The following is a 103,620-nucleotide window of genomic DNA, read 5'->3' on the forward strand; positions in this document are numbered from 1 at the left end:
TGTAAATGCGGAGGGTCTCTCTATCTCGCAGGGTGGTAACAAGTGGTTCCCTGGCCTCTGCAAGTACCGAATAAGTTTCCGTTGTCTTGGGTAAGCCCAGGCATGCGCGAAGGCTGCGAGACTGAATGTTCAGGAGTTCCCGCTCGTGAGTCGTCCGCAGGCCGTGCAGCACTGGGATGCTGTACCGCAGGAGGCCGAGCACGAGGGAGCTGTGAATTTGGCGAAGATCGCGACAGGTGGGGCCCCAAGACGCTCCGGAGATGCGGCGTAGGACGTTCACTGATCTGCTCGTCTTGACGGAGAGGTTCTTTATGTGCTTAGACCAGGAGAGCTGTCTGTCAATAATCACGCCAAGGTACTTGCAGTGCGTCACAAATTGAAGCGGGGTTCCGGCAACATGGAGAGGGTAGCTGGTGAAGGGCCGCCGAGTAAACGCCATGGCGGCTGTCTTGCTGGGGGATACACGGAGTCCTCGGTCGGCAAGGTAAGACGCGGTGGTGTTGAGAGCGCCTTGTAAGCGTTGTTGAATGGCGTCCCGTCGGACTCCGGATGTCCATATGCAGATGTCGTCGGCATAGATTGTGATGCGGATATGCTCAGAGAGGCGCGCCGGGAGTGATGCCATAATCAGATTGAACAGCAGCGGACTCAGTACACTACCTTGTGGCACTCCACGGGAGACGGGAAAAGCTGGCGTATCTCCTGATGCAGTACGGACGAACAGCGTCCGGCCGGACAGAAAGTCACGGACCCAAGAAACCATTCGAGCTCCCACTCCCGACTCTTGCAGGGTAGCAACAACGGCACTGTGGAGAACGCTATCATACGCCTTCATGACATCCAAAAAGACAGCAACAGTAAAACGTGCTTCCGACTGTTCTTCTTGGACACTGGATACCAGGTCGATCACGTTGTCGATGGACGACCTCCCTTGTCTGAACCCTGCCATGGCCTCGGGGAAGTACCTCACAGTTTCAAAGTACCAGGTTAGCCGCGAGTGTACCATGCGCTCCATTGTCTTCGCCACGCAGCTGGTGAGTGCAATCGGCCGAAAGGAATCGATGTCATGGGGCGACTTTCCAGGTTTTAAAATGGGGACCACCATTGCCGACTTCCATTCTGCGGGAACAACACCGGCGCGCCACGACTCATTAATGAGCCGCAAGAGCAGCTGGCGTCCGCGGAGGGGTAGGTTGCGAAGGGTCTTGTATGTCACTAGGTCTGCCCCAGGAGAGGTGTGCACTGGTGACTGTCTTAAGGCCGACTCTAGCTCCATGAAAGAGAATGGGTGGCTTAAGGAAGGCTCCATTGGCGGATCAGGAACAACTGGGATATCGCAGGCTGACGTGAGGTCGACAGTGGGTGATGAGGTCAGCCTACTGCAATAGTCTTCCGCAAGCTCCATCTCCGAACGACCTGTGGCTAAGGATAGCGACCGGAACGGATCACGCTGAGTAACCGGCTCGGTTAGACCCTTCATCACCGCCCATATTCGGGAGAGAGGTGTGCGTGGCGACAGCGACGATGCAAAGCTTCTCCAGTGGTTCCTGGCCTCGGGGCCAGGGCCTCGGTACACAGATACGTCTTTCGTGTCACACGTTCCAGACGCAGAAGGCGAAGTACAGGAATCCCACCGATTCAATATTTACGCGGGATACTCGAAGTCGTCATTTCAAGGTTTTCACGTTGACATTGCTGAAGCCGTCTACTGTGCATAAGCCTTCCTATTCGTTGTGGACCAATGGAGTCTGTTGGTTGCACCTCGAGCAGAGAAGGAACGTACACAATGCCTTACAGGCCCTTTCAAGCGTCATATATTTACAAAGACACAAGAGTACCTGTGTCGGACAACGGTGCGTTCAAGAGTGGCGGACTCAAACAGAGAAGGGTTGTTAACAGCCTCAGGGTCACGCAGTGAACGACTTAGCCGAAAGAACTATCAATTAAGTGGTATAACGGACGTAACTATTGGGTCGTGTATCGGGACTTGAGCGGTGACTGAAAATGTGCTGTACAAAGGGCGCATCTGCGAACCTCCGGTTCACGAAAAGTTCGTGGCATCACTGGTACTTTTGACACAGCTATGCCTTTCGGCAAGAAACTCTTGGGTTGTTGAGGAATGAAAATAATGAGGTCAAATCGAACTATAGGACAAGTCATTTTTATATGTTTGGTTTGATGCTGGAAGGGAAACTATCGCATATCGTGTCCCGATGACATGCTCCAATTCTGGCTCTAAAACAAGAGGTCTCCCATATAGACACGGTGAACACGTCGAGCCTTGCAGTGTCTGTGTCAACATTTTCCCTTAAGAGACTATACATATATGAATGGACACCGCATGATGCTCCGCGGGCCTGGTAGCTTACACGGACTCAAAGGCTACAGGGGGAAATACAACCAGCATCGCGGTTCGTGGGTCGCTCGCCCCAGTCGTCACAGACATCCTCCACCAAGCTGACTGGCTAAGCAACGAACGTCACCGTATATCCCTGCAGTGGGTCCCGGGTCACTAAGGTTTGAGCGGGAACGCTAAAAGTGGATCCACACCCTCACATCGGGAAGGACTGCCACTGCCACTGCCTTGCGCCACTGCCTTTGTCTGTGATAATGCAACCACTGCCACGGCAGCAATGGAGTCGGGACATCACTGACAGGCCTCTCGTGTATTCGGTGGATCCAAATTTGTCTTTTTCAGTTACACGCCATTTACCACGCTGCTTTACGTCCCTCCTGCACAGACTTCGTCTCAATGTAGCCTTCACTCCCAATTAAGTATCGGATAGGACACCGCGATAGCAGTCAATGCTCCAAATGTTGCGCGTGACGAACATTGAGCATGTCCTGATAGAATGTGAGCTCTACGAAACGGAGAGGCGACTACTTTGTGATCAGTTGAATACTTTGAGCAGGCAGACTTTCAACCTGACTAAACAACAACGACTTTATTTTGAGATGGAGAGTGGGGAGGTTCATCGCCATCAACCTGACTACAAATATAGGCCCGTGTCCGAAACTTGTGCAACACCGTCGAGGTCTTCAAATGTTTTTTTTTATTATTATTGCGTGTTAGCGCCGCGAAGCAACTGTGGCTATGAGCGGCGTACAGATGTGGACAGACGGAGAGAGGACAGCAGGAAGGAGTGGGGGACAGGGGGATTAGTATGCGTCCTGGGCCGACTTCAGGGGGAACTGTGCCGACATTCGTCTGGAAAGTCTTCGGAAAACCCAGGGAAAACCTCAGACAGCACAGCCGGCGGTAGGATTCGAGCCCACCACCTCCCAGTCTACAGCACGACCTTGGTTACCACCACGAGCGGACGCCTTAGCCCACTCGGCCATGCCGCTGGTATCTTCAAATGTCCATAGAGTTTCTTATATCTACCAGCTTGTTCCAGACACTTTAGTATCATGCTCTGTGCCCCAGTGACTATCGGTATTTCTTTCGTTGTTTCTTCTTCTTTTTCTTTTTCTTTCACCTTCCGTATGTCTGGCGTGGACAGCCAGCAGAGGACAGCTCCGTTGTTTTGTAAACGACTTGTACATAGCGCATTTAACTTCACTCTCACATCTTGCATCTAATATGTTACGCATGCAATAGGGTAGGGTACTGCTCTCCAGCGGTGAACTACCCCATGTCATAGTCACGATTTATCTGTTTCGTTGTTGTCGATATGGATCTCCTGCGAGGTTACGAAGCGCTATGGACATTTTGCGATACGCCTTTCTTGTACATGGTCAGAATATAACCCTATGAAGTCCGAGGAGGACGGATGCATGAGGGAGGTCGTACTGTTTATAAGTGTATGATGTCAGCAAACGAACTAACTCAGCTACGTGACGAGAGCTGTCTGAATGTGGCCGGATTCATACGAACGTGTTTTAGGTTCCACCGAGTCTTCCGAGATGCCTTTCGAGATACCTCTCTCTCCCTCTTTCTCGACGTCTAATGTGACGCGCCTTTGATGTCAGTGGAAAACAAACGCAAAAAAGGTAACTTCCGTGTGCATTCCGCAAATCCGCATGAACCGCGCGCGCGTCTGTGTGTTGGGTCCGCAAAGGATAAGAACACGCGGTGAGTTCCTCGTAGTTCCTCGGTACTGACACATGATCAATGAGAAAAAAAATGGAAAAAAAAAAAGAAAAGAACGAAAGCGCTATGTGTGCAAAACGTTTGTGTGACCACCCTATGTGTGCCTATCTCTTGACAATTGGAACTCCTACAAGCGTGTTTTCCTGGGCGGACCATGAGGAACAGTGGTCGGTGCTTTTTGTTGTAGCTCTTAACCTCCTTTCACAACCTATACCTAGCGATAATGTAGAGCAAACATTCTTCAGTATAAAGATGTCTCAAGGGAAAGAGCGGAACGCGTTGTCGTCTGAGTCTTCCAATACCTGTACCTGGCGTCTTACAAGAAGTTCCTAGTCCAGCAGTTCGAACTGGCATGGCATCACGTAAACCAGGTTTCACTTGTTATCTGTTTTTGCCTGGTGTTTTGACGTTTCAAGCGTCACCGAAACAACAACAACAAATAAATTAATGATAATGAATGGGGAAATTCGGCACAACCACCGAAAACCACTTGGTGTCAGTGAAGGAAATAAACACCGATTTTGCAGGCCGTCTTTTCAAAGAGAGTAAACGCTGAGAGCCGGGAACCATAGCTATGAATACACGATTGACCCGATACCTATACTTGTTTCAACCCAACCCGAAGCGGACACAGTTTATTTAAGCAGAGCGTTTCGCAACTCCCTTCCTAAGAACCTTTGTGTCCTGCACGAATGCGATTTAAAGCTGCCATCACTGATCTATCGTGTCGATCTCTCGAGCTCCCTTATGCAAAAAAGGAGTACAAGCACCCTACCATTGTTGCTTAATCTTTTTCTCGTTTGAGCCGCCGGCCAACTCCTTTGTGCGTTTGCTATTTTGAGGGCACGTTAAAAATACCGTGAACGCGCGGGGAGGAATGTCCGACGGGAAGCATAAAATCGGCTCTGCAACGGAGGGAAATGTTGAATCCATTCCAAATTTTTATTCATGGGAGCTGTCTGTTTGGAGTATACTATCAGAGACAAGGCTCTTCGCTCACAAGACTGCTTTCGTTCTGTGGCTATGCTCGATCACGTTCATTAGGTAAAGTCCGCTCGAAGCGTTCTTTCCCGATCGCGGTTGTACATTGCATATTTTAATGGACGCCTACAGTTTGGCAACAACGTCAAGTCGGGGAGCGGCAACCGCTGTGCGTTATATACAAAACCTGATGTATGCGGAACAGCAGTGTTGGAAGAGTTTTGACCCTTTGTTGTCAGTGGCAAATTTCAACTGGACAAATGCAAGCTATATGATCACTGACATGGAATGCAGTACTATGTGGTAATGTTTTCAGCAGCAAGCAGGATGTGTCAATTGTGGTGGTGCCTCGCATTATTGCACCGAGACCTAGAGGGAGCTATATACCATATCCCCATAAGAAATGCCTTGCATGGTTTAACTACTGCCTTTTCAAACCAAGACTACCGCCATTCTGAGAAGCCCTTGTTTGGTACAACATTTATTACCTTTTCTTTAGTCCTGCATCCCATATGGACCACACTGTGATTGTGTACACAGGATACGGAGTATCAAGCAGGCCAGCAGGTTACACATCTCCAGGAGCATCGAAATTGAAGCAGCAATCAGGAACACAATCTTTGCTTTTCGGACCTGCAATAGGCAATGCACTTCTTGTAGCACCCTACTTCTCCAACCTTGAGTAAGGTCCTATCTTCGTCTTGCAAAGCGATTGACACACTGGATGGGGACACGTTCTTGCAATCCGCGACAATCATGAAAAGCATAACCTCTTCGGCAAGCGTCAACAACTCCAGGAATTCCAGCCTGCAGAGACTAGATACGGCGCTATAGAATCTCTGTACGGACGCGATGGCTTACAAATAATTTACATTACAGTTTAGTTCTATCAGTTTTATGAATTGGCTGACTTATCTTCCGTGCATGCGTGTTGTCCCATCTCATACAGGGTCAGAGAGACCTTCTAAAAGTCCGAATGTTGTGATTTGGGGTGAACTTTTCTGCAACAATTGTGCATTCGGTTACCAGGCTGAAGTAACCAGACCAACCTATAATGCATAAACGTTAGGCTATAGGGCATACATCCTACACATGGAGAAGTGCACGTGCGTTGCCTCTGGCCCATGGTGCGTTGGAGTAGGGGCTGCTGCGTTTCACTCGGACCATACCAAATCGATTCTCGGTGTAGATGTGGATAGAATCCTATCGTAACTTGGAGTCACAGGTCTTCCACGACATGTGCAGGTACCTTCGAACCCTCCATGCAAGCTTGTAACACTATTTTACCCGAAAAAGTCACATATCCGTACTATACGGAGAGAAAGAATGCCTTGAGGGTGAATGCGTCTCAATGTGTTCCTATAGCGTGACTTCGCACGTTGATGAGACTGTAGCTTGTGTGGTGCAATTGGTAGCAGCTCTGAGTTGAAATGGGAGGGTGTGGGGTCGAAACCAGTGCTGACGCCTTTTTAACAATTATCATTCGATCTCGAAGAGTGTCACTGACGTTGCGAGACTTAAGTGTGGTGTTCGACCTTCCATGCTTGAACATGCAGGGAAGCGCGGGTTATCTACTGGTACCCGCCGACCACGCTTGACATGTGCTCATTAGTGCATTTGTCCTATTGTACGTATGCGGGTGACTTGTTCTTCACAGCATCGGTACAGGGTGATTTCAGGCCGAGTCAGGCAGGTAGGTCCGGTCGGACCTCTCAGATTTTTTTCGTTCCAATATATATTGAAGCCTACTGCTTAGGAAGTACATTGGCGGAGGAAATAGGTGAAAATATCTTACAGTGTTTTTTTTTTTTTTAAATAATGTTCAAGACCGACCATTTCGAGCACTGCACTTCCTCGCAATTTTCAGGCATTTTACTATTAAGGTCGTGCCGTTAGTATTTTCCACACTTATTGCCTATGCGCCGCAGTATCGTTTGCTCTATCTTTGAGCTTGCAAGTTCAGCACGTGTCCAGATAAAAAATCGCAAAGTCGCCTCATTTGCAAAAAATCGCACTTTTTCGGCACGTAACTGCTTTTCTGCAAATACCAGAAGGCTAACATTGGTGACATATCGTTCTGTTCGTCTTTGAACGCTCTTTCCATTCATGGAAGCACGTACGGTCCTTAAGTGATGGCAAACAGAAAAGGGAACAAAGTCAAACAGTGGAAAGGCCATACTTTACTCCATGCACTCTTCGAAGTTTTTGCTGTCTACACTTCACCAACGTCATTACCTGTTCATCCTGCTTTTCCCACATATGTGAGGACTGTATACCAGGAACGCGCTGGAAGTGTTCCCATTCTCGTTTTTTAGCTGTACGATAGTTTGCGATGCCTGGCCGATGATTCATCTGAATATTGGGCAGCTTCGCATTTCTAATTATCTTATTTGCAGCACATCTCAAGTTGTACAGTGTGGCATTGTGCTTAACTGCGCCACCGACACCATCGCATGCACTCTTCCAGTTTCCCGTTGCAGTAAACACCCAATTTGCTATTAGGTAGCTTTTGCTTCGTAGTTCTTACCACTGCAGTGCTTACTACCGTAGTCCGCACAGAACGAACTGTCTGCGCTATGAGCTCTGTTCATTGTACGCCCTTACAAAGGAGCACTGAGGTTTTCGTGTTCTCACACACAGCACGAATAGAATATGCTCTGCCTAGTCGAAGTGGCATGAAGACAACAGGAGCGACGGAAAGAGGCGCTTTCTCGGTCGAGCGCTTCTCCAATAACGACTCGTAGAGCGGATTATGTTTCGCTGCTTCATGACACATGATCTCAGCCACTCTGCAGGAAATCGTAGATTCATAATTCGCATCTTGTGTCTGACTTTCGTCAAATTACCATAAAACGCTACCGGAGCTTCGACACCGCGCCATATATGTTGTTATGATGGGGTTACTTTTGAGTGTCCGCAACGAAACTTCGGCCATTTCTGAAGTGATTTTTTTTCTTCTTCACTACACTATGTGAGCTTGTCATGAACAACATGTGTGAGGAATATGAACCACGTCACAAGTGGGCGAATATGGAAAATACGCTACTGAAGTTGCGCGTTTTTGCCTTACCACCCCTCGCTAAACACGTGTCAGGAAGTATGCCCGACATTTTTCAACAATATATTTTATATGCATGGAAAGAGCGTTTAAAGACGAACAGAACGATGTCACACATCTTACTCTCCTTGCGGTTGCAGAAAAGCAGTTATGCGCAAAAGAGTGCGATTTTTTTGGAGATGAGGCAACTTTGCGATTTTTTATCTGGTCACCTAAAAAACCTAAGACCTCAAAGATAGAGAAAACAGTACAGCAGCACATAGGCAATAAGTGTGGAAAAAACTAACTGCATGACCTTAATGGTTACGAAGACACGAGGCCTGAAAATTGCGAAGAAGCGCCGTGCTCGAAATGGTTATTTTTTAAAAGAACCACTATAAGATATTTTCAGCTATTCCATCCGCCAATGTACTTCCTAAGCACTAGGCTTCGATATATATTAGAACGAAAAAAATCTGAGAGGTCGACCGGACCACCCTGCCGGACTCTACTTGAAATCACCCTACAGTAATCCTCTACCGGAGAAACGTCATCATGACGTTGGTAGACAGACTGAAACCGACACAAATCTGAAGGGGAGGGCTGGGTTCCACGAATGGATGCTTGTTCGATGCCTCCTATTGAAAGAAAAGTAGAACCGAAGGTCGCGTCCCTTTCAGGGACCATGGTAGTCCCCTCAAGACCGTGGCTTTCGGGCGCGGCCATGTTAGCCTATAGCTTTGAGCATAGTTCAACTCTACCAAATTGGTGGCGCTGTTAAACACTATGACGTCATTTGTTTACAAACAGGGAGAGGTCTATTATAATTATGTACTTTTTTTTCTGTGCACGCGTTTCCTTCCATCTCGACACTATAGTTTCCTTGAACGAAGATGTAGTTACAGAAGCAGACCAAGTCATTCTAAACCGAACTTACGATTGCAGGAGACCCAACTACAACAGAAGCAGATGACTCATGAAACACGGCTCAGCTGAAGCCGGCTCGGACGTATTCTCAGAAGATGACATCCTCGTGTTATTGCATGTATTGCATACAACACAGGGAAACCTTCATTTTCTTTTGCTGCTGTGTCTCGGGGGTTGTGGTGCGAGCAGCGTGCTAAGTGTTGCTTGCTAAGCTTACTAAGACATTTGAGAACTCGCTTTTTTGTGTTATAATTCAGAATTTTTACGAATAGTAGGACTTCGCGTGAGTCATCAACGTATTACCTCGAAGAAATATCACACCATATTTGCCATTATTGGTTTATAACGTCACGACCAGTCAACATTGCGTCAAACAAAAACTCCACTCGCTCACTTCGAAAAGTCGTGCATCGTAGACACGGTTGCCCGTTGTTGTAACTTCCGCGATGTGGGCTGCTGACTGGAGCAGAGTGTCGAGCCGAACCGGAAACCGAATAACAATGAAAAAATGGCTAGGAAGCAAGCGAGCTGGTGAAGATGATGCATAATGCGTGTTGTGTCTGTCCTTTCGTGTTCCCTAGCCTCGGGGTTTGTACATTATGCACCGAAAATAAACATTATTTTTCGGCTGAACCGGAACTAAACCGATTGAAGAAATCTCGGTTACCGGTTCAAATAACGGCGCAGAAGCATATGGGGTCCTTTGGTTTAATATTTGTCAATGTTACTCAGAGCTGACTCTTCCGGCTTGTTTATGATTAACTGTGACACACACTAGCACAAGTAGCACTGCCAGCAGCGCGCGTGGAAAGAGTGTTTTCCGGTTTGCAATGCCTTCTCTCGAAGGGGCTCACAGAACACTCTAGAATCTAGAGGATGTTATGTTGCTGCGCTCTTCTGTAATGTGGTGATATGTGGTGCGTCAGTAGACCCCTCCCTGTTTGTTAAAGAATGACGTCAGAGTGTTCGACAGCGCCACCAATTTGGTAGAGTTGAACTACGCTCGAAGCTAGGGGCGAACAATGTCGCGCCCGAAAGCACCTTCGGTCCTACTTTTATTTCAATAGGAGGCAGCGAACAAGTGGCTATTCGTGGAACCCTGCCCTCCGATTTGTTTCGGTTTCAGTCCGTCTACCAACGTCATGATGGCGTTTCTCGGGTAGAGGTCTATAGAGATGTTGTGTGATTGTTTCGTTGATACGTTTTATTCCGCAAGTTACGCAGTCTCCCATAATTTGCAAAACCATGGAGACTCTGTTTGAGTTTGTGTCGCGTCACGGCCATGCGTGACGTTCGCCCTCGAAACTATAAATAAACAGCGAAAAGAAAGACAAATCTTAGCGTTGTCGTTATTGTTATTAAAATAATAATTAAATATCTATCCAGCACAGCTCTGCCTCGCACAACTCGGAGGTCGTTAGCGGTCCGGTGGAGGATGTGGTATGGAGTGAAGCATTCCGAAGGATCCTCTTGATCCAGGCAGTAACTCCTAGGAGTCCTAGTCCTCCTAGTGACTCCTAGTCCGTATGGTCTTCGATCTTGAAGAGTAAACCGTGCGAATGAGGAGACGCCAGTAAGCTTAGGATAATCCACTTCTGGGTTGGACAACCACGTAGGTCCCGTACAAGAAATGGCCTTTCGGGAAACAAAGGACGCTGCCTCCCCACGGGTAAGTCCGCTGGATTATCCTGGTTGCGGTAGTGATATGCCAGTGGAATCCTCTTGTTAAGCGACGAATTTCAGATGAGCGGTTTCGTACAAATGCCCCCAAGCGGTCAGCGTCACCATATATCCAGTGCAATGCAATTGTAGAGACCGTCCAAAGGTGGACCGCGGATTGCGAGAGCTCAGGAATCTGATATTTGCATAACCTGGCTGCTAACAAGCAGGTCAATAGCTCCAGCCGCTAAAGCGAAACTGTTAAGAACTGTTTTGAGCCTATAAACCACTTGTTTTCGTCTCTATCCGTTCCCCTCAGGCTCAAGGATACGTTGCCTCCTTCGACTACTCACCACCTTGCTTGCATCCTGTTACTTTGTTTAACAAGATCCAAACTGTTAATTTATTTCTTCAGATTTTTTAGACGTACCCACAGTTTCACACACATATTTAGGGTTCCATGGTTTCGGCATTTACGTTTTGACATTTTCGGGACAATGTTTTTCGGAGTTTATTATTTTCCGAGAATTCGGACTTTTTCGTTGTTTATTTTTTCGCAGCTGAGCTAATATCCGACATGCGGAGAAAAAAACGACGACTTTGAAATGACGTACCACACTAAGAACGAAAAGCCGCCTCGATACACGCTTACTGTCGTGCGGCAGAACTTCCAGGAGGTTTCAGTACCGGGAAATAGCCGAAATGATCTCAAAATGCCCTCATATCGAGTAGAGCCTCCAAATTGGGTGCCCTATTCAATGACTCCAATGTCGATGTGCTTCTCGTCAAGTATGAGGTTTACCTCGCATTACACGACCGCTTTGAGCATAGTTAAGCGAACGACTAGTGCACAGTGTAGTTAGATCCAGGTGAGACACCCCATCCTTGTCTCGGAGGCTGGTAACCCGCGATACGAGGCAGTCTTGACACAAAACGAAACGAACCCCGTCAAACAGTCATCAAGGCACAGCTTTTCTTGCAGAGCTCTCGGTTAGGAGCTTAATCGGAACCGAACCTTTATGTCTGAACCTCAGCCTTAACTGATAAAATTTTCGGTTGGGCACTCTGCGCTGTAGCCCACTGAACAAGTGGGCTACAGCCCACTTGTTCAGTAACACTGTACTATACAATGCTGCCGGTCAGGTGAGCGCTATACCAATAAACAAATGACGTCATAGTGTTCCACGGCGCCACCAATTTGGTAGAGTTGAACTACGCTGGAAGCTATAGGGGCGAACAAGGTCGCGCCCGAAAGCCAGGATCTTGAGGGGATTACGATGGTCCCTGGAAGGGACCCAGCCCTCCCCTTCCGATTTGTCGATTTGCCGAATCTATCCAGTTACGGACGCTGTACAGCCACCAGCTCCCATGGCTCAGTGGTTAGCGTGCTGGCCATGTCACGTCGAGACTGGGAGGTACCTGGGTTCGAATCCCGGTGGCGGCTGTGCTGCGGTTTTTCCTGGGTTTTCCTCAGACGCTTTCAGACATATGTCGGCACAGTTCCCTTAGAAGTCGGCTGCAGGACGCACATTCCCGTTGCCCACCTCTGTGAGAACGACAACGGCAAGCCCTCTCGCCATCACCACCACGCTGTATAGCCGCTTTGCCACGTCGATGCGATACTCGTAAAGTTATAAGGATCCCGAGAGTCTTGTCTACACGGTCATGGCGAATCTATGCCAGCAGGTTCAGCTGGAATTGGCAAATGAAAAAGGACGTGGACAGGTGGAGGGAGGACAGTATGAAGAAGGTGGGGCAGGGTGTTAGTATGCGTCCTGGGCCGACTTCAGGGGGAACTGTGCCGACATCCGTCTGGAAAGTCCTCGGAAAACCCAGGGAAAACCTCAGACAGCACAGCCGGTGACAGGATTCGAACCCGTGTCACCTCCCAGTCTCGGCGTGGAAAGCGATCATCTTAACCACTATGCCACGGGAGCTGATCCGTAAAACAGTGTTATGCCCTTCAGAACATTAAGGAATATTGACAGCCAACTTCCCAGTGTTGGGCATGCATAGCTTAGGTTGAACCTGATCAGATTTCACCCGATTAAGTTCAGGCTCTGCACGCGAGTTGGTCTTTACTAAAGTTAACTTCCCCAAAGTGCTTCATTCATTCATTATGTTTTCGCCACCACCCGGTTGGATTGTGTATTTTCTTTGCCTACATCGCCCAAGTGTTGAACAACAACAGCATACATACATGTATGACGGTGGAATGAGAAGACAAATTTATCCAAGCGTTGATGCAGCGGGTTCAAATGCCGCTTCCGGCACTCGCTTTTCTTTTCTTTTTTTTTGTCATATGCCGTCTTTTTTGATGGGATGATGTACTTCACTGCAGGAATTACGATACCCTGCCTCAGGACATGTGGCTTTCTTTTTTAGTGCGATGAGAATAAAGGAGATGAAATATACATACATACGCGCACGCAGATATGACATAACAGATGGCAAGTGAGATACTGTACGCGGAGAGGCACCGGAACTGTCAGAAAACACAGTCCATCCAGCCGACCACTGCACGTGGTGTAGCACAACGAATACCCATAGATCACATTGCGGTGACACATGAGCCTCACTCCTGCAAAAGTTATCACTGCTTAGCTTGAAGACCGCCATGGTCTATACAGTTGGCTTGATTCTGGGTCCATCGTAACATAAACTCCTCCTGTCTTTATTTAAAGCAGGAAATTGCCACAAATACATTATGCACATAAGGCGTCATTGTACCTGACCACCTTACGCACGCAGTTGGCGAAAAGTCAGCGAGTGCTGGTGGTGAAACTCGAACCCACGCATGGTACTCATTATGGATGTGCAGCTCAGAGACGACGACAGAGTTGTTAGAACAAAAATAAGACACTCTCAACTGGTTAATTTTATATTTATTTTTTATACATTCACGATGAATATGTTACAACTACCACGCTACAGCCCACTTGTTCAGTAACACGGTACTATACGATACTGCCGGTCAGGTGTGCGCTATACCAATAAACAAATGACGTCATAGTGTTCCACAGCGCCACCAATTTGGTAGAGTTGAACTACGCTGGAAGCTATAGGGGCGAACAAGGTCTCGCCCGAAAGCCAGAATCTTGAGGGGATTACGATGGTCCCTGAAAGGGACCCAGCCCTCCCCTTCCGATTTGTTTCGGTTTCAGTCTGTCTATCAACGTCATGATGACGTTTCTCGGGTAGAGGTCCATGGGTGGTTTGCAACTTCTTGTGAAAATGACGCAAGGGAAGTTGCAATGTCACGTGGATTTACGCTTCCGGTCAGAAGTTCTGCTGGAGTCGTATAGAGTAAGCGTGATTTTTCAACATAAAAATAAGCGGATGTTCTGGGCTTAAATGCACTAATTCTGCGCGGAAAGGGACATAAAATGTATCGCATACCCTTGGATCCTGCGCCTTTGGAAAAATGTTGTCAACGTAAACGAAAATTGAACTAAGGGGTGTAGGCACTTGTCACCAAATGCCGTGCTGTGTACTTATCACGTTGAATTGTGCTTGGCTGCGATAAGATTATCGACTCATAATGTGAATAGACTATCACTAAAGTCAGAGCTTCTTCCCAGACAGAAAGAAAACGATTACATGCGTACTAATGTCAGAGTGCAGAAGACTGCAGCATAAAATACAGCCTGTACATTTTGTTGCGCCACATCTGAAATGTTGCCTGTTATCTTTGTTATTTGAAGCGTCAAACTGACCGCATTGTAACAGAACATTTCCCACAGCAAAACATTGCGATTTTGAAGCGCACGCCGAACGAAACCGAAACATGCACGATGTATGTCACGAAATATTATCTTTGTCATAAGAAAAGTGCGTGCGAAGTATTTGTTACAGTACCTTACTTCTTTGGGGTGCAGGCATTCCCAGGCGAACTCATCTTGGTTGTCGTTTAAGCCAGATGGTAGAAAGTTTTGCTTTGCTCCAATTGAGCGCAAATTTCGGACCGGAAGTTTGGAGACCCAGCATGCGTAGCGCCACTTCTCAACTTGAAAACCACCCATTGCACTACGCCGACACCGCGCTCTCGTCAACGTAACAAGGACCTCGTTCAGGAAGACACACTAAGACCAATTCTCTCTTAGATTTTCTTCCGTTATTAAATGTTCGTTCACCGTCTGCAATTTATGTTTAATTTCCTATTTATTTAATAAACGCAATCCAGCTTCCTGGAGCGCGTACACCCTTAGAATGTGTGTAGGAAGAGATGCCCCCTGTTCCCCACCTCTTCCTGTTGTCCTCTCTCCATCTGTCCACATCTGTACGCCGCTGATAGCAACAGTTGCTTCGCGGCGCTAACACGGAATAAAAAAAAAACAGATGCAAAAGCGAGCGAACGTAGGTCAATGTTGGCTGTGCCGCGCAATAATAACTTTGGCAACATAAAACGAGACGTGTTTGTTCACTCGCTTTAGCTGCACATGTACGGACTTTGCTATAAACACAAACTCACTTTTGACCGCAAAGCTAGCTCTGGTACAGTCTCGTAATGTGGGTTCATCAAGAACAGTAAAAAAAAATAAAAAAATAAAAAATAAAAAGCTACGCGTTCTGCTTGTCTGCGAAATTGTACGTATGTAATACTTGGCAGATTATCTAAGTTTCCCTCTTGCTGTCTCCTGACGAGTCATTTGCACGTTTCACGTTTAACGCTGTTGGATTGGGTCGGAGTGGATTATCACGAAAAATAATATTGAGATTGTGGGGGTCTTTCACGCTAACGTTTTTCTCGTCCATGTTTTTAACGGAGCAAAAACGGACCCACTGGAATCCACGGAGCTCGATTGCCTCTAAGCTCTATTTTTTAAGCAAACGGACAAAGACGGCACAGAGTGAAACCACGGCCGCGGTGTTTTTTCTAATGCGCGTTACGCATATTACACATAAGGCCAGCGTGAGAAGGTAATGAAAAGTTCGTGACGCACGGTTTATATGTCGGGCCTCTTTTGGTTAAGTTGCGTTTTTATATATTTTTCATGTATTTTTTATTTATACGTATAAACGATGGCGGTATGCGTGCCGCGTTCTGCGAAATTCTCTCGTGAGAATTTCTTAGATCCAGTGCACCGTACTCGAGAAAATAATCATAAAACGCAACTGCCACGAGATTGAATCTTGTGAAATCGTGCTTACATTATAGATTTGACGCAATCACGCGTGACTGAAAATGGCTGTCACTATATATGTGAGCAACGTTTAAAATATTCTCACATTTGTAAACCACATGGAAACACGCAGAAACCCACGGAAACCCACAAGAAACGGAAACTCAAAGTGTGGGAAACTGAATGCAGTTTACGTCTGGGACAACTATACCACAATTGCCGACATTCTTGTGTGTAGATCCCGATAGCAAAAAAGATTCCTGAGCCAAACCAAATGATCCGAACTTCCACACTCTAAGAAGAAGAAGAAAAAAGGGTATTTAGTCCTTTTTGGGACTAAATGCGTTGCAACAAAATACTAGTTCCTTTCCTAGTTTCCTACTAGTTTCCTTTGCATTCAGAAGACCATTTACAAAGTTCAGTGTTTATTTGCAGTTCTTGGAAGTAAATATCGGAGATATGAGACTACAATGGGGAGTACCGTAATTTCACGCGTATAAGCCGCACCGCAGATAAGCCGCAGGACGCGTTTTTTGGGACGTTTTGAAAATTTTCTGGCAGATAAGCCGCACCCGCAGATAAGCCGCGGGCAATACGAGACGACTGATTTGTGCGACAAAGGAGACCACAGAGAAGGCCATAAACCCTGTGGCCCATACTCCGGGATCGGCACAGTGTACAACAGAGGAGGTCAGTTCTCGAGTTCTACCAAGATCGGATTGTGCCCTTGTAGGGTGTTTTTCGTGGACTGATGGGTCAGTGATCTTCCAGAAGACGTGAATCACTGTCACCACTTTCCTTAAAGCTGCTTGGGGGAATGCACCAGGAAGATCAATCTACTCGAATGTGGACCCGTCCCTGTTACGCACTGTTCGTGCATCGGCAGGGCAGTGCTGTTCCAGAGACACTGTCGGCCCTTTCGTTAAAATCGGCGTATGGGGAAAATACCAGGAAAAAATAGTCATCAGATAAGCCGCACCGGTGGATAAGCCGCAGGGGGCCCGTGAGAAAAAAAAATCGCGCATAAGCCGCGGCTAATACGCGTGAAAATACGGTAATTGTAAGTAACTAGAAGCTGCAATTATTCCCGGTTTAACTCCTTTTTTTCTCTTAGAGTGCAGATCATCATCATCATCATCATCTTAGAGTGCATAACTACGATATGTGCAGACATCGTAGCATAGCGCGGTGTTACTTCATCTTTATTCTGTTTGTAGGAACAAAGTTGCTACAGGGCTATACAAAGTCCCCCCTTGCCAATTGTGTATCACATGAGTGCAAATAAAACAAACAAACAGACAGCATATATTCGCACGACAAATTCATATGCGCAATAAACCTGCGCCGGAAGAGGGACATGTTTGACGCCCGAACGCACAAAACGACATTGTTATTAAGTGCAAATGTGAGGACCGGGAGATGTACCTCTCAAAGCGCGCAACCACAAAGCCAAGGCACGTTCTTTTGTCTGAATTACAACTATACTAGAACAACCGGTACTGCCTTCGCGAAAGGAGATCTCGGTTACGTTTCCTCCGCTGCGATAATACGACAACGCAACAACTCTCCCCAACCTACCCCTTTTAAGACTGGGCCCATTCGAACAATTGAACCAGTTCGCTATTGACGAGAGGACGTTAGGCGGTACGTGTAGAACGGTGGCTCTTTTTGAGCAGCGTGCAATGAATGCCCCGTTTAGAAAGCGTGTTGCGTAATAGATTTGGCCAGCTGGTCGGCGCACCCCACCAAGGACAGCGCCGGGAAAGACAGCTATGAGTTAATATTGGTTGTGCGCGTACTCTACGGATCTGAAAGCAGACGACGCGCGCGTGTACGTGTAGCGGAGAAGGACGGCAAGAAGTATGCTTCTGCTAAATTCCGTCTGCCTCTTCAGCGTGCAGCATCGCTGGGGAAAATATATCAAGTGCGACAGCGTCCGCGCTTCGGGCATTGCGTGAATCTACACGCTGCCAAGATTCCCCTTCTTTCGCGGCCCCCGTTCCCGCTTGGAACCATTGTGTAGTTCGACGTACTCTGGCAGTGAATTTGTTACCTAAAAGGCACAAGATGTGCTCCATTCTTCTGCATAAAAAAGGAGCATCCCCTCCCCTTGGGCCGGCTAAAAGTGTTTTAACTATAAAACGGTCGTGTGCAAATAACGAGGGAATCCAGCATCCCCTCCATATCGTTTTCTGTGCACGCCTCCCGCTCTGTGCATTACGTTTCTGCTAACCAGTGCACTCCAACATACTGGTAAATGAACCACTTGACGTGCAAAAGTGTGAGAGTCGTTGTGCTCTGAGGAGGCGGAGAAACAATAAAAAATTACAAAATAAAACATATTTATTCTATAATTCAGAAGCGTATGTAAATTAGTTGACACGCTTGTATCACCAGACAAGGCCAATTTTTTCACAAATATCTTGCAAGGTCATATGGACGAAATTTGTTTTTTCATTTATTGGGCCAAGAAACTGTGCCAAGCTCACAGCAATTCCGCATTCCTTCGGTGCTCTGGCCACACTGGGCGTGAAGCAAAACTTTTGTTGTTGTGCGCTTGAACATCGTAGCAGACGACTCAACTGCGAGCATCACGGCTTGGTGCTCATCTCCTGTGTACCAGGTTTCGTTCACACAATGTCGAACCTACTGGTTAAAAACAATGCACATCTACAAGAAAGTGAACAAACTGCGGCGATGCCACACCCAAATAACAGCATAGAAATAGAAATAGAAGGACATGAGGCGAGACCACCGTGGGCGAGATCTACGGATCTGAGAAAGCGCACAGTTCACTAGGTGCAAGTATTGGCAACGAATAAATTCAACTTGTCGTGAGGTTTTTATACGTCTTTGTTGCATGCTGGGACAAGAACCGGCACAAGCTTCTGCTTTTTAACGGAAGAAAAACTATATGCTTTTCCTAGCAATTACAAAGTCTGTCAATAAAATGATCATCGTAGTCTGACGTGCCCAGGCGCTGCCTTCTTGCAATAAAAACAAAAAAAATAAGATGGCGCGCACGTCATGTGAGTAAGGAATGCAAAACAGAAATGAGAACAGAGGTTGTTATCTCAATTATTTTTAACGCGAGAAACGAAAACCTCCAGATATTGAATATGGCGCGAAGAGGCGTATCGCTACAGAACTTGGTGACCAAGGTGCGATTATGGACGACATTATACTTTCTGATGACAAGATAAAAACAGTTTACAAGCTTGTAAGTTAAATTTTATAAGAATATATAGTCTTCTACTTGGGTATAGATTACATTAAACGAAAAATTCAGACGTATTGCTACGAAACATTTCGCACTATTTGTTAAGACGGACGCTGCACAATGTGTGTGAAACGGACCATCCAAAATGGCGCGACTGCGTTTCCCTGGATGTCCTGGACAGAGAATTGGAAGAAACTGTGTCAACTATGAAAATAGCTGCAATCGTTTGCAGTGCGATCCATCGTTAAGTGTTGTTCTTGGCTTGGAGAAGAGTTTGAAGAATTTTCGTGACTTGTTTGGAACTTCAGACGAGGTAGGTGACATCTTACGACACAGTGCGTATTAGCAAAGGCCTCGCGAAACCTCAAGATGGTCATGCTACGCGTTTTTACAGTAATTTGACTTGCCTGCCGCCTTCACAGATCGGATAAATGTTGTTTGGAATTGTATTTTCAAGCGTATGTGCTTACTGGAATGATACTGTACAATGAAAGAGCCGCTTTACATGGCTTTAGGCTTAGTACTTGGTCCACCGACACAACCATTTCGTACTGCAATGGTACTGAAATATGTCGTTTCGCATTCTTAGAGCCCTCTGATATGCTACGTTCATTGTCCTTCTAACCTTGCGTAGAATTGGTTTCCTCATAAAATCATATATGAACCGCAAAAAGCGAGAGAGGAGTGAGCGATGTATTCATTTGGGAGCGACCATATACAAAATAAACGTTTGTATTACGCTTGTGCAGGGTCTGAACAACAGAGCAGACTCGCGTACAAATTCGGATACCACAATTCGTCTTCAAATATGCATTAATGGTCTTGTAAATAGGTATAGACATCGTTTCTAAATATATGGATCAACGTTTGACATTTCATCATGTCAGGATGTTTCTTCCCCACTGGGCTCGACGTTGTTTTTGTCCCGTAAATTTTATCCCTAACATCCGTGCCGTGTGATAACATCATATCATTAACATTCATTGAGATTAGTGCGCGGCGAGATAGCTTTTGAATTACCGTGATGTGCCTTCGCTCGCGAGCAGTTACCGTTATGTCGTCACTGATCGCAGGCTGCGGCCCGCGAAGTTGTGTACTGTTATGTAAAATCGGTACGTTGACCGCGTCATACAAAGAAACACGTATATTGTTTTCTTGAGCCACGAATTGCACAGGCAACGGAAACAAATCCGGGAGCTGTAAAACGCCGAATGAATAAGAGAAGTACACATTTGAGTACGCCGGAATAAAGGTAGCGATGACGCCAATGGGGACCACTTTGAAACTTGTGGATGGGTGAACCCGTATGCTGCAATGTGTTTCGACTGTTTTCACGAAGCGCGGTTCGTGTTTCGGACTTAAATCTGCCGTTGACATAGATGGTTGCCAGCAGTTGTACTTCTTTTTTGTGTGTTTTGTGTCGGACTGTTTAGGAGGAACTTTTTTCCTTTTTTTTCTTCTTTTCGTTTTGGTGTGTGCAAAGGTATGCTGATGATGATGCAATTCAGCAGGAAACGTACCAGCAGATACATTGTAGAATACTCTGTACAGAATGTTCGCCAGATTCACCCTGAATAGCAAGTGTGGATGTAGAACAAGTCTGAATTTCTGTTGAGCAAAATTCATATGATGGTATGCTCTTACATGTCCAGCGGTGTCTTTAGATCCATTAAACTATTCCAGTATAAAGTGTCTACAGGAAAGTAATTCACGTCTGTGTTATTGCAGCACAAGTTGTGATTACGCGTAAATTTCTGTGAGCTGCTAGTCTATCAACTGTCTCACAACTAACCTAACAATTCGTAACTGCTTACGTTGCAATGCTTGGGATCCACACTTCCGAGAGACGGTTTCTGTGACAAAATTTTCCAACGCATAATTTACTAACCTAATTCATATTTTGCACCTCAGGATGAAGAATTTGAAGGGTTCTCGCCACGAGACGTCAGGAAAGCAGTCCAAAGGTTGAAGCACTATGACGAGATAGAATGTGATACCAACGAAGAGCTTCCACGGGACAAACCAGTGGACAAACCCCTGGGTCACTCTAACAGGCCGCCTGACCCCGGAGGGGGCGCTTCCGAAAAGGCAGGGAAATACCGCAGGACTCAAAAGGTAAAGGAACCCCAAAGCAATAGCGTTTCACCAGCAGCGAACAAACCTCCCGAGAAGAAGAATGGCCAGGTCAGAAAAGTTTCCACCCTATCCGGACAACACATGGCTCGGCGTTTGCTCGACCGGGCAAAGAAAGGTCGCAGGGCAGCAGCCGAAGTCTTGGACGTTAGGAATCCTCGAAGTGAGCTGTCAGAACAAACTCTCGCGTACAAACTTGGGCGCAGCAAGGGCTTCCAACTTCCAGCCATCAGTGCCCGCTCATCTCGTAAGATTATCCCTCGCAAGCGGTATCTGGAAGACAGTGAGGAAGAAATACCGTCGCAGAGGAGAAGAAAGATGCAGAGCGCGGAGGTCAACAATGAACTCGCCACCGGTGTCACTCCTCCGACAGAGAGCAAAGAGCACGATGACTCCCCAAAAGTTGGACTACTGGAGCAGCCCCTGGTGGTGCAAGGAAAGCGCCCGTGGAAGCCGTCGTTAAAGGTGCAGTTGAGGCTGTCGGAAACCAACCTTGGCGTGCCACTCCCGTCAGCGGGTCGGGACTCCCAAAGTTCGTCCGATTCCTGCCACGACTCCATCAAGCGGGACATGGTGTCGAGGTACGCGGAAATCATGGCTACGAAGGAAGATGTGGTCGAAACACCCGGATCGCCCCCTGCGGGACTCATTGACGAAAAGGTGGCCGCAAAGATAGAGCGTCTCCTGAAGTCGCAGTGGGAGAGCCGAATACCGGGACCTCGTAAAACCGGTGTAGTGCTGAGGAAAGCCCGCCTGCGTCTCAGCCAGCGCACGCTGAAGCGCCTGAGGGAACCACAGGAGGAGCAGGAGGAGGCTGCGAATGGGGAAGCGGCGATGGAAAAGCCCTCGGTGCTGCAACCACAGGAGAAAGAAATCTGTGAAGGAACTACAGAAGGTATGGGCTTGTGGTTTTGTTGGAGAGCACTAATGTGCAACTCTCGATTATCGCGGATACAGTATGCGGAACATTTATAAAACTGCATAAAATGAGTAACTGTAGTGTTTTGTACATTAAAATAGAATCACTGTCAATCACTCTGTGTATTGTCAGGTGCTGTAATTAGATTTAATTAATTTGAAACAGTATCCAAATTTGCCCACCAACAGAATGCAGCTGGGCCATGGCTGTCTGACTGTGAACCAGTTTCCTCGATATGTTCACTGTGCCGAAGAAAGTATGGTTTTATTACGATTTATGGTGACTGTTATTGATTAGTGGTGTTTACTCCTATCATACTGCACAATCACTTACTGTGATTGGAAGGTGGCCCACCTTTTTTGAACCTGACATTCTGGATAAGCAACCGAAGGAAGAAACGTAGACATGATGCAGTGTCTGTGTCGTTCCGTCCTGTCTTCTTTCCGCATCATGTCTTCGTTTGATCCAAACCACTCGCATCAGTGCTCTCTCGAACCAAAGGAAGCGCTTTTGCTATAGTTGAACAAATGCCGGTGAAAATAATAGAAGTACACTGATACGCTGTGGCCTTTTTCTGCATTGCATAACAGTGAGTGAGGCCAATGCATATATCGTTGTTCACATTGTTCCGTAATTCCAAGCAAAGGGTTAGGCATTTTTTGTCGTGTCTCGTAGTGCTACTTACATATTTTTTCTACAGTGACTCTCGCGGACAACAGCAGGGCCAGACTAGTGACAGCATGTTGCTCCATCTGCAACCAGTCGATGAAGCCATCCTCCTTGTTGGCAAAATATGGGCAAACAGCATGTCCCATATGCTTTAGGTTTTTCACGAGGCTTCTTCGTCAACCCAGGCGTTTTCCGTGTTCTGGTGATGGTAAGCGCCCGCAACTGCTGTAGCTGCTGTTTGTGTCAAACTGAGTCATATTCTTTCTTACGCAGGTGTCAACACGTGCGACCTCACGAGTTCACCGAAATGCAAGTGCTGCCTCGCGAAGTCATGTGTGGCACGATTTGACGTTCCAGCAGCTGTGAAACATCGTCTCGAAAAGGCAATTGGGCCACCCCGCAAGGCTGTTCCAAGAAAGGCTCGAGCACGCAAGACAACCTCTCCTGAAGCTGTACTAAAAGATAACCGTGAGCTCACACTGAATTCGTTGTGCTCTTAAATTGTGTTCTTTAAGTTAGAGGTTTTTAAGATAATTCAGAATTACTGGCTAGCTTAACTGTAATACGCTACGAAAGTACGTCTCTGCACACGAGGGAAAGAAAAGGTTGGAGAAAGCAAGTGACAAAAGCGTCTGTCCACTCAGAAAGCAGCAATAAAGGGGCATTCGCAGACAGGCCACAACACTATGGTGAAAAAGATGAAGCAACGGGGACCTCACGTGCAGTAGTTGTGGTACCTTATTTGAGAGCTATCCAATCAGATCGTTCTACGTACACGAGGGAAAGGCTGAGGCACTGCGCGAAAGGCTGACCTACCTTCATAGCGTATTGGCCAGTTGGCAGGCCCACATTGCAATAACTAGCCAGGACAGCACACACACACATATGTGTCCTCCTGCCCAATGACCTCAAAGTTGGCTACATCCCACGACAGAAGATCAGCCAACAAATTTGACACCACGGTAGAATCAAGTCGGGCATTCTGTACATCAGTGCTTCTTGCTGACGGTCGTAATCTGGCCGGCAAATGAAGTGTCTGCAAGAGGACACGTTGCTTGTTCAAACGGGTAGCTTTCTATGCATCAATTTGTAGATTTTAGTGCATTCCCGGTTTTCCAAATCCCTGCTTCGCTTTTCATTGACTTGTGCGGCGTAATTTATTATCGGCACTATAAATACAGTCGACCCCCGCTTATCCGGACTTCATTTATCCGGATCCCGCGGTATCCGGACAAAAGGCGCGGGAACGGATTTTCCTCCATGTATTTTGTTCTCGTTTATCCGGACTTCAGCTTCCGGACTCGGACAAGAATTCAAGGAAACGAAAGTCGAAAATTCTTGTAATCCAGCTTCAGTTATCCGGACTACCGTGAGTAAGAGGAGACGCTGACCCCACTTCGTCACCCTTTTCATCTGTTTCGGGGTTATTCCCGTCACACGGCAGGGACCTACATTCCTCCGTAGGGGAGACAACCGTGCACGATGACCCCCTTTTCTATTGGTGTGCGTTGGGGCACGTTGACCAATCGAGTCATTTGGAAATATCTCGAGGAACTGTCCGGTTCTAGAGGGGAAAACTCCAACACGAGGGCCTGCTGCTTACGGCCCGTTGAGCTGCGATTCCTGATGCAGAGGCTCACTGCGACTGCCGTAGATGATGCTGCGGTTTCTGGCTACGTTGACTTTGATAAGGATGATGACGCGTGTGCAGCTATGACTGATGACGGTGTGATTGCTGCTGTTGCCTCCTATCATGTGCAGCAAGACGGTGCCGATGACGCCGGTGAGAAACAAGGCTCGAACATTGACACTTTGCGACCGCACTGACATTCTTCGAACAGCGCAACAGCGTGGCTCAACTCTATGCAATTAGCAAATGTTTGCAGGAATCGAGTGCCTACACTACTATGTAACAGCTGTCATTGACGAGATTTCTGTGTTTTAATTCAACCTTGCTCTGTAGGTCGTCTCTATTCGGTCGTTTCATTTGTCCGGATGCCCCGGTATCCGGACGATTTCGCCGGGAACGGCACCGTCCGGATAAACGGGGGTCGACTGTAATTGAAATCCGCATAGTTCGAAATTTTGCACAGACAGATGTACGCGTGTCTACACGAGGACGTTCCCCTGGCACCAGTCCTCAGTCCCTCCTGCTGCAGAATTCTTTGCATCCCACTTTGAGCGGTAGTACTGGGGATGACGATGACACATTTATCAATTTATTTATTTATTGTTGATAGGGTAAAAGCCCGAAGGCATAAAGTAACGGAGGTGGGCACTCGGTAGGGATACAGAAAAAAATGAAGAAGAAACAAAGTGCATGATAAAATGGATATTCGATGAGATGCAGAAAACAAAACGTACAATATGCTATAAGGTATATACATATAAACGGAATACACAACAGATATACAATACATACAATACAATATGCAACGCACGATATAATATACAATATACACAACGATATACAATACAAGTTAGCGCAAGGAAATACCTAGTAGGACAGCTACAGATTGCTTAAAATGAATTGGGTCAATCTGGGTAACACACTCACCAGGGAGGTCATTCCAGAGTCGAGATATGCAAAGGATGAAGGATTCATAATAGTAATTACTCCTGGAGGAATGAACTTCGACTTTGAATTGATGATCGAGACGTTCAGAGACGTGCAAGGATGTGTTATGAAATATTTTATGAGAAAGGGAAAGTCCGGATGAAGAACGACGTAGGCTTAGCTGGTGTAGGGAAAGGGATTGCTTCATTGTAGTGACGCTGGAGTCAGTGCAGTAGTTGTTGAGAATAAAGCGTACGGCGCGATTCTGGACGCTCTCGATGGAATTTACGACACATGACCATCCTGGCAAAGAACGCCAAGGACACGTCACGTAAACTCATGAGGAGATTATCCTGCTGTCTCTCATGGAAAAATATGCGCAGCTCTTGAAAAAAGGTTGTCTTCGAGCAAAAGGGATCGCAGGAGGGTTGTTGGTAGGCAGTGCTCCTTCCAGACATTTGTGTCAGTTACGTTATGGAACGTTTGTTCCGGTCATGTTAACATGGGAACAAAAGGGAGTGGAAATATTGGAGGAGGTACAGCGCATATGAGTAAACTACAGCTGCAGATATTGGAATATGTGGTCGGCCAGTAGTTGACACACACAAAAAGTAGTACAACATTCTCATTCCTGTAGCATTTGACATCTGGTTATGAACATTTGCGCAATATTGCAGGCATGCACATGCACATTGCATAGCAGTAGGTGGTAGCCAGGTAGGTAGGGCCTTCAGTCTGGACTGATATTTCGAACTTTAAAATATGCAAAAAGTTTTCAAGAAAATTGTCTGAAACATTCTGTAATAAGAAAAAAAAGGTCCACAAAAAAAGCTGAAAATTTCTACTGTCTTTATGCTTTTGTGCACATTCATTTGGATAGTCTTCCTTTGTTGGTAGTTGGCCTGCAAGTCGGCTTCACCCAAAACTTGTATGTGGTTGGAGAAGCATGCTTTACAGGACATTTTTGTGCATTGGGCACAAAGGGCATGTTTAGCAAAATTAATTATAAATGCAGCATGATTGTTGATTTGAAGCTTCTGATTTGCAAATTGTTTTCTTTCAATTTGATTGTTCATTTGTGATGGTGCGCTCCTGGCATCTCTGGTGAGGGAATAATAGTGATATTAAACGGTAGGAACAACTTATTTATTTACACATGGTAAACAAGACTTTCGTGCACGAGTCTGCACTTCTTCAGGTTACAAAAATATAAACATGGTACAGGCACATATATACAGTTGAAGGGGGAGTTCTGGCATGAGAGGGTAACAGGTTGATGGAAAGGATGCAAACACAGATAAAAATCAAAAGAACTCCCCCTTCAACTGTATATATGTGCCTGTACCATGTTTATATTTTTGTAACCTGAAGAAGTGCAGACTCGTGCACGAAAGTCTTGTTTACCATGTGTAAATAAATAAGTTGTTCCTACCGTTTAATATCACTCTTTGATTTTCTCACCACCGGCAACTTGACATCGCCTATTTTTTCTGCCTTCGTATCTTCAGGGAATAATAGGTTAGATTCAGTAAGCCTAAGGACAAGTTAGTCAGGACAGCAATAATGAAAGCTATGACTCTGCTGTTACTTGCACCTGGATACTCGAACGGAGGTGCTCTTTGTATTGTGAGATGTTAGAGAGGATTATGCCAAATAGAGTTCCAATTTTTCTCATTTGCAGAGAGCGTCAATAACTCGCCGTTGGATACATCTGACACAGTTCATTCTAGTCTAGAAGATTCACGCAGTGCAGTTTGTGCAAGGAGCGAGTCTTGTAAGTCCTGTTTATTTAGAGTCATGTTTATCAGATGAATGACCGTATAAACTGGACTACAGGTCGACGTTTTATTTATTTTTTATTTTTTTTTTTTTCCACAAAGAAAGTGGGTGTGAGAAACTGATCTAGTCTTATAAGCCGGCCAGAGGCTGGTATTTTTTTCTTTAGCGGTCCCTTCAGAAAATGGGGTCGACTGATATACGGGATTGACCTATAATGTGGTTTATACGGTAGCTATAACAATATGATTGTCAACGTTGCATGTTTTTTAACGTTAACTTCTAAACGAGTGCAGTATGCTTCAAAATTTTGCCACCACTTTTAACTTGAGATTGGTAGACGAGTAATTTCGAGCACGCTAACAGGTTTTGTCACCATAAGGTCTGTCTGGTATCTGAAAGTAGAGTTGCAGTGCTGACTCATTTGTTGTCTATTTACTCAGCCAAAACCAAAGGGCCTCGGATCAAGCATGTTTGCCGAAGGGCTGCCGTCGTGTTGGGTCCAAAGAGGGCGACGTTTTCATCCCCTTCGCATCAACAAATAAACCTCAGCGCACTCCCAGAGGAAGAAAAAAACGAATGCTGGAACACCAACTGTAAGTCTATGCTTCTGGCACGGTTGGCGCAACTAAAATTGATGTCTTTGTGTCGTGATGTGTGTACAGTTAATTTGGGTTCGAAAGGGCTGTGCAGTTCCAGATAAATGTGCGTTAGCCTTTGCTATTAATCGCTTGTTATCTGGAAGCAGAGAAGTGGAGTACATAATGCGTTACATCTCAGTGACGGGCAATGCTAATGCGTTACATTTTGTGGAGGAGTAATGTAATACCATTACATTTTGGCCAAGTAATGCATACTGACATTACTCATTAACTTGGGTTGACAATTTGGACATTGTCTAAAGCCAGCAGTTATGAATTGAATGAAATTTTGCAAGCTGGTTCTGCCCAGTCACCTTTCTTACTGGTCAGGTCACCAAGGCGAAGGACAGAGAGCAAGTGGAGTCTTTGAACGCCGTTTCCTCCTACACTGCAATTATAGTCGCGGACCGATTTTTCGGACATGCTCGATTATTCGGACTCGTTCGCGGAATGGCTGAGGGTCCCATAGAGTTGATGTATAAGGAACATCCAAAATTTTGGACGCTGTGCAGCCCCGCTGCTCGATATTTCGGACTCTATTTCCCAACCAGGGAATTTCTGTCTTGGGGTGGCGGAAAATATTGGTATCATCCGAAATTCATATCAAAAGAAATCAACCGACTAAAACATTGAGGGAAAAAAAATAGGCAATGATTGTTTATTTTCGATTCCTCTGAGTAGAAAAGGTCTGTATAACACTTTTGCGTCTTCGTTTTTGGCTAACAGCTCGATTCAAAAGGCCCAGCACGTGCTGTCCGCCCGCGAGAGCGCTGTAGAGCGAGCTTCACCTAAAGCACGCATGCGTTAGGTGAAGCAACCTTGCGGACTTGATGATGGCGGTGCCTCTGTCAGTGTACAGTGACGACATCTCTCTTCAGGAAATAGAAGCTGATGTTATCAGGCGGGCTGGAAGCGCGTTAGGAAAGCATCGACAGATTTTTCCAGCTTACTAGTGCTTAGTAAAGTTTATTTTTGACCGAAATTCGTTTTTTCGGACTGTTCGATTATTGGGACTTCTGCGCGATCCCCGCAGAGTCCGAAAAATCGGACGGCGACTGTAGCCGTGTCTATCGTTGCTCATTTAGATAGTTTAATAGTGCATAGTTTGGAACCGCCTCATTCATTAGCGCTGTAAAACCGCGTTCCTCCACGATGCTTTATGGCTGTGGTTAACGTGCAGGATCGTTTACGCGACATTCATGTTCATCGCGGCTTTAAGGTTGATCTAGAGCCATATGTGTCCTGCTATCACCTGTAGCAAGAGTGTGTGCAGTCTCAAATGATTCTGCAGTGTTATTGTCTTTCTAATTGATATTTAACATGTGGTCGCACAATGCCTGTGTCGGAGAAACTATATCGAGATATCGTCGCGTCCCACTTCTCGATTATCGCTGTTGTCGCACACGTCCATGATTCATTTCATTTACTTTACTTTACTTTAAAGACCCTTTTGAAGGGTTTTAGATAAAGGGGGGAGGTTTTGTACCCACAAAACGACAAATTCCAAAGCAATATACACAAAATTTGTTCACTCAACGGAAAGAAATTCGTTCGTTCTGAAACTGGTCATAGCACTTGGAAATAAATGACGATATATTTTGTTCTGGTGCTGGTGGGTGGTGGTGTTTTGTTCTGGTTCCCGTATATGTGGGCAGGAAGGTAATTCCATTCGATTGACAGTGAACCCTCGTTAATATGACCCCCGTTAATCTGACATACTCTCTTTATGACCGTTTTTCTCGGGAACCGTTCCGCCGGCATGTAAATCCCCCTCGTTAATATGACAATCCATTTATCGGTCAATGACCAAGAGTTTTGTCACAAGTAGGGTCAAACACAGGCATTATCTTCCCGCTATTATGACCGTGTCACATGGCCCTCAGGGTAGCCCCTGGGAGAGGCTATCTCGTACCTCGCTCAGAGGGTGACACATGTTGAAGTAGGGCGTCAAGATTTGGGATGTCCTCTGAAATCGCTGACCTCGGGATTATACTCATATCGCTTTTCGAACTACCGAAGTGCTTATAAAGGCGGGAACCAGGTCACACTGTGCTGCTGTTTTCACGTAAGGATGGCCGAAGCGAAGCGGAAGAGGGATTTGGCAGTCGGGATGAAGAACGGCGTTACTCGAAGGAGGCAAGCGAAGCCCTACAGGTTGCCTCGTTATTTTTTGAGCAGATAAAGGTCGATAACGTGTCCGCAATTGATGGTGCTATTGTCCATTTAGAAAAATTAATGACTGAAAATTGTTTGACGTAGTCATTGTTAACAGATTTTTCAGAAAATAAATCATAATTACGTCGGCTTTTGTTGTGCATAGTGGTGTGTCCGGCCTGCTTAGGGTGCATTTCTCGTTAATATGACAATTCGCTTTATGACCAAAATCTGTGGGAACGGCAGTGGTCGTATTAACGAGGGTTCACTGTATATATGGCTGACGACTGGTTTGAGCTTTGAAGTTTAGCAACGGAAAAAGGCCACTACCACAAATCAAAATTGAAAATTGTTTTGGCTGCACATGCGAGGGCCAGGTGAAGAGCGTTGTTCAGGTCAACGCCAAAACATTTTCGATATTTAACCGGAATTGAACCGGACCGTGTGCTTCACACGAGTGTTCAGAGTTTGTTGGCAATCAGCTGAAAGATCGGAGATATTGGACTCGTATTCAAAATTTCGAATATTAGCACACCTCTAGTATGCACTGATACGTTCAAGCTATGTGTGAAGACCAATATGTTCTGTCGAGCTGTGAGCATGAATCTTTTGGGCTTCTTCGCAGTAAGAGCACTGGTGTAGGGGGCGAAGATATTGTACAACTGATGCTCTCGCATTTTGTTGTTGTTGCTTTTCGTGAAGTCATTTTAGCTCGGTTAAGGCTCGGACTTACTTACATCATGCATGGTTTTTTTACTCAGTGGAGAGGAGCCTCCACGATGCGCATGCTGCGGGGAGCAACTCTCTGTGGTGCACATTCTAATCACATGTCCATTACACTTAAATAACTGCCATCATCATTTTTAAAGAATTTTATCGATATCAAGTGCCTTTTCACCCAACCCTATTGCTTGGGGATGAACCACTTTTACCCTACATGAGAACTTTCAACTTTTTTTAGAGATAGTATTGGCTATTTAAATGTTTTATAAGTGTATGACTTTCCTTTTACTGTGGTTTACACCTGAAATTCTGAGATAATTGGTTTAAATTGAACGGTTATAGTTTTACCTTGCCACACACATCACTGTTTTTTTGGCGCACTATAGCCTTAGTTGCTTGTGCGCCATAAAAACTGCAATCATCATCAGCAGCAGCATTTTGTTGTTATCAGCCGCGAGTGTGATCATTTTGCACTTTGTATCGTGCATATCATTATATCGTACTGCGGGGACTTCGATGGTGCAAGTGAAGGAGGGAGTGCCTCTGCAGCAGTGCGCTGACCTTAAACATACGGGAAAGCATGGAGTTCAGTGCAAAAAGAACCGCAACCGAGATTTGTAGCACCTCTGAAGCTGAGAAGCGTGCTCTAGAGGTGAACATTAATTTACTGCAAGCATCGAAATACGTACTTGTTTGCTCACTCAGGGTGTGGTCATAAGCAAACCTTCAGGAACATGTGCAGAGGGAAAGGTGACGAAGTTGTTATCGATGAGTGGAAGAACATCTGGAATTGCTGCTTTGCTGTGTACAGATATTAGTTAATGTCCTCCACAGATAAAGCAGCACTTTGGGCATAGTGGACAAAGCCATCACGTATAAAGGGAGTTGCCTGTAAAAAGTACGAGAAGGAGCACAAGAAATTTTTTTATACAGTATAAATCGGGCCTGACTTTTTCTGGTTTTATTTTTGGCCAAATTCGGGTGGTAAATATCGGGTGATATTTTTCATTTGAAAATTTAGGTGTATTCGGGTTAAATCCTGTTACGGCATATTCTGTCTTCAGGAATTCGGGTGTATTCAGGTGATATTTTTTGTTTAATAAAAATTTGTCTTAACATGGAACTAATGTTTAGCAATGTTATCAAACTTTATTTTAATGCACACTTATGAGTGTGCCACGCGACCCGGATGTTTTCAGGTAGATTCGGGTTAAACCCGAATTTTACAGATTTCGTTCGGGGGAGTAAATATCGGGCGGATACGGGTTTAACCCTAAAAAGTCAGGCCCTAAGTATAAACAATTTCAAGCAAGGACGTGTTAGTGGCAGTCGGGGAAGTGGTGGTCCACAAGGGTTACCACAATGTTGGTATTGGTGGAAATGTTACGACTTATAAAGCATATAAAGCTGGCAGTCTGTCAGAAATGCTGTGCTACAGTGCTGAAGGCAGACATCACTGAGGCATTATTTTGAGCAGCCATATGGCTGACTGTGCAGGGGCCTGTTAAACGTGTATCTGGTTTATTCAGTGATGTTGCCTTATACAGTAAAACCTCGTTAATTCAGATCTCACGGGACCTACGACCAACGTCTAAATTATCCGAATGCCGAAATAACGAAAGGACACCAACATGCCAGTTATATCTGCGTATGTGAACGTCAGTTTATTTAGAGAAAAACTGCGTAATCGTTGTTTGCTTCCGGGACAAAATCTGCCCGTTCAAAACACCTGTCGTGGATAGGTGCTCACGCGCCTGAATGCTGTCACATGTGCCATTGCAAATGTCCTCGAGGGCGCCGAGGACCCCATCGCACCGTCAAAGAAGCAGCAGAGGCTTTCTCTGCGGCTTCTTTGACGGTGCAACGGGGTGGAACGTTCTGTTTCTCCCACTCACATTTGTTGCCGTATGTGATTTCGTATTCGTTGTCTGGCGCGTTGATGCCCGGGGCATCATCGATGATTTCGTCCTCCGTCAACAGTCCGGCTACGGCGACACCCTCATCAATTGCAAAGTAATCCGAAAACTGCACCGCAGCGTCAGGACGCTATCAGAATGGCGATCGTTGTCCTCGCCAGCGCCGGCCTTTTCGCCTCGCGTCTCGCTGCTCACTCGGGACACAAAACCACAGTGTCGAAAGCAGTTTCATGAGACCACCGAGACCAACCACACAAAGATGTCTTTTTGTTGAATGCCGAAGGACAGACACCAAGACACCACGACAGACACCACGTGACGCTAATAATCATAGTGATAGCGATGGGTGCTTCGTCAGTTCAAGCTCGTTCAGGTTCGCGCAACTTTGCTCTATGGCCCCACGAGCGATTGGTCGGGAGCGCCGAATTGTCCGTAATCGCTCCAGATGCTTCCAAATTAGCGAGCGTCCATTCCTATGCTTTTGTATGCATGATTGCCGGGACCATGTGGGCAGTCCAAATTTCCAAATTATCGGGGGTCGAATTAATGAGGTTTTACTGTGTGTAGACAATTGGTGGATACACTGAACTTTCCTACCACTCTGTGAGGCAAGGCACAGTTTAACTACAAGGGGTCTACACTGTTTCGTTTTAGAGTGAGCATGTTGTGTCCACTGGATTTGTTTTCATGTTTGTTTCGCTCGTAGGAGCTTTCAAAGATCATAAAGCGCGGAGCAAAAGTCATTGTGAATTCATGAATATTTGAGAGAAAGGAGAAGCTGGTTCCTGCAAACTGGGCCATGCTACTCCCATCCACTTTGTACAATTAAGCTCATTTCCCAGAATTTTTTTTTTTTTACAACCTGCAGCAGACACCACGCTGCCTGGCAATTCCAATGAGCATCAAGAACCAAAGGCAGCTGGGCCCAGGGAAGGCAGGAGGCGAGTGCTGAAGCGCACCCTCGTGGTAAAGCAGAAGAAAAACAAGAGGACACGCCGCTGCCTTCAGTGCGAAGGATGCCTTGTGGAAGATTGTGGACAGTGTGTCAACTGCCTGTAAGTGGGCGTTCTCAGCTGCGTTTCATTCTCCTATTGTACAGATTTAAGTTCCTGTAGTCGGTGTCGTCTTGCCCCTTCGTACAGCACAACAAGTACCATGTCATAGGCTTACGGAAAGGGTGCAAAATACAAACTTCACCGTTTTCCGAAATGCCCTAGAGCTGTGTTTGTTGACTCGTAAGTTTCAGTTTTGTTCCAGTGGTTACTTTTCAAGCAAAGCAAATACACATTAAATACACGGTGCAGACAGGTTAGGGTCATACTGCATGATGCTGAGATAACTGCGACACAACCTTTTGCTACATTTCTTGGCATTGGATGTTTTAACATCCTATAACATTTAACATTCATAACATTTTTGCATCAGTTTGTGAGCACTAACGCTGCAACAACCCAGAATGCTATTCATGTCATTTCCAGCAACCTCGGCCGAAATTCAGCTACAAATTACCATGCTTTTGGCATGGTCAACAATATTTTAAGAATCTCGGCTAGCAGCATCTTTTGTGTGCATGTATGCATGACTACACGGTTACAAAACCAACACATCACAAATTATAGCTTTTACTCATCAGAATCCCTGACAATAGAGGACATCATTTTGGCTTTTCTCTGCTGACATTGTCCTTTGTTAGACGAGGTACTTAGGCTTTTGTGTTGTGTTTTGAAATGAAGTGGACATATACCAAAGTAGTATTCACAGAATTGAAAGCAAAGGTCACATGTACTGTCGTTTGCAAAACTGCTCAATCTAAATATGTATGTGTGGCTACGAGTAGTGGCTTTTAGCCTTGAGCCAAATACTGAACATGAGCTAGCTAGTGACTGGCATGGGATAAGAATAATGACATAGTAAATAGAGCAGTGCCCACTTGTTTGGATTCCTATTGTATTGATTAAGTTTTTGTACACAACATGAGTCAAAATTTTTATGTTGTTCACAGAGACCTATGTCACATACCCAATAAGGTAACTGGATAGGAATAAATTTAGTTATATCAAAGCACTTTTTGTCGTAGTGGCTTTTCTCGGATTGATAGAGTTTTGCAAAATCTGCTTTCCTGGAGGATACGAAGCAGAATAAAAACTAGCTGCACATTCCAATAACTTTTTGCCCAGTTTCGACACTTCAATTAAAGTTGTTGGAGAACGCAGATTCTAATTCTGTTTCACAGTCCTAGGATATTTTAAATGTAGCAGGCACTTTTTCGTTATCAGTCATGAATGACGATGTCGTGTTGCATTAGCATCCAGATTGGAAGTCTATGCATAGTCTTGCTTTTCGTGGTCAGAGAAGCAGAACTCCATGCGATCCCAAAATGATTCCCGTTGTTTTAGAATGAGCACAAGGAAATCCAAGACAGTTTCTGGAGATTCATCCGACAACTGCAGCAAAAAAAGTTCTGAATAAACTGAAAAAAGGCAATCAAAAATAAATAGTCAGGAAAGCTGCAAAAACACATTGTACTTCTGCATGACATGCCACGCATGATTAAGCATATGTCACGAGGGCTCTCCAGGAAAACTTCAAGCTGGATGTGTCTGAACACCCTCCCTGTGAACCAGGACCTGCTTACACAAACGTTAGGGAAATTCCTCGGTCCTCAGTTGCTTTGGCAGTGATTTACGCGTGAGCAGCATTGAGGGCTGTAGCGCATGTCCGAAGCAGTAGCAAAGGTACTGAGGACACCACTGAGTGATCTCCTTTATTTAGGCTTGTGATCCCCATACGCAGAGTCCAACAAAAGTGTACTTTTCCGAGCGGCAATATCGCCCTGACAAGGGAATCAAAAATGTGTTCTCGGAAGGGTTCTATACTGGACAAGAATATTTTGAAGAAGCACAAAAGAACCTGTGTCACACGATAAATGTTCAAAGGCGCACGGAAAACAAAAATATGTCTCGAAGAGTAGAAATTCGTATTACAAGTCCTGGTATACATATCTGCACAAAAAGTGCAAGTGTAGCATGTGATCCTGCTGTGGAAGGGAGTTTTCAGTCTTCCTTTTTCCAATTTTCCTTATCACCTTGGAAAAGGCGTTTTTCCCTCGGCTGCCATTCTGCGCGAGTCGCACATGGTAAATGGAAAATGCAAAAATGTCTTCTATCTAACTGTGTCTAAGACAGAGCAGCCAACAGGTAGCCTTGCTCCCATGCTTTGCCTAGGGACAGGGCACATGAGAAGGATCTGGGAGAGTTATCTGTCACTGCGCGCATTCTTGTAGGTAATCCAAATTTCGGAGGAAATGCGCACTTCCCAAAGAAAATATTTTGCGTGGCAGTTCCTGAAGGTAGTACAGTCGCAGACCGATAATTCGGACTTGAAAAATTCGTACTTTCCAATTTTTCGGACAAAACTTTCGACACTGCCAAGTGGCCCATAGGACCGATGTATTTCTGCGTCCAATAATTCAGACCGTTCCTCGGAAGACATGCTTGATTATTGATACGCACCTTTCTTCAAACCAGCATTTTTGGGTCTTAACGTCCCCCAATCGCAAGAAACACAGCAAAACAATCTGTTCAGCGCCCGGTATTTTGTACCGCGTTACGAAACGGCGGCCACTCCTGACATGGCGCACACGCCAGGGAAGGCGGAGCTTATCAGCACAGAATCCAACCGAATGCTGAACGCTCCGCCGCATCAGACGTGTTGCAAAGAGCTAATCTTTTCAACACACCTGTCTACGACTACGAGTATCAGAAATACTGTAATGTCGACCTCAACTTCAGGTGAGGATGGCGATGATGTTACTGAGATAGACACATTTAGTAGAGGCGAAGACGCAAATTCGTTGACGATCGAGCTTTAACATGACGTTATCGTTTGACACTTTAGCTGCGTTAACATCAACATCGTCTTCAGCACTGACAACATAAAGGTAAAAACAACGGCAGCGACAAGGATGTCGTTGATGCACCCCCGTCCACAGTGGCAATCCTTGCTGTGATGACTACACTGACGAATGCGCATGGTACCGCAACACGGATGGTGCCGCACTCGCATGCCGCATCGCATGCCACTCGCACTCGCATGCCGTATCGCTCGCCGCGATACGTTGTTGAACTATATGTTGTTGAACGCGCTGAGAAGCAGACACGTATATGCACTTCTTAAAAGTCACTTTGAGTGCTCTGAGTGAAGGCCTTTGAAATGAAGTGGATTTGTGCCATTCAATAAAAATTATGCCCGACAATTTGGTTCGTGGCTCCTAGAAGTCCGAAAAATCGGTCGACAACTGTGTATGTTCATATCACGCAGAAAAAAAAAATATCTGTTCATGGGTGCCCTCCATGCTTCTTCAAATAAACCTAGTGATTATGCAGAAAAGTAGCCTCGGAAACGTTCATATAAATAAATCTATGGCCCAAAATGTTCCGAATGTTGACTGTTTATTGTATTTAGGTGCCAAGTATGCCAGAGTTTCTATTTTAGTTTTCAATAGAGATATGTTCTTCGTACATCTTTATTATTATTGAGATGCTTGAGCTCGCATCATTAAGTTTTTCTTGGTTTCAACCTTTACTCCGGTTCCACATGCAGTTTGCTCTTATATTTGTTGCTACCCAGACACATACGTATAATGTTGGAAAGCACGACAACAACTCGGTGACTCTTCGTGAGCTTGGGTAGCCACATCCTGTTTGTTCCAGGAATGTTTAGAAAGTCTGTCACTTTGTCCAGCACTGTATCACAGCTGAGTGAAATATTATCGGAAAAATTATACAGCCACCGACCGATTTTTCTGACTTCTAGGAGGCACGAAATCAGTCCGAATTTTTAGAGAATGGCATAAATCCACTTTATTTCAAAAGGCTTTTTAAAAGGCTCGCTCTTAAAAGATACCTATACGCGTTTGCTTTGTAGTGCAAATGCTCAACAACATATGGCAGCAAATTTCAGAGAGTGTAGTGTACTATCCTTGTACGCATTCATCAGTATAGTCAGTGCAGCAAGGATTGCCGTTGTGGACAGGGGTGCATCAATGACATCCTAGTCGTTTCCGTCGTTTTTGCATTTTTTTTATGTAGTCTTTGCTGAAGACGATATTGATGCTAATGCTGCTGAGGCGTCAAACGACGACGGCACGTCGGTGCTCGATAGCAGATGAATTTGCGTCTTCGCCTCTACTAAATGTGTCTATCTCGTAACATCATCGCCATCCTCACCTGAAGTTGAGGTCGACATTACAGTATTTCCGATACTCGTAGACAGGTGTGTTGAAAAGATTATAGCTCTTTGCAACGCGTCTGATAGGGTGGAGCATTAGGTTCCGGTTAGGTTGTGCGCAGATAAGCTCTGCCTTCCCGCATGCGTCATGTTAGGAATGGCCGACGTTTTGTAATGCAGTATGAAATACCGGGTGCTGAGCGCATCGTTTAGCCGTATTTCTTGCGCTCGGGAGACTAAGTCCCAAAAATGCGGGTTTGAAGCGAGACGGGTGCAAATAATCAAGCAGGTCTTCCGAGGAACGCCATCTATGTAGGTAATGTATTGCTTTCGTTGGAGACTGTGAAAACATGAAATGGACTAAACACTATGAAGCGAATGTAGTACGTATAACTGATTTCAAACGGTTGCAATGGGAGATGGCAGGAAGTACGCTGTGTAATACCGTATTTACTCGCTTATGGGCCACACCTTTCTTTTCCCCCCGAAAAAACATAGTGCCACTTAGGGGTGCTTGCAATACGCAGCTAAAAAACTGAAACATCACACTTGAGGTACATAAACCCCACCTTTATTCCAAGTAATCAGTGTCGGACTCCCCAGAAACTAATGATATTTCATCCCCTAGTGTGTCGTCGCCATCGCCGATCTCACACACTAAATCGTTTAGGAATGGAGCGAACTGTCCATTTATTACTTGTCTCGAAGTCACCGGTGGCAACTCATATCTTGCGAGCCGTTTGTCGTGCATGTGTCTGTACCGCGACCTACTGGATTATAACGACCATGTCATAATTGGCAAACCCTATGAGGAGCCCGTCCGCACGATCCGCTAGGGGCGCTACTCATCGGCCCACGAGATCCACATCATGATTGGACAATGGAAATGTGAATTTTGAGCGCGCAGAAGCGGACGTACGACTGCCGTAGCAGCCGACAGCAACAGCTTCTACGAAAATGCGTAGAATGATGATGATAATCAACTTTAGAAAGAAGCATCTCCTGTGGGACATCCACAGCTTGTACAAAAATACTAAGGTAAGCTAAAGTACAAAGTATTACAGAAACCGAGGAAGCAATAACCGGGTCGATGAGTAGTGCCACCGCTGGCTTCCAAATGCGGCGCTGGGAAAGGATGCCTATGACATGGTCGTTATAGTCTGGTAGGTCGTGGTCTGTACTATTTCGTACGACACGACCGGCAGCATCGTGTGAAATGCACCACACATGCACGGCAAATGGCTCGCAAGATGGGAATTGCCAACAGTGACTTGAAGACAAGTAATGGTTCGTGCACATAGGTCAGAACGGCACTTTCTATTTCTGCAAACGTACCGCGCTTTGGTCCCCGAAACTCCATGCGGGTGTTCTTCGCAGACACGAGGCCATCTTTCTGCCGAGCAGCACCAGGTTTTCCGTGTTGCTCAGCGTGGCTGATTGTCGCGAGCTTGCAGACTTGCACGTGTAGCTCACACGTCTCTCCAGTCCGGCCATTGTTGGCTAAGACCTAAACTGACAACTCCAAGCACAATGATTGACAAAATTCAATCGCATGATTAACGATCGTCCTCCCTCTCCACCTCATCAGTTGTTAACTGTTGCTTGTTTTTCCTCTACGCCTCCTCCTCCTCCTCTACTTCATTCCTGTCACGCGGGTGCCCGGGCGCTCGTTTCGTTGCCTCATGTTGCGCAATACGAGGTGGCCGTGCCACTGAAGTCGGGGAGTGTTCTGTATGCAGTGGGGGGGAGGGGGAATACCAAAATTTGGGCACTCAAGTTAGGGGCGCGAATACGGTATTACAACTGCATTAGTATGGCTACATCTGATGCTAGTGTTGCACATGTTCTCCACAACGCTAGGAGAGACAAAGGGACCTCTCCTGCAAAACAAGCTTTGGCATGAATTCACAAGCCATGTACTTCAGCCTTCATCATCGTAGGCGTGGGCGAGCCAACAAAGTTTGCAGGCGCTCTGAGACTTCTGGTCTTAGCTAAACTGAGCTAGTGGGATGTCCATTGTGATCTGTGACGTGATGTATGCTGTAACCAAGGCAAAACCCTTTCTCATAGTCCTCTTTTTTTTTTTTCTTAGCTTAGGTTGCAAGAACTAATAGTTGTACCAGCAAATTTTGTTTTTAATACAAGTGATATCCATGAAGAAAATTATTGGTTTAAATTAAATGTGGTTATTCCTGAAGTTTTGTTGACATTGGCAGGTTTCTATTACAGTTGTAAGGTTTTGGTGAGATAAGTACTATTGGATGCTTGTCATTGGATTAGTGTAATAGTCGCTCTTTATCATTTAGACTCAAATCATCCAACATGTACTGTCAATACAATACTCCACTTGCTACTGCAATAGCAGATGTCAGTTTAATGTTGAGCAAAGATGAATTTAATGCAATGCTTTTTGGACTCAGAAATGTTTTATGGTGGTTCTCAGTTTCTCAGATCGGTATCACGCAGAAAGGATGTGGTGCAGTGCACACAGCATTTGAGAGGGCTGTGACCATCCAACACCACATTTAGTTAAAGTGGTGCCTGAGAGTCCTTCACATGAATGAGAACCTTAAGTTTGTGTGTTGTGGTACAGGGAGTAAACAGCATGGTAAATCACGACCATTCATTTTGGTACACATGCTGCCGTGAGATTTCTTTTGTTTTACGGCATACTGGTGTGGTGCACTAACTTTCAGGCACAGGTTGCACTTCAGATAATTTCTTTCGGAGTGAATACTGGCCCCTAAAGAAAATGGAAAAAAAATGACGTTCTGGAGCTGTACCCTGCTAGTGAAATTAAGGTACTAATGCCCGATTGCGAAGTATGTGTAGATGATACATAGATAATTATATTCACTTAATCTTTGTAGTTCTCGAGATAACCAAGAAAAGCTAACTGCACATGCATATCAGGTTTTGGTTTTGGAGTGGCATCAGCAAGTTCACATTTGCATGTGTCGCAGGTGTGTGCGACCAAAAAACAGGCAGTCGAGGACACTAATGAGGATTACTGAGATATAACTGGTAACCTTTCTGTGGAATGCGCGGCTCTGAAGCTTCACAGAGAGAGGTAATACCAGAAAGAGACGATGGTAATGTCGCACGAGAAAGGCCGCTGAATATATACAATTTAATTATTTAATTATCGACTGCATATTTGATAAAGATTATCTCCTATGCCATTTTTAATCATTTTAAGGAATCATGCCGCAGCAGCTTTGTAGCTTTGATTTGGTGCCAGGCTGTCACTTGAAGGTGATTCTGTCTCGTCTGCAAATATTTCCATGCTTCGACTGGGAATTACCATGTAAGATACCTAAAATCATTTGTGCCACTTTTGTTCATCTTTACTAAGGTCAGTGCAAAGACTCTAAATGGAATACAAAACCTTGCACTGTTTGCTACCATTTATTAAGTGCATGACAATCAAAGTAAAAAAAAATTCATTATGGCTGTTGGCACTAAGTTTGTGGGCTTTTTAGCCTCCAAAATGTACGGAGTAGAAAGTAGACACACGCAGAAAAGTGCTGCATGTCCTGCTCACATGCAAAACACGTTCTTTCTAAAGGCTGCAGTAAGAACTATGAACGAACTGCAAGCGTATAAAATGTCGACCTGGTCCATTAAGATTAACCTGTCGCCCTAGAGTAGGGCGATATTAGACAGGAGTATATTTGTGAAATGTCGGCGAGTTTGGGAGCACGCTTATTGCATCTGTGTATATCTTCTCACTTTATATTTGTCCTTGCAGGGACAAAAAGAAGTTTGGTGGGAAGAATCTCTTGAAACAAGCTTGCTTGTAAGTACACTGCTTGTCTATGTAACAGTGTGATTTGCTTTAATTTGAATTACATTGGCTGTATGCTAGTATAGTAATAGTATGCTAATATCACATGAGAAACTGGAATGGCTCCTGAAAGATACTTGAGTGTCAATGTCCTCCTGGGGTGTTGTAAATATCCTTAGATTTTTTTGTTGGTCCTCGATATATTCAAGTTGTGGCCAAGATTATAAAAATAAAATGACTTACAGAAGTGCGAGAAATGAGTGGCACCCTTCCTCGTATTCATAAGCTTTCCATTCTGTCCCATTATATTTAATAACATTGGGAGCCCTCAGTCATGTTTGTGAACGAATCACTATGTTCCCATGTGCCCCCATGTACTCCGTGATACCTGTCACTTACAAACATTTTTGTGAAATATTGAAGTCCTGGCCATAAACCATTGTTTACATCCCGGGCAAAATGATGACCTCGAAATACAATTGAATTTTTGTTCCGAAATTGAGTGGGAACCATGAGAAAACACCACCTGTGACTGTTGTGCATAATGTTACTATGTCAGTATACCACACTTCACCGACGGCTGCACAGGTGGCATAATGACCACTGCTGGAGGTGACAATCAGTAAACAGCGTTTAACTAACTGTGTGTGCCCTTTATTACTCTTTACTGCCCCAGAACTGGCTATTTCATTACTTGTAATGCTAAAATACTGCTATTGAATATTGATAAAACTATTGACTGTCACGCTATTAATATGGATTACGGACTGCAGCTGGTTTCATTTGCATAGAAGACTCTGATGCTGGGCCTGTTGGTACATGTTACAAGGGTAAAACCAGCGGGTCAAATGCAGACGAGAGAGGAGAGGTACATACATTGTCGTGAGTGCGGGAAGGTTCCAAGGAATTCGGTTTCCTGCAAGGGTCACGGTCAACTTCGTGACACGTGTGCATGCCTTCCCTATTCAACCTTCACCTCTTAGCGGTTCTTGTGAAAACTTTCTTTGGCATCTGCTGGCGCAGGTGTGTTGCTGCCGAGGTACACTTTGTTTCATTAAACAGTTGTTAGTCCCAGCATGTCGTTTGTTCCTCTCCTCTCTCTTGTCTGCGTTTTATCCGCTGGTTTTACCCTTTTCATTTGCATGAGCTCTACTAGTTGGCTTCTTTGATTACCCTGAATTGTCGAAGAATATGGGCAAGGTATTAAAGCCTGTTTTGTATTTTAAAGACTTCGCCGTTGCATCAACCCGCTGCAGCCGTCGGGGGCCGCCGCTCTAGACTCTGCAAAGACGGTTTCAGCGGAGACGAGTCAGAACAACAGTGAAAGTGCTGTGCGCATCAGAAGGACTTTCAGACGAGTGAAATACAAGCCAAAGTTGAGGAAATACCGCAGGGTGCTCTCACAGATGAGTAGGCGTGGACGAAAGACGTGTACAGAGGCAGAAAAGCTGCAGCAGGAATCATCTTCTGCGGTGCAAACGACTCCACAGTCTGCACAATCTGTGTTAGAACCCGACGCAATGTTAACGCAAGAAGTGAGTGAGGGACGTGAGGAAAGTGTGCCGGTAGAGCCAAAGGAAGAGTCATGTGGTACATCCACTGCAGTTGTTGCAACTGAAGAGGCGACCACTGGTGTGAAGGATCAGACGTGTAACAATGAGAGTGACGGAACATCAGAGAACAACGGCTGCCTTGCTGCCCCTGTTGCCAAGCCACAAGGCAAACCACAGCAAAAGTTTCCTGCAAAGGTGAGCCTTGTCTGGTGACGGATGTGCACATTTGATCATGCTTGTTGACAATCCTGGTTCTTGCATCAGTTGCTGTGTCCCTATGTTGCTATGCTTTCAGAGGATAGTTGGGCAACCTCCAGTCTTTTTCTGGGCACTAAATTTATAGACCTAGACTGACACGAATACTTGGGTTCTTGTTAAATCACCAGGCCGGTGTGGGGGTTCTGGTTTATGCAGTACTTTGGACAGAAATTGATGTGAACATTTGCAAGCAATGAGTAGGAAATTAAATGGTGGTGTGCTGGAATTTCAGTACAACACTTTCATCTTGGTCCTGTGATTGCTTTTGGTCCACCGTAGAGGAAAAGCATTGTGAAACTTAACTCTCAACAAAAAACACTTTTCATCTGTACCCCTTAATTTGCATGTAGGGTTCTTAACCATTTCCGTGGACACTTTTGAGAATATTCGTTACATTCCAGATATGCACAGTGCCACGCAGCAACACCTGCTGATCCCCTTTGCCATCTCTTTGTGTTTATTTTTTACATTGATAAGTTCCGTTTCGTTATTTGTAGAGGTGTGTGAATATTGAAATTTTCGAATACGAATTGAATACGAATATCTGGAAAATTGTCCTTCGAATATCGAATATGACGTCATAGGATAAAGGCTTCTAAGAGTTAATTAAGTTTAATTAAGCCCCGAAAACAAGCATCGTCACAGTTGTGTTATCCTTAGAAAAATGTCCCAAGTGCTAATACGGAATACGTATTAATGTATTGGCTTAGCATAGGGTATAGATGCTTATATGCACATGTACAGTACAATTATTTTTATAGTGGAACAATGTGCTGTTCTCATGAGGCAAGCTGAAAACCATAAACAAAAACTTGAGCTTCAAAAATCTTTCATGTACAGTGGACCCCTGTGTTGGCATTGTAAGTGCTGGTGAAACAGACAGAGTGTAAGTAAAGAGCAATGACGTGTTCAGAATGTGGGATGGTCTAGTGATGAGCACGTCTCAGAAGGAAACTGAAGGTGGCAAGTGATTTCTTGCACTGACAATGCCTTCCACATTTGTTGTGTAGGCCAGAAACTGTACTCTCACTTTCACTGTACTCTGACGCGTGAGACCATCGTTCCTGACGGTAATGCGTAGCTTGGAACAGCCTCATTCATTAGCGCAGTAAAACCGCGATCCTCGACGATGTTGTATGACTTTGCTCATCACGCGTTATTGTTTCTGTGGCGTTCGTGTTCGGCACTTCTTTCATTTCACGGCAAAAATCTGCGCGCGGGCCTCAATGCTTTGTCGCGCCGACGCGCTAGCAAAATCTCTCCATGCAGGTCGGGCTTAAGGCTATATGTGTCTTGCTATCGTTTGTTACAACAGTTAGCGCAGTTTCAAATGACTCTGCAGTGTGGTTGTCGTCCTAGTTGACACTTTTTAACATATGCGGTCGCACAACGCCGGAAGAGAACCTTTGTCAAAATATCATCACATCCTACCCCTCGATTATCACCGTCATCGCACGTGACCATGATTCTATCATATATCGCTGGCAACCACAAATCGGAACCGAAAAAACGCGTTCGAGAAGCGGGTTTTGGCTATGCATGCAATGGCACGGTGAACAGCGGTATTCAGCTCAACACCAACAAAATTTCGACATTAAACCGGAATTTCACCGAACTGTAGGCCTCATACGAATGTTCAGAGTTCGTTTGCAATCCATTAAAGCCGCGACTGTGCTGACGATGCATGAAGCGTACTGCGGTTTCGCGTTTGGCGGTTTGGATGGGGCGGACTTTAAAATGACGGCTGCAACTGTACTGTGGCGAAGCATACACAATTAACTTGAGCTAACATTGTCTTAAGCTATAGATCAACAGTCCTCCTGTGTTGGTCCTGCAGCGCTGGCAATTTTGTAAAGCGGGCTTCACCTCATGCAGGGAAGCACCAGGCGAAGCCCACTTCCAGGGTGGCGTAGTTCATTTTCAGGGAACAGTCGAATATTCGAAAGACCGAATATTGGATATTCGATTCGAATTCAAAACTCGAATATTCGCACACCCCTAGTGTAAATAGATCTCTTATGTATTACTGTTGCTCGACGTTTCCCTACGTCTGTCGTTGCAGTCGTACCCTCCCTTGGTATCCAAAGTGGTAGATCATCCATTGCTGACAAGGCAGCTGAGCAAGAAATCTGTTGGCCATGGAAACCAGCCACTCATTCAGTCATTATATTGGGTAAATGATCAGCTAACTTTGTTTCTTCAGATGTGTGGACATATACCTACCTATGGGTATCTCGCTATCTTTTAGTTTTACTAATTACTGAAACTTCTGAGGTACTGATATCATACTTGAACAATCACAGATAACAGTAGGCAGATAGAACCTAGAAATCATGCATAACGTTTGTAAGTAAAAAAATTGTTTGTTGCAAGAAAAGTACACTTTCTAAATGAAAACTGCACTTGATTGACTGGGAGAGCTCATTGAATTGAACTGCCCTACAGTGTGGTACAGTATAGTGCAAAAATAGCATTCATGTTTTTATTAAAAGGAGCTTCATGCATATGAACATTTTTAATTTTCTTCTTTCTTCAATGTCTTTCGTAATGATGAATGAATTATGTTTCTTTCATTGAACCTTGACCAAGGGCACACTAAAGCTTTGACGTCTTGGAAGTTTCACTTTCATGCAAAGCTTTGCGTGGCCAAGACTATTTTCCCATTTGGCATTTGGTAGAGTCTGTTAAGCTCCATAGGGAGCTATGTTGGTGTATTACTATTGACCATATAGTTTGTTGAAAGTGGTGAAACATTGTAGATATCAAAAGGACAGGTCTCATGAATGAGTACCTTCAAGCTAGCACTTATCCTAGCGCTTTCTTGATATGCTAATCCTTTTCTCATCTTTCATGTCCGTTATGTTTATCTTCCTGAGCACAGTCTTTTACAGCTTGTCAAGGAAGTGCCGGAAAAAAGTGCAGAATTTGGAAATGTATTGCGGCCACTTCTCGGCATCCCTAATTAACCTATGTATCGATCTCAAAGTATGTTAATTGCTCTCAAAATATTTTATTTAGCATTAACTAGACCTAATTTTACCTGGAGCACCAAACAACATGAACAGAAGAAACCTTTTCTTCTTGTGCATTTTATATAGATTACATGTAATGTTTTCAAAAAGCTATGGCAAAATGTGTTCATACACTGTAAAATGTGTTTTGACATCATTCATAGAAGGGCAATTTGCCCATACAGTCCTGTACAGAGTGTACTTTATTGCATTCAGTGCCTGCCTTGCCTTGGAGCTGAGCTTGATTCTGCCGGCATATGTTCCTCATAATTTTCCAGGAGGAGTTTGACCGTTCTAAGGTACTGGCATTAGGCTTTGCTCTTGTGTCATCGCAACAGTTTGCAGTTCAGGCTGTCTGCTTCCTGTGTGGCAGCGCAGGTGAAGAAGAGGTAAATGGGCTTCAATTGGTCGCTTGCTCATCCTTTCGTATAGAAGATAGTTTGTGTGAATGTTCTCTCTTTGACCATTGGCAGCTTCTCTTCTGTACTGTGTGCTGTGAGCCCTATCACTGGTTCTGCCTAGACCCTGAAGAAGCACAGCTCTGCATTGAGAAGGAGAACTGGTGCTGTCCACGCTGCAAGACTTGCATCGTCTGTGGTCACCGCAGCAGTGTAAGTTGCCTTACGTGCTCCGTATATCCGTGGTGTCGTCGTAGAGTACCGAAAGATCCCTGATAGTCCTTGCTTCAAAGTCACGCATTAATCGACACACATTTTAGCCCACACCCCCATAAATGTGCTCTGCAATGCTGCCTTGCCCAGTGGAGCAAACATGAGCTGTTGTCTTCACATTGTGTGTAATGAAGAGTGCAATCATTGTGGTTCTGCTAGGACGTGCAATAATCTGTCATCTCTGTGGACAGATTTTGATAGCATTGAATGTCAGATGCTGATGGAACTGTACACAGTGCCCTAACTAACATTCACAAAGATTTAATGAAAAAAAAACAGAGTGTGAAAACACGAACGTATTGTCGCTTCTGCCCCCCCCCTCCCCACCCCTCCCCTCCCTTCGGACTCCATGTACCAACATAAAAAGCCACTCAAAGTGTACCCCTTTTGGAAACTCCTCAGTCTCGTGTTTCTCAAGGTGCACTACAACTTTCCAATGAACATCTCGGTCCTTAAACAAAAATTGGGCACAATGAAAAATAAATAAAACATTCTGGCATGCATGATACACAGCTGCTAAAAACATTCAGTTGGTTTCATTTCCGTAGAGCTCTACATCTTTTTTTGAAACCTTAGTACGTGTTCAGTACCCTGCATAGCAAGGGAGCATCTCATTCTGATACTTTGAGGTGCCGTAGCTGCGTTTTGCTGTGCACGCACCTGCCATTGCAGATGCTTTAGGAATCACGTTTTCCCGCCATTTCAGCAACTCTTGAGGTGCAACAAATGTCAGCAGGCATACCACTCGGAATGTCTAGGCCCCGGTTACCCATCGAAGCCGTCAAGAAAAAAGAAAATATGGGTGAGTAAAAGGAGAAAAATGAACATTTTTGGAATGCTGCCAAGGAAGTATCAGTATTTATTGGCATAATATTTGTACGTGTACTTTTCTCTTCAGCTGTGCATGAAGTGTATCCGCTGCAAGAGCTGCGGGACAACGTCAAAACACTCTGCATGGAATTTTGACCTTTCACTTTGCCAGGACTGTGTCTTGCTCCGTGACAGAGGTAGTGTGTTCCACTTGTGGCCTTCGTGTCTCTGTTTCTGGTGACCTCATTGCTTATAAATCCGAGTGAAACTTTGTAGTCTTCAGCTGTAGTACCACCCTTTCAAAAACAGGATAATGGCATATGCCACATGCATGTTGATTTCTTGAAAGTGTGGGCCAGCAACATTTTCCTAAGTTTACTGCGGTGTACCGATTCCAGGACGAAAATAACAAAACCTGTTGCTTGCTGCTGACCGTCCTTAATATGCATATCACATCATTGTGATACTATGCAATCCTTTTAGAGATCTCTTAACTTATTACCATGAAGCTAAATCAATTTCAACAGGTCAAGTAGTAATTTCCTAGTAATGAGCTCAGTGACACTGAGATCAGGTACAAATAAAACCTTGTCAAAGGTGTCTGCGACATGTTTGTGATGAACCATCACACGTGTCCATTTAGTAGACAACGCTTGTTACTATGATGTTAGCCTCCAGCTGCCATGACAGACACTAAAATATGTTCTAATACTACTGCTGTTTCAGTTCAATCCCCCAGGTTAAATAATTCGACACACTCTTCAACAATTGAACCTCTGTATGCAATAAGGGGACGAATCGACTTATCCACTTTTTACTATTGCTAACATTGCATTGTTGACATCTATATACCAGTGTGTACCTGCCAAAGAAAGTTTAGAACCGTATTGCAATTTATTGGCCCGCTTCAGGAGGGTAAGAAACGGGAAATGCATGTGTGTCAATGGGACGGACAGTCAGATAATAATAATAATAATTGGGGGTTTACGTCGCGAGACAACTGAGATCATGAGCGATGCCACAGCGGTCGGTCTGTGGATTGCTTTTGCCCACCTGAGGGTTCTTTAACGTGCGATGAAAGCTCATCACACGGCACCCCGTATTTAACGTCCCTCGCTGAAGACGGCATGTCTAAGCAACTTGTACCCTGCCACCAAGTTGCTGGTGTCCTCGGCCGGGTTCGAACCCACGATCTCGGGATCAGAAGGTGAACACGCTACCGATTGAGCCACCGAGGCCGGTGGACAGTAAGATCATCGCCCTTTTCTCGGTTTGGAATTTTGCGACTTATCCTCTTATTGTATATAGAGGTTCAATTTATGATATTGTTTCTATATTACAACATTTTTGTACTTGTGCAGCCCCGTTTTATCTTTGATGTAGGGGAATGCTTGGGGGGGGGGGTACAGATTGGAACATTACAGCTCTAATAAAATAAATGTGATTGCAGTTTGCAGCTACGTGTATTTAATTTTGCAAATGCAAAGCGCAGAAATTTCTAATTCTAATGTACTTCTACGTTCTCTTAGGAAACTACTGTCCATTGTGTGAGAAATGCTACGAAGATGATGATTACGAATCCAAGGTGGGTGTTGCGACAGCGAGGTAAAGTTAAATAATAGTACTACAGCCTTCTTTTGTGAGGTGGCAATATTGGTTGCTGCCCTATTTGCATTGTTGAAGGACTGTCCTGTTGCTTGAATGGTTTCACTCTACATACGTTTCGTTCCCTGCAGATGGTGCAGTGTTCTCAGTGCCAGCGGTGGATTCATGCTCGCTGTGATGGCATTTCTGGTAGGTATCCAGACCTTTTATTTATCTGTTTATTTTTGTTGCACAATAAAAAAGAAATGCACGTACAATTGGGTGACACACATTTTTGTAGATGAGCTGTACCAAGTACTGTCATTGCTTCCGGAAACTGAGCTCTACTTGTGCTGCCTGTGTGAGCCCAACTCACCTCGTCTGTGGCTAGGAACTGCTGAACGAGTTCTCCAGGCCCGTTTAAGAAGCATTATGAATGCACTCCTTGAGGTGAGCAGCATGCATGGTGGACACCTTAATGCAGTGACGGAAGTGCTGTGCCATCCTGCACTGTAGAGGGTGTTTTTGCTGCATTTGCGCAAAAGTTGTGCCAAAGTGTGGAGTAGGCGACCACTTCGCAATCCACGGAGGTCACAGCGACTTACTAGCCGGCTAATCGGTCGAAGACAATGATGCCAGCTTGGCCTAGCCTAGCACTGGCCAAGCACTCTCGAGGTGCGCAGCGCACGTGTGCACAGTCGCTTTGATCCTCTAATAATTGTGCTGTTTGTTCTGTGTTATCTTTTGTGTTTTCCCCTAGCCCAGGGGCATGTTACATACGTCAAGTACACATCAACTCGCTTGCATTTTATGTACTTCTATGTTTGTTGCTATCCAAGCTGAGATGCATGAGGTGATCTCCATACTTTAAGACTTCTAAGATTCCTAAGGATAGCTTTGCGTGTCTCGAGAGATATTGTCTAGATGCATTGTTGACGGTCACTGTAGCTTGCTGCGTTTGAGGATCGCTAAGGCTCTTCGAAAACAAAACACATTGCGAATGTGGCAGTTCACGCCCGCCCTCCACTGACTCCTCGGATGCGGCTCGCCGATCTCGCACCCTCTAAATTCGCCCCAGACCCTATGCAACTGAAACTGAACGTGGAAAGCGTTCATTCCACACCATAAATGAGCAACCATACTCGCCCGATGCCCTTCGACGACGGATTGCAAAGCTGCGCCAAAACGCGATTTTTCTTGCACCAGAGCGCTTCGAGGCGCTTCCATCACTGCCTTGATGGGATGTGACTAGGTTTTTAGGTTTTCTGAGTATATTTCTTGGCAGTTTTGGAACACGTCTTCCAGAGCTCATTATTTTCTGGGAACTTTAGTTTTTGAGTGACTTTTTTTTACCAGTTTCTGTTGCTAAGCTGACCCGTAAGCTAAATACAAAATTTTACCCACATAATGTGCTAATTCTAGCTGTTCACATCAAGGGACTAGTAGCCTGTGCAAAAAAAACTTTTTCCTGGACTTGTTTTTGCTAAATGTGCACTGTGTTTTATAGCTGTATTAAACTGTACACTCAACCCCATGCAATAACTTCCCAGAGGAGGTCACGGTGAGCAGCTGAGTTTCCTGCGCTGTCTCCCGTCTCCATTTTTGCTTTGGAGGATCCCGTTTTCTGAAAACAAATAGTTCGTTTTACAAAATTAAATGTTTCTGCTTCCCAGACTACGTTGCGCAGATTGCAATTGTTTTGCCGTCATTTTCAAAAGGCCTGCCTCGTGTTTTTACCCTTTTTGCCCATAAATATTTCAACAGGGCAGAACTTTGAGAGACCTGGTCCTGGGAAAACGCAGCAGTTGGACGCGCCTGTCTTCTAAGATTAGCTCGCATTTCTTACATTGTATTTGTGCAGTTACAGAAGGTGTCAAAAGACAGGAGCCACGTTTTGGAACAAGCGGTGCCCACTCCTCCTGATCCGCTCATGCTCCCTGACGATCTAACCGACAAGGATGCTGGTTCTGGGTCACCTCAGCCTTCTACTGTCTCAAAGACAGGTAGGCCTCTTCTTGCACGTTATTTCAGTCAATTGAATTGCTTCCGAACATTTGTACGAGCTTGACGTTTATTTGTTTTTCCTAGAGTTGCACTTTGTGGACCTGTCGCACGTGCAGAGAAGGATAGAGTGTGGAGAGTTTGTCACCGTGGTATGTAATGATCCGTCTGGCAAATCTTTTGTTTCGGGGAATCAGGGGTCACATAAGAGGAGCGTTCAATAATTTATCTATTTAGGTAGGAAGGGAACAATTTATCATAATATCATTATTATCGCATTATTATTATTATTACGGAATTAATCGCAAATAAGCTTGGCACACCCAGTTTCTTACTACAGGTCGCCGACCGATTTTTCGGACATGCTCGATTATTCAGACGCGGAACGGCCACGGGCCCCATAGAGTCGATGTATAAAAACGTCCAAAATTTCGGACACTGTACAGCCACTTCGCTCAATATTTCAGACTCTTTGTTTGCCCAACCGGCGAATCTCTCTCTTGGGGTGACGAAAAATATTGGTATCATCTTAAATTCGTATCAAAAGAATTCAACCCACTAAAATATTGAGGCCAGAAAATAGACAATGATTCTTCATTTTCCATTCCTCTGAGTAGAAAAGGTCTGTCGTAACGCTTTTGCATCTTCATTTTTGACCAACGGCACGATTCAAAAGTCCCAGCACTGCTGTCCACCCGCGAGTTGCACGACGGTGCTGTAAAGCGAGCTTCACCTAAAACATGCAGGCGTTAGGTGAAGTCGACTTGAATGGGGTGATGGCGGTGCCTCCGTCAGTGTACAGTGATGAAATGTGGCTTCAGGAAATAGAAGCTGATGTTATCACGCAGAGCTGAAAATCCGTTAGGAAAGAATATTAACAAATTTTTCCAGCATACTAGTGCTTAGCAAAGTTGACTTCGAAGCGAAATTCGTTTTTTCGGACTGCTCGATTATTCGGACATTTGCGCGATCCCCGCTGAGTCCGAAAAATCGGATGGCGACTGTATATCCAAAACTACAGCAGATGCTCTACGTTGTGTTTGATTTTGTCACTGATTGGTCGTGTTGACTGCTATGTTTGTATTGAATTTGAATTATATGTCAACAACACACACACTTCTGTTGAATGGTCTAGTAATGAACTGAGGACTCATGCTGTACATACAGTGCAATCCCGTTAATTTGAAATCTCTTAATTCAAACTGAAGGTCGCGTCCCGTCACGGTCATGTTTATTTGAATAGGGGATAATGCCTGGTAATTCAAATGCATGAACATGTGCAATAGTTTATTCAAGCGAAATTGCACGACTACTTGCTGCTGGCATGTCAGTATCATGTTTACTTATTGCTTTGAAGACCATTACTCATGTATACACCCCCTGTTCCTTACTCCTTCCTGCTGTCCTCTCTCCATCTGTCCACGTCTGTACGCCGCTCATAGCCACAGTTGCTTCGCGGCGCTAACACCGAATTAAAAAAAAAAGGCAATACAGTATAGTGTAAGTACGGTACTACCCTTGCCGAATTTTTCCGCAATACGTTGTTGTGTGTTTGAGCTGCGAAGAGGACACATATACAATAAAACCTCGCTAATTCAACCCCTGTTAATTCAGCTAATTTAGGACTACCCGTGCGGTCCCAGCAGACGTGTATATTGGTCTACACCAATAAGCACTCATTAATTCGGAAGCAGTTGGCTGTGCACCGGATAATTCGGACAGTCATGGTTTGAAGGAAGTGCGTCGGCACAAACTTCAGAACAATTGAGCTTCAGAACAATCAGGAAATAGGCAAAGGGTGGCGCCACTCTAAAACTAAAAAGAGCTCGTGCAGTACGCATCACTATGGACATCAGTGCCGTGACGTAATCAGTGCCATGGCAGCTCTCGTGAAGTGCACGAAGTATGAGACTAAGGACCTCACGATGAAAGTGGAATTACTGAAAGCCCTGGAGGATGGCGCCTCCAGGCAAGAGGTAATAAAGAAATATGACGTAAGCAGGAGCATGTTGGCAACATACGTAAAGACAAAGTCACAGATCCGCGAGGCCGTCGAAGGTTAGAACTTAGACGGCAAACGAAAGTGCGTTCGGACATGCTGTGTACCTGTGGCTGGAGGTATCCATGCAAGGACAAGGCCGCATCGGAGGAGGGTCTGCCGCCTTCACGGCACACTCAGAAGCGGCGGAAGCCCTTGCTGTTTCGAAGGAGTTTTGCTATAATGGTTCAGGCAGCTCGAGTGCAGTCGAGCATTTGACAGCGGTAAGGAGACTTGTTTTAATGGCAAGTTTCTACTCTCAAAAGCAAACAACTCTTCGTAGTTTGCATTAGAATGAGCCTCTTATATTTCAAGCATTGCATTACTGCGAGTGTGTGGCAAGACATAGCAACCCATGGTGCATCTTCGATGCTCCTAATATGCGTTGCTAACACATCAGATCAGGCTCTCATTTATAGGGACTCCCTTTAGTTCGAACCTCGCTTTATTTGAATGAGTCTTCATTCCCCCTTCAAGTTCGAATTAGTGGGATTGCGCTGTATCTTGAGCAGTTTTCCTAGGACCACTCTTTTTTAAAATTGGTGTCTTCCAAACTTGCAGAAGCAGTTTTGCGAGGAAGTCCTGCAAGCAGCAATTGCCAGCAGAGTGTCTGCACCCATGGTGCATGAGTTGCTGACCAAGGTATGGGCAAATGTATTTATGAAATTCCACTTCAGTCAGCTGCCGTCAGAGAGGAATCTCATCTATTGCAGTAGCAATCGTTAAATTAGCTATTGTTTGTAGTTACTGGAGGAAAACTTCCCTGGTCTCCGGCCGTCCCCGCTGCCTCCAACACCGCCACACGAACCCAGTGATATGCCGAGTGGTTTGCTGCCAGACGCAGTAATCCCACCGCACTCCGACCACGTTTACGCTCAGTATCTGCCAAAGCTGGAAACCCCAGCGGTTGACCAACCTGGAGTCATACGAAGCACTGGTGAGCTATCCAGTAGAGTATGCGTGCTGCGAGATGAACATGTTGCCAACTTTTAGGGTTTATTGCCAGGGTTTAGAAAACTGTGAACTTTTGTCTGTGACTAAGAGTTTCACCCGTTTTACGGCTCTTAGAAGCACAAAAGTCAGTGGGCAGCTGTCGTTGCAGAAAGTGCGTGGAGTTTTGGAGTCTGTCGTTAGGAAGAGTTACCTTTACTGCACAAACCTGAAAGGATTATTCTTAGAGCCTGAAGTTTTCGGGAAATATTTTTTTTCTAAATTCGGGGAGTAAAAATCGGATAAATAAACGTGCGCTTTAAATTCCTGCGAATTCAGGTGCAAAAACTTCCAGTACGCTAGATTCGGGGGGAAATAGGGTTCAGTAACTCAAACGAACTGAACTGGTTCAGTACAAATGATGATGTAACCGCGTTTGCTGCCAAACAAGTTAGTGTGCATTCCTACAGACGTCTCAGCCATTTGCCAAGTAAAAATTGGGTTTCAATTCGGGAAAGAATCGGGTTAAACCCTAAAACTTCAGGCTCTAATTATTCTGTGGTATGTTCATTGTTCCCATTGCTTTCCTAAGTCTTCTTTCCTTTGGCAAAATTGCAGGACACGGCACTTCTGTGGACAGCCGACGGTGTGTCCTGTGTGGCCAGAACGGCGACGATATCTCGGTGGTGAGTTCCGTTAGCACCGTTATATTGTGGCTTCATCTCATTGCCCTTCCGCCATTCCTCCCATTATTAAGATAATTGTGGTCCTGTACTTACGTGAATCCCGTTTCAGAAATCTGGGCGTCTCTTGTATGCCGGACAAGACGACTGGGTTCACATCAATTGTGCTGTGTGGTCGGCTGAAGTCTATGAAAGTGTGAATGGGTCATTACATATGGTCCATGCTGCCATTTCTCGTGGTAGATTTCTGGTAAGCTCCCCTGGGTTCCAGTATTGAGATTTTCGTGGAAATTCATTGTTTCTGCTAGCTAAAAGAACAACAGGTGTCCTAGCACATGGCCATGAAGATGTTATTTCACAGCAGATTCCACTTATTTACCCCGCACGTCCTCTTTCGTTTTGAGGAGATATAATTCATCTTGCGTTACTTCGAGATTGACGCAAGATGGACTTTGTAATTTTACACCGAGCAGCTGGAGTGCCTCCAAATTATATATATATATCACAGAAATATCACATTAGGTAGTTATGAAGTGGGAAGTTTGTTTTATAAAATGTTTTTGTAGAGGGCTTGCGAACAAGGTCAGGTGGAATTGCAACATGGTGTGTTTATACACACAAAAAAAGTAATTGGTGTGAATTGATGATGCGGTAGGACTCCTGCGCTATACTAGGAACTGGATAGATGACATTTACTAAGATGTACATGGACCTAGAGCAAGGTTATCGATGCTTTGATACATGCAACTGCCTACAGCTTCGATTCTCATGCTTTTGGGAACCTATTCCTGAAGCACACCAGAGGACGTGCAATATTGGGCAGGAGACCAGCGTCACAGTTCACAAATGAAGACTGGTGTCTCCATGTAAAATGTATGCAGTGTCACTGTTCTGCTCACAGTAGTGGCCAGAGCTCTATAAGACACACTAGCGACACTGCACTTCCTGTGGCAAAGTGGTCAATCTTGAGGGGCTCCAGTTCTGTGCTGTATTGTACCATCAATACTGTTCATTGCAGTGCACAGCTTAACACCTTGACTACTTTGAAAGCTCAAAAAAAAAAAAAAAGCAGAAGTGAAAGCAGATGTCAAGAACCCAATTACAGTCGCCGACCGATTTTTCGGACATGCTCGATTATTCGGACGCGTTCGCGGAATGGCTACAGTCCCCATAGAGTTAATGTATAACAACGTCCAAAATTTCGGACCCTGTATACCCAGCCAGCGAGCGTCCCGAATGGTCGCCAGATCACCACGTGCGCATGACGCAGTGCACCAGTAGCGATCGTGCCCCACAAGCGTCGCTCGTGTCTGCCGTTCACTTAATCCCAGATACAGGAACTGTCATCACGTCGTATCGTCGTCCTCAGTAGGATCTCGATCATACGAATCTCTCGAGATGCCGTAAAATATTCGTATCATCCGAAATTTGTGTGACAAGGACTAGACCACATATAAAAGCTCAGGCAAGAAAATGGGCAGTGGCTGTTCAATTTCCATTACTCTCAGTGAAGGAGGATTACCGCAACACCGCCGAAATTGGTGAAGGCCTAGCACATGCTGTCCACCCGCAAGTCGGCTTCGCCTAACACCTAGTCTCAGTGAGGGCAATTTGCCGGGTAAAAATCGGGTTTCACCCTAAAGAGACAGCATTCAATTTGGGGGGGCAAGTTCGGGGAAGCATCGGGTTCAACCCTAAAACTTCTTGCTGTACTAATGTTGCCAGAAGTTGTCCTACAATGTTCCCTCACCGTGTTCGGGATATCAACGATTTGCCGTCTCCCAGTGCAGCTGTCAAACTCGGAACTAATGCAGGCGATTGCAGAGCTTTTGTCCGTATACGGTAGGGATGGGCCAACCAAATCCACGAATCCTCGAATCCTAGGCAGTGATTCGAGATTCAGGAATCCGAATCCCGGTATCCAAAACGGCGAATTGAATCTTTCGAATCCACCAACTACATTTGTTTGTTTCTTTTTTTTAAAATGACGCCTCCGGAGTCCACCGAAAGCCTGATGGACATTCCCCATCGACAGCGATGTCAGAAGGACTCTTCAGCACATCATGTGTCATAGCTGATAAAAAATGCAGTAGATTCTTTCTTAGTTTTATGGAAAGAATTCGAACTCGAGATTCAATGTATTTCCTGCAGTCAATGAACAACACGTTAGTAAATTACATTTAAGAAGTGTATGAGTATGTTTTCTCCTCAAAGTGAACTATTATTTAATTTGTTTTTCATTAAATTCATTTCATTAAAAGATATGAAATTCTGCTTCAAAAGTGTTTTTTTGTTTTTTTTTTTTCTGGCATTTTAAACTTTTTTTTTTTAAGGAAAGGATTCTAAAGATTCGAGGGTGGTAAGATTCGTGGATTCGCAGAACCTTGCTTGGATTCGGATTTGGAAAATTCTGGATTCGTCCCATCTCTAGTATACAGTGACGAAATGTCTCTTCGGGAAAAAGAAGCCGATGTTATCAGGCGGAAATGGAAGACTTGCCCATTAAGAAAGCATCGACAACTTTTTCCGGCCTACTAGTACTAAATGAAGTTGACTTTTAAAGCGAAATTCGTTTTTTCAGACTTTTGCACGATCCCCGCTGCGTCTGAAAAATCGGACGCCGACTGTATTTTGAAAAGTGTCCTGAATTCTCTCATGTTTGCAAAAGCTTACTCTTGGCACATATTTTTCAGAGATGCGAAGTGTGTGGTAGCATTGGTGCAACGGTGGGCTGCTGTGTTAGAGGCTGTCCCGCCAATTTCCACTTTCATTGTGCCCGAGCGGCTGATGCAGTCTTTCAAGCTGACAGGAAAGTGTTTTGTAGTGACCACAAGGCAAACATTGACCGTGATGTGAGTGCACTATATTACTGTCATTGGGCGTCCTTCATTGAGATCATTTGTTCGCCCTGCATTTTCAAGGAGTGATCAAATTAGCCTCATAGCTCTGCACTATTGTTGAAGGTGGTGGAAGGTGACAAGTTCTCCGCAAGTCACCTAACATACGTTGACCAACAAGACGTGTCGAGCAAATGGCAGAAGAGGTTTTGGCAAGGGCGGCTCCCATCGAAAGTCAATGTTATTACAGGTTAGGCATACGTTAGTGTGCTTGTTTACAAATAGGGCCGAAAGTTTTTGGGGAATGCTCTTTCCAAAACTCATGGCTGTAAAAAATCAGGAGCTGTGCTTCCGAAGGTAAATGCATGCAAATTTGTGTGGGGAAACTCTGTACGTTGACAGTCATGAGCAAGTGTCTGGATTTGAGTATATTAACCGTTAAAGAGCTTTCGTATTGAGGAACCTTCAAGTAATGAGCACTGAGAAACAGACACCACACTCACGTTGCAAAGAAGTAAAGTTATTCCTTTTCACGATGGGAAGAAAACTGTTCTTCCTTTTCAGCTTTTCTTGAACAGGCACAAAAAGTTTGAAAACTTGTTGAAATGAAACTACATTTGCACACACAAGAACTTGAATAGCTTCCAGATGTTCTCTCAGTTCAGGTCCCTTTGAAACCTCCTGATCCTTTGCTTTGGGAGTTCTTTATGGCAGCCCCACATTTCTGTGACTCTGCAAAGCTACCTGTGGAAGCCATACCAGTATGCAGGACTATAGAAGGTCGCTTCTGAATAGCACAAAGTGATATTTCGTGGCACACCTGGTATGCATGATCTGCACATTTGGAAAGGAGAATTTATCAGTGTCACACAAACATGCAGCTACAGTGTCTCAACACAGGGCTTTGTTTACTCTTATTGCTACACAGATTAGCGGTGGAAAGTCTTTCGGGTTGATGTTCACAGCGGGAAGGAATAGGGTTAACCCCAAAAACTTCTGGTACTAGGCATAAGTGGTGCACTGTGAAGCACTTAAAGTACAGTACTAAAAAACGTACAAGCTTATTTTTGTATCCTTATAGGCTCAATGACTGTGGAATCTCTAGGCTACCTGACAGAAGCTTCTGACTTGGAAACTGTTCTTGTACCTGTGAACTACAGGTCTGTATCGATAGTATATAAGAGTGTTGAAGTTTCACTTTCATTATGTGGGATACATGTTACTAATCTTACCTCTTCTCTCTCTTGCATTACACTTTTGAAATGTTTTTTTTTTTTTTTCGTCGATGCGATTTTTACGCTTCTAGGATCCACGAAATCAGTCCGCATTATCGGGCAGTCTGAATTTTTAGTGAATGGCATTAATCCACTTTATTTCAAGAGCCTTCACTCAGAACCTTCAAAGTGACTTGAAAAAAGAATCTATCCGTGTCTGCTTTGCTGCGCGAACATGCAACAATGTATCGTGGCAAATTTTGGGAAGTGTATCGCCAACGTAGTCACCACAGCAACGATTGCCCCTGTAGACTGGGGTGCACCAACGGCATCCTTGTTGCTGCCGTAGTTTTTTACCTTTTCTCTCGCGTTGTCGGTGCCGAAGACAACGATGATACTAATGCTGCTGAAGTGTCGAATGGTGACGTCACATTAGTCTTGATTGTCGATGAATTTGCATCTTCGCCTTCACTAAACATGTCTATCATAGTAACATCAACATCATCCTCACTTTTAAGTGGAAGTTGGCATCTCAGTACTTCTGATACTCAAAGATACTCGTAGTCGAAGACACGCGTATTGAAATATAAGTTTGAAGTGTCTGAACTGGAGTGTTTGGTTTGGTCATGTGCAAATGAGCTCCGCCTTCCACCATGCGCGCGCGCTGCACTTCTGTGCATGTGTCATGTCTGGAATGGCAAGTGGTCTTCTCCCATTCGTGTTATAAAAGCCAGGTAAATGTGGTACGAAATATTACATGCAGTGTCGTGTTTCTGGCGCTCTGGAGATGGTAAATCCCAAAAATCGCGAACGTTTGAAGCGAGATGAGTACGAATAATCAAGCGTGTCTTTGGAGGAACGATCCGTATTATTGGACGCAGAAATACACTGTTTCAGTGGGGCGTTTGACGGTGCCAACAGTTTTGTCCAAGAAATTGGCGAGTCCAAATCACCAGTCGACGAATGTATCCCCTTCACAATGCTACGCAACCCTTTAACGACCCTTCGCAAACGCCACACAACCCTTCACATGACCCTACACAACGCGTCCAAACGCTAACGCAAGACAGCAGTCACAGCCAAACGAGCCTTTCGAGCTTCCCCCAATTCAGCTTGGCGGCGCCCTCTTGCAGCGTCAGCCTTCTTTCGCCGACACGTCTGAACCAGTCGACCACCACAGCTGCACGCTGCACTGCCGACGCCACGTCGCGCTCCCCCCCCCCCCCCCCCCCCCATTCGCCGCGCCGTGGCTACAGACAGACCATGCCGCAATTCTTGTCTAGCGAGGACTCTAATGCTAACGCATTTTAGATGGTGGAGTCCAGGGAACACGTCTAACACATGCAAGTAAACACAGACAATGGGCGCGTTAAGTAGCTGCTCTCTTACTCCTTCTCGGGTGCTCCGAGTTTCGTGGTCCTGGAGCAGCTGTGTAACGACGCTTGAACGCGCTCGCTGTACTGCCGTTTCTCCCTTTTTGTCTTTTTTTCTAGGGGTGTGCGAATCCGAATATTTTAAGTCGAATCGAATATCGAATCGAATGGGGGGGAAAATTCCGAATACCGAATCGAATATCGAATATTCGTGCAAAATTTACAATATGCGACTTTCGCACTAAAAGTTTCCATTTTGTATCCCATGGCTTTGGTGCAATGTTTGTGGCATTAACTGTCACGAGAGAGACATGCAATTCTTCTGTTTAAAGCCCCTACTCTTTAATTTTACATGAGAGTGCTTCCTGCTTTCCAGGTGAGCCTACACTTACTGGAGTGGTTACCTTCATTTCAAAATTTTATGTCCAGCAGTAGCATGTTACACGGATGAGGCTGTAATTGCCTCAGACAACCACAGGCCATTTGTGAAACAAACGAATTGGCATCCTGCCTCAGCTTTGCCACGAACACCCTTTAGTTTTTTTGCACTCGCCCTAGGAAGTTGCACTACTGAAATTTTAGACGTAAAGGACATCTTTAAGACACCCTTCTTGTTCGTGGGCTGTAGTCAACCTTACAGGCATCAAATCAAAGTCCCACAGTTCACAGACGATGTCTACAAAACTAACTTTGGATAACGTTATCTCAAGCAAAACCCCGTCCCGCCTGTGCTGGTTCTGCAACAAGGGCAGTTTCGGAGAGCTGGCTTCACCTCATGCACGGAAGCATCAGGTGAAGCCCACTTTCGGGTTGTGTCGTTCATATTCGTGGAATAGTCAAATATCCGAAAATTCGAATATTGGATATTCGATTCGCAAATTGAATAGTTCGAGCGTTTGGTATTCGATTCGAATTCGAGAACTCGAATATTCGCACACCCCTACTTTTTTCTACTCTCTCTGCTCTGCTGCCACTCGACGTCCCACGTTCTCTTTCTTTGCTTCCGTGGAAAGGAAGTAAGAGGTCTCGTGACGGAGCATGATACCCCCTTTTTGTGCACCCTCCAAAAGCAGGTGCGTGAAGAGCGCGCTCGCGTACGAAACTCTGGGTACGAGCGTAACCATTTAACGGTAGGAGTGCCAAACACTTGCACTCCGGAGCAGCCGCTTAACATGTGCCGCTTCAAGCATGTACTTTGAAGTACTGCTTGAGGCAGCGGTTCTTTTGCATTTTGGTTCAGGGTTAGAGGAAAGCTGAGGGCAGTTACCCGCAAGGATAACCAGGGTGTCGGAGCGAACCGAAAGCTGGAACCGAAAACTGAAAAAAAACGCTATTTTGGTGTGAACCAGAACGAAATCGAAACCGTATACGTTTTTTTCGCTCAGGAGGGAAACCGAAAAATATATTTAACGGTTTTCGGTCCATGAAAAACTTCGCCGGTTTGGGCTACGGATAGGCGAACGAAACAGACGTCGTGTGCTCTGAAGTCATGTCATGGATACTATACGAGGGTTACGGTTACGGTGGAATGTATGTCGGTATAGCATGACCCTTAGGCTCCCTGTGTAATGGTTTATAGTTCGCGCTCGCACACAGACTTAGAGGTACATGTGACTCTCTAGCAATGTGCCGTAGTATTCGTTTTAATTTGACCCCCAAACTCTCCTCAACTAAACAGCGACCCAAGGGGTTGCATAACGGCTTCTTTATCGGTAATGTCGCGCAACGCGTCCCTTGTTTGAGAGCAGCTAAGTTGAATACATTTACGTATACGCGAGGGCAAGCCCATGCAAAGTGGCAACTCTTTTGTGGACAGGACACGAAGAAAATAAAACGGAGCCGTCGAGCGCGTTTGTGAATGAAGGTGTTCCTCGATTTGCGTCGTACTCGTGCGGCGGTGCTTGCTGGCTAGACAGTAGCAACAGACATTCGGATGGGACGCAATCGCTCCAACCCAGCAAGAAAGTACTTTACGTATGACATCACGACAAACAAGTCCGTTTGTAGCATGCGCTTCAATAAAGGAGAAAGCCCATTTGAACAGACAGTAACCTACAGGAACTAGGAGCTACCAATTTCACAGCTGTCTATTGATATTAAATACCGTGTATGCGGAATAAACGGGTTTACATTTTGTAATATTTATTTTTTATTTATTTTTTTGGTGGGGGTGAATATTCCCAGCAGAAGCGGAACCGGTTAAAAACCAGTATGAACCGTTATTTTTTTACTCCGGAGCAGAACCGGTACCGGATCGTTTATGATGTAACCGGAACGAAAAACGTTTCGGTTCGACACACTGAGGATAACATAACGGGGCACGAAAATCTTGTACAGTGTCGTGAAAGTTCAAAGTTGGTCAGCTCTAGCGGAAACCAGCGGAAAGTCGCTAAGAAGAGTTTTGTAGTAAGTTTGCGTCCACTTGTTACTGAAGGCTATGATTGAGATATTTTCGATTTTCTGCGAATTATGTAAGTTTTCTGTTTTCACGACCTCTATTATATCATATGATAAGAAATGCATGTACACTGAAAAACTGCACAGGCTTTCTGGCGACCTTCTCTTTCTTTTTTTTTCTTTTTCTGTTCTGAAATTATGCAAGTTTACCATTACGGTTGAGTCACAGAGAATTTAATTCTCGTTCTCCATAATTCAAAATGCCATTACATGTGGAATGGTTTCCCTGCACCCAAAGGATATGCAGCAGCTATTGGATTGGAATACATAACAAATATGACAATGGCTATGCCGACAGAAGATACTTTTCAAGCTGTAGCTTTCTGTGTAATAGTGCATGTAGCAATATCCGAATGTATTGGATTCGTTATTATTCAAAGAAATAAATATTCTCTTCGTATTTGATTCGAACCGAAATTCCACCATTCGTACAGCTCTACTATGTTCCTAGATTTAAAGCGGCATTATGAGTACTACGCTTTGTCTTGCAGGTGTCGCCGTTTATTCTGGAGCACCAAAAACCCACGACAACGCGTCGTCTACACTTGTCGAACGTACCAAGTGAGACCACCTAAGGTGCCTCACCGGGATGACCCGGGAGAAAACACAACCATTGTGCACGACTCTCAACCCATGCGTAAACGCCGGAGATCTAGTGAACTGGCACCTGCTGGAGGGCATTGTGATATTTTAGATAGCTGTGATAGGGTGGGACCTGTGGTTTCTTCGAGTGAGGAACAGAATGATCGGACAGTTGAGCTGCTGTCCTCCTCCAAAGGATCTCCAGTAGGTGATTTCTTGGACGGCCCTCGTGATGATACTTTCTCATTAGACTCTTCTCGTTTCACTGAGGGACACTCTGACCTGAGTGGCATGGACGACCTTGACGCAAAGATCCTCGACGAACTCGCTAAGTGTGTTCAGGGGACAGATAGCCAGTTAGACTTTGCCGAACTGCTCGAGAATATATCGAGGACCTGTGATAACAGCGCTGTGCCAAAAGATGAACAAGGTGTGATGGGTGGTGCGTGTGGGGAAGCTGCAAATCAGCCAGTGCCGGTAATCGCCCAGGGTAGCCCAGACAATGTGCAAAGGGTGCAGACAACTTCATCCTCTCCCGGTGCTTCAGAAAAATGGCAGACATCGATCACGCGAGGACCTGTCGCTGGCACGAAATCTGTTAATAGTATGCGAGGGAATGACTCGAGCCAAAAGATCAACAAGGTGGCGAAGCAGCACTCTGGCTGCTGTACCTGTAACAGAGGCCTTACAAAGGCAACTGTAACAGGTAACAGAACAAGCAGTCCGGCACCTTCATCACAAACAAAAAGCCGGGCGAGGCCCAGGCCATCCGCCGCACCTGTTTCCCCCAAGGCTATCCTGCCGAAAACGACGACTTCCCAAGGTTGCATGCAGAAGCGTGTGCCGCAGCCTCCTCTACCAGTGCCGACTGTGCAGCAGACAACATGTGTGCCACAAGTTGGCCCCCAGCCGCCTCTGCCACTGGACCTGAGTCGATTCATCTCCGGGTACGCACCGTACCCCACGTACAACATACCCCTCGTCAATCAGTTTCCTTCCACTATCAACATGACGAGCGTCAGCTGTGACAAGTTTGAAGTATATGAAGTCCCTGGGGGAACCATTATCATTCCTCGCCAACATTACCGCCTCAACAACTGTGTCTCCACATTAGGAATGGGTGCTCAGGTTGCTTACCTTGGATCAGTGCCTCTCATGACCGCTCCTTTCATGCAACCTGCTCCTGCCCCACTGGCATTCATTGGGCAGCCCCCCGTCATGCCCCTCGCTTTGCAACCACCGAGCGTTTGCAGCCAGGTGCCGCTGGTAGCCGGCCCCGGCATAGTTGCCGGTGGGAATGTTATGAGTGCGAGCATAACTGGGGGCATGGTGAGTAGCAGCATGGCTAGTACAACTGCGATTAGTCAGGTACAGCAAGCTGTATCAGGAATGCCTGCTGATCCTGTACATGCCGCTGCACCAAGCAGCGAGCATAGAAAGAAGGCAGTTGTGACGCAGAAGCAGTGTACCAAGGCAGTCGTGGTGCGCAACCAATCAGTGGTGGCACATCACGGAAGCACCAAATCAGTGATGACGCAGAGGAGCTCCATCGTCTCGCAGCATCAGTGCACCAAATGCTTGGTTGTGCAGCAGAACAACGAGTGTGTTCCACAGAGGCAGCCTACTCCACCTCCGCCGGAATCGACGTCGAGTGACGTTCTGGGAACGGTGCTGGAAGCTGCGAGCAGCAGCACAGACCACGCAAAGCCCAGTTTATCACCTCCTCACGAGGTGGCCAACTATCCAGAGCCCGACTCTTCAACGGCGGAGGATCTATTTGGGACGTCCGGTTCGCTCCCAGAACGCATGTCGCCCGTGTTGTTGCCACCGCCACAGTCTCCCTTCAGTCCCAGCCCCGAAATGAGTCCCAGGAGTGGTGATGCTGCGGAAGGAATATTTGCCCTACTGCAGAAAGCGGCACAGCGCATTTTGCAGGAAGGGTGGCCCTCGGATGGGGATCTAGAGCCTGAGCAGAGCCCTCCTAAGCCTGAACAGTCCTCAAGTGCAGAACCTGCGCCAGTGGCACCACATACACTACCACCACCTCAGCAGGAGCCTATTGTGCACAGCACAGTGAACTTGCTACCATCAGACAGTCCCCGAAAGGCGCCTGAGGGACCGTACATAATGTATGAGATAAAGAGCGAAGACGGGTTCGAGTATTCTTCTGCCGATATCCATGGTAAGTATGAAATGGATATTGGCTCTGTCTCAATTAAAACTGAACAAAGATTACTGGAATTGAACTGGCACCTATTTACAGGAGAGGCTGAAATTGCTAAACATAGAAAATGCATTTGAAATAACAAAATCTGATGAAGTACGTAGCAGATTTCCTAGGTAGTCTGCAAAGTAGTAAAGTCTTTTTTTTCTCTCTCTCTCTCTCTCTCTCTCTCTCTCCCCCTCTCTCTCTCGATGTTGTGGATCTCTACTACACCCTGCCAACAAACAAAATGTTCAGCTGTGTAAAAAATGGGAACCGAGAAATATGGGACTGTTAGTTTCCAAAATTCAACCGGGTGTTCAGTGGAAGATTTTATGAAATTACTCCAATTATATATAGATTCCACTCTGATAGAAGTTAATGAGACTGTGTATAGGCAAATATGACGTAGTAGTATTTGTATTGGGTCAAAAATAGCCCCAATTTTAAGTGCCTTGGTTTTAGCACAGGCTGACCAGCAAATTTTGGAAGGAGTTCAGAACACCGAGTTGCAAGTCATCAGGGTGATGCCCTATGTTGACGATTATCTGCAGACAAACATGCTGATGTGTACACTGTTAAATGTATATTTGAAAGGAAGGGTGAGGGGGTTGAATTTTACTTTGGAAAGAGATGTGCATGGGGTAATCCAATTTTTAGATTTCAGTATTCAAAAAAGTGAGAGAGAAGTTTGCTGGGAGTATAGACCAAGGAGTGAGAAACCTCTAGTGCCATATGATTCCTGTATTTAAAAACAGTAAAGAAGTCGGTGGCACAGTCTGCGGCGATAAGTGCCATTAAAAGATCATGCCTGCACAGGATGGCAAAAAGCTGCAATAATCAGATAAAAGTGTTAGAGGAAGCGGGATTTCCATAATCATTAATTATAGACGTCACCAACAGGGATATAAAAAAGATTTGCCACCAAGAACAAGAAAAGAGAGTGAAACTGAGAGAAAGAGAGGAGTTAATAATAATAATAATAATAATAATTAAAGAGAGGGGTTATCCAATATGTGCATGAAGCGTTCCACCGGTTAAAAAAGTTTTGTAAGAAATACAGTGTCCACGTTGTGTTCAAGAAAGGAGGTAATGTAATGTCATTGATGATTGAAAGTAGTATGGAAAAAGAGCGTGGGTGCCGAATCCGAGACGTCAAACAAAATTTACGGAATGTAGCGTAGGTGTAATGTGCAGCATCCCTGACAAATGTCTTAACGGATACATTGGGCAGACCACCAGATGTAGCAGTACTAGACTAAAAGAACATCAAGCCAACATGAAGAAAAAATTTAAAAACTTTGCAGGGCACCTTCAGGCCCTCTGAGGGGCGTGAACCTATCATCACCAAAACAAGAATTCTATGTAATAGGGGAAGAAAAAAAAAAGGGAGGTGAATTACTATATCGGGAAGCCACGAAAATGTAAAAATCAGTATGTGATTGCATATGAAAAGAGTATCTACCTATAAAAAATATGTATAAATTTGGAATAACCCCTGCCACCAGAGAGGAATGAAAATACAGAGTATAAAAACTAGTTCTTTCGGGATATAAAATCTTGGTTGCCAGTTCAGTGCTCTCTGTCTGTCTCTCTGTGCATGTTGCGTGTGCTGTCTTTTCATGTACCCAGCACTGGGGGTTTTAGAGTTTCTCCCGATTTTAATTGTGTGTGACCAACCTGCCAAACTTTTAACTCCTTTTTCTATTCTTGTGACTTACTATATCACGGCTTCATGAGTGTTCTTACAGTAGAATTCTCTACAATTGCAGAAGCGTGGCGGTACGTATTTGAAAAACTGCAGGACAGCCGTGCAGCTGCCAACCTTCAGCCACTTACTGTTGATGGTGCGTAGCAGATGCATTGTATACATTGTTGTTATGGTTTCTGTATGCTTGCTGTTCAACACTGTGATGGGAAAAATGTGGCTTGGGAAGTTAGTACAGAGGAAAGACAAAATGTCCCTGCTTAGCCCAATTTATCACTTGCATATATTATGTTCTCACGTTGTTACAAACTCAACTCGCGCTGTGTTCTGGCTGTTTCCTTGCAGACGTAGATGGATACGCAATGATAGGCCTTGTACACAACACTGTAGTATACCTAATAGAGCAACTCCCTGGGACTGACAACTGCATCAACTATACCTTTAAGTTCCACAAGAAGGAGTGTGTCAAGGTATGATGCATTTCTTTCAGACAGCAGTCTATGATTCTAAAATGCCCCTCATTGCTTGCAGTTGCCAGAGAATGCTTCAGGCTGTGCACGGTTAGAATGGTACAGGGGCCGCGGAGAGGACCACGACATGTTCAAGTTCCTGGCGTCACGACATCGTCTGCCGCCGCAGTATGATCCTCTTGCCTCATCTCAGACAACGGAAGAGGTAGAAGTAGTACACAAGTCATCACGGCGCGTGACAAGCCTGGACCTCCCCATGGCAATGCGGTTCCGGCACCTCAAGACAACTGCCAAAGAAGCCGTCGGTGTCTACAGGTAATGACGAGTGCTTTTATTACGAACGAAGCCTGGCATGTTCTCGCGTTGAGCGTGCTCTTTTTTTTTTTTTTTTTTTTCAGGTCGAGTATTCACGGTCGCGGCCTCTACTGCCGCCGAAACATCGACGCTGGTGAAATGATCATAGAATATGCTGGTGAAGTTATTCGAGCTGCACTCACGGACAAGCGTGAGAAGTACTATGAAAGCAAGGTTGGCACTGCCTCTGTGTTTTTTTCTCCCCCTCTTCCTCCTGTTTTGATTTTCAATTATGTATTTGCTTTGAATTTTCTGTGTTAACTGTGCTCACGTTTTGTCTCCTTCAGGGCATTGGGTGTTACATGTTCCGCATTGATGACACTGACGTCGTTGACGCCACAATGCATGGAAATGCAGCTAGGTTCATCAATCACTCCTGTGATGTAAGTTTGATTTAGTGTCACATATAGGGTAGTCAATTGATAAGAAACTCTTCTAAAATGAACACTTTGATAACACGAACAAATAATTTCCAATTGCTTGGGTCCCATACGGTTCGTAGGGAAACTATTTCTCGTAACCTAAACGTAAGGGATATACAGAGAACTAATAACACAACTTGAAAGGATCTTAACACATGTTGACAATATTTTTTTGTACTAGCTGCTTCTATCTTCTGTGGATGATTACTTCAGTGTACTCTGTCCGGACTTGTGCACGTCGATATTGGTTTAATTCGACCATTGTTGATAAAGTTAAGTGGCACAATCGCTGCTCACACACATATCAACTGTGATATGGCAGAAAGCAGCAGCATTCAACTAATTTCTGTTCGCAAAACTGGAATTCCCAGCTTGGTCAAAAGCCCAAGGCACGGGGCACATACCGATTCAGGATAAAAGGAGGGAAGACACTGTTATGGGGAAGTAGGGTAAGGTAGGGTAAAGAAAAAAAAAGGAACGACATTTATTCGAGTAACTAGTTACATTTTGCAGTTACATTCACAGAAATAGTAACTAGTTACAGTTAAAAGCTACTTCTCTGGAAATGTAACTACGAGGGGTGTTCAAGTCAAACCGGGACTTTTCATTTTTCGCAAAAGTAAAATGTACTTACAGGCGAGAAATTAGTTTTATTTTTCAACGTAATCTCCAGCTGGCACTAATGCACTTGTCCCAGCGTTTCACGAGGGCTTGGATGCCAGCAGCGTAGAAATCCTTACCGGCGCGTAGCAGCCATGATCGGACCGCATTCTTGACCTCGTCGTCGCAGCTGAAGTAGCGGCCCTCAAGGAACGCCTTCAGTGGCCCGCAGAGATGGAAATCGCTGGGGGCGAGGTCTGGAATGTTAGGGGGATGTGGCAGCAACTTCCAGCCAAGTTCCTGTAAGGTGCGTGCCGTGAGATGCGCGGTATGCGGGCGTGCATTGTCCTGTAGGAGGAGGACTCCTTTCTTGATGAGGCCCGGCCACTTTTGCTTCAGCGCCTTATGCACATCCCTGAGAACCTGGCAGTAATATGCATTATTGATGGTGGTACCACTGGGCAGAAAATGAACATGAACAATGCCAGCCTTGTCCCAGAAAACCGTGTGGCCATGACCTTACCCGCAGACGGGGTGCTTCGGAACTTCTGGGGAGCTGGCGAGCCCGGATGCTTCCACTATTTTGATGTGCGTTTAGACTCAGGAGTGAAATGGTGCACCCACGTTTCATCGCACGTGATGATCCAATCAAGAAACGGCTGTCCTTCAGTGTCGAAACTGTACCTTAGCTTTTGGGAGATATCCAGTCTTCTCTGCCAGTCAAACACGAAGAGCTGCCTCGGACCCAATGGGCACTAACTTTCCGAAACTGGAGGTGTTCATGAATGATAGTGTTCAACGTTCCCACAGAAAGGTTCGTCTTTCGAGCCAGTTCGAGACATGTTATCCGTTGTTCCTTGAGGATCAGGCGCTCCACAAGTTGGATGTTCTCAGGAACTTTGACACTGCGCTCTGAGCCGCCCCGGCCGGGATCGTCCTGCACTGATGTATGGCCGTCTCGGAACCATTTGCACCACTCAAACGTTTTGCTGCGGCTAAGTGTATCGTGACCATACTGAGCCTGAAGTCTTCTGTGAATTTCAGATGACTTTACGCCTTCATTCACAAGAAACTTCATGACAATTCGCCGTTCGATGTGCACACTCACCTCGTTGTCGGGCATCTTGTCCAGCACGTGCCTTCTGTTTTGCACAAACTTTGGACCACCACGTGTTGAACGCGGAGGCCTGTCGCGTGTGAAAATGACGAAAAAGAAGTAGCGCGTACCATTTGTACACTCAGGAGACAGAAAGTCCCGGTTTGACTTGAACACCCCTCGTAGTTACTGTAACTAGTTACCCCCCCAAAGTAACTAGTTACAGTTACAAGTTAAAAGTAACTTAGTTACTACCCAAAACTGGCAAAACATATAATTGTGATCAATGTGGCAATCAGGCCCCAGCTGATCATGGTTAACTTTGCTGATGAGGGAGCAGAGCATACCTGCAGAGCCGAGTGCCACTTTGACTCTGTCTGACTCTGTCTGTGAATTTTTTGTGCTCTATTTCCTCCTAGCCAATCAAATCATAGGGTTATGACTTCACCATTGAGCACGCAATAAGAGAGATAACAACCCTGAAATTGACCATGTATATTTCCGAGTTGCCATGACAAAAGTAAACGGAGCTAAAAGTGACCACATGTTTGACTAATTGCTGCCCCGGGTGGCCAATCTTGTAGCTTCTCTTCTGTTTGCTCCATCTCATGCATGGAGGCACTCTATAATAGTGTGTGGGCATTAGGTGGTCCAGGAAATTATACTCCTTAACATCTTAATTAGTTATTGACGTCATATTTAATTATAGGTCTACCCATAATGTTGCTTTATACTGCATTGAAAATGGCATTAACCTATCAGTAATTGAGCACTGCCATAATGACACTGTTGTAGTAAGGGTTGCAAAATGCAGTGCACTGTAGTAAGTCTTGCTCCACGTCTATCTTGTGTACACGTAGTGTGAAGCATTTTGCTGTAGTGTAGAATGAGTACAAGTAGAGCAGTGGTTGAAATGTGTAAAAAACCAAGCTGTTTCGTGGTCCACGAGAAAAACGTTAAAACCCAGTACAGGGGAACAGAAAAAAAGGTACCTCAGCACCTTCACTTTTAGCTTTATGTATGAAATTCCTACAGGGTGTAGAGCAGAAGATGTCCTTATGGGAGCCATAGTCGACTCAGTGCTTTTCCTTTTCTGTACATGTAAATCTCATCATGCATTTCACACCTCTCAAAACTACTCACATTGCCATGGTTCAGGGAAAGTTAGCTGTTTTGGCGTTGTCCATCCTGCAAATCATATGTCTGAGAAGGCAACTTAATTTTCCACGTTTTCAACATGAACATGAAAACGACGTTTTGTCGCACGTTGTGCGTCCCTTGACCAGATAGGGCGCACAAAGGAAAATGGGCAGTGACATGTTGGAAACTGACCATGTACTCAACTCATTTTCATTGTTATCATCCACACTCATTAGATATATATCCCTGTCACACGGTCAACGAAAAATGACAATTGACTGAAATGCCTTCGATAGGGCGCACAAAGGAAAATGGGCAGCGACATATTGGAAACTGACCGTGTACTCAACTCATTTTCATTGTTATCATCCACACTCATTAGATATATATCCCTGTCACACGGTCAACGAAAAATGACAATCGACTGAAATGCCTTCGAGATTTTAAATTGCCTTTGAACTCAGCGGAGCTCTACCGCTGCCACACGAGCATATTTTTTATGGCCGTTGAAAGTTTTCACATTTTGCCATCGAGATGCTGTGGCACATCCTCTGGCCACATTGTGTTTTGTTTATTGTTTGCTTTGTCCGCTAGCCGGCGTTGGTGCATATTTCATCGTTTTCCTTATCTTTCCACTTTCATTTCACTTTCATTTCAAAGAGTGTTCTTTGTCACCGTTGTAGTAATCAGTGAGTGAGTCGCTCTGTGAATTCCCCTAAAATTGCTTGACCACTTGTCACTTATCGGCCGACCGGTCGCGTCGAACAAAACATCATTGCACAAACTAAGCTATATAATATACAACGTGAAATCTAAAAAAATCACAAATAAGGATGTAGAAACAAAATATATTGATGAAATAGCGAAAGCTACCTGTGGACAAAACGCGCAGTAAGAAAAACAAATAAACAAATAACCAGAAAGCATTGCAAAGCGTAGTCAATATGACAATAAGAACTCTCGTTCACAGCGCATTAGGGGAAGACGCGGTGCCCGAGAGTATAGACGTCCGCGTCTCGACGGGCTTGGGAGACCCTCGAGGGAGTTCCGTGGCCCTCCGCTGACCCATTTGACCGTTCAACCGAAGGCCCTCGTGAAACGCCATGTGGCAACACACAACTGGCAGTTGAGTCCAGTGGACAGTGGGCTCAATGGCTTTTGAGATGCCCTTGTGGCAGGGATATTACAACCACTAGCAGCTACATGTTGTCATCTAGGCTTATATACATTATGAATTTCTCAGTGTCATCAGTGGTGAAAAAAGTATTGGAAGCTTTATGTTCCATTACACTCTCTATGTTTTATCGCTTAATTGGGTGCACATTGAACTCATGTTACCATGCTGTATCAGTAACTATGCATTTGGAATGCACCTATGTGTTCATGTATGAAATTGGGCACATCAACGTGCTAATATAGCTGCGCGTGGCACGGTTGGGTGTTACAGCTGTTGCTATCACTGCTTGTTGCACTTTGCTTATTGCATTGTCCTCTTTACACACACAAGTAACAATTGGAGCTACCTATCACCATAGCTAGGCATTTGGGGTCTTCGAAACTCACGATCACAATCATCTGATAAGGCGTGAGTTCAGGCCCTGCTACAAACTCACGTGAAGGTCGACATGGAGTATCGGTGAGCTCGATCGTGCCGCATATTAGCGCACTCACCAGACAACATCACATGTACTGTGTTCACAAGTGTGATGTTATCTGGTGAGTGCACTAATATGCGGCATGATAGACCTCACTGATACGCCATGTCGACCTTCACGCGAGTTAAATGGGCCCGGACTAATGCCTTATCAGATGATTGTGAGTTTTCAAAGGTCCAAAATGACGAGCTATGCCTATCACAGGAGGTTGCTAGGGTGGCAAAATCAAACATGTCCGCTATCAAAATGTCTGACATGGGTAAAGAGAATTACACATGGGGTAAAACCCAGAAGAAAAAAAACTAAGATGAGGACACAGGCATTGGAGACCGCTAAGCATTGGACACTCAGCACAGCTGTTCCACACCTCATATTCATCTAAAATGCGAGATGTGCTTCCATTCTTTTTTTTTCATCCGAAGGTGTACTTTTACGCCCGATTTTACCTCGTTTTAGGGCCCCTTAAATAAGGCTCGATTTTTGCCCCCTATTTTCAAAGAAAATAAACCCCGAAAACACAGGTCCCTAATTATACATGATCAGGGGAGCATCCAGGGAAAAGCTGAAGGCTTACCATTGATGTTGTACCATATTACAGAATATTCACATTTAAGTATGCTTCCTCTGTAGAACCACACACGAAATGCTAGTTGATGTGCCAAGTCACACATGATTATATAGAGTATAGTAGCTGTTGGCAGTGAGCAAGACCTGCATTACATTGTTGCTTTCTCATTCCCACTTTTAGCGTATTGTGTAAGTAGCCATTCTTGTTACAATAGTGTCATTGTGGCATAATGTGCTTGCTTTTCCCTTGATGGTTATGGTGTAGCCCGCGCCATCACTCCAAACTGCTTCTTTTCCATTGCAGCCGAACTGTTATTCAAAGGTGATTACAGTGGACAACAAAAAACACATTGTGATATTTGCACAGAGGAGGTAAGCATTTATGATTATCACCTGCTAAGGCTGTGGAGGTAGTGTGTTTCAAATAGGCATTGGTCATTCCCACTTACAGTGGGTATGCCACAATACACCAGCATTCAAAATCCACAATACCAAAATCACAGATTGCAAAATCAAAGCTTACACCTGCGAGGCCTCAGAATGACACTGTTTCAGAGTAGGATATCACTGAGCAATGTGACAGCTTCGCGTGTTTTCGATGTTCATCAAAGTCGTTTTAGCGAATGGAATGTACATATTAGCAACGATTAGGCTTAGCAGGGCGCACGCGCTGGAGTAACACAAAACGAAGAGACGTTGTTTAGTCATGAGAGACCTGTATGGGCCTGTTGCACTAAAGTTTTGTCCGGCGACTGCAGCGCCAGCTGTCCTCACGTAGTGTAGAGCGCCCGTACCAGACGGTCGTGTCCGGCGTGTTCCCTGCTTTACCGCCGTACTGGGAACGACATCTCTTTTGTGGAAATTCTTGCGCCACGATTTTTCAGAGCCGCAGTGTAGGTGATACATGCCTGTGTACGGAAAAAGCTACACGACCACAAATGGCGTTGCAGAATACGGTTCGGAGTGCCCCCAAACGTTGTGAAACAGGCCCATAGTGGTTCGAGGCGGTGGAAGCATTCAACTGATGATTTGGGATTTTTAACGTCTGGTATTCTGTACCTGTGGATTCTTAACAGCGGCATATCAGGAATACCCCCTACAACGAACCTTTGCATGTATGATGCCACAAAGTTATTTTCTAAGCTAGAAGTTTCTTCAACTTAGGTACTTAATTTCTAGGATGCTTGAGCCTTAAACTAGAAGTGGGACACTGTTGTGCTACCCAGACAAGCTATGGGAAGGGAGCAAGTTGTGAAGTTTAGTTTTTATTAAAAAACTAGCGGAGCAAAATAGATGCCATTCTTGCATTTGAGTTATATGGATAGGCGAACATTCTCTCAAAGAATGTATGCAGCTACAAGATCACTATTTACCTAAATTCATTAATTAACTCTTCTTTTGGGGAATTTCGCACAAAAGCGAGCTAGCAGAATGAGAGATATTCCTCGTTGAAAGACAACATTCCATGTTTCCCCATAGAACCAATGTATATTTTGACGGTAAAATCATGAACCATCGTTTTATGAGGGATATCGTTATACACGGGTTTTGCTGTACGCATCATACCCTGGCGGCTCTCCAAAGAACCATGCTCGGTGCGCGTCAAAGCAAATCCACGTGGATAGCACAAAGGACCAAAACCGGTCCGGAGTGGGGCCGACAAGGTTGCGCCATTTGTGCGGTCTCCACACTGGTGCCCACTTCTGTTGTCCCCATAGTGCACCATCTAGTGAAGACGGAGATAATCCTCTCCGGCACCTCAAAGTCATACGCATGCGCATAGGCCATTGTAAAAAAGGTCCATTATGTGCACGTTTTCATGCTACTCCATGCCGAAGGTGTGTGCCAAAGCTATGGTCCTGAACATGCAAAAGTGAGAGAGTCCCGATAGAAAAGTGGACTGAGAGGCAATAGCTTGGCAGTGGCTGTCGTGACTGCTACATGACCAACAAGAACTTTGCAATATGTGAAAGATGATAGATCCTTTTATTTTTATTTTTTGCTATTCACAGCTTGCTTGTTGTGATTGGTAACTCAGTTGCAGAGGGATAGTTGTTGAGTGATTTACACTATTGGATTTTGATGTTGCAGCACAAGTATCTGATATGATGTAAAACGCTTGTGCATATAACCAGCAGTGTATGGCAAGGCATACCTTTCACTTAAAAAGAATGCTAATTGCATTCCCTTCTTCTCTCATAGGATTCTCAAGGGTGAAGAGTTGACGTACGATTACAAGTTTCCTATTGAAGATGTGAAAATTCCCTGTTCATGTGGCTCCAGGCGATGTAGAAAGTTTCTGAACTGATGCGCGTGCAGCGAGCTTATTGCAGCATTTTTGTAAATACGCTTTTTTTCCCTGTGTCGTGCTTTTTTTTAAGAATTGTGTAGCATTGTCATTGTAAAATCTGTACAGGGCACTCTGTGCCATGCCCAGCTATGAGCTTTTTATTGCGAAACTTTTTTGTTTTAAATGAGAAGGACACTGTGTGAGAGAACCCTGTGGAGGGCTTGTTGAAAGACCGAGACCTGTTACGAGATACCTGAAAGTGCCTTGCCTGGGTTCTACGGGTGCCAACTGTGATCCCCGGAGTCATTTTGTACATAGTATAGAATTTTAACTGTAATTACGGTCAAAGAATTTATCCTTTCTAATGATTTTTGAAGACAGAAAAGAAAATATGCACAACTATAAATATCTCATTTTACAATGATGTTGTGTTGTTCCCTCTAATGTATTCTGAGCACTATTTTGGAGTCATTAAAATCTAAGTCACTCCTGTTGTTAGGGTGACGACACTGACGAGAGGAGAAATGATATACTTTGTGGGTGGGTCTCTCTTTCTGTCTGCCTGTTATTGCTGGATATCAGTTGACAGTTCCATGAACTGGTACATGGGGGCACCAGCTTTGAAGGATCAACGGAGAAACTGCACACACATGGGGGGGGGGGGGGGGGGTTATAGTTATAGGCATGGCAATCTCAGAAATTACAGGGAGGGGTATACACCCTCCTCTCTGGGGTGCAGGGGAATCCTTGTGTGGCCCATTCCTGTTCTCTCTACCACATAGCCTGCCATAGTATTGGTGCAGACCAGTCCTGGCGTCTACTTTGCGCCTATGGGGGGACAAGTGAGACATTTGCATCCTACCTGGTATTCTTGCTCCCCGAAAGGTGTCTTGTTTGTGCCCCCCCTTGTAGAGGCTGGCCCTGGTGCAGACCCCAAGAGTGTTAACTGCAGAGAGAGCATAGCCAACACTAGCTGGTGTCTTTATGATAATGATGATAGTCACTGCAAGGATTTTTCCAACTCCCCTCCCAAAGCCTGCAAGAAAGGCCAAGAAAAAAAAAACGGCAGATATGGGATGTCGGATGAAAATCCTCCGTAACTCCCAAACATTTTCATCCTCTGCTATTTTTGCTCTTGGTGGTGGCAATCGCGTGCACGGTCTAGCTTCACCGGCTAGCCGGTGTGTGTTCCGGGTCTGAAATGAACTGGTAATGCGGTGCTGCTATGCGTACCGTGCTAGCGACAACTTATAGTACGACAAAGAGAGCGCTACGAGTACTCAAGCAGAGGCGGAGAGTTTTCATTTTCCCGGAGGGGGCAAGGGCGCACCGCGAAGTAAGTACTTTGGCGGGGGGGATATGTTTATTAAGAAAAAAAAAAGAAAGGAAAGGTAAGCCAGATGGATGTCGGCTTGTTATTCCAAAAAAAAAGTGAAAGGGGGAAGTCAAAAGAGACGAAGAAAATAAGAAAACAAAAAGAAGGAAAGTAAAGAAAAATGAAGAACACAGAACTAAAGCTGCAGAATCACACACTCTGGCGGGATCCTATGACGTATGCAGAACTCGTATAGAAATAAGAGGAAGGAAGGACAGAAAAAACAAAACAAAAAAGAAAAAACAGAGCGAACGTAAACAGTGAACATGTGCACAACCGAAGGCATTACACCTTTGAAAACTGAGTGCAAAAAGAACAAAATGTATTGAATCCTCGGTGTTTGACCCGAAATGCGCGTAACATAATGAATATGGTCAATGAAATGGAGCAGCGGGACTTGAACCCGCTCCCAACGAATATGCGTTACGAAGATCCTACCGTTACACCTACTGGCAGCTGCTGGTACCTTTTCGACTGCTTCGTTTCATTGATCTGATTGCTTTGGGCGAAATTCAGGCAATGTGTTGTGTCATCCTCTGTGTTTCTTCGCCTCACCTTCTACTGTGATAATGAGTATGGTTGGCGGATACATATCTTACAAATTGCAAGATTCATTTTCGGGTTTGTGCCTCTTCGCTCTTTTGACCCGGGCGCGCCGACCCCCAAGGTTGGTGTCAGCCTCTTAGCGGGACTTCCCGGGGGAGGCGGCGCCCCCCCTAGTTCATGTTCCGGGGGGGCAAAGGCCCCCGCGCCCCCCCCGCAGTCGGCGCCTATGTACTCAAGTACTTGACACCGAGCTGCACGTGTCTAAGAGAGGTATGTTGCTACTGTGCTTTTTGCAAGGTGCCTAAATATTATCAGTGGTTCTATGGTGGTGGCCCTTCGCGGGCCTACCAAATGAGGTTATCAGTGACTCATTGATGATATTTCTGCACTGTTGTGAATGGTGATCAAACAAGTAGACGTGCCTGTATAGGTATTGCTACGTGGATAATCAAGGAACATAATCGTAAGGAATCAAGGCGGTTCTGCTCTGCAGGGGTGGTTCTGGGGCGGATCCAGGATTTTTGCATTTGGACAGCATGTGTCTTTGATGTAAATACCCAGACCATTCTGAGGGTGACACTCCCGGATTGCCCGTGAAGAGTCATTCAGGTACGTCCTGTGCACGTCCCTGTGAGCTAGCGGGACGAGAACTATTACTTTGTGACTTCGTCAGCACCAGCTAGCCTTTCCTACTCTTGTTATGTTAATCAAATATTACTTTGTTCAGTTTGCCTATTAGGAATCTCCAGATATTAACACATTTGTTTTGTTTTTTGTGCCGATGAATGACATTTGTCATAAACAAAGGGTGGTCCTGCGCTGAGCCGTCCCGAGGCGAGTTTGCGCTTGGGGCAGGGTAAACGTGAAGCGTCCCATCACCTCCCTCACTCAGAATAAGCTCTGTAAACAAAGAAAAGAACAACAAGAACTTTATTTTATGATAATGAAGGGGGGGTTCCATCGCCAGAGGCGATACTCTACCCCATTGCTGGTGGTGATGCGTGGGATGAGATAATGATAAAGAAAAGAAAACGCTCATTTGCACTGCTGGGATCGTAAATTCAATACTTCAATTCAACCCTATTTAGTGACTCTAATCCAGGGATGGGCATAAATACATTTTTTGAATATTTAAATATAAATACAAAATACTTTGTTGAAGGAGGTATTTAAATAATCTTCATAAATACTGTTCAATATGTGTATTTAAATTCAAAATATAAATACAGTATTTAATGTTCGTAACAAATCAGCAAGGAACAATAGCATTTATTTGTTAGATTATCATTGCGATATTAAGATATAATAATAATAAGCGATAATAATATTTTATTATTAAGTGTCTCGAAGACTGCATCTTTTAGGCGTCTCCTGTTCGGCCAATCAGAAACAGCATCTCCACGGGTGCCGATGAGCAAAGGCTTGCATTAAATTTGACGAAGATGCTTCGTGCAAGAAGGTAGTCGCGACCGTTGTCTGGAACAACAGTGGAAAACTAGTCATCTAAAATGGATTGTCGCATATGCGCTAGCGCAAACACGGCATAACTGCTCCCCAAACTCTCCCTTTATCCCGAGGAGTTAAGTGCAGGGCAACTTTAAGACATGAGTCAGTATATACTGTATTTAGGAGTAGTTATAGGGTATTTACAAGAATAAATACTCGAATGTTTGTATTTAAATATAACTATAAATACATTTTTCGAGTCTGTATTTAAATATAAATTCGAGGTGTGTTCAAGTCAAACCGGGACTTTTCATTTTTTGCAAAAGTAAAATGAACTTACAGGCAAGAAATTAGTTTTATTTTTCAACGTAATCTCCAGCTGCACTAATGCACTTGTCCCAGCGTTTTACGAGGGCTTGGATGCCAGCAGCGTAGAAATTCTTACCGGCGCGTAGCAGCCATGATCGGACCGCATTCTTGACCTCGTCGTTGCAGCTGAAGTGGCAGCCCCCAAAGAACGCCTTCAGTGGCCCGAAGAGATGGAAATCGCTGGGGGCGAGGTCTGGACTGTAAGAGGAATGTGGCAGCAACTCCCAGCCAAGTTCCTGTAAGGTACGTGTCATGAGATGCGCGGTATGCCTGCGTGCATTGTCCTGTAGGAGGAGGACTCCTTTGGTGATCAGGCCCGGCCGCTTTTGCTTCAGCGCCTTATGCACATCCCTGAGAACCTGGCAGTAATATGCATTATTGATGGTGGTGCCACTGGGCAGAAAATCAACATGAACAACGCCAGCCTTGTCCCAGAAAACCGTGGCCATGACCTTACCCGCAGATGGGCTGCTTCGGAACTTCTTGGGAGCTGGCGAGCCCATGCTTCCACTGTTTTCATGCGCGTTTAGACTCAGGAGTAAAATGGTGCACCCACGTTTCATCGCACGTGATGATCCGATCAAGGAACGGCTGTCCTTCAGTGTCGAAACGGTTTCTCCAGTCTTCTCTGCCGGTCAAACACGGAGAGCTGCCTCGGGAGTCGGGACCCAACGGGCACTATCTTTCCGAAACTGGAGGTGTTCATGAATGATAGTGTTCAACGTTCCCACAGAAGGGTCCGTCTTTCGAGCGTTCGAGACATGTTATTCGTCGGTCCTTGAGGATCAGGCGCTCCACAAGTTGGATGTTCTCAGGAACTCTGACACTAGTCTCTGAGCCGCCCTGCCGGGATCGTCCTGCACTGATGTACGGCCGTCTCGGAACCGTTTGCACCACTCAAACGCTTTGCTGCGGCTAAGTGTATCGTGGCCATACTGAGCCTGAAGTCTTCTGTGAATTTCAGATGATTTTACGCCTTCATTCACGAGAAACTCCATGACAATTCGCTGTTCGATGTGCGCGCTCATCTCGTTGTCGGCCATCTTGTCCAGCGCGTGTCTTCTGTTTTGCACAAACTTTGGACCACCATGTGGTGAACTCGGAGGCCTGTCGCGTGTGAAAATAACGAAAAAGAAGTAGCGCGTACCATTTGTACACTCAGGAGACAGAAAGTCCAAGCTTGACTTGAACACCCCTCGTACATGTGTTTAAAATTTAAGTAGTATTTTAATTACAACGTATTTAAATACTGCCCATCCCTGCTCTAGTCCAACTAGCATCCCCGGACCTGCTGTTCTGCGCCCTCTCCGGCGAGGGCGGCAGCCCTCTCGCCTCCCCTCCCCCCATCGGAACGGCTCTGGTCCTGCGTAAGATCCCCCCCCCCCCCCCCAAAGGTAACTATACATGCAAGCATTTGTTACGAAAAAGACAGAAACGTGCGATCGTGTTGCAGTGCTTTTGTCTTTCGTAGGACCTATACCGAATGTCTCGATCTAAAATGAGTGAGCGACACACATGCAGTGATGGGCAAAGTACCTCAAAGTTATACTTAAAGTAAAGTACCTGGCATCATTAGTACTTCAAGTACAGTACTAAGTACCCAATTCCATATGTACTTCAAGTAAAGTACAAAGTACTAGGCAAAGTACTTCAAGTACTCATCAAGTACATTGCCAATTTAATTTGTATAACTTTGCATTTCACTGTTTATAGTATCTGTGTCGTGCTTTTTTCACACATATAATGTGATATAAAATGATTATTAATTGCCAATGAAGGGAACAATATAAAAAAGCATAGAACCCTGCATTGGGAGAACTGAAATGACAATGGAGCTAGTCATTGTGCTGCCGGTTGCATTGTCATAATGTGTGCGTGTCTTTGCATTCCATTCGTTTTACATAATCATAGAAGCGTTGATACTTTTTCAACATTTCAAGCCTCTCAACAATAGATTTGCTTCAACAAACATGCTCTTTAAAAGCACAAAAATCATTTGTGGTAAAATGTCAGACTGGGACTCTTGGTGCTGCATCCCACTAAAAGCGCTAAAATGACGGCAAGAAGACAATCTATGTGTTATCACATCCTATCTACGTGTTACACCCTATCTATGTGTTTTCGTCTTTTTCTTGTCACTTTAGCGCTTTTAGTAGGGTGCATTTTTCACACACTTTTGTGATTTTTTGTCTGGAGTCCAGGTTTGGGTACTTGAGTACTTGAGGGGAAAGTACTCGGAAAAAAGTACTTGAAGTACGGTAGAAAGTACACGATTTAAAATGTACTTAAAGTAAAGTACAAGTACACAGAAATGTACTTGAAGTACTACTTTACTTGGTACTTCAAGTACTGCCCATCACTGCACAGATGTTATGTTGATGGCGATTCCGAGCAATTCCTCGCTTGAGTACTGTTTGTTTGCGTAATCGGATTAAACTTGGACAGTTCACTTTTCATTCTGATTCGGAGGTGAGCAGGACTCCTGAATTTAAGGAAGGTCGCGGTGACAGCAATATACATTTCTTTTCTTTTTTAGCCTTTACAGATTTTTTTTAACGCAATGAGGGCTGCATAAATGTTTTTGCAGCTCAGTTCTATGGCCGGGCGGACATCCCCTGGAAGAGAGTATGTAACTACAAGATGACTAATTACCTGACATTAATTTATTGACTCTTTAATTAGGGAATTTCGGGCAAAAGCCAGAAGATAACAGAACGGGAGACAATCGTCGTTGAAATCCACTTTATCTTTTAAAAATCAAGAAAACTGCGCGTGCCGTGAAACATCCATCGCTGAATTTCGCTGTATGCTGAATCGCAGTATACAAATGAGCCGAAACCGAAAATGCGCGCCTGAGGAGCGCATCACCCTCGCCGACGGAGGCTTATCTGGGCATGAAAGCGGTTAGAGAAACCGCTTTGGATAAGTAAATGAATGGAGTTGGTGCCGCTCAGCTGGCCAGACAGGCCAGCTGAGCGGCACCCACTCCAACCATCTCCATCGCTCCAAATCACGAGGCCCTCTGACGTGAAATGAGCGCTGTATAGACCTCTACCTGTTTGTAAGCAAATGACGTCATAATGTTCGACAGCGCCACGAGTTTGGTAGAGTTGAACTACGTTCAATGCTAGTGGCGAACAAGGTCGCGCCCGAAAGCCACGGTCTTGAGGGGATTACGATGGTCTCTGAAAGGGACGCGACCTTCGGTCCTACTTTTCTTTCAATAGGAGGCAGCGAACAATTGCCCATTCGTAGAACCCAGCTCTCCCATTCCGATCTGTTTTGGTTTCGGTCTGTCTACCAACGTCATGATGACGTTTCTCGGGTAGAGGTAGCAATATTCGGCGATGGATATTTAAAAATACTTGATCATTTCAGGATTTTTAGATAATAGAATGTGTTCTAGCGAGAAATATCTACAGTTCTGCTATCTCACCTTTTTGCCCAAAAGTTCCCGGTCGCCGCGGTTTGATTTCGGCTCATTTGCATATCAAAATTCGGGAATGTATATTTTATCGCACGTGTGCGTTTCAGTATTTGTTAAACGTGAAATGGCTTGCAACTAGTATAGTCTCTCAATCTGCTATCTCGCTTTTGCCCGAAATTTAATAACGAAAGAGTTAATTAACGAATTTTAGGTAATCAGTCATATTGTACAGTCGACCCCCGTTTATCCGGACGGTGCCGTTCCCGGCGAAATCGTCCGGATACCGAAGCATCCGGATAAATGAAACGACCGAATAGAAACGTCCTACAGAGCAAGGTTTATTAAAAAACACAGAAATCTCACCAATGACAGCTGTTACATAGAAGTGTAGGCACTCGATCCCTGCAAACTTTTGCTAAGTGCATAGAGTTGAGCCACGCTGTTGCGCTGCTCGAAGAATGTCAGTGCGGTCGCAAACTGTCAATGTCGGGGCCTTGTTTCTCACTGGCGTCATCGGCACCGTCTTGCTGCACATGCATCATCGGAGGCAACAGCAGCAATCACACCGTCATCAGTCATAGCTGCACACGCGTCATCATCCTTATCAACCTCAACGTAGTCAGAAACCGCAGCATCATCTACGGCAGTCACAGTGAGCCTCTGCATCAGGTATCGCAGCTCAGCTATATAGGGGAACGTCTTCATCGGCCAACGGGCTGTAAGCAGCAGGCCCTCGGGTTGGAGCTCTCCCCTCTAGAACCGGACAGTTGCTCGAGATATTTCCAAATGACTCAACTGGTCAACGTGACCCAACGCACACAAATAGAAAAGGGGGTCATCGTGCACGGTTGTCTCCCCTACGGAGGAATGTACTATAGGTCCCTGACGTGTGACGGGAATAACCCCAAAACAGCGAAAAGGGTGACGAAGCGGGGTCAGCGTCTCCTCTTACTTACGGTAGTCCGGATAACTGAAGCTGGATTACAAGAATTTTCGACTTTCGTTCCCCGGAATTCTTGTCCGAGTCCGGAAGCTGAAGTCCGGATAAACGAGAACAAAATACATGGAGGAAAATCCGTTCCCGTGCCTTTTGTCCGGATACCGCGGGATCCGGATAAATGAAGTCCGGATAAACGTGTAGTTGCACACTTTCTTCGAGAGGATGTCCACCTTGCCGAAGAAATCAACTTGCTGCAAAAATGACATCTATGCCGCTCTCGTATATTTAAAAAAAAATCTGTAAAGGCTAATAAAACATCCTATATACAGTCTCAACTCGTTAATATGACCAAGTCCGTTCCCGCCCATTTTGGTCATAAAGCGAAAGTACATATCTGTTTTCTCTTAGGAAGAGAATTCGAAGAGAGGTTTTTGGACGTAGCGGTTCTGGGAGCTCTATATTTCTCTCTGCTTGCTTTTTAAACAGCCGCCCAGACGGAACACCTATTTCTCCTGTGGACGTCCGAAATAGATCCCAATGTCCATACCCGGAAATGGATGTCCGTCAGACATCTCTCTCGGCTGTTTCAAGGGTTATCCAAATGATGTCCCGGACGGGATGTCACATAGATAATTTCTGGCGAGAGAGAGAGAAACGCCCATTCGTGTAGCATTCCTCGAGTTCGACTTTCGATGGACCTACTGAATGTTTCAAACAAAAATTAGAAAGCAATAAGAAACAGGCACTATCTTGATAGTGAGTTATTACTACAAGCGACTCCTCACATCGGTGTTGTTTGTCTACGTAATCCAATTAAACTTATACACATCGCCCTTCATTCTAACTCAGAGGCGAGCGGGACTCTCTGCGGAAGATCACAGAACAAGTAATGTATAGTATATCTGCTTTGCCTTTCGAAGGAAATGCCATTGGTGCCCTACGAAGTGAGCTTTTTGGACTTAGTGGTTCTGATCTTTTTTTTCCGCTTTTGTAAAACGCTGAGACGCCGCGTTGTTGTTTCTCTACCGAAAATATAAGAAACAAGCAATTAAGATTTACAAATTTTGATGATATGGTATGTATTTTTAAAGGTGCTGCATTTTTTGAACCGAAACCGTTAAGATTGAGATTTATCTTTTGAAACTCACATGAATCAAGCAATCATTGATGTACCATACGTGTTCCACATAAGGTCCCGTACACACCCACAATGTATCCTAATGATTATTACAGGATATCCACAAAATTCAAGAAATGCGGCCACCTGGATGTCCCCAGGATGTCCTGTAGACGAACGTATTCTAAAAGATGTCACGTGGACATCCCTATCTCCCAATACGATATCCGTGGGATGTCCCATGGACTGCTTTGTTCCCTCTGGACGCACTCATTGTCCGTTATGGAAAATACGAGAAACGAACAACTAGACTTTATTGGGGCAGTTTACCCAGATGAATGGACAGTAATCACGGACACAGAAGTTTTCAGTACTGCGTGTGGTGTCGTATCATTTATCCTGTTTCAGCACGTGGAAGAAACAAATACAGTAAAGCGAAGCTAGATTTCGACCCTGATGTGCCATCACACTGTCCTAAAATTTCCCGTAAGGAAGGCCTGAGGACTTTATAGGACGCTATACATATTGTGCCACATTGACACGTTGAAGACGTTTTGAGGACCAGATTTGGCCCTCCTGAGGATGTCACTCCCGCCCCCGCCCCCCAGGGATGTCACCCCCGTCTATGCCTGGGGTAGTGTGTTCTTTTTTCGGAAGAAGGCCTCGAGCACCTCCCTTTCTGTCCTTATCTTGAAACTCCCGAACGCGCACCTGCAGTCCAGGACGTGAACCCGTAAATTTCCAGCGACTATACGAGGTACGGCATTGTTATCAGGTGTCCTGATTGGTCTATATATGTACACTCTTCCGTAGGACAGAGGAATTTCATCTACATATGCTACGTTCTGCCTGCATTCCACGAAGGGTTTCCTGTAGTTTGTTCCGCTCCTGTCCTTGACTGTGTCATTTACTATCCGTATCAAAGACGACAACGTGCTTAAAGAACTGGGGACAACTGGCACACACAAAAAAAGACCATCCAGCTGTCCTCTTGAGATGACGTGACTAACTGACTTCGTTGCTCAGTCCACTCGACCGTGGTTGAGCCATTCGACTGCGGTACGTTGACTCAACCGTGGTCAAGAAAGCTAGTGTAACTATAGGGTATTAATCACGAGCATTGACAAGCCTCCATCATGTACTTTGCGCAGGCACGACCTTTTCAGGGAGGAGATAGGAGGAAAGAGGACCTATAGGAGATGCCGATTGTACGGTTTAACGGTTGGACCTGAAAGGAAGCAGCGGTTTCCTAGACCTCCGAGGCTCCGTTTAAACAGTAAGCAGCTATGCTCTTGGCACTGCTATTGCACATAGCATGCACATTCGATGACTAAGAGTGGGTAGATAAGGGCAGGCATGCAAGGTAATTGATAGGAATAATGAAAGCCAAACAGCCCAGTAGAACTCCATTATGTAAAAGCCTGACTCAGGCTTTCACATAATGGAGTTCTTTCACCAGCTTGCCTGCATATACGCCATCTTGTCAGCCCAGTAGAAGAAGCCCAATCTTGTGTATTTGAAGGACGCAACAAAGAACAAGGACGAGCTACACAGAGAACAGCGTTAAACCATAAAACGGACGTTTGTTGTGGGTCGCCCCGCTCGATGGAGAAATCCTGCCCTAGGAAGGCTGTGTGTGTCGCTACAAGGTTCATGGTATGTGATCGAAATATGGACGGCTTCCGATCCGAAGCTTTTGCTTCGATGTACCATCACCGAATCGCTAGATTTTCCAAGAGGGCTGCTGGAGTTTCGCAGGTGCACGCTAGCGCCGATCTCTCCCCTTGGGGGAGGAGCAGGAATATTTCTTTCGTGTCATGCGGGTAGGCAGGCGGACTACCATAACAAGGATGGACGGCGACGCGGAGAGCTTCCTACCGAAAAAACGAAAAACAAGTACTCTTTGTTGTTGTATAGTTAACTGTCACAACAGCGTGCAGAACAAGTATGGGAGGCAAACCTGGGAGCTATTCGGGTATAGCTTTGGTTTCACCCCTGACTGGTTTCTTGTATGGCTTGCCTCACGCTTGGGGCATACTGGTGCAGAAGTCATTACGGAAATCATTCACGAACGCGCACACAGTCGCCTCGTGCTTACAGCTACTTGACACAAGGGACCGAGTGCAGCTGTCAAGGAAAGAGACTCTGGCGTCATTATCTGTCAATAGGCACCTTAGAGAAAGTTTAGAAGCTCAATCTTGACACAGAGCTACATTCTACAGAAATGTAACACGTGCGCATGCAAAATGGTCGGCTAGTATTACCGATATCACATGCGGTGCCTGCCAGGAATGACCAAGGAATCATGCATGCTTTTCCAATGCTCATCTATTAGTAATTCCTTCACAACACACGCACACAGGTCAATGCTTTTGCTCTATTGGCTTTAGGGTTGCCACCTGTTCGGATTTTACCCGAACAGTTCGGAAATCCAAGGCTTGAGTTACGCCCGACCGAGGTACGCTCTGTATGGCTTTTTACCGTAAAAGGAAGCCTGCCACGTACAGAAAATGCCATGTGACAACGCGCTCTGCAATATCGCAGTGCGGGGGCCCCGTTGTCACTACCTTTTTCTTTGCCAGTGGCGTAGCCAGACCTCCAAGGTAGGGGGGACTCGATACCAAAACTCGCCTCATTTCGCCCCCCCCCCCAACTGATCACGGCCGGGTGCAACAACACACACATACTTATGCTCCCTACAAAATACGGATGAAAAAAAAAAAAAGAAGGAATGAAAATAATTGGTTTGGACATTCACAATACGATTGCATGTCACGAGATTGGAAGTATTTTGAAAAGCTCATAGTTTGAAAACAATTCAAGAGTGCTGCTTAGATAGACGCCATGAACTGCAAGAACTTTCACGATCGTCACACTGGTCTCACCCTCCATATATTATGTTCCCGTCGGATTTTCACGATTGGCGTAGGTCGGTCCACGGCAGGTAGGGGGGCTCGAGCCCCCCTAGTCCCCCGTGGCTACGCCGCTGTTCTTTGTCTCCCTCGGGTCACGCGGTGAGGGCGAAGGAACTGTCAAACCACTGTATGATACATTTTCCCGTCGTGTCGACAAAGGAGGCGGGTCGATGGTTCCAGTCCAGTGTTGTTTTAGGAACAAATCAGTTGAAATACTAGCAGTTACAGGCAAATCAAATGAACAGTCCCCCAGCTACTTCGATAAAGAAAAAAAAAGTCAGTTATTATTGCCGAAGCGAAGGAGACCCCGCTGGACGTTCTTCGCTATACGGTGAGACCTGCCGACTTTTCCTCCGCCTTTTATCCCATCATCGGCGGCACTCGCTCGTATCGAAGATTTTGAGACGCAAGCACTGCAAGGTCCACCCGGTGATTGCTCAGCTCAAGCCTAGCGTTCCGCACTTCGTGGTGAAGACATTGGCTCACAGTGCCCCTCCAGGTTCTCTGTCAAGCCCAGTCATCCGCCCAACTGTTCCTGGCCTGCATGGAAGGAAAAGGGATACAGCCCTGTGTGTCGCCAAGCAGCTTACCCTGGGCATGATGGATGACAGGTACGACGTCAACGTCGGTCTACTCGGGATGGCTCGTCCTCGGCATTTGCATTCCATCTCAGTCAGTCTCCTGTGGTTGCCATCTTTCGCACAGAACATCATCTGCGTGTGCCGAGCTCTACGCCATTCTCTTTGCAATGCAAAAAATATCAGCCACACCCAGCTCAGTCCTGGGTCGTCTTCACATACTTAAGCCCCGCGCTCCAGTGTGTGGCCAACTTGGGGATACACGGGTCCCTCAGTCCTGTTGTCTTTGACATCCTGCAAGTTTAGAAGGCAGCCGTTGCAGGGCACACTGTCGCACTGCAGGGGATCCCCAGACATCTCGGCACCAGCGGTAATGATGAAGCAAACAGAGTCCCCTTGAGCGCCCATCAGCGCGTAGCTTTTTCCCCGATAATGATGTCTCCGGGCGACCGAAGACACCTCCTATCGACACTCACCAGCCCCGAGATGAAGGCTCAATGGAAACACGACATAGCCCACTCCCTTCTCTCGGATGTAGACCCCACGCTTTCTCTCGAAATTCCTCCGCGACTACCGCGCACCTTTACTGCACTCTTTTACCGCATGAGGCTCAACGTTGCATTTACACCTACCTTTAAACACCGTCTCTGCTCCACCTCGTCTTCCCTCTGTCCCACTTGTGGAGGGGTGTGGAGAGCTCTCGCGCGAGCCTACCAAAGCTGCTTTGGTAGGCTCGCGCAAGAGCTCGTGGCCCAACTAAATGTCAGCGAGGCGAACTTTTACTATAATGATAAGATCGCTGTGTGAAAATTCAAGATCACGGCCCAGGAAGATAAATCGTTGTAGCGACGAGGCAGATCCCACTCCTGGTGCCTTTTCTTCAGCTGCCATCATTCAATTGAAGCATTTACGCCATTTTGTGTTAGTTTCGTGAGAGTTAACACAGTCCTCTTCCAATAACCATGTATGTGAAGATATTTAGAGGGATAAATCGTTAATATACATAGATTAGGAATAAGAAGGGATCGAGGATTGAACCCTGTGGAACCCCTGACGAAACAGGTATAGAATGTGAATATAAAAAAAAATAGCAAAGACGAACGGGGTTCCATTGCGGAGAAATCGACGGAGAAGTCGGCGGTCCGCTCTACGACTGTGTTGGTCAATTCTTAGCGCAGATAATTTGTAGTGGAGGAGGTGGTGACGAACATTGTCAAAGACTTTACACAGGAGTATGAATATGACGCGTCAATATGGGACAGCTCATGGACTGATGGAAATAAATAGTGCGTTAAGCACGCGCGCTGTGTATCGCAAAAGAGCCCACGCCGAAACCGCTGTGTGTTAAAGAAGGAATTAGACTCGAGAAAGTTAACCTGGTTGGCGTAAACAATGTGTTCAAGAAGATTGCAAGGCACTGAGTTAACTGAGATGGACCTGTACCGTATTTTCCCGGATCCTGTTTACCCCGAGATATATGCGATATTCGCCGTCCTCCAGTCGTCCGGGATGCTGCGGCACTCCGTAGACTTTGCAAATTTATTTTATACGGTAGATCCAAAATTGCATCTTTTTGTGTTTTCCAGAAACTTGAACGTAGCATCGTCGATTTCACAGCTTGAGGGTTTTAGCAAACGTAACGTTTGTTTGCTGAGTGAGGAGAAGAGGAAGAAAAGAAGGAAAAGAAAAAGAAGGAACAAAGAAGGAAACTATGTATTCCCAGCCACGTTAGTTGCTTTACTGCCAACCAAGCGAAACACGTAATAGAGCCATCCGCCGGAAGCTGCCGTTTACGCAATGGTCCAGGGAAAATGGCGGGCGCCCAAACCACGTGATCTCGAAGAGCCACTCACAGCGTCCCCGAGCTGCTGCGCGGGAAAAAAGCTGAGACCCAGTGCGCATGCGCAGACCGACCTCCTTTCCCAACCTCCTTCCCCTTCTCTTCTCGGGTTTTTCGTCTCTCCTCTCGTCCCCCCTGCCCCTCCAGACTTGTCCGTTGGTTTGTCTTCGGCGCTTGCTGTCTTGCTGTAGAGCAACGATCATGCTGTCCCGAAGCAGACAATCAAAAAGCGATTGTGTATGACAAATCAACTTTATTTGTCCTCGAGAACTGCCTCGAAAAAGCTACAGTACATATCTTTTTACGTCTTGTAACATGCTTCACTGGAGCTTTAGGTGCTTCGACATCCAAGGGCCGTTCAAAAGCCAATGCTGAGCTATGTGCGTCGTTGTTGCCGATGGCTGCGGGAGAACTAAAACAAAACAAAAAATATATTGATGATCCGTAACTCTGCACAAAAATCACTGCTATGATAGGCAATCTATCTTGATTTCGTATTTGAACACCGAGGCATTTGTCACGAATGTTCGTAGATCACAGTGAATGAACGGCTGCGACGCGCATGAGGGGCAACTAGCATAACCACACATAATTTGATTAACAGCATATCAGAAACGTACAAGTAACGGCAATGCACTGCACATTGAAACGCCGCTAACGTACCGAGTGACTCGTAAATGTTGTACGTAATACACTTAACGTGATAAACCTGCATTACTTCCTTCAGTCACAAAAAACTAATCAAACTTGTCTTACCGTTCACCTGCAGTACGTCGGAAAGAGTGCAGACTTCCTCTCTGACGATTTCTGCGTCCTTTGGAAGTGCAGGGATTCCATGTCATGTTCGTCTTCCCGCTGTTGTGATGATCAGGTGGATGTGCCATTCCGTTCTCACATTAGCAGTTCGCCGCAATCTAAATCTAAAGCATTCAAAATCCTCGAACTACCCCGTAGCGTTTACGTGCACAACTGTTGCAGTCCACACGCGTGGCCGGACAGACGCGATGTCGTTCTTCTTTCTCCTCCGTTCGACTGCTTCCGTCCGTTGAGCCGTTGAGCGGTTCGCGCGTTCGGATGCTCGCTCCTCAGTCAAATGACTCTCGCCCAATCAGAGCGAAGGAAACTGACGCCAGTTTTTTAGACCAATAAACATCCAAATATTTATACATATAATGCGCAGCCAATGAGAGATCTTCCGAGCTGGCACGTCGGTGGCGACAATATTTTCGAGGCGGTGCGTTTCGCTTTAGAGCCGGCGGCTGATAGAGCCCTGCGGGGGCCCGGGCCCGCGGGTCGGGCTTGCTATCGGCTGTGTCCTCTGGGCCGAGCCCTGAAAAGACGCCAGCACCACGGGCGGGCCGGGCTCGGGCCGACAAAAATGTTTCCGAGGGTCAGTTTCGACCGGGTCACGCAGCTATTTCCACACAATGGAGGACTATTAGTTCATATCATGACGTACTGGCCTCGGTGGCTCAGTCGGTAGCGTGTTCGCCTTCTGATCCCGAGATCGCGGGTTCGACCCCGGCCGAGGACGCCAGCAACTTGGTGGCAGGGTACAAGTTGCTTAGACACGCCGCCTTCCGCGAGGGACGTTAAATACGGGGTGCCGTGTGATGAGCTTTTACCGCACGTTAAACAACCCTCAGCTGGGCAAAAGCAATCCACAGACCGACCGCTGTGGCGTCGCTCATGATCTCAGTTGTCTCGCGACGCAAAACACCCAATTATATATATATCATATCATGACGTGCTTGCGTCATTCCTGTGCGTATATTTGCAAAAACAAGCAAACGACACTGCATTATGGGTATGATTAGACCCTCTTTAAAGTGCCACTACGGACTAAATCTCGTGCCTTCAGAATCCCACCAAAGTTATGTTACTGAAATTTTCTTGTCTCACCTTACATTCCTGCAAAATATTTTGGCTCTACGTGACGCGAAACCTAGAGAAAATTAAATAAATTTTAACAACTATGACGCCATGTTAGCCTCCGACGGGGCGCCCGGCCTTCATCTGGCAACGTTGTTCCCCTGTGCGTCTTCCCGGGGACTCCATTAGCGGAGCCCCACCAGACATATCATCCGACCGCTCCGACCTTCGAGAAAGCACAAAGGAGGGAGAAGGCATCTTTCTCATTTTCCCCTATTTCCATCAGCATCACATGACTTCTCCACCACGTGCACCTCCCCGGACGCCGGCGTCGTTGCTAGGAGACGAGTGCCGTCTTCAGAGCATGACATGATTGCAATTTGTGGGCTTATGATTACGTCACTCGCTCGTCGCGTCATCGAAACTTGTGGAGGCTTAGCAGGTCTCCAAAAATTGTCAGAAATGCACAGCGTTCGAAAAGGGGGTTGTAATTTCGCGTATAGAATCCTTGAGGCACGTTCTTTTCATGGACTAAATGTAATAAACGCTGTTTTCTGAGTCCGGAGCGGCATTCATTCTCAAAGCCATTTCACATTGCTCCTGATTCCTCACGTATTTCACAATCACGTTCGCAAAGCTTGGTGAGAGGGGTAGGGGTTGGGAGAAGGAGTTTGTCGACAGCATCCTCTACTTCCACAAAAACTTGGTAGTGGAACGATAACGCGCTTACCGCGTGCGTTCTGGTTTAATTTCGTCTCGTGCTGTTGTGGTGTAATACCGACAGTTCTTGTATGTTTGTGGCAATATCTTCTCTTGTAAATTTACTTATAAATTTGTTTTATAACCGCTAGAAACGCCTACGTCACAGCTGGAAATACTAGGCCGGGATCTACTCACTACGCCACCGGGCCGGGCCGGGCTACATAAAACATAAAGATCCAGACCCTAGCCGGGCCATTTTTCAATGCGTCCCTGGCCAGGTCGGGCCCGAAAAAGTCGGCCCGTGCAGGGCTCTAACACGTAATACAAGGACACACACACGCGGCCATGTGAAGCCCATCCTGATACCGATACGCCTGCTTTACCCACATTCTCCCCTTCGAGTTCAACAAACCCATTCAGTACGAATCAGTCCCCATACACGCAGACTCACGACGCCTGGTACCTTTATGGTGCTTTCACACGACGGCCAGACCTATAGTATGAACATGAGTGTCCTCTATCACACGGTTCTGCACAAAAGTAGAAACGCCTGCGTCGCTGGTTTCCGCACCTTGGGCCGCCACTTCACAAGGCAGAAGGACGAGATGAGTTCTGTTGCACCGCACCTGTTGGTCATCGGTTTCGACCCAATCGGAACGTGGTTCTTGGGCTCTCTTCGTGACGATGCCCTGCCGACGCAAGTCGACCACCCATACGTATGTCTCCCCCCTCCTGGAGTTCGGGAAGGTTCCGGACTCCATGCCGACTGTTGTAGTCCCTTCGTTGCCGTTGTCGGTACTGCTGTTCGAAGTGATGAAGTGCGTCTAGTTTGGTAGGTTCAGAACCAGCTGCTGTGGAGCAGCCGGGACAGTCGTACGTAGTTGTCTCCCTATCAGTAGTTGGTCTTCCTAATGGGTCGCTTGATGACTTTGACAGCAGCATCGGCAAGACCATAACTCTGGGGATACCTGGGACTTGAAGTCACGCGGACGAACTGGTACCCCTTAGCGAACGAAGAGGTTCCTGTCCTTGAAAACTGGGGACCATTGTTCTATACCACAACCTCGGGTATACCGTGGCGTGAGAATATAGACTTGCAGTGATTAACCACGCACGCGAAAGATAGGTTCTTGAGACATGCTGTTTCCGGGTAGCGGGGAAAAATAGTCTGTCACAATCAGCCACCAACGGCCTGCTACGAAGAACAGGTCCATTGCTACCTTTTGCCAAGGACGATCCGGCCAGTCGCTTAGCTGTAGTGGCATTTTTCGGTTAGTACTGTTCCGTGGCATTGATGACAGCCTTTCACGAGATGCTCAATGTCTTTGTTTACAGTGGGCATTACACACTCTGGTTGGCTCGTTTCTTGCATTTTTCCGCGCCATGATGTCCCTCGTGAAGGGAGTGGAGGACCGACATTCTGCACGATTTGGGTACGATGATTCTCGGTCCACACATGCGAAGCTCATCCTGTCTGGAAATATCCATCCGGTGTGGCCAGTACTCCTTCTCCTCTTGTCGAAGATCACGGTGGTTTGGCCACCCTTCGTCAATGAACCTTGATATTTGCTCGCACAGCGGGTCTTCCCGTTGCTGGAAGGCCATCAAGTTCATGGAAGTACCTGTCGCTGGAATTGCGGATGTCACCAGTCTTACATAGCTGCGAAGCTCCTTTTCGAGTTCTCTGGCTTCTATAGAATCTTGGATCGGTGCGCTCGAAAGTGCATCAGCTGCTAGAAGTTGCTTCCCAGGAACGTATGTGATTGTAAAGGAGTACCGTATTAAGCGCAGCTTCACTCGTTGGATTCTCGAAGTGTGGTCGTCGAGTTGCTTGGAAGAGAATATTAGTACCAGCGGCTTGTGGTCAGTCTTAAGGTTGAAGGACGTGCCTACCTGATATTCGCAATATTTGTCGCACGCCCACGCAAGAGCCAACACCTCTTTTTTCGATTTGGGCGTACCTTCTTTCAGTGTCGGACAAGACCAGTGAAGCATACGCGACGACTTGAAACTTGTCTCCTTGTGACTTCTGTCGAACGACGACCCCGAGACCGTATGATCATGCGTCGGCGGTTACTACGGTCTCTCTTTTGGTGTCGTAGATGCCGAGAACGGGACGAGAAGAAAGGATTTGCTTCCATTAAAGAAGGGCTTCCTCTTAATGTGGTCCCCAAACAAAGGATTGCTTTGTGGTTAGTATAGAAGAAAGGGGCTGTAAAATGTCCGCTAAACGCGGAACGAAGCATCCGAGGTATGTAGCCATTACGATGAGTCGACGAAGCTCTGTTTTGGACGTTGGCCTGGTTATTTCTTGAACGGCCCTCAATTGCGACTCGTCTGGTCGGACGCCTGCTTCGCTGACGGTATGTCCAACGTAGGTCACCACACGAACTCCTCTTTCTTTTTTTTTTTTTTGCAATAAACCTATATCCCCCCCCCCCACACACACACATACAAACTGAAAAGAGACGCTTGGCTTCGTTGAGTGTGACTCGGGCGTAGCGAAGACGCCGTAGGACGCTACGCTGCCTTTCGTCGTGTTCCGCTTGACTGCTCCCCCATATTAGAGCGTCGTCCATGTGGCAGGCTACTCCGGGAAGCCCGGCCAGGATCTCGATCATTCGCTTTTGGAAATGTTCGGAAGCTAAAGAGATGCCAAAGGGCAGTTTGTTAAAGCAAAATCTCCCGAAAGGAGTTACGAAGGTTGTCCGTAGCCTGCTGTCTTCGTTCAAGGGCCAAAACCGGAATTTGCATCGGGCTTGGAAAATATCTTTGCCCCTTCCAGAAGTCCCAAGGTATGCTCGATGCTAGGAATTGGGTACTATTCTCGATCCATGTACTTGTTCAGTTCAGTAAAGTACTGACCCAGACGGTTTAGGTACGACGACCATTGGTGCGCACCATCGGGTAGGCTGATCCACAGATGAGACACCCAAATGGTCCATCCTGACGAGCTCATTCTTCGTCTTTTCATATAAGGGTATCGGAACACGGCGAGGAGGAGACAGCGCAAATGACTTGGCGTCTTGGCGAAGTGCGATGTGGGAGTCGTCATTTAGCTTTCCAAGGCTTTGAAAGAGTTCTGGAAACTCATTTTTCATTTCATTTCATTTATTGGAAACATTTGTACGAACCTGTACATCAGAAGGTGGCCAAAAAAGCAGCAAAAAAGCTGCTTGGCTAGGGCACGACCCTTTGTCACTCATCACTGATAGTTATATCAGAAATCTAACCAAAGAGAAAACATATAAAGGAACATATACACGAAATGCAGGCACTGCACATAGGAGACAACAATTCAGCATAATCAACTAGACAATGTACCACGTATGCTTAGTGTCCTTAGGAAGGACAATGACACATCATTAACGTGCAAATTCAGTGCGGAAAACCTGTTTAGTATATGTGGAAGGCTATAGGTTAGCGACTGGCGTCCGTAATCAGTCCTCAACTTAGGAATCTTCCATCTTCAGTGTGGCGCGTACGCTCGGTGAAAGAATGAAGTGAGAAAAAAAAACGATAGAAAAAAGGTATTATTTTGCTTTACAGCAGTTACATAGGTTTTTAACAAAAAATAGCTATATAGGTTTGTTGTTTTGATGATGTTAAGTGTAATGAACAGTTCGTCAGTGTGACTGTCGAAAGGTACGTCAGCTATAATTCTAACAGCGCCCTTTTGTGCTATGAACAAACTGTTAATGGAAGCCTGGGTTCCCGTACCCCAAACCAACAGGCCATAACGCAGTGCGGAAAATATCAATGAATTGTAAATGATCAACTTAATCCTTTTGGCAGCCTGGGCGGACTTCGCGGAATCGCGGGGACGTGTGCTGACATCCATCTGGAAAGAGTGTCGGAGAATCCAGGGAAAATTTGAAATGGGTTTAGAAATTTTTGCTCTAACATAAGATGTATGACAGTCCCAGGACAAATTTTCTGAAAAATGTACTCCTAGTACTTTTATTGACTTCACAACCTCAATGCGATGATCCCCAAGAAATATATCGACAGGGCAGAAAACAGGTTTATTTTTTATCTGTATAAAACTGCCTTCGTCTTAGTTACGTTTACTACTAAGCCATTAACACTGGCCCAAAGCCTTATCTCATCTAGAGCAATATTCGCTTTGTCAAGGACTTGCTTCACATCGGCACGAGAAACAAAAAGGGTAGTATCATCAGCATAAATGAGGAATTTGATATCTGCTGATACGGCTACAATGTCATTAATGTAAACTGAGAATAACAGTGGCCCCAGGACCTTGCGGAACACCAGTCGCCACCTCAAGCCTGGCAGAACAGTCAGTATTTATTGAAACATACTGTTGTCGTGAGGACAGATACGACTTGAAAAACGACAGACCTACACCACGGATCCCGTATCTCTCCAATTTGGCAAGGAGCAGTGAATGGTCAAGAAGGTCGAAGGCCTTAGTGAAATCGATATAAATCCCTAACGTGGGTAGTTTATCCTCAAGATTGCGAACAATTTCTTCTTTCTGACATAGGAGTGCTATTTCCGTGGATCTGAACTTCCGAAATCCGAACTGCAAGTCACTAATGACACCATGCTTTGAAAAAATCTGTCAATCTTTTGTGAACAATGCGTTCAAGGCCTTTAGAAAACACAGGGAGCAGCCCCCCCCCCCCCCCCCCCCGATATAGACATGCAGTTTCCGAATACATTTGGATCACCTCCTTTGCTCAGGATAATTACCCGTGCAGTTTTCATTTTGAAAGGAAATACACCAGTAGAAAAAGACAGATTGTAAATATGAGTTAAAAATGGGGCGAGAAACTCGATGACATGCTTAATTTGTTTAATTTGAAAGTCATCACAATCCCGCGCCTTGCTATTATTTAAATTCAAGAAAGAAGAGCACACCTCTTCAACTGTGGTAGGACCCAAAAAAGAGAATCAGCAATTGAATTCGTAATATAACTACAGGCATCAGCGGGACTAGAAGTGGACACACTGGGATAGCGCTGAACTAGGGTCGCTAGGTATTCATTAAAACGGTCACACAGACATTTACCGCTAATCGCTTCTCCGTCTATGATCATATTATTAAATCTGGGAACATTGGGATGAATAATGCTTTCCAAGGTCCTCCAAATATTTTCAGCATTGTTACCTGCATTCTCAAAGAGACGCCGGTATACGCGGCCTTGGCTTGTTTCACAGCCCGGTTTACTTCATTGCGATAACGCTTGAACCTTTTCAAGGATTCAACATCCCTGGTAAGGATAAATGATCTATACATGTTTTTTTTTTCGCGAATCATGCATAATAATTGTAGCGTGACCCAGGGTTTCCGTGCCTTGCGACAAAATCTGATTAATTTCACGGGAAAATGAGTATCATATAAGCGTTTGATCTTGCCCAAAAAGTCATTATACGCCTCGTTTACATCATTGGACGCCAATATTGAGCCCCAACTTGCAGAATGCAGAGAAATGTCTGCTTTAAAACTTGTAAGCGCTGCTTCGCTAATCAGACGGAAATTAGAATGAGATACGTTATTAATTCGTTGGCATTTTACAAAAATAACAAAGACAGTTAAGAGCATCAACTGTTTACTATATACATAAAAACAAGACTTTCGTGCAGTAGGCTGCACTTCTTCAGGTTTGAGGACCTGTTACAGGTGGTGAAGCATATATCAAAAACCAAGTCACATGGTACAAGAGAGAAGGGTAAGGGTGAAGAGAAATGGCATTTTGGCAAATGGCATTGGCATTTTACGTTAGAAAACATGAATATCGGTAAGTGATCACTCAGGCTACAACTAATGACGCCTGCTTGCACGCCGTCAGTTGGTATACTTTTTTTTAATACTTTTTTTTATACTGGTACATTTTTCGGCTACAACTTCCTTACAGTGCACAGGCTCCCTAGAATCACCAGGCTTTCTATTGCTGGCTTTCCCAGTAGGGATGCCTTGAGTCCTCTCAAGACGTAGATTGTCTCTAAGCTTTCGCGGCCTTGGAACGACAGGCGTAGTTCAACGGTCCCTACGATTTCGAAGGATACGCCGTCTGGTCCGTGTAGCCTTCGTGCCGGTGGTCGAAGGCCGTGACGCACGAAGTGTTCTTGAAACAGTTCTCCCGGGGCAACTGTTTCGTCCGCTCCAGCGTCTACCTTGAATCACAACTGCACGCCTTCTACCGCGATAGTGATGTCCCATTTAGAGTCGCTTTTTTGCCGGATGGTGCCTAGGAACCCTACGTCTTCTCTATCAAGTGAGCGTACCGCCCCCGTAGGCATGCAGACTTTCGTGAAGTGGCCCTTTTCCCCGCATCTGCTGCATGTCTCTTCTTTTGCTAGACACAATTTCCGTGGGTGACTGTCTTTGCCACACCACTTGCAGTTCCCTTGTGTCTGTGAGCCCTGCTTCCCAGCTTTCCTTGGAGATCGCTTCGCGTGGTTTTAGGTACGATAGCGTAACTCACTAATAGTGAGTTTTAGTATATCGTACGCTATAGCCTTTGCGCACGTAAGGGATAGCGTTGGTGGTTCTGCGCACGCGCAGTACATAAACAGCGCTTTGCGCATTCGCAGAACCACCACGCTATTCTTACGTACGCTATGGCCTTTGTGTACGTAAGGGATATAGCGTTGGTGGTTCTGTGCACGCGCAATACATAAACAGAGTTTTGCGCATTCGCAGAACCACCACGCTATTCCTTACATACGCAAAGGCTATATCGTACGATGCACAAAAACTCTCTAACGTTGCCAACACAAAAGGAACGGGATTCATACACTGCGTCGTTCGTGAATAGACAGTTTTAGTGCATCGTACGCTATCGCCATTGCGTCCGTAGGGGATGGGATAGCTAGTGGTTCTGCGTAATGCGTGAAGCTCTCTTTATGTTTTGCGTGAGCGCAGTACAACCAATGCTATCCCTTACGTAGCCAAAGGCGATTGCGTACGCTGCACTAAAGGTGTCTTCAACTGGACGCTCCGATATTCCGAGCCGGAGCGGTTCAGACCGCATCTTAGAGCACTACATGGCCCTAATTTTCCCGGCCCAGGCCCGGCTGCTACGGCCCGCACCCGGCCCGGGCCCGACGTCTTCTATAGATTTACAGCCCGGGCCCGGCCTGAGCCCGACTTCGCAGGCCCGGGCCCAGCCCGTACCCGACTGTTTCCATGCTCAGGCCTCCCAGCCCGCCTCTGCTCTATATGTTCTCGAGGCCCGGAGGCGCATTTAGATTTACTGAAGAGCACAGCGCAGCGACGAAAAGGACGCAGCTGGTTGGTAGAGAGTGAGGAGGTGCACTCGAACGGATCTGTTGCGTTTCTTTGCCGGCAAGCCGCTCTGTGCGTTGTGCTTGCTTGCTTGGGAAGGCAACGTGCAGCGCGGCGTGGGCAATATGTATGTACATTGCGGTTCAAGAGAGACTCATCTCCGCTCTATTGCGCATGCACCGGTGTTAGTTCCCCTTTCTCGAACTCTCACGCGAACGAAATATGTCAGAACACCTAACCTAGCTGACCCTGGTGCCGGACTCTCAGCGCGCCCGCCACACCAATCGTCCCCAAAAATGTGTGTGAGTGCACGTATGAAATCTAGACCCATTATACGAAATAAGCATGATCACATATAAAAAAGTGATAGTTCTCAGGTGAGAATACCATGATATCCCATACCCAATGGGAAAAAAAAGTGACATGAACACTCAGCTGCCCAGTCTCGTGAAATATGTTCGCGTACATGCCCGACCATGACCGGCGTTGTCAAGCCCGTACCCGGCCCGGGCCCGGCGGATGAAACCCGAGCTCGGCCCAGGCCCGCATAAAAAATGCCAAGCCCGGCCTGGCCCGCGGGCGGGGCCGGGCTCGGGCAAGCCCGAGCCCGTGCAGTGCTCTACCGAATCTCACTCTAGCTCCAAGCCGGCGGAATCATGCACGAGCCGGACGCGACAGGTCTGAACAGAGCAGAGGAGAGGGAATGTTATCTCGCGTGACTTCCGGTGTTGCCCTTCAAGTCAAAACAACGGGCGCGTTAGGTTCGTGCTCCGGGAACATTCCCTCTTTCAGGGGATCACTTAACGCCTCCAAAGAGACTTCCGGTGCACGTTCCCGGGTGCACCCTGCGCACCCCTTCTTCGGAGCCGGGGAGCCGGAGAACGCTGCGGAAGAGCGGGGCCAGTTCCGGAGCGTGACGCATGTTCCAGTGTACTGCCTTTCGAAATGGCGCAACCGTTGCAACACGTTGCAACCGCCCATGCTCTTTGTGTTTCCGGCATCATCGGATGTCAGCGGTAAATAGTTATACGATTATAGAGGACTGCTATGGTCTACTGCTATGTTTACTTAAAAGCAGACGACAGAAGAAAGCTCGATAGGTGGCGCGCGCTCAGCGGCTCTGGCGCTCGGCTTCCGGATAGGCTCACAAACACCATTAAGTGGAGACACCAAAGGTACGCTCCCCTGAGAACCCGGGATATGGCGCTCGGGAACGTGCCTAACGCGCCCAATGACGACGCAAAACGCAGAACATGGCATGCATAGCGGCACAGAAACACTACTCAGCGGAAGCTGGCGCAGTCGCGTGACCGAAGCCCAACCAGATTTGGCAACCGCTGCGACGGCGTTGGTGAGAGCACTCTAGAGCGCTCCGAGGTGGAGGAAAGCGCTCCGAATGGACCAGTCGAATGCAGTAAGTGTGCTTTGTTTCGGCCAGTCGAAGATGAAACGTCGCTCCAGAGCGCTCTAGAGCAATCGGAAGCAGCCAGTCCAAGACACCATAAACGGCGGCGCGCATGGTGCGTGTTCCTGTGAATATCGCGCTTCGTAAAACTCTGCATGGCCACGTGCCGTGAAAAAATACGCCTGTTAAACCGCGTGGGGCGCAAATCCCACTGCTGCGTGCACAGCGGGTTTAGCGTATGTGCCTTACGAAGTGTTAGCAACATTCTGCCCTCCTTCCTGTTCCATCCTGAAATGGTTGTTTTTGTGTGCGTTCCTTTGTAATTGATTTGCATTTGGTAAAATGGGCCCTCACGAGTGAAAGTTGTTGTGCTTGGAGATGCTGCTCTTGATAAAGAAGAGAGAAATGATGCGTTGTCCTGCACCTTCTGCAGCTTTTTCGTAAGAGCGGCCATTGCTAAAAATTGAGTAGGATGCTGGACCGGAAGCAGAAGTGACTTGCTGCGCCGTGATTGGTTGCTATGGACGCCCGTGAACTGACTGCTGCGTGAAATATCAAACCTGCTCTGATGCAGTGAATCACGCGCTACGAGCAGCTGCGACGTACAAAATTTCGCACTCACTCAGCTTTTACGCAAGAAAATTTATGAGCGAAAGAACCTGCAATTCACGCTTTCCCTCTCTCTCTTCTTTTTGAGGAGGTCGACAATGCGGACCGCGCTCTCATTGATCTCCGCTAACGATTTGTCCAATCATCGCGGGATATCGTTTGAGGAGATCAATCCGAGGCCTCTCCGCATTGTAGGGCTCTTTGAATAAGAGAGGAAGAGGGAAAGCGTGAACTGAGGTTTTTTTTTACCGATCATAAATCACGAACGACGCAATGGAGGAATCACGTTCCTTTTGTGTTGGTGTCAAGATAACGTTATCTTTCATTCCGCAAGGGGAAATGTTTGCACTTTAGTGTCCCTTTAAGGTTGTCAATGAGTGCAAATATTCCGATAGGTTCAAGGATAATAGGGTCCATAGGAAAAAGTATGGTGTTAGCGTTCCGGAGTTGCAGGACCAGTTGAAATTAATGAATGATTTGGAGAATTTTGAAGAAGAAAAATTAGACGATATCATGGAACCGTCCACCAAGAGATCTATGATTCGGTTTATTTTGGGGCTTTATGGCGTTCCAAATGTTTTGGGTTAGTATGTAACAAGAAACAACTACGGCAAGGTTGTACCTGAAAAATGTAGTTTTCGTAGGTAGCAACCGGTGTGCGAAATCGTCTGCAGCACGGCGGTAGCTACAACGGCATAGCCAGAGTGTTTTTTGTTTTTTCTTGTTTTTTTTTGGAGGGGGGTTGGTGGTGAGCCCCCGAAATCGCATCTTTGATAGTGCATTTGGGAGGGGAAAATGAGGGTGAGGTCCTTCTCCCCCATGTAAAGCCCTCATAGAACCTCTCCCGAAATATGTTTTTCTGGCTACGCAACTCGGTAGCTAGGCCAGTGCTTGGTAGAATTAGTTTTATTTGCTGTGCGAAACGGCCGTTTTTTTTTTCTTCTTCTTCTTTCTATTTCTGAGATATGTAAGCTCTAAGCTATTGAACTATACGGTGTACGACTAGAGAGTGAGAAGGAAATAGAGGTAGTATCTGAAGTTCCATTGGGTTTCCAACCGGTTTCTAAAAGGAACCAGCTGTCATCTCAATAAAAATCCCGAGAGAAAATAAAAAAACACAAAGGGGACCGCATTGATGGCATCACAGTTTGCTTTCTTGTAACAGGAGACACT

At 45.8% G+C, this 103,620-nt stretch overlaps 1 protein-coding gene across 2 annotated transcripts; it reads left to right on the top strand.

Annotated features, from left to right (window-relative positions):
• Positions 1–19,149: 19,149 nt before the first annotated feature.
• On the top strand, positions 19,150–76,564 carry LOC135385299 (histone-lysine N-methyltransferase 2A-like). Of its 2 annotated transcripts, none has more exons than XM_064614525.1 (34): positions 19,150–19,353; positions 20,952–22,068; positions 22,793–22,969; positions 23,035–23,229; positions 27,000–27,092; positions 27,538–27,690; positions 33,397–33,583; positions 41,509–41,556; positions 42,773–43,292; positions 45,418–45,528; positions 46,645–46,755; positions 46,840–46,977; positions 47,744–47,839; positions 47,936–48,044; positions 49,377–49,432; positions 49,584–49,641; positions 49,733–49,881; positions 51,293–51,434; positions 51,520–51,584; positions 54,032–54,112; positions 54,215–54,407; positions 55,019–55,086; positions 55,196–55,333; positions 57,777–57,935; positions 58,047–58,170; positions 59,002–59,080; positions 63,456–65,728; positions 67,522–67,596; positions 67,803–67,927; positions 67,989–68,242; positions 68,326–68,455; positions 68,569–68,664; positions 74,066–74,133; positions 75,964–76,564. In XM_064614525.1, exons 1-34 carry the CDS (start codon positions 19,186–19,188, stop codon positions 76,067–76,069), a joined length of 7,662 nt encoding a protein of 2,553 aa, XP_064470595.1. In that variant the 5' UTR covers positions 19,150–19,185; the 3' UTR covers positions 76,070–76,564. The 2 variants fall into 2 exon arrangements, with proteins under 2 accessions (XP_064470595.1, XP_064470596.1); XM_064614526.1 differs by having other exon boundaries at positions 51,299–51,434.
• Positions 76,565–103,620: the final 27,056 nt, after the last annotated feature.

This window comes from Ornithodoros turicata, chromosome 2, assembly GCF_037126465.1.
Source record: "Ornithodoros turicata isolate Travis chromosome 2, ASM3712646v1, whole genome shotgun sequence".
NCBI lineage: Eukaryota > Metazoa > Arthropoda > Arachnida > Ixodida > Argasidae > Ornithodoros > Ornithodoros turicata.

Bases quoted from the DNA above. Each gene is read 5' to 3' on its own strand.
- LOC135385299 (XM_064614525.1), top strand. From the start codon at position 19,186: ATGGCGCGACTGCGTTTCCCTGGATGTCCTGGACAGAGAATTGGAAGA. The intron at 59,081-63,455 runs GTCTGTATCGAT...TTTGTCTTGCAG, and splicing joins CTTGTACCTGTGAACTACAG to GTGTCGCCGTTTATTCTGGA. The intron at 65,729-67,521 runs GTAAGTATGAAA...CTACAATTGCAG, and splicing joins TTCTTCTGCCGATATCCATG to AAGCGTGGCGGTACGTATTT.